The 128874-nt window shown below is 39.2% G+C and overlaps 4 protein-coding genes and 1 non-coding gene across 13 annotated transcripts in view; 2 read left to right on the top strand and 3 right to left on the bottom strand.

Moving 5' to 3' along the window:
* The window catches only part of LOC118807938, an 8450-nt gene extending 7520 nt beyond the window's left edge, over nt 1–930 (top strand). The window contains exon 4 of the mRNA XM_036570139.1: nt 1–930. This exon is cut by the window's left edge and continues 333 nt beyond it. The gene's annotated coding sequence lies outside the window, so the exon portion shown is untranslated.
* Nucleotides 931–8610: 7680 nt separating this feature from the next.
* On the bottom strand, nt 8611–83320 carry LOC118807935 (nucleosome-remodeling factor subunit BPTF-like). Of its 5 annotated transcripts, none has more exons than XM_036570129.1 (34): nt 82537–83320; nt 77452–77925; nt 75593–75941; nt 73625–73845; nt 69013–69210; nt 67697–67861; nt 65095–65247; nt 64524–64699; nt 63927–64288; nt 62536–62667; nt 60076–60205; nt 57503–57638; nt 57173–57349; nt 53963–55655; nt 51672–51796; nt 50933–51061; nt 50523–50673; nt 49243–49321; nt 47829–48045; nt 45969–46121; nt 35142–35272; nt 31739–31853; nt 30969–31132; nt 29608–29640; nt 29161–29359; nt 27612–28183; nt 26147–26229; nt 21887–22112; nt 20807–21075; nt 19277–19450; nt 17518–17710; nt 15833–15917; nt 12905–13091; nt 8611–9541 (listed from the first exon to the last, which is right to left on the bottom strand). In XM_036570129.1, exons 1-34 carry the CDS (start codon nt 83066–83068, stop codon nt 9505–9507), a joined length of 8220 nt encoding a protein of 2739 aa, XP_036426022.1. In that variant the 5' UTR covers nt 83069–83320; the 3' UTR covers nt 8611–9504. The 5 variants fall into 5 exon arrangements, with proteins under 5 accessions (XP_036426022.1, XP_036426024.1, XP_036426025.1 ...); XM_036570131.1 differs by having other exon boundaries at nt 49282–49321; XM_036570130.1 differs by lacking the exon at nt 8611–9541 and adding an exon at nt 9559–10349.
* Nucleotides 83321–87187: 3867 nt separating this feature from the next.
* On the top strand, nt 87188–87269 carry trnas-aga. The gene has a single exon. It is a non-coding gene; the product is annotated as a tRNA-Ser (tRNA).
* A 2460-nt stretch (nt 87270–89729) lies between these two features.
* Nucleotides 89730–104021, bottom strand: nol11 (nucleolar protein 11). The gene is made up of 18 exons (XM_036570128.1): nt 103881–104021; nt 102125–102238; nt 101935–101991; nt 101293–101441; nt 100922–100979; nt 100586–100727; nt 100182–100388; nt 99177–99253; nt 98389–98515; nt 98079–98188; nt 97108–97170; nt 96583–96767; nt 96355–96480; nt 94123–94371; nt 92465–92543; nt 92020–92112; nt 91431–91538; nt 89730–89893 (listed from the first exon to the last, which is right to left on the bottom strand). Exons 1-18 carry the CDS (start codon nt 104016–104018, stop codon nt 89780–89782), a joined length of 2196 nt encoding a protein of 731 aa, XP_036426021.1. The 5' UTR covers nt 104019–104021; the 3' UTR covers nt 89730–89779.
* Nucleotides 104022–111213: 7192 nt separating this feature from the next.
* The window catches only part of LOC118807933 (cytoplasmic phosphatidylinositol transfer protein 1-like), a 71792-nt gene continuing 54131 nt past the window's right edge, over nt 111214–128874 (bottom strand). For 4 of the 5 annotated variants that reach the window (XM_036570123.1, XM_036570125.1, XM_036570126.1 and 1 more), the window contains 7 exons: nt 128488–128576; nt 126745–126752; nt 125048–125119; nt 116852–116947; nt 115607–115762; nt 115008–115071; nt 111214–113322 (listed from right to left, as the gene is read on the bottom strand). In XM_036570123.1, coding sequence (XP_036426016.1) covers nt 112994–113322; nt 115008–115071; nt 115607–115762; nt 116852–116947; nt 125048–125119; nt 126745–126752; nt 128488–128576 — 814 coding nt within the window. In that variant the 3' untranslated portion in view covers nt 111214–112993. Of the gene's footprint in view, nt 113323–113714; nt 113855–115007; nt 115072–115606; nt 115763–116851; nt 116948–125047; nt 125120–126744; nt 126753–128487; nt 128577–128874 lie in introns of all 5 variants that reach the window. The other variant, XM_036570127.1, reaches the window with a different exon arrangement.

Below are 128874 nucleotides of genomic sequence, written 5' to 3'. Positions count from 1 at the left end.
AACAATGGCTTCTCTGTCCACTCTGTCCGAGCGTCCTAGGGTCAATCAAATCCAAGTGGGGATATTTTGCTTGCTGTACAATGCTTGCCTTTTTGCTTGTCCTCTTTCATAGACGACTCCGGGGGGAATCTGCTGAATTCCACCCAGTCGCAGAATATCTGATTCATGTCTGGAACATGAACCAAGAACCGGCTAAATGTTTCCTTCACGACATTCAGAGAAAAACTGCAAAATTACATTTTTTTATGTTTATATATAATGGATAACAGTGGATAGATGCAGCAATACCCTTTTGAAAAAGAACTACGGTAATACTACAGAACATTCTTTAGGATTCCTGTTGTAAACTGACAAATGTAGCACAAAAATGTTATAAATCATTATAAGATGGTACTACAGGAATATTACACGCAAGTAAAAGTGTTGAAGTCTACAGAAATCTAATAGCTTCTTACTGTATTACTGCAGGCTTTTTTTATGAGGGTAACCACGACCACATATACACGCAACCTAGTACGCTTTCAGTGGGCACTTAAATTTACACTTCCAGATAAGGAAGAGCTGTTGGCAGAGATTTTAGTGTTTCTTTACAAAATATACAGCACCTGATGTTACCTACAGCTGACATGTACACCCTGTTTCACTGTCCTCTATCCAATCACACTTTTCACTGCGGGAATGTCATGTGTCATTACAACACATTCCCCATGCTTTGTTTGTTTTCCGTTCACACCATTTGACCGGCCACACCGGGCCAGCATTAGTGAAAAATAGGAACGGTCGTTTACCCCGTCTGCAGGACTGCCACGGGACAAGCCAAGAACACAGAGGTCCTATTTAGCCCCCGTTTTCTTAACATTGCTTTCTCCCTTTAGTCAAGCTTCTTATCAGAATTCAGGAAATGCACTGTTACGCTCAAAAGAAAAAGAGAAAGAATGAAAGAAACGGGGGGATGGGGTTGGAACGGGGACAAGGGGAAGTAAAAAGGGGAGAAAAAAGGTTAAAAAAGAAAAAAACAAAACTGAAAACCAAAACCCTTTTCTTTCAGACAAGGTTGTATTTCCATCTGACTCTCCGAGCAGTAATGTATGAAAGCCCTTTCGCACCAGGCAGAAGAGAAAAAGGCAGGGATGTGTCAAAATTTTTAATTAGAATATATAATACATATGAAAAAAAAAAATAAAGCAATGACTTTTGTCTAAAAATATTGACTTGCTATCTCAACCACTTATGTTTTCAATATACTGATTTAGTATCTCATTTATTCGTCTAAAAATATTGATTTAGTATCTCGAAATAATGACATTTTCTCAAAATATCATGAATTACTTATTTTCCCAAAATATTGACTTAAGATCTCAATCACTTATGTTTTCAATGTACTGATTTAGTATCTCATAATTATAATTTACTCAAACTATTTAGAAATAATGACATTTTCTCAAAATATTGACTCAAGATATCAAAAAATGACTTATTTTCTCAAAATATTGACTTAAGATCTCAAAATGACTTAATTTTCTCAATATTGTGACAGTATCTCAAAGGAATGACTTGTTTTCTCAAAATATTGAATTATTATGTTGAAATAATTATTCTAATTATACCTCAAAAAGTAATGAATTTTTGAGAAAATAAGTCATTATTTTGAGCTACTTTTTTTTTCCTCCTCTACCTGGTGGGAATGGGCTTCAATAGGAAATCGGATTACGGAGTGTGAGTGAAGATGGAGAAGGCCGGTGTGTATCGGGGCGTGTGTGGGAGTGTGTGTGTGTTTGCGTTCTAATCGGACAGTAATCTGATCCTGCGCGCACCTGGTTACATGAAAGAGGGCGGTTCTGTTTAGGGTCCAGCAAGCAAAAACACCGGCCAGGGCCTTAGGGAAGCCTGCAGGGCTGGTAATGTAACGCCACCTATGGTGAATGTTTGCCCTCACACACACACACACACACACAGAGGCTTTGGCTCAAACTCAAAGGAAGTGTGCGAAGGGGCCGGAGTGGAAGGGGAGATGGGAGAGGTACAGGCCGAAAAGAAGAGGAGCTTTATGGAAGTGTTGGGTGAGAAAGGAAAAGAGAGGGAACCTATAAAACTCCCCGTTCTGTATGCCTTGGAAGGAAAGATTTAAAGGAACTGGCTTCTCTTTGTTAAGGAGTAGTCCAGCAAAATCACATGTGCCCGAAATGTAGTCGATCAGCCAAGACGTGTTTGGTGTCTGAAATTTGCCTCTTTAGTTTTGCTCTGGAGCTACAAGGCTAACGTAGCAAATAGGTAATGGAAGCTTATACTCCACTCATTAGCATCAATGTAAAACATGTGTGGAGTTGTTCAGTAATCTCAAGTAGACTTGCTTATATGGTTTCTGACACTGTATGACACACTGTTATATATAGAAATGCACCACATGTATTTGAGATTACTTAAAGGGACACTTAAGCCAAAATTTGGAAATAAAAAAATGGCTAAATCTGTTGTAAACAGGTCTGCTTGCCTCTTACAGCGATGTTGAAGTAGCCTACATCAAGGTTTTCTGGTTTAAAGTCTAGGAAAACCCCCTTCTGACGACACACCTTGAAGGTGGAAGAACTACATGTACTTTGAGGGAGGGCTGTTTAAATGCTTTTATTCCTGTTAGCCAAGATAGCTAATCTTGCTACTAGGACACTGACTATTTTATTGCAATGTAATAATCATCAAATCATTATTACAGTAGAGAGAATAGATTACTTAGACCACAGAAATGACTCAGATAAGAAGCTTTATTCCATTGAGTTGCTGTATTATGCAAGCTAAAGCTAAAGTTAGCATGGTTACCTTGCTATCTAGACATTTTTCCTTAGTTTGGCTTCTTTTCAGAATTCCTCAGTTGAATCGTATCTTTAAGGAAGATAAAAATGACCTTATTTGACAACCAAGGCAAGAGTTATACAAATGCTAGCTTGGTTGTTTCTGTTAGCTTCTAGATTAGTGGCTAGCAGTTAGAATTGGTTGAAACCACAGGGATTCCCAGTGATTGTATACTGTGTTAGTGTAATGCTTGCTGTATTATAGTGCGATTAAAAACATGAAAATGATGTAATAAATTCGGTTAAACATGAGATTTCTGTGCTACTTCTGTGCTATAGAATACTACATAACATGACAAATAACATGCTAAATGCTAGTTTCAGGCCAGAATGCCCATTTAACAACTCAACACCGTTTGAAACAAATGTATAAAGATTCAGTGCTAATCAGTTCACGTTGGGTAACGTTTAAGGTTCATGTGTTACCAAACATGTCTTGGCTAATCGACTATGTTTAATATAAGAAGGGAAACATTGTGTTTGAGTCTAAGGAATATTGGAGGTTGGAATGGCAGATTCATTTTATTATGCACTGCGGATGCACATTTTGTCTCCTTCAAAAATTATATTAAATAAAATATTGTTTTTTTACCTCTTTGTTGGAGTGGTTCACTGCATTCTGAAAGATGTTGTGATAGCGAGGAAATTGCTCACTGTGTGTGTACGAAGGAGCTGTTCCCAAAAAGTTCACTTCCTCTACAGCTTTTCGAGGTTAATGATGGCTCCCAGCGATAAAGAAGCCTGTGGACGTGTGGAGAGTCAACTGGAACCTTTACATGGTCATGGTCATGGTCTATGAAGTATATGATCTGCTATAAGGGCACATTCAACACAGTTAGACGCACACAGATCACTGTGATAGAGCAGAAACAGGGCAGGGCATATAGCAAGCCTATAATAACAGTACTAATCAAGCTCCTTTTGGGCTGATATGGCCTATTACACTGATGTTTATACTGATTATTAGCTTCTTTCCCAGGGATCAGAGCTAGCTTCAATTTCCTCAGTGTTATGTACCTAAACAATACAATATGTTTGAACTTTTGTAATGCTATTTTCAAATGTTAACACTTTCACTAATACTCAAGTATGTGAGAAATCTGCTTTTCTATTCAGTTTCATTCAAGCCATTTACACTGGGCAGCACTCTCTTGTTAGGTTTAATTTAATTCTATTGTATTAGTTAGCCTGTCAGTTAGAGCTTTAGCATTTTATTTTAGACCAACAGGATCCAAAAAGAAAACAGAGCCCGAGAACGAAAAACTAAACCATGGCTACTTCTGTTGTACTGTGGCACATCCTAGAGTTGTGCCACAGAATCCTCTAGCATAAGATTTTCTACTTTAATGACCAGCAAAAGCCCCTTCTGTTGATGTATCTTGAAGGTGGGAGAAGCTTTTGGAAAAATTAAAAGTGCTTTGGTGTGGATCTTTGGGGGCGGCCTGTTTGAAAAGCTTTTTTCCCCTCTCTAGCGAATACAGAAGAAGCTGAACAGCTAGCATTACTGCTAGGAAGCTAAATGTCTTCTTGAAACTGTATACCTGTAATAACTGTTCAAATCATCTTTACAATGGAGAGAGTGGATTATTTAAACAACAGAAATGATAGACAATAGCAAGAAGATGAAGATAGCAAGGCTACCTGGCTAGCTAGATAATTTACCTCAGTTTGGCTTCAACACAAAATGGACACCATAGAGAATTTTTTAGTCATTCAGCCAGACAAAAACAGGGGTGTAGCCAGAACCTTTTCAATGATGGTCAGATTAGACCCAGAACTTTTTGGGGTGGCAAACTGTGAGGTAACATTATGAGAGAATATTGCACTATTAAACAAATGCATTTACCAAGCTGGAAAAAGTATTTAGCTTACATGGTTAATGACAGATGTTACTATATGATAGTCAATATTTGTTTGATAGTGTTTTGTTGATGTATTTTTGATAGTTACCTCATCTTAGCATTGTACTTCATATTATGTAGCTCACAGAGCAGCATTACTGACCTGTACTGGGTAAATTATTAGTTTAAGATGAACAAGATAATAGCATTAATAATCAGTTAATCACATTTTTTTTATATATTTTCACTCTGAAACAGTGATTTTATCCCATTTTCCCATTACGCTATGTGAAAAATATTGTACATTTTGCTCCCTGAACTCTCTGCTGAACATTGAAATCTTCAGTTACAGTGATGTTACAGTAATCCACGTACAGCAGAACATATAATACTCCAATGTAGAGATTTATTTAGGTGCTTTTAATGCTTTTCTAATGTAAAAAGCCAATGTTAGCCACTTCCTTCAGCAAAACAAACAAGAATAAAGTTAAGGTTTTGAGTGGAATTTACTGTAGTGGCTGGAAGGGTGTCTACACCTCATGGTAGGATGGCACTGGCCATGTCTGGCAACCCCTTGCCTGAGCAACTGTGCTGAATAAAGACAGCATCACTGTTTTCTTTATGATTTTGTCAGTGAGGTAAGAGTAGCTAATGCTAGCTTCTCTGTATTTATTAGCTTATAGCTCAGTGGCTAGGCTATCACTCATTGTTTGACACTACAGATTCCCAGTGGCTGTTATATTTGCATAATGCATGTTTGTCATGGTAGTAATATGAAGTTAAACTGAAGTTCTATAGGGAAGTCAGTACTGGAGGACTTTTTTGTCCACTTTTGCTGCTTACATTGATGTAATAAAATGCTCAAAGGAAACAAGAAGCACAATTTGCTGTCAAAAAACATGATTTTATTATTATCTAAGATGTTCTATCAAGTACAAAAAGATAACTTTAGTTGCCACAGTCTGTTAAAAACATAGATATCCCCCCCCACCAAAATCTGTCTTCAGTCTTACTACAAATGAAGTGTCTAACAGATCTGCTGAATAAATTATACAGAATAATGTGAAACTGAGTGTGTTTTCCTTTACAAAACACCTTGGTGAACTTCCCCCCTGCGTTTAAATCGTTATGCCCACAATATGCAGCATTTTAATACAAAGGGTCATTTCACCTACATGTAAAATACATCTCAAAGATGCAAAAAAGAAAAAAGGACATATTTGTCGAAATATGAGGGAGGGTCAAACATAAGGGCACCAGTGCCTTCTTGTGACTACATGAAGTCTATGCGTTTGCTTGTGTAGATAAATGAATTAAACAGACACAGACTGGCCTGTTCGGTAAGGAGTGTATTTAGGCCTCATAGCTTATCACATGTAATAGTATATACATACATATATGTGTGTGTGTGTGTATATTTATATATATATATATATATATATATATATATATATATATACACACACACACACATATATGTATGTATGTATGTATTTATGTGTGTGTGTGTGTGTGTATAAAATATATATATGGCCACTTCATTAGAAACTCCTGCCTTGTAGCTTGTACACTTAGAGGTTAGCCCATCTGTTCATAAACATTTTTTGTTAGCCATCCTCTAGCACTTCATTAATGGTCATTGGAGGGTTGATAAATTGTGCAGCAGCAGATGGGCTGCAGTCTGTAATTGTAAACTTATATGGTGGACCTACAGCACTGTGCAAAAGTCAGAGACCACCCTTCATTTACTTAATATTCACTCAAAATGCCCATTACTGTATGTACAGGTTGTTCATTTTAACAGATATTTCTAAAGAGATCTAAAACAAAGCAACAGGTAATTCTGTCAATCCTTCCAGAAAATGCTACCAACATCTAAGACTGAACTTTGGAGGTGTGGCTGCAGATTTCTTTGAGAAACGGAAAGCAAATGAAAAGAATGGAAGCTGTAATAAAGGCAAAGAGTGGATCTATTTAGTTGTTGAGGCTTCTGTGTCATTTGTTTTCTGCTTTTTCCTGAAGCTGAAAAATGGCAATTTCTGGAAAGTAATTAAATGAAGAGTGGGCTCTGACTTTTTTCACAGAACTGTGTAAGGTTGGGGAGCTCATAAAGTGGACAGTGAGTGGAAATACAAGGCAGGGGTTTCTAATAAAGTGGACAGGGAATGCATTCAGCTTCGTTTGCTCTTGAAACTCTCCCTTGAAATACTGCCCTGAAATTCCAACAAGACAAATTCCAACAGTGTGTCTGTGTGAATTTCACATTATAAAGCCCCAAACATGATAAAAATGTCTAAGAATCTTTTTAAAACCTCCAACTAACCAGCAGTAAAAGATAAAAAATGCCTTCCTACCCCTGCGCTGTCTCAGAGAGCCACATGTACAGACCATAATGTATTTGTTTTTCCGCATTTCCGCACATTGGGGGTTCGAGGGAGGAAAAGCTGCATGACCCAAAGCTCCTTGAGATTTTTCTTTACATTAAGGTTTAATTGCCTCTTTTAGCTATTTTAGGACCGTCCTTCCTGAGGAACATTCCTATTCATGAGGACTTGGGAGTTTTTTTTGTGGTTTCACTGCTCTAAACAGTCGCAACAGTGAAAAGCTTATGACTGGAAAAGTAAAAAACAAAACAAAACAAAAAAATTGGTGTCAAAAACAACAAAACAATCCCCATAATATATATATCAAAGAGAACAGAATTATATACATAACTTGCATTATCTGAGCTCCATATTGTTTCCAAGCCTGGCTGGAGTATCAGTTGTGTGCTGCCAAGTGTGGTGGTGGAAGGTTTGAACGGGTTTAAAGCAGATGCACCTCTTTTGAGAGGCTAATAACAGAAAACAGTGATCTAAACTGATGTGAAAACAGCATTCAGCAGGTAGCTGGTTGAACAAAAGGAGGACGGAAGGACAGACTGGCCTCAGACTGCAGGAGAATGGATGCAGATTGATACAACAAACAGTAGAAATCTATAAAAATGGCCAAAATTCCACTTCATCTGGAAAAATGACCACAACAGTCTGGACAGTTCATAGGTTATGGTCCATCCTCGGCCAGAAAAGGCAGTCCTCCTTATTTACATATCCTCACTGTCTTGTCAAAACCTTGTATCTCTACTTTCTTTAATTTTTTCTTTGTTTATTTTAGACCATTTGTAACCGCTACCCTTTACACTGTGTGGACATTTCATGCTGAATGGACAAACAAATAGCCCGAAACTGTCTATCTGAAGTGAACCTTCTTCACATTCATTCGAACAGCTTGTGGAGGCCCTTTTTGCTTTTGTTAGTTTGCTGCTCGCTGACTTATCCATAGCTCTCCCACGAGCACTGTCTAGTGTCTGCTGAAGATGGTGAAGGTATCACTTTAAAAGCCATTTAAAAGCTGTATTTGAACGAGAGGGTTACAATCGCAAATTCTATCATAGCAACATACAGCTGAGCTTCAGCCTGGACTACGGCAGCTGGTGTCAAATAAGGAAAATGAGTTAATGGGCGATGTGGCAAAATGTATCACGATACCTCAAAAAGTTTTTTTGCACTACATGATGTAATGATATACATTTGATTTGATAAACTGGAACAGAAAAAGTAAGCCCACATTTTAAAAATACTATCAAAACTATGAATTTGATTATTTGTATTCAACATTTCACACACTGTGCTGCACTAATTCCAATTAAACAGGACTAATCATGCTCTCTTTGTAATCAAACATGCAGTAAGTGTATTTGTCCATGATATGCTCAGAAAAGTATATCACTGCTGTCAGATGAAAACCTTGCATCTCCATTTTTGTTATTTTTCAGTTTCTGACATAATCTGAAAATGCTTGTTGCCCTTTACATTGTGTGTAAATTTCATGAAGAACGGACCGAAAGAAATGACCCAAAACGACTTGGGGAAAAAAAAGTCTGGTTCTATAGACTTACATTAAAAGTAAAGTAGGTTTTCTCTACTGTAAAGTTACCATTTTGGAGATACAAGGTTTTCTTCCGACAACAGTGATATGACACTGTGATATAACTTATCACAATGATAAATACTGTCATATTGCCCAGCTCTAGTTAACGGTGCTAAAAGAATCAGTGGTGCTAATACTTTGTCACATTAATGAGCTATTAACACATGGACCAATAGAAGTGGTCCACAGTCATTCAGCTCATGGAGGCTCTGGAGGGGAACCGGACCTTTCCACTTTGCTGTTGCTTTTGTTAGTTTGCTGCTCATTGATGTATCCATAGGTTTCCATACGTCTGCTGAAGATATTGCTTTAAAAAAACATTTTAAAGCTGTATTTGAATAAAAGGATTACAATCGTGGATTCTATTAAAGCAACATACAGCACACTGCAGCTGGGCTTTAGCCTGGACTTCTACAGCTGATGTGAAATGTCATACGAGGAAAAAGAGTTAACTGCATTAAAAAATTGTGGCACTGAATAATTTATCATGTTAATGTGCTGTTAACAACAGAAATGGGCCAGAATTCCTCAGAATAAAATGTAGTTCCATTTAAAGTGAAGAACATTCTTTCTTTCCCTATTTTAGAGACACAAGGTTTTGTTATGACAGTGACAATATGTGACACTTTAAAAGAGCTAACTGATGCTCTTTTCCTCTTTTTTGCCTTGAAATGGTCCTGTAGCCCCTGATGACCACATCCTATTGACCAGTCCCTCACATCCTGTAACAGCAGGAGTTCCACTGGGGTGTGCATTGTGCTCCCTTAGTAGTCTCAGACAGGGCCTCATCACTGGGAGTACCGACTTCCCGGTTATACAGTTACCAAAGAGCTTAGGGGTGCTGTAGGTTAAGAAGCTGTAGACTGTAGTCTGTTGTTATGAGACCTACAGAATGCAGAAAACAAGAAACAGGAGGATGACAGCTGGAGTTACATTTTTTTTATTAAAAGCTTCACAGTAAAAAAAAAGGATGCCAGTGGGTCGTTTTCTTTAGCTTTTAATAACAACAGGAAAATAAAAAAAATAAAAAAGGTAGCAGCCATGCTGGTGTGAATCTATATTTCCTGTCCCTACTGTAATTAATGTTAGAATGGAGTTCATCAGAAATGTGATGTCCACATACCTATGGAACAAATCTATGGTCTCTATTCTGTAATGCTCCTTCACAAAAGGATTTTAATGCATAAAAATATTATGTACGAATACAAACTGAGGTAAAAGACTAACAAATTAGGTCATTTAACATTTCCAAATGTCCGAATAAGGACAAGTATGTTACAAGATTTGTGAGGTAAGCCTGTTTTCACACCGCTGGTGTGTGAAAATGTATATATATATATATAAAAAAAAGCTTATCTAGACAAGTTTCTAAAGTACTAAATACATTACACTGAGGCCCATCACTGAAACTCAGTGGAAAACATACTTGATGATGTAAATAAATGTACTTTGATAAGTTTAAAAAAAAAAAAAGAAAAAAGTAGCTTTTCTCCCTTGATTGCACGAGTTACCGACATGGCTGCCACTTTATGATCGGTCACTCCATCTGCCCATATCGCCCCCACACTGCTTTTGGTTTGATTAGAGGGGGGTTTGTCCATACAAAAATGTCATGCTGTTTTTTTCTTTTCGTAAAGAAAAACACAGCTGAGGTCCACCACTGGCTAGCTTAGAGTGACCCAGGCATCATAATCTGTGAATATGAGAGAGAGGGAGGGAGAGGGAGAGGGAGAAAGGGAGAGAGAGAGAGAGAGAGAGAGAGAGAGAGAGAGAGAGAGAGAGAGAGAGAGAGAGAGAGAGAGAGACAGAGAGAGAGTGAGAGAGAGAGAGAGAGAGAGAGAGAGAGAGACAGAGAGAGAGAGAGAGAGAGAGAGAGAGAGAGAGAGAGGCAGGTTGACGTATGAAAATGCATGCAGAACACAACTGAACTGTGTGGAGAAAATTATGCATATGATAATACTAAAATTAATAATAATAACAAAATAAGCATCCACCTGAAGAGCTAGTGTACTGACACTACATACTGTCGTTCAGTAACTAGCAGTGCAAAATAAAAATGTGCAATGGTAAAATGAAAATATGACATACTAGGGCTGTCAAATGATCAAAATAATTAATCACAGTATTTCTGTACAGTTAATCACGATTAATCTTGCCTTATTTTGTACAGTTAATCTTGAGGTGAACACAGAAACTGAACATGAAAGTCAAGTGATTTCCAAAGTCAGACGTTATGCTGTTGCAGCTTAAAAGTAATATACACTTTTAATACACACATTTTTGCGTAGTTTTGTAAAAGTAAATGTATTTATCGATTTAGTTTATTGGATTTTTATATAAATTTTAAATTATTATTTTTATTTATAGTTTCCTAAGAAAAGCATGGATTGGAACTGGAAGACACACACACACACACACATATACAGTACACTTACATCATATATTGCCTATACTGAATGATATTACAATATAGTAAAAAAACAGTAATGACTGATGTACTAATTGATGTACTGAGACAATGTAATTTCGTTCTCTTTACTTCTTTTTAAAAATATGTACATATCCGATAGTGATACAAAGTGAATTCTGTATTTCTTTTTATTTTTTAAAGACTTCTCCAGTAATAATAATAATAATAATAATAATAATAATAGAATAAACATCTAAGTTCCACAGTGACTGCAGTTTCCCATTTTAGTCACTGAAGTCCAGTGAGAGCAACTGTATCTGCACGTACCAACCAGTGATTAAATGTATCATATATAAGTCGATGGTTCAACTCTGGTGACTATAGACTCTCTCTGTCATTCATACAGCTCACAGGTTCTTGTTACATTGGAGGCTCTCGAGAGGAACTGGAGCTCCACCAAGCTTTAAAAGCCATTTAAAAGCTGTATTTCAATAAAAGGGCTACAATCACGCAACATACAGCGTGCCATGGCTTCAGCCTGCACTGCTACACATGGTATGAAAGGTCAAAGTCAGAAAACGAGTCAAGTGCATTTAAAAAGATGAGTGGTGTTAAATATAATTTATTAATTTATTATTACTTTGTCAACTTTCACAGCCCTAACTGATTATTTGCATTGAAATACGCAAACAAGAGGCACTTTGTGTTAAACGTTACAAAAAGTAAAGCAATGTCTATTTGATGTAAGAGGAAAAATAAGAGTGAAAAGTGAAAAAGCAGCTTGGCAAAAAGAGCAAGCATGATCCAGAATTCAAAGACAGAGTTAAAATAAACGTCAAAAAGAGAGAAAGGTGATAGACTCATGAAATGAGACAGAGAGGACAAAGTAAATAGAGGAGAAGAGAGGAGTGTTAGAGAGAGAAACAGAGAGAGTCAGGTGCCCAATCTAAATCTCTGGACTCTGGTCTCAATGACTTTAGGCCTACATTCTGTGATGTTCACTGAAGTTCTCACTGTCATCACATCTAATCTGCAAGGCTGCAGGGCTGCAAGCGTATACAATGCACTAATGACATTATACTTCAGCTGAACTTCTTTCCATAGTTGATATTCACACTAAAATCTGCACATCTAGACAAACTGTGTATTACTTAATTTGAAAGATATTCATCTTTTGTTTAAAGCTATGTAAGTTTTGGGGATTTGGAGACCTCTCTGGTGGAAATGTATAATTGCATGCAAAATGGGAAAGAACATTTTGTAGTGTGGGTTGTGCTTGAGAACCCAGCTCAGAGCAGATCAGTCCGATGAGTGGAAGAGAATTCAAAGAGAACTCAGTCTAAACTTGGTGAGGGACGTGTCTTCCAAGGATGTGAGTAAATTATCTACTACTATCATAATATCTTCATCATTGTAATGTTGATTTTGCTTTTGAGACCTAAACATCGAGCCAGACCTTCTCTTTGCGCCTGTTTATGCAACATGAATATATAAAGACGCTTAAATTATTATTTCAGGGTGACTCACAGCACCACATGTCAGTATGTTTTTTTTCTTCTCACTCAATAATGCTACTTCTTTTAATTATAACAAAAAATCATGCATAGTGCAGCTTAAAATAAAAAAAAAAAAACTGTATTTATTATTATTATTATTTGTAACTCCTCCCATTTTATTTGTCATGTGCGTTTCCCTATGAATCTAAGCGAATTTCTATGCTAACAGTCCTACGGACTTGCTCAGTAATGTGCACATAAAGTCAGCGAGTCTGCAAGTCCGGAGAAGGCCGGAGATTTAGATTAGGCATGTTTGTGTGTGCGCGTTATTTTCCTTTTTACCTGCAAGATTTGAAGGCTTTGAGCTTCTGGACGAAGAAGGTCTCCAGCACCTCAGCGCACTGATAAAAGGGTGAGTCGCTGGGGTTGTAGTAACGACAATTATCAAAGATTCTGGTCATGTCTGCTACATAGTCCGTCAGTTTACTGTAATAGCGCTTCAACAGACGTTCCTCCATCGTAGACAGATCTGTGTGTGAGAGAGAGAGAGAGAGAGTGAGAGAGAGAGAGAGAGAGAGAGAGAGAGAGAGAGAGAGAGAGCGCATTTCTTTGAAAACTATGGACAAATGTGGAAGGATGTCAATAAACAACTTACTCCAACACACTTACAGTTAAGCTTTAGAAGTAATTCAATTATTCTACTACACATCTGATGTACACATAATACACCACTGATAATTATATTATTTATTATGCAAGGAATTACATTTATATTCTATATCAACAGTTTAAATTCAAACAATGACAAGAAAATAGCAAGAATGTAAAAGATGATTTCTCTTGTTGTACATCAAACCAACTTTTAAATGAGCTTTTTTCAAATTCAAAGAAAACTGCTGCCCCTTTAAGTATGCTTCCATTCACATGCATTTACAAGACCTGTTAGTCTGGATGCTGAATTGGTGGATTTCAGACTTAATCATGTTACAAATGTCATGTTCTTAAAAGGGAATTCCACCATTTTTGAAGAAAAAAAAAAAAGTGTATTTCCACTGTTGAAATGTAATAAAGTAATTCAGAGTGTTTTGATGTGAAACGGTGGATTGTAGAGAATCATACTGACTCAAATTTAGCCATTTTAGAGCGTGCTGTTTGGTTCCCTTGGTCCGGACCAAAGCAGAAAATGATCCACAGTTCAAGTTCTGGTTCTCCAACCACTGACAAAAAGACTAAAGATATAAACAAAAGCCATACGGAAGAAAAGCCACACACACAAAATAGTGACTGGGCAGATTTTATGACGTGGCATTAGAAACAGTAACTATGATAATACCCCATAAACTTTCTGAATTTGCTCATACTCAGGCTTAACTGAGCTTGTATGTCTTATTTTATCCGTGTCACTATAATTACTGATTCAGCGCTCACAAAGCGATGATAAACACACCCACTTGTCCAAACAGTACTACAAAATAAACCTGTTGCAGGTACAAAAAGAGAAAAAGAGACGGCAGCTGATTGTGAGCTCGAGTCATTTAGATTTCTTTGTAATGTTTTGCGTCTGAAACATGGAGTTATATATTCCCTGTTTGAATGGAGCGATCGGCGATCTGTTCTCCTGTGACAGATCTGAGTGTGAGTGACGAGATAAGTGGCCTAACTGTACTGTCCTACAGCGAACTCACCTCTTTTCTTACACCCCAACAAGTTTTAGCAGCGTTGAATCACATCTACTTCACACAACTACAGTCATATTTTAGTATTAGTGTGTTCCTAAGCAATGAAAGTGAAAGAAAGAAGTGGGTTCATGCAAGTTACAGCCCTGATTTAAACAAAAGAGCTGCGTGGCACTGGAGTGTGGGAGAACACTAGCTTCCCAGGCTAGCTGTTTTTAGCAGCTGGATAACTTGAAGCAGTGCTCCGTAACTCGCACAGCATGGTGAACGGATGTGACTGTAGATCAAACAAGACAAAAAGTATAGATTTCAGTTTAAGTGTAGTTAAAAGGAGGACTCTTTGTCTTGTGTGAGAGAATCACACTGCAGTTAATGCTTTTACACAGCGAGCGTCAGATATATCGCGGTTCACCCCTCAAACAACTATGATAGAATAGAGAAATACAGATGTCTGCCAGCTGGTGTTTGAATACTGTGATGTGCTCTGACATGGATGTGGTAGGAGTGATGGCAGTAAGGCAGTGTGATCCATCACTGACATATGGAGCCAGCTAGTGTTTGCTGTTCGTACTAAGCTGATGTTGAGAAGCTAAACAGTTTAGCACTTGTAACCAGATAGCCTAACACTCGTCACCAAACAGCAAAAAACAATCTGTTTTCTTTCTTAAATTATGAATATTACAAAAACTGCGGCCGTGCTTTTCCAGCTGGTGAAACAGCTAACCAGACACTTTCCCCCACTCTCCCATGACAGATCTGTGAAATGTTCCACTGTTGGCGAGTGTTTGTCATGTTCTGACTATAAAGGATAGTTAAAACAGCAATTAACCACTCAGGAGCAAAAATCAGCTTGAAAGAAATAATGATGTGACATTTATCGTGATATGTTTCGATATCGAATGACCTCCCAGCTCTAATCACCACACTTGTGAACAATTCTGACTCTAAAATGGAGCATTTCACATCAAACCACTGATTTTCTCTTAAATTTAATTATGAAGAAATTTTGATAAACTGCTTGAATTCCCCTAATCAGCCATTATGATTCATTTCCAATAAAACCTATGCTAAACCTAACTAAGGTGCTGAACTAAGATGCCGTTCTCCTGTAAACACAGGCTTGCAATGCCTGGAAAACCACCCTGAACAACTGCAGCCTTCATAAGCACTGCTACCAGTGAACAGAGAGAGAGAGGAAGTGAGGCAGAGTAAGAAATCTAAACAAACAGATCACCTTCACACCTCACAGATCTAACCCAGATCAGCCAAATCAAAGACACTCACTCTCTCTCTGTCTGCTTTTAACTCTTCACACTCTCCCTCACTTCACTCATTCTTTACTCTGTCCTTCCCACACTCCTTCTCTCCCTCACTCCAGTTCTCACCCTCAATCACTCACAATCCCATCCCATATGTAGTCAGTCAAGACATGTCTCGTGTCTAAAGTTTATTTTATTTAGTTTTGCACTGGAGCTATGAGGCTAATGTAGCTAACAAATGAAGACATATGATGTACTATTATCTAATAATTAGAGGGAGGAATTGTATAAATTTTATCTTTGTCAAATTTTTCAGCAATAAAACGACTGCTTACCCATAGGCTCCTTTATTACTCCATAGTAATCAGGTGCATCTTCTGGATCCACCGGCTCCAGGAAGGGCCACGACATTTTATGAGCCTTGAGAGAGAGAGAGAGAGAGAGAGAGAGAGAGAAAGAGGGAGAGAGAGAGGGAGGGAGAGAGAGAGAGAGAGAGAGAGAGAGAGAGAGAGAGAGAGAGAGAGAGAGAGAGACAGTGAGAGAGAGCGAGCGCGAGAGAGCGAGAGAGAGAGAGAGAGACAGAGATAGCGAGAGAGAGCGAGCGAGCGAGAGAGGGAGAGAGAGAAAGAGAGGGAAAGAGAGAGACAGAGACAGAGAGAGAGCAAGAGAGAGAGAGAGCGAGAGAGAGAGAGACAGAGACAGAAAGAGAGAGCAAGAGATAGCGAGAGAGCGAGCAAGAGAGAGAGAAAGAGAGAGAGAGAGAGAGAGAGAGAGAGAGAGAGAGAGAGAGAAAGAAAGAGAGAGAGAGAGAGAGAGAGCATATTGAGTCTAAACTATAGAATGCAGCTACTTCAACCCAAAACAAACAAACAAAAAACCCCTTCAAAAGGAGGGCACAGTAAGAATGAGAGAGATGGAATAAAGAGAGAAACATACATGGAGGAACAAAGAACAGAAATAATAATTAAAAAAACCAAAACACTCTCCTGGGAAGCCTTCCAAAGTTCAGGCTGATCAGATAAAGCAGAGAGGAAATGGCGGTTTATTTTACTATCAGAAATAAAAAAGATAGGAAGAAGGAAAAAAGATAGACAGCGAGATGGAGGCAGACTCAGAAAGAGTAAGTGGGTTGGTGAGATCCAATATTTGTCCAAACGTATCCAGACACCCCTTTTAACTGGGACAATTTAAGCTGACTGCTGATAAAGCTTGAATCATCTCCATAGAAAACCATTCACCAATAGAATGGGATGCTTGGAAGCCACACAAGAGCCTAAGGTCACCATGAACAATGCAAATTGTGGGCTGGAGGGGTATAAATCCCCCCAGCATTGAGCTGTGGAGCAGTGAAATTGCGTTCTCTGGAGTGATGGAGCTCCATCCAATACCTTGGGGATGAGCTGGAATGAGCCAGAACTGATCATCCAACATAAACCTTACTAATGCTCAATCAAATCCTCACAGCAATGTTCCAACATCAAGTGTAAAGCCTTCCCAAAAGAGTAAAGGCTGTTACTGCAGCAAAGGGGGGCAAACTCTCTATTAATACCCTTCATTTCAGAACACCGGATGAGCAGGCGTCTACAAACTTTTCAACATATGGTATAAAAGGAAATGTAAGAGGAGGGAGTTACAGCAAGAGACATAAAAAGTATGTATTAGGTGGTTCACATCAATTACATGAAACTGTAATTAGTAATTGAAAAGGCTGTGATCTGCTGACTGCACGTGAAGTGAAATGTGATGTTCTAGTCATGATCACCATGGCAACATATCAGATATCTATATGATTTAAGAATGGATCAAATCTGACTCTTTTTGTTTACACTGTGCTGAAAAAAGCATCTGTAAACAGATTCAGATTCAATCCTGTAATGTGAATGCAGCTTAACTGGTATGTGAAAAATACAGGTGTATGAGAGCAAAACTAAACTGAAGTGTTGTGGCCCTTAGCAACAAGTAAAGTGAACTTAGCTAGAGAGTGACATAGACAGACAGACAGACAGAAGGACAAACAGACCTGTAGTGAGCGCAGTATTCTCCGTAAGCCCTCGTAGTCTTTCTCTGTGAGTGGTGTGAGGACGGTCATGGCCTCCTGAGTGGACTGGCACTGTGGGCAGATGTACTCGTCGATGTGCGTCGCTTCACTCTGCAGAATCCCCACACAGCGACCGTGATACCAGTTCTGACAGCGATCACAGCCGATATAAAACCTGTCACAAAGCAGCTCTGTTTAACACCACCAGCAGGGCCACTTTACAACCAATCTATGCTTTCCAGTAAAAGTCTGTAGATGATGTGCATCCATTGGCAAAGGTTTCCAAGGTTTTGCCAGCCTGAAGTAACTACGTGCTAATCCTTTTGGTTGCGTTCATACTCGACACTCAGCTTTATCAAAGTGTCTTCCTTGGTATGAAGAGCAGGTTTTAAATAATGATTCGAAAGGTTTTTTTTAAATCAAATTCTTGTTTGCTTTGGTCCAAATATGGTTAAGGCACCTGAAATGTTTGAGTGCTGTTGAGTGCTGGTATCACAAGAAGGGGATAAAATGAGTGGCCTTTGGCTTTATTCAAGAGGTAGGACTTCTATCAGCCTTTAATTTTTGCAGCGTTGCCAAAGACAACTGACAAGATCTAAACAGCTTTCTACTTAATATGTTAGGCTATTGTAAACAGTCAAAGAAAACATGCTTGTTTAGTAAAAAAAAGCTAGACTTTATGACAAAAAAAACAGCAAAACAAAACTTTAAACACATGATTAAACATGTTTTACCTAAAAACAAAGCCAATTATAACATCAACCTGGTAATGGGATTCTCAAAGGAGAAACATTCCTAATAATGTCATTTAGTCCATTTATTTGCATGCAAAAATCATCTCACCAAACATATACTGCTGTCCTATCAAAATCTTACTTAGTTTGCATTGAAATCCATATGCTTACTGAATAATAAACCTCAGTATGTAAAAAGGCTGAGATTTTAAGCTGCCATTTTGTGAACATTTCATTAGGAATGGACCAACAGAAATGATCCAAAGGTAACTTGGGCTAAAATCTCATTATGTAAACTGACATTCAAAATTAAGAGCCCGTTTCCTTCCTCTATAAAGTGACTAAATGCTTTTGAGTTTCTGCAACAACGATGGTGTAAAATTCAGAGAAGTCTTTTCCTCTCAGGCCGCGTCATGTCCCTCACACTTAATTTTATCAGATGGAGGCGCATGTTTCTCAGCCTTGTGCAACTCTTAACAGCTTCCATACAGCTCTGCCAAATGAGGCGACTCCTCTGAACCCCACAGTGCTAAGTTAATGTGATCTCTCTCTGTGGTTTTGTCAGGAGTAGTGTGTGTGTGTTGTGCTTAGTTTCACACACTTCATTACACTCAAACAGCTCCCTCAAACAATATGTTAAATTCAGCAAATAAACAGCAACTGTGCATTGAAATGTGAAGAAGTGTGTTCTCTGTAGAGGATGTGTAAACGTCCTTTCATTTAGCATATCAACAATACACACCTTTTGAGCAGGGGCGCTCTAAGTTTTGCATACAAAAAGCTTTTGTGTAAATACTGTGACTGCAATACACACTGCCATTTCTCAAAAACAAGTAAATCTGACCATTTCACATGGTTATTTTCCACACAGTTATTCGTCTTATTGAAAAATAATGCATTTAAAATTGGACTACATTAAATATAAAAAAACCAAACAAGGCGACTATAAGAATCTAATTTCTGAGAGCAGTTAGCAGCTCTATCACACACCCACACCCGACACTCACTGTGCTTCGTCGTAGGGAGTTCTGCAGATGCAGTAAAGCTCCTCTGCGCTCCCCTCCTGCACACGTTTGCACTCCACACACACATAATCATCCATCTTCTTCGCCTGCTTCTCCGTGATACCCACACAGTCACCGTGGTACCAGTTAGTGCATAAATCACAGCCTATATAGAACCTACAAGGGCGAGGGGAAGAGGGTGGGGGGCAGGGACAGAGTAAGACTCCTTCATTTGCAAAGATTCACGACCTGGTTTGCTAGGTTCAAAAAGACATTCCTGCATTTGCTTAGCTTTCTGACACAGAGAAGGCTGTTAGGGGAAAGGCAAGATGCTCTAGTAGAAGTCAGAGACCACCTATCAAAATAGCTGTTAGGTACAAGCCATGCATTTTTCAGGAGATACTTCTGAGGAGATTAGATATAAGATAATCCATTTTTATAAGGAAGGACAAAGCCAAAGAAAATTAAGTGGAAAAAATTGGTTTCCAAAACTGGAGTTCAAAAAATGACATGCAAGACCTGGTAGACCACCAAAACTGTCCCATCAGATAAACAGCAGTTAAAGCTTTCATTTTTGAGAGAGAGGAGAAAATCAAGCTCCACTCTTGCAAAAAAGAGCAAGAAACATATATTTAACAGTATATTACACAGAAGCCTTAACAACTGTGTTGCACTTTTGCTTTCATTCTTTTCAGACTCGCTTTCAGTTTCTTAAAGAAATCTGCAAGGATATGTTTCCACACCTCCAAAGGTTCAGTCTTAAAAGCTGGTTGATCATTTTCTGAAGCAATCCAAACACATTCAGTGATGTTGAGGTCTGGACTCTGGGGTGGTCAGTCCATTGTTCATCTTCTTTGTTTGATGTGTCTCCTTTTCTCAGTTAGGTCTTGAACAGCTACACATCCTTTCAGGCCCACAGCGCTGAGTTGTCTTCTCACAGTGGAAGGATGGACAGAAACACCTGTGGATTTTTTGCACATCTGAAGCAGCTTGATTTTCTACTCACTCTGAAAGATGGGAGCTTTAAGTGCTGTTTATCTGATGGGGACAGTTTTGGTGTCTACCAGGTCTTGCACAGTTGTTAGGAGTCTCGCTTTGTCTGTGTGTTTTAATAACTCCAGTTTTGGAAACTCCAAAACTTCCTTCCTTATGCAAGTAGATAATCTTATTTTTAATCTCAGAAATATCTCCGGAAAAATGAAAAACGTGTACTTAATGGCTGTTTTGACGGGAAATTAAATAAATGAAGGTCTATGACTTTTGCATAGTCCAGCACAGTACAAGAACGCCACAGTTAAAAAAAGTTCAGAAAGTTAGCAGCCTATCACAGCACCTGTAATATTTCTTGCTCTTTATTTCAGGCCTCTAAAGCCTTACTTAATTTACACAGTCAACTATACTGTATATATACACACTGTACAAGTGTATTATTAGTGATATTAGAACACTCCAGATCCAAGAAGGTGCAACATAAAAGCACTGAATATATCCACATCCTCCTTTTTCTGAAGTGTTGCTCGGTCACATACTTACTTGGTCTCATCATATGGAGTCTTGCAGATGCAGTAGAGCTTGGTGTCCTTCTTGCTTTCTCTTGAGGTAGTGGTGATCATCTTCTTCTTCTTCGTCTTGGCTGCGCTTTCGTCCTCTAGCTTGCGTTTTTGTGCAGGGAGAGTGGTCGTGACCTGGGCAGCAGCAGCAGCGGCAGCAGCAGCAGCGGTAGCGGCGGCGGCGGCAGCTGCAGCGGCCTGAGCTTGCTCTCTTTCTCGCTGAATCTTCAACAAGTCTTGCCTCAACTCCTCCTGTAGAGAGCATGCAAAGGACACAGTAATATGGTATTATAGCAGTCTAACAAATATACTCATGTAGTCATCAATGGTCTGCAAACTGGTCTCTGAAGTTTGTTTCTATAGCTTTGCGCCAGAGCTATGAGGCTAATGTAGCTAACAAGCAAGGGAAGTTTACACCCACCAGTTAGCCTTGTGACGACTGATATCTTAAAAAACAGACAAACAGATAAATGCTCTTTTTGTTTTTAGCTATGCGAGGTACTTCTGTCTGTTTTTGCAGATAACAGTGACCCTGTTTACACCTGGCTGTTTGATGTGACTTGTATCTGGATTATGCTATGTTGTGTATAATATGTAAATCAACTGGTAAAGTGTTGAGAATAATTAGCCTCCTGTATTAGTCATCACGACCCAAAAAGGTTAAAACGTAATGCATTGTAGTGAGATGGTGAATAATGACGAAGCTAAGTAAAGATTTACCAAACTGCCGTTTTGTTTTAATCCGCATATGCAGAACAGCACAGGGAGGAATCACAGTATTGGAAGTACTGTATACTTTTCTATTACTTGTTAGCTACATTAGCCTCATAGCACCAATGAAAAACTAAAAGACACCAAACATCTCTTGGCTGTTCAACTGTATTTGGCGTAAAAGAAAAACAGCATAGAAACAGCAGATCTTTTAAGTCTACCTGGTTTATTACATTATCTCTGATTTTAGATCCCCAGACTTACCTACAGGGCTACATTACCTTGAGTCTATCATTCAAACTCCCCTACCTATGTTACTTTATCTTGCCCATGTCACTTGCCCCACACTCACCTGGACCTCCTGCTGCAGCTGTCTGTCCAGCAGCGCTCTTTTCCTCAGGATCTCTGCTTTGAGCTGCTCTTTGCGCTTGCAAAGTAGGACTGAGAGTTTGCTGGCTGTTTGTTTGCTGCGTTTCTGCTCTACCGTCTCCTCCCGCTTCCGCTTCTTCGCCTCCTGACGCTCATCCTTATCGATCTTATCCAGGATGCACTTCATCACCTGGGCACACACGATCATCCTGGAAAAGATTCAGATCCACACTCAATTCTAAGCAAGGTGCTATTGATTTGTACAAATACGAATAATTATTTGGTAGATTCAGGGTTGTTCTGGGTAACTTGTGTTTGAATGTCAGTATGTGCCTTCACTCTAAATGCAAACCAAATTCAAAGAATTCCTGGACTAAATCCATTCTTGGAATTTGTATAAAATTCCACTGAAGCCACTGAAGTCAGGGAATGCGAATAAAATGTAAGTATGTAATTTTGTTGACTTATGTTGGTCTTGACGTTCCAAGATCAATATCTAATGGAAAGTTTATGACCTCAGTTGATTATAATCCGTTCAAACGGGCTCCACAAAACTACATCACTTCATACACCTAATAAAAGCATTAAATTCTGCAGGTTATCCTTAGAAGCAGTCACTAATTCTTTAACATACTGAAAATATAATATAATATAAGGCTAAAAATGATAGTCTGGCTAAAAATGTATGTTTTTAAACAAGAGCATGAAACCCATGCAGGTAAACAGTAGGTGAAGTAGGTGAAGCACTTAACATGGTAGAAGCCGTTAGCATGGTGAGGTGAACTACCACTCGAACCAAATGGGCTGGTTAGACACTAGAGGGCACTCCTGAGGGAGTCCCAAATAAATAAGTCTTTACAGAGCTTTTGTGCAATACTGTAATTTGTAAATGGTTCACTGTATATAGAATTAGCTCACCAATTTATTAGCAATTAGTAGTTGAAATGCCAACCAATCAACACTCAGTAACTGTAATGCCGACCAATCAGCACTCAGTAGCTGTACAGCCGACCGATCAGCACTCAGTAGCAGTTCAGCCAACCTATCAGCACTCAGTAGCAGTAATACCAATCAATCAGCACTCAGTAGCTGTACAGCCGACCGATCAGCACTCAGTAGCAGTTCAGCCAACCTATCAGCACTCAGTAGCAGTAATGCCAATCAATCAGCACTCAGCAGCTGTGACGCTAACCAATCAGCACTCAGTAGCAGTAATGCCAACCAGTCAGCACTCATTAGCTGTAATGCCAACCACTCAGTAGTCTTAATGCTAGCATTCTACAACGCAAAACAAGAAACACAGAAAAGTATTGGTAAGTTTTTATAGTTTTTTTAAAATGTAATATGCCATTCTACTTTCCGAAATTAAAGGTAATCCCTGCATGAAAGATTAAAACAATATTTAATTAACACTTTTAGCAATTTAGCTCCATTCACCCCATTCTTTAAAGACTTGCTTACACGTGCTCCAGTGTTTTGCAATAATTTCATGGTATAATGGAGAACTAGGAATAGTCAGGCTCCCCTTAGACTAGCACTGGTTATAGAAGACTAAAATGAAAAAAACGTGGTGGAAACAGTTGTAACATGTTAGCATGACTATAGGTGGCTACATGTAGAAACAGCTAGTTTCTACATGTTTTGTCTGAACTATCCCTTTAACTCCTGAAGCACATATTTACCCGTTTCAGGCCGGGAGAGCATGAGTGTGTGTTAGCAGGGCGTGTTTGTTATTTTATGTCGGAGATGTGTTATGGTGGCTGGGTGGGGGGATGTGATAGATACTCTTCCACTGGCTCTCACAACTCGGGCCGCATGTAGAAAAGGAAGGGGGTGGGATTGTGGGGGGGCACCAGCTGTGGAGGGCCAGAGGTCAATCGTGATTCCCAGACTCAACATGACACACAGCATGAAGTGTGGAGGGATGCAAGCAGAGAGAGGCAGAGAGCGAGAGAGGGACAGCCAAAGTGCTAAGAGAGGCTGAAACTGGGAGGACATTTGGTCAGCTCCAGGTGTAGTTTGGGTGTCTGTGGCTGAGTGTAATGCTGCATGCTGTGGTCCTGGGTTAAAACGGGGCTTTTCCAGCAGCCTCACTGCACAATGGAAAATATGACAAGCAGCGACCGGTCAGATGCAGGCTATACAGCAGGCACAGAGGGGACAGGGCGGGGTAGGTGTTGGAAGAGAATGAAGACTGATGGCATTAAAGCTGAGCAATATAGTTAAATATTATTCTACAATATATGTCTATATCGCCTGGATATCAATAATTACCCCTATTTATTATATGAAGTTCCTGATGCTTCAGTTTTATGCCTGAAGAGTGTTTTAGAACCACGAAGCAAAAAAATGTACGATTTCAAGGGAAATTCCATTGATTTTTTTTTTTTCTCATGAATTTGGTGGTTGAGATGTGAACAAAGTAATTCAGAGTAGTTTGATGTAAAATGATTCATGGTAGAGAAGCTTTATGATTTAATGATTTCTTTGAAGTAGTGGTGACAGGAACCAGGGGTTGCAAAATCTACAACGCAAATATAGTCATTTAATTCACTATCCAAATCACCAGTGTACCTACATGCATCTTCTGAGCTTTCATAGGTAATGTTGAGGACAGTAAAATAATGGCAAATCTAAAAAGTTTTCTATGGGTGCTATTTTGCCTTACAACACCCTGCATGAACACCTTTTTTCACCAAAAATGGATTTTACAAATAAATTTTATACCAAAACCTTCTCAAATCTACACTGACCAGCCACTTCATTAAGTACACCTCATTATATCTACACTCACTGGGCCTCATTCACCAATATGTTCCTTTTATCCTAAATGTGTCCTTTTGAAAGGTCCAAAGAAAAAGTCTACATCAGATTCATGACGTGTTCTTAAACCACAGAATTTTTCACACATTTGTGCTCGTGTGTGTGTAGATTCTGTTCTTATCTATGAACAAATCTCAAAAAAAGAAAAAAAAAAAAAAGAGTAGTTGGTGAATAAAGCCCATTGTCCATTTTATCAGCTCCACTTACCATATATGTGAACTTTGTAGTTATACAATTACAGACTGTAGTGCATCATGTGACCACCGATGAAAGACTATAGGAAAACCAACACAGACTGTCCAGCAAAGATGAGCTACTGTCTCTGACTTTATATCGGGACTAAGAGTATAGGAGAGTCTAATAGAGTGGACAGTGAGTGGAAACATTGTTTAAAAACTCCGGCGACACTGCTGTGCCTGATCCACTTGTACCAGCACAACACACACTAACACATCACCACCATGTCAGTGTCACTGCAGTGCTGAGAATGATCCACCACCCAAGTAATACCTGCTCTTTGGTGGTCCTGACCATTGAAGAACAGGGTAACAAAGTATGCAGAGAAAAAGATGGACTACAGTCTGTAACTGTAGAACTACAAAGTGCTCCTATATGGTCAGTGGAGCTGATAAAATGGATAAGGTGTGTAAAAACAAGGTAGGTATACTTAATGAAGTGTGAAGGACCTTTTAGGGGCATTAAACATTTTTGATGTCTGGTTCCTATCACTACCACTGTGAACAATTCTGACTACTTTAATTTTCTCTGGAACTGGGAATTTTACATCAAAACACTTGAAACGACTAATTACATCTTAATCATTTAATTATGTAGACATGTTCAAAAACTGGAGAAAATTATCAAGAAAACAGATCCAATTCTGAAATGCACTGGATGTTTTGTCACCATCTGAGACACTGTCCTCTATTTCACAGCCTTTTAACTCTCCATAATCTACAAAAGCTCTAACTTCTGACTGGTGCCATAACACCTTTGGGGGACAGTGGTGAGTAATGTTTGTTTGTGTTCCAGCTGTTTCTGCTGTAAGTTGAGAGCTACTAAGTGTTGACATCTAGGAAGCAAGATTGTTAATCAGTCAATTTGGCCATTTTAGGCCTGTACTTTAATAGTTGCATGACAGATCTATTGCCACCTATTATACCAAAGTAGCAACTGTTTCAAAAGTTCAAATATTCAAGCTTTTGCTGGAAATATAAGATTGAGGAACAGAATAGAATGATAATTTTATCAGAAATATCTGAATAATCATCTATTTATCGGTCCAGCATGTTCCAAAGTTGAAGAAAGACAAGGAGGTAAAGAGGGGTATGAGTGCACTGAGTGGTCTAAACGTGCACATGGTACAGCCAGACTAAAAGGAAGTGAGGTGTACCAGGCAGAAAAGTAGTACTAGACTCACCTCTGATTCTCTTCTCGCTCTGCAGGTGTCACGGTCTTCTTCTGCTTTAGGTTCTCAATCACTGCATTCTGCTTCATCACTACCTGCAGAACACAGAACCAAAAAAATGTGCTCATTCCGTAACAAATGCACTCACAAAGAAACCAAACGAATGCTAAGACAATGTTTTCAGAATTTGTTTACACAGTAAACAGTGTTCAAGAAAAAAAAAAGATTAGAATAACACACAAGAGGTCTGCATTTGAGTCCCACCGAACCCACCACACTAACTTGCAGCGTGGGGGTTAATTTTCAGTGTCATGTGCAGAAGCAGCTGGATAACCAGCCCAGTGCAGACATGATAAGAAATCCGACAATTTAATAAAAAGCTTAAATAGTTTAATTACAATCACTTAAATAATTAGAATATATAGAAGGTTTGCGTTTTTCTCAGAGTGCGTCTGGCTGTCCAGCGACGTTGCGTGAGCAGCAGTTTGAAAAGATGGCTGGATTCACAGGGCTCTGAGGAAGGCTGTGCTAGCCTTCGCCTTCCTAGTGCTGGTGGTATCTTGTGATTGGGGGAGTCCTAACTAGTGGGCAAAACTGAATATGACTAAATTGGGGTGGAAACTGGGGAAAAAAAGAAATTTATAAATAGTATCTAACGGCAAAACAACAATAATACACTCATTCTAAGCAGTTGTGAAGCAACCAATCACTTGAACAACATGTAAATTGCTTTATTGTAGGCCATGGAAACACTTGAGCCTTCAGGTAGTCAGAGAGCCACAGCTGCGGAAAGTGTTCTTAAGAAGGTGAATATATGGCAGTAAAGCCAAATAAATGTGAGTCTGATGTAGCAGTCATTTTCAGTCAAGACTAATGCAGATGGAAACCAGCTATATGATACTGTGGGTGGGAGCATGACAAGGGGGTGCAGATTTTCTGTGGGACCTGGATGAAATTTGCAGGAAGGGGACAAAAAAAAAAATTGGTCCTGTGCAGACCTCTGTAACACACGTGCATGCACGTGGGCAATCACTCTCGCCACTGTCTGCATACACATACAGTAGGTTGAACGTACACATACGTGGAAAAAAGCACATAAACATACAGCAGCAGCGTTGAAAAATAAACGCAGACAAGTGACCTCGGTCATGGGAGTCAGCACCACTGTTTGTATCAGTGTCACTCAGAGGTCTCTGTGGTTCAGCTCATCTGTAGGGACTTCCCTCACATCAGACCTGCCTGTGTGAACCTGCTTTGCTTATGCAAGAATGTAACTTAGTAGGCTCTGTGGTGCAGCTCGTCTCTGGGGCCGTCACAAACCTGCTTTAAATGAACTTGCTCTGGTTTTGTGCATGTGTAACTCAATAGGCTCAGTGGTGCAGCTTGCTTGTGGGGCCCTCTTCTCACATGTGCTCTGTATATTTGCTCTGACTGGGCCTAGAGGTGTAGCTTGTGTGCGAGGCCCTTTCTCTCTCACCTGTTTCTGTATGAGCTCACTACGGCTAACAGCTTGCTGCTGCTGCTGCTCCCTCTTTGCCTCCTGTTGCTGCCGTTTCTTCTGCTGCTGCTGCTCTCGGAGTTGCTGGATCCTCTGGAGCTGCTCCTGGACGCTGGCTGTCTGTAAAGTCACCACATTCTGGATCTGGTGGGACTGCGTGCCTGCTTGACCTGCCACGCCTTGCTGCTGGATCTGTATGGGCAGCTGCAGTTTAAGGGGCTGCCCTGGTGAACCACCCTGCTGGGACTGCAGCTGGAACTGCAGCCCTGGCACTGTGATGAGCTGAGCCCCCTGAGGCAGCTGCACTTGGGGCCTCACCTGCACTGTGGGGCTCATCTGAGGCTGTTGCTGTTTTAGGTTGACCTGATTAAGAGTGGTTTTGACCTGGAGTGGAGTGGGGGACTGGATAGGCATCTGGGCTTGAGGGTGGGGAGGCATTTGGGCCTTGGGGGCTGTAGGCGGGGTTCTGGGGGCGAGAACTCCAGCCTGAACCGGGGCTGCAGCCTGCTGGGCAGGCTGTGCGGGGGAGGGGGCACATGGCTGTGTTTGACCTGGTGAACAGAGAAGGAACATTAAAATGAAAAGACACAAATTTAAAAGTGAGCTCACACAGTTTCACAGCACTTTTAAAACAGTGGTTCTTACTTATAAAAATTTATTCCAAGGAAAAGGCATTTATCACACGTGTTCTCGTCTTTTACAGTGCCATGAAACAACTGAAGCAGCGGTAACACTGCTCCAATGCCAGGCATTGGTAGTGGGCTGGTATCTGAAGAAAATGCCTTTAGATGCTCATCTAGAGTGACATGTTTCAGTTAAGAATAGCTAATTTTAAAGCTTAGTAATTCTTTAAGACAACGTATCTTATTAGCTGATACTAAGTTGATACTCAAGATTTCAGTATCATGCCATCTTTAAGAGCCCCTATCACTCTCTACACTTCCTGTAGTGTATTGCAGTCATAGGTGGGAAATATAATGATATTTTATTGTCATTGTGATCAATTTTGTTAGCGTGACAAACAATATGCTTCTCTGACTGTATCGAGGATATCATCCATATTGACTGTCCATACTTAAAGACTATTTACATGTTTGATTAAAAAAAGAACATAATTAGTCCTGCTTTACTGGATTTAATGCAGTGCAGTATGTGAAATCATGAGTAAAAGTCACTGTAGCCAGATTTTTGGATGGCAGTTTATAAAATGTGGCACTATTAGGGAATTATGTCTGTGTCAAAATATAATGACATGTATTATGTATCATGAAAATGCCTTAAGTGTTGTGATTCCAATACTCTGACCTGTCAAAATAACTTTGTATATATAAAAATTATGAAGCATTCTAGAAGGCTTTTATTTTCCAGAAAATGTCAACTTTTTGCACAGATGACTTTGTTGACTCATCACTGCAGCCTTAGAACTTGGGATCCCCTCCTGCTCTGACATATTTCCTATATAAAAAACAATGAATCTGAGAGCCTCCAGATCTGAGGGAGAGTGTTTTTTTTGTAGTACTGGGGTTACCTGGTGTCGAGGGTGTGGTGCTGGTGGCCACTGAAGCAGGTGTGAAGAGGAAGCGTTGCATCTGGCCATTGGGTAAAGCAGCTTGCATGAGCTGCTGCCCGGGTCCAGGAATCACCGTAACACCGTGAGGGATCACCTGTAGCTGACCTGTTGTCTGGCCCTGACCCTGAACCATCACCGTCACACCCTGACCTCCAGCCTGCAGAACACCATTAACAACATTATACACAGTTTTTATGTTTTAAAAAAGGCCAAAAAATTACAACTGATCATTGATAAGATTATTTTTGTCTAATATTACACTTTATTTAATGATTTAAAGCATTCACTGTGACAAATATGCAATAACAGAGAAAATCTGGAGGGGGACAAATACTTTCTCACGGCACTGTATAGAATACACACATACGTGCACATCATGAACTGGAGGTTAGAAATAGCACCAACCTGTTGCCTTTCCACCACTGCTCCTTGCTGCTTCTGAGACAAAAACAAACAGCAGGAAGGAAAATTAGATCAGAGAGCGCCGCTAGATTATAGACATTTAAAGGCTAATCACACACAAAAGCTACGGAAATATTTTTTTCTACAAAAGCTGGCCTTGAAAAACGTGGTGTGTATTGTCATTAGATGACATTCTGGGGGAAAGTTTGTAGCCACCACAAATTGTCCACACCCAGGCGGTTTGCAGGGAAACACCTGTTGGGAATATTTCAGATGCCCACTCTCTGTTTATTCGAGTCAGTTTTTCCTCTATCTGTCCCAGGACATTTGTCATGTCTTCCCTTTATGGACAGCAGAACGGCTGACAGTCACATTTGGAATAAAGTAGTGCTTGTGTAGTTCATAAAGGCTTTTTAGGGCACTCCTCCATCACATATTAAAACCCTGCATGCTTAAGAACACCATACTAGACTCAAACACAGCCTGTAGTTTTTAATTTAATCATTTAGGTCTGAATCTTACAACCAGGTGTCTGAGACTGGTGATAAGATCTTCAGGAGAAGCTGTAACTACATTCTGTAAGAAGCAGGGCTGCAACCATCACAGGTACAAGCAGAAAATGGGTAATCACAATAAAGCATGACCGCTCTAATGATTTTGTACAATAGTTCGGCAAATAAAGAAAAAAGTAAAGCAAAGAACTTTTCTTTTCCTTCCACCAAAAAAGTTGTTCCAGCAGATAACTGCAAAACTCATGTTGTTTTAACTTGGCAGCTGGTGGTCAGTGGAATGATATTTGTGTGTTATCAGATTTAACAACTCAGGTAGAACACTTTTCAACCAATCAGGCCATGTGGTCTGACATGTAAAAGAGTGAACTACTCAAAAAAACTACTCTCTGATGTTTGGTAGAAACAGTGGAAATATATTTTTTTCCGACAAAACAACATGTTGACACACTTATCACTGAGGGGAAAATACTATGTGTAAGACAACGAATCCATATCAGCAAGCTGTCGTTTAGCTGTCTGAAGAGGCAGCCTTGGTTACTCAGCTGACACGAAAACTACTGACTTTCTTGGACAGTTTTTGAATTAAAAGGCTGATTTCACATGCATTCCTCTGCTCTAATTTTGCGCTACTGATTTTTAACACCAGAGCTATCATCTAAAACAGTAAACCTCTTCAGCTGAGGTATTTTTACTCTCCGTTTTTAACCGTTTTAACTGTTGTGAGTACTTGATTAGTGAAATTAGTCAGAATGCACATCACTACTCTCCACAAGGTTGATTTGAGACTACAGTCTGCAGCACAGTGCATCCACAGTCATAGAACTCTGATTTTGTCAGGTTTGTATGCCTCACCTGTGTCCCCTGAGTGAGCTGGGTGAGTTGGGCGAGGGTGAGTTTGACCTGCCCCTGGGAGGGCGTGTGGGGTGTTGTTTCCACAACTCGAGCGCTGCTTTGAGGACTGCCAGGGGTGCCAGGTTGCCCCCGGATTATCTGGGTCACTACTTGACCAGCCTGACCTGAAAGGAGAGACATATACACAGTAAGACCAACTTGCAGAAAAAACTCATTGCTCATATGTGATGTTTGAGTTGTTCAGTAATCTCAAACAGCCTTGTTTATCTGGCTTCTGATGCTGTATGACATACTGTTATCTATAAAATAGACAAAAGCATGTTGCATAGCTAAAACCGTCGGAATAACCATTTTAAAGCCTGATTTTCTCTGTACTTTGGTCAATTTATAGACAACTTGCAGGCTGACGGTCTGTCTTTTAATACCTGTTAGCTACATTTGCCTTGTAGCATCAGTGCAAAACTAAAGAAGCAAACATGCCTTTGCTGACTGACTATATGTGGGATAGGTTTTTCACCAAACTGTGTCTTAAAATGTTAAACTGTAATGTAAATTAGAACTGCAATAATGATTACTTAGTGAGGAAAACTAAAGTTTATGGAATTAAACAAAACAGAGTGGGATGGAATGGAACTGAACTAAACTACACTTACACAAATTTCTTGTGGAAACCACAACGTAAATTCACCTGACCTAAGACCAGCTGAGTGAACATTTGTAATGAGGGGCCATACTAATCCCAGAGGAGTCCTATAAGAAGATAAGCTTACCTTGCTGGACCACGAGGGGTGTTCTGAGGATGGTCTTGCCCAGAGTGGCCCCTTGCTGGACTGGGGCTCTCAATACAGTCATCCCTGGTCTGAGCTGCGCTCCGGTCGTTATTACCTTAAGAGAGAAATTATTTGAAAAAACAATATTTTTTTATAATTATTAGAATGTATCAATCAGGAGATTTTTAATAGTAATAAGCGTACTGTAAATGAAAAAAATGCACCAAAGATTTGGAACATTTCACCTATTACTTCCCACAGACACCCACCATCAGATTTAAAAAGCAGCTGAAAGCAGTTCTATTTAGTTATTATTAGCTCTCTTTTTACTTTTATATGTTCTTTTTTACTTATGCTGTTTTATAAGCATTTTAAACAGCATTTTGTGCATGAAAGGTTCTATAAAAATGTGATTATGTTTATTAATACATGTAACTATTAGTTCCAGGTGTGATGAATTTGTTGTTGCTTGTAGAGGGAGTTAATGATAATGAGTAATGCAGAAACATTCACGTAGATGCACTGATTTTCTTTGTATATTGTTGTGTTACTGTCTCAGTAAGGGAATATGAATGTTCCAGTGAGTGAATAACGATCTGGTATGCGACCTTGTAACTTTCATTCAAAAAGGGAGTGCCTGATAGATAAAAGGAGCCTGTGCAAGGGTGCGTGTCCATGTGGAGAGAAGAGAACAGCTGTTTTATAGTCAACATCTCAAGAGAACTTTGGCTTCACTATGTATTATTGTGCCTTTTCACTGTGTCTCCAAACAGCCAGGAAAAATCAAGAAAGATCAGCTCCAACAGGGTGAATAAAATCTGTATTGTGGTGTGTAAAGCAGTAAGCATGGTAGCTAAGCCAGCACTAGCACAACAACTAGCACTACTCAGAGTGCCCTAGTTAAACGTGAGCTATGATTTGAATATTTCTGCATAATTCAGTCACTAAGATTTAAACCAAGTCATTCAGAGAGGTTTTACATGAAATGTTTGACTGAAGATTTGTTTACAGTGGTGGTGATAGGAACCAGGCGTCACCATGTCTACAACACAAATATAGCCATTTTATTTACCATCCAAAACCACCAGTAAGCCTACACGCGCCTTCTGAGTTATATATGTACTTCGATAACGGTAAGTTAGTGATAAATCTGATTATTTTGCCTTACAATATCTTGTGTGTATCTCTCCTCTAAGAATGGGTTTTAGAAATATTTTTTAGGTTAAAACCTTACATCAGAACTACTATAAATCAATGTCTCAGACATCCATCAGTGTATTTATAACAACTTCATGTAGAAATTATCTGTGAGGGAGCTTTTAGGGGCATTAAACTATTCAGATTTTGGTTTCTATCACTACTATTGTGAAAGAGTATTTGATCATCATTTGTGTTTCCCCTTTATTAGTGTTTAATATATTGCATTTGCAGTTATTAGACGATGGTTTAATATTTATTGAATGATAAATTTAAAAATAATGCTTGTTTTTCACCCGTTCATTTGAATTGAAAATTGTACTAAAACTATTTGGGAGTTTATTAAGTAGACGTGGAACACAAAGTTTACATTATCATGGTTTTTACATACTATTATATTATAATTTAATTTATTCTTTTTATTTTCAATGTTTTGGTTTTTAGTATTATGGTGAATATTCTGTCAGAAACTGCACATTTAAAGCAATTCTAAATTAGCGTTCATTACACATTAATTTTTTCCCTTTGTAAAACTGCTTTTAGTTTTTGGGTTTCTTAAACACTGATGTTTCTATGTTTATTACAATTAGCTATTATATTTTTTCCACAACAACTTTCCTGGCTAGTGTTAGCTTAGCTAATGTAAGGGCACAGTACATGTACACTTTAGTATTTTGTACACTTGCAACTTTTCCTATTTGTGTAATAAAACCACTTTCTTGTCATTTATCAACGATACATCTGAGACAGTCATATATATTCTTATTTCCATTAAAACGGTGGGCAAGACTGTCTAAGCTGAGTTCAAACATCGGATTTGTGTAAATAGTGACCGTCCCTCAGCACTACCTGAAAATGGCGGCTGGGGAATGCGAATGTGAATGGGGTGGGGAAAGCTTTTATGACCAGTTATAATGCATTTTAGTACGTTTAAACATTATATTTGACACTCCAACGAATATTAAACAATGGATTATCACCATGAAACACAGTATGTTTAATACTGAGTTGTTAATCTAAGTCTACACCATCAGCTAAGCTACTTTAGCAGACTCCTTGCAGCTGCGCAGCTTCACACCAAGACCTCACTTTACACTGTTTATATTAATTCAATTTTTAAAAATGTATAAACAGTTAATGACCATTTTTATGCAATTAGGAAAACACTGTACGGAAAACCGATCCTTCTGTGGAAGCTGGTATACAGAAAACTGATGACACACATGATATTATTTCCTATTTCTTTAAAAGTATTGGCCCAAATATGACCAATCAAAATGTGTTTTGGTTGCTAGTCCAACCAATCATTACATCCTATATGACTTTGGTATTTCTGCAATAACTACTGAAATGCCGGAGTACTGTACGGAATACTGCACTCTTATGTTAATTTGATATCAACTCTGCTCCCCACAGAACAGACTCTATTCTGGCCAAGTCCACCGAGTGGTGCTGGATCGACAGATATCTGAAAGGAAAGGTTTCTCCTTGGTTAGCATAGCTAGGGGATTACAGGTCCAAACAGTACCACAAATCACAGTACAGCTTCGATTCCAACTAACTGACACAAGTGTAGACGATAAACTCATGTCTGAGAGAGTGAAGTCAGGTGAATGATGTTGGAGTGACTCAAAGCTGGAATCAAACCTGTTCTGTGGTGCTTGGAGCTGCAGTGTGCTAATGTTAGCTAAGCTAAGGCTAGCTTACTTAGTAGGCTAAAAGTGCCACACAGAACAGTACAGGCTCGGTTCCAGCTCAAATGGCACACATATAAAAGACGAAAGGTCATATCTGGGAAGACAATGTTGAGTGTATGGTGTTTAAGCGACAGAAAGCTTAAATTAAACAAGCTCTTTGGTGTGTGCAGCTGTTAGCCCGTTAGCCTTGGGTGAGCCACAGTGGATTACAGGTTCCCTTACGAATTTTCTGGTCATGGGGCAGGATTTATAAAGCTTTCTTAATAAAAATATTGCAAAGATTCATAAGATAAACAATAAAAAGTTCATAAGAAAGTTCTTAAAACTTTTTTCTTAAGAATGAAGTTAAGAAAAAATACATTTAAGAAGATTTTCTTTCTTAAGACACTTTAAGTTAATTCTGCTCCTGATTTAGCAGTACAGCGTGGGAAAAGAGTCATAACTAGTTTCACAAATCTGTGGGAACCATTTGGCACAACACTGGAAAGGAGGCCACTGTATGTACGTACCTGTTGTGAAGGTGTTCCCGGTGCGTTGGGCCTGATGTTGATGGTGGCCGTTGCTGGCTGGAATGTGGTCATGGTTTGCTGGTTGCCAGCGGTGCTGGATGGAATTATGCCAACAACCTTCTGCTGTACACCTGAGAGACATGCAGACTCACATTAGAGACACTCACTGCAATCTGAAGCATTTCGTAAAACAAGGCTTTTTTGCCCAAATTCCGAGGACTGCACATTTTTGTGTTTCTGCTGTTTCTACACCCCCATTTCAGTCATGAAGGGCCTCATAATTACCAGATGAATTCAGTTTGGTGTGTTAGAGGAAAAGACTCAAAAATGTGCACAGGCATCCCCGAACGGAGGACAGGGAACCAGTATTCTAAAAAGACATAAATTCCACTTTAATGAGGTTCAGAGGGCCCAGCTGTACTCAGTTTTGATTATGCAGATTCTTCACAGCAGGGAGAGCATGTCCTCATGCACTAGTGTAAGAACATATTAGCATCCAATGGTGGAGGACTGTGTCGTCTTCTGTGGTATCCAACATAGCAATGGCTGAGTGGGAGCAGGCATATCACTTGCCTTATGGTAGCTGTTTTTGGCGCGATTATGTACATATAAGGATGTTGAATGGTGAACAATGACTATTAGGTCTTCATTTCAGGCCATACATTTCAAAACAAAAAGAAAAAAAAAATAAAAACAAGAAAAAGAGGATAACACCATTTTGCTAGCATCCCTATGGATTTTCCTATTACTAAGCTAATGCTGGCGCACATGAAATTTCTGTGACCATTCTAAATTAAACACGGACATTTAAAACTTGTAAAATACATATAGATTACTAGCTGACTGACAGAAACCTAAAGGTTCTGGTACAGTGGCAGTGACGTATCTAGAACCTCCAGACGGCCTAAACAAAATTTCACACAAAATTGGTCCCACCCATTTGAAAAGATTTTAATCCATTTGTGTCCAACCAAAACTTACAATGAAAAAAAGTATTACTTCAAGTTACTGTAACGTTTAAATACAACAAGCATGCTAATATGATTAAATAAAGATGAACTAAAAATAAAGACATCACAGTATTTTTAGTTTAGTCAGAAATTATTAGGCCTTCTCTGAAGTCCTCGTAAGCTGTGAGGGATAAGATAAATGATAAATCACTAAATAAATCACTAAATCAACTAAGCAATCAGGTACAGATCACCTCTAATGTTCAAAGCAAGCACTAAACAAATGTTAAACCTTACACATTTTTGGTGTTTTATACAGAATCATGTATTATCTAGTTGGAATATAATATCTGTTTAAAAAATAATACCTGTTTTAACAAATAATATCTGTTTAAAAATGTGAATATTCAAAACATAGTTAAAATGGACAAAATGGTTCAAATGCCCTTTCTATGGTTAAAACACAAACCCTAAATGTCCTGTTTAATATGCAAAGTGCATACCAAAGTCAAGCAGGTTGAAAGAAAAAAAAACACACACTACTATTCACAGAAATTAGTGAATTTATTTCCATCAGAACCTTCTCTAAGCAAAACAATTTCTTTAATATATAAGTATATTGGATAGTTCTTCTGTGATTGGATCAAACCAGCTCAGGTGCAAAAGAAGCACTGGTTGACAAACTTCTCCGAACTTTACATATTTCTTTCTTAGCAGTTTCGAGTCTTAGGACACACCCAATAACACTCCTGCCAAAGAGCTACAATGTATCATCCCTTAATCCAAGACCACCCATCTACACAACCATCTGAAATACTCAAGATTAAAGAAAGCCTCTCTAGCTGAACCCACTGTGAGGTAGTTCTTTTTCCCCCTGAAGATTACATAAAAGTGACTTTTCACAATGTCTCTTCACTAAAATCTGTATGAATCAGGGAAGGTGAAGGTCTCCTCCAACGAGTATTACGCCTACAAAATCAATAGTTTGAATATTTGGCACAACTCACAGTTATTTTAAAAGCACTGCAAACAATAAAAGATTTAAACTACTTGGCATCCACACAGTTACAGAAATCCCTTTAATTAGTGAATTCAATCTATATAATCTCCATAGAAAAGCACTGACCAATAAAATGGGATGCCCTGGAGAGACATGAGCGTATGGTCATCATGCCCAAGGCCAAGCACAATCTAGTGCGGTGTAGAGCCCCCAGCATTGGGCTGTGGAGCAGAGGAACTGCATTCTCTGGAGTGATGGAGCTCCATCAAACACCTTTGGGATGAGCTGGACTGTCCAGAACTGATCATCCAACAACAGTACCTGACCTCACTAATGCTCAATCAAATCCTCACAACAATGTTCCAACACCTAGAGTAAAGCCTTCCCAGAAGAGTAGAGGCTGTTACTGCAGCAAAGAGGGGCAAAACTCTCTATTAATATCCTTCATTTCAGAAGAAACGCAAAATGAGCAGGTATCTATAAACCTTGAGCCATATAGTGTGATTATACAGTAGTGAAATGTAGACAACAACAACAATATTGATTTTAACATTGATGCAATCAACACCTTCAGACAGACACCTGAAGCTCCACCACAGTTTCACCTCTGCACCCCAAACCGGTGCTTTAGAGGAGTGAAAGCATCTCAAAAAGGGTCTGAAAGTTCATTTCTGGACTACACCTCAATGGATCATTTGTGTGGTGGGTCCCTTTTAACGTCCTTTGATGGTTGCCATGGTAAACACTGGCGGAGCAGGTAAACAGGCCTCTTCAAAGAGCGAATGAGATCTGAGCAGGGGCGGGGCAAACTTATGAATGATGCATGAATCGGCTGAATTCATTCGTCTTGATTTTTAGACACACACCGGGAACGTTTCATCTTTTAGCATTTCGCATCTGGACTTCCCTAAATGATGAGGAGAGAACGACAAATTCACTCAAACTGGAGGATGAAAAGAAATTCTCAGGGATCAAACGCCAGCCCACCAACTGTCCTCTCCCACCACTTCTTTTTCGGTGGCTTAAGAGTAACCGCAGCTTGTGGCTCCAACAGGAAATTCACCAAAACATGGCAGTCCTCCTTAGAGCATGTAAACACCGTTAGGCCTGATTTCTCTGCCACGGACTGACTGCTCTCCCGTGCTGCTCTAGTGCCTAAAGAACTCAGCCAAATTTTCTTTTACTTTCTTGCCAGCAGAGTATTTTTTGTTGTTGCTTTTTTAAGGTTTTGAAAATATTACTGGATGAATGTGCTTGAAGTCATGATATCATTGCATTATTTTATTCCTTGCAAGCGAGGTACAATTTTACAAATGAAGCGTTAAAAAAAAGGTGAAAATACAAGTTTAACAATAATATTTCACTGTAAATCAATTAGTTTCACACTTAGGTTTATTGTTAAGGTCAAAGTTCAAATTATGTAATTTAATCTTTTTCCGCAAAATAATTTTTAGATTTTAATGTAATATTCCTAATTTCATGCCAAACCTATGATTTATCCATTTTAGCACACAGTTTTTGAACCTACAGCATAAGGTCAAAAATTTTAAATCCTTTTTGACCTTATATTTTTTTAAAGGAACTAAGCCTATTTATTTCCTATATTTTCCTACATAAAGCACAGTTATATATAATTAAAATAACATTACTGTCCAAAGAAAAACAAGGATCTCCAAAACGGTAACTTCACAGAAGGCAAAACATCCTTTACTTCTAATGCAAGTTAATGCAATGAGATTTAATTCCATTTTTTCTTTTTACTTTTATGACTCAAAAAGTCAAAAAAATTGAAACTCATTCCTCATATCATGCCGTCCCATTATTGATTATGTGAATTTTTAGCCCATTAAAATTGGTATCAGTCATAAAATGTCATTTCAGCGAGGCCCTAAAAGAAACAGCAACTCATCAACTAGAGACCCACAGCCTACCAAACACTCCACTTCAGAGACTGAAAGCTGAAGCTGGAGGTTGGGTGGGGTTCACCTGTGGCCCAACATCAAACAGCACTCTCTGGATGGATGGATGGAGGTGGTAAGCGACACTCTCCTCCAAAGCGTTTAGACGGAAAAGAGCAGAAGGGATTCTCTATGCAGTCAGGTTTACCTGCACCACACTCACCGGCCCGGGGGAAAACTTGTTTTCATTCTGACTTCCTTCAGTTTCTCCAGAACAAACACGCCACCTGAAACGGCTGGGCTGGAAAAACACACACCCGTCTGTTACAAGCTTCCCCTCTCACTCTCTCTTACATGCACACGCTCCCTACTCTCTAACAAAATACATCAATCGCTGAGCGGGAGTCGGGTTTAATAGGTCATTTAGGTGCTTCACACAAAGCAGAAGTTTTACCGCATGTGTGAATACGAGGGGCTGGCCTGAATAGCATTTTACAGTCACTCACTCACTGGAATTCCCGAACAAGTACTTGTTCTCAAAACAATGATATTTACATTACATAACAGGCCTGGCTGATAGGGTGATATAATCGGATATTGTTGACGATTGACAAGATCCTGATGGTGATGCATAAAAGGCAACTGCCATGTTGGAATAGAAAACAGAGAGAGAACTAGAGAGGCCTAACTTACAAAGCTTGCTAAACATGTTGGAAAACTGGAGATCACGTTCGTTTAACAAGTGTGCAGACACCTTGTCCAAATATTCAGTTTTATTTTTTTAACAAAAAGAGAGAGAGAGAGAGAGAGAGAGAGAGAGAGAGAGAGAGAGAGAGAGAGAGAGAGATGTTAAGAAGCTGGCTAGTAGTTTCTCTGTTATGGAGAGTACTGCTAGTTTTACCTACTAAACAGCTACTACTTCTACTTGTTTCACTTTATATTAAATTGTTACTTGAGTACATATAGAGTAAAGTCATGCTACTAAAGTTCAACTTGCCTCAGATCGGCATTAAAACTATCAAGCTAAACTGACTGGGTATTACCATAGAGCAGCTAGCTCTAACCCAGAACCTTTAGTAAAGAATCTTCCTGATCCCCAGCTACGTGCAAATTTAAAAAAATATTAAATAATATGCACACAAAATATTTTATCGCCCAGGTCTATTGCATGATAAAGTATAATTTTAAGTATGTACATTACTGCAGTTTAAAACATATACAGCATGCAGCAAAAGCATATCAGTCGTCAGGCTAAAGCCCAGCTACAAGTTGCTATGACAGAATCTGTGATTGTAGCGCTCTTGTTCAAGAACAGCTTTATGAGTCATTTGTATCATTTCTAAACTAAGGGTGAAACTAATTACAATCAATATTTTTTATTTATCACTATCACAATTTTGTTTAAATTAATTTTCATTTATTATGTTTCTTTCATTTGGCTAGTTCACCGTTTTTCATCATGGAAGGCAGCAGTTAGGGTGACACTTTAATGCACAGTTACTCTTTATTTGCTGAATTTAACATCTTCGAAAAAAATTTAACATAAAATGTGGCCTGTGCAAAAATTATGGAATATATTCTATGTTGTATTTTCTTCCAATATGTAAAACTGAGCAGATGAGTAGAAATTCTGCACTAAAATTTGCAGATAAAGGTCATATTTAAGTGAGTTCTCTGTAGAGGACACATAACATATTTCACTTAGAAAAAAAGCAAAACATGCAATTGGCCAGGAAGGCAGCAGTTAGGGTGACATGCTAGCTGAGCTGAGCTATGTTTTTGCTGAGCTACAGAGTGAAGCAGAGGACTGAGGAACTTTTGAAGCTACAGCCTCGTCTGAACGTGAGGAGGAACACCCTGGAAGGGGCTCGGCCTATGTAGCCTGTACTCCTGAACAGATATCGAAATCAGAGGACACACGAGCCAGCAAACACTAACAATCATCAGAGACCAGATCAACCTGAAATCAGTGATCCTGTCAGCATGGTACATAGAAAATTCTTATTGTCAGATCATTAAAAGCGCATTCTACATGTGTAGGGGTTTGTTGAAGCGAGGTGACATGGATTCCTAAGATAACTATATGATGCATTCAACTAAACCAGCCACAATTTATTTATTTTTATAAAACGGATAGTTCTGGTCCTAAAATCTGATTGGCTGAGCTGAGTAATCTTTGACTCTAATGCTGACCACATGGAGCACAGAATGTACTGATGAAGTAAGAACCTGGTTTTTGTTTAAACTGAGGGGCTGACAACTTATTTACTAGAACTAGGGTGGTCAGCTAGTAAACAGGCTAAAAGATAGCAAACATGCTAAACAACTCCAACATTAGTTAATATCACAGGCTTGAATTAAAGTACTCACATTATGATTCACTGAAAAACGGCAATATAAAAGTCTAAAGAATGTTACCTGAATGGCTTACACGCTTCATATGTCTGTGCTTCAGAAGTAGCATCAAACCCAGCCTAAATGCCAAACGACTCCATATTCCCTAGCTAAATAGTGTGCTGTGTAACATTAAGTTTATTCTAGCTTCTACTGTCAAATAGTGCACTGCTTGTTGAGTATGAATCCCTAATGACCATTTTTAGCGATATTTTGCATTGTTGGGGTGCAGGAGTCAGTGTTCAAATTCCTACGTAGTGCACTATGTAGGGAGCAGGGAGCCGTTTGAGATTCAGCCCCAGCATAAGAAAAGTGGCATCGTCAGACTGGTAGAAGACTCATGGTGGTAATCTGGTGACCAAAAAGTACTTATAAACTGAAAGTATTTGCGTTAAACAGTGCTGTTACATATGTTATACAATAAAAAGTTTTTTAAAAAAATCATGAAATGTCTGCAGTTCACAGTGACTGGCAACTGAACGTTCTTCTCCTCATTCAGCGGTCAATGGATGCTTAGCAACAATACTGTACTCTAAAGGAACTACATTTCTTGGAAAAATACTTGTTTATGTCGATTTTTATTAATAGTAACTTAAATAATTATCTAAAACATTGTGTATTTTAATATATTTTATGTTGGCTGCCATTTTATAAAAGCAATAAGGCACTAGAGGCAGTGAGTTACCCACGGCCTCTCGTGGCTTATTGCTTTATTAACATTTTCCATACATTAACAATAACTGTTGCATTATGAAAATAGACAAAGCTTTCAAACAGTCAATAAAGAACCGAACACAAACGTGACGAGCAAGTCTTCAAGTATTCTAACTTTTATGCCATCTAACTATACATTAGGCATATACAAAAGTTTGGGCATCTCTGGTCAAATTATGTTTTCTTGATTTTATAAGTGAAAATAAGTGAACATATCCTCTACAGAGAACACACGTCTGCACACTTTAATGCACAGTTACTCTTTATTCGCTGAATTTAACATCTTGGAAAAAAATTAAACATAAAATTTGGCCAGTGCAAAAATTATGGAACTTTTTATATTCTGTTTTATTTTCTTCCAATATGTAAAACTGAGCAGCTGAGTAGAAATTGTGTACTAAAATTTGCAGATAAAGGTCATATATAAGTGTGTTCTCTGTAGAGGATGCATAACATATTTCACTTAGAAAAAAAGCAAAACATGCAATTTGACCAGGGGGTGTTCAAACTTTAGCATATGACTATGTATTTGTACACCATGTGAAGAAGAGTCGGGGAAGCCTGTCATCAGTGAGTGTTTTTTTTGTGGTTTAGGCAACAAAGCCAACAGCTCATCTAAATTCTGAGATATAATTATAATTAACACGAAAAAAAAAATCAGTTGCGAACCACAGAAATGCCATAATTTCAGGATTCCTGGTTGAAGCCACGGCCAATGACGTTTATTTCCTCCAGCGTCGTAAAAAACATCTAAATCTTTTTAATATATTTCAAATGGATCCTGACCCACCAAGATAAGAAAGAGAAAACAAATTTTGCAGGCAGTCTTATGTTTGGGTGCACTAGTAACATGAAAGGTATTTATTTATTTGCATTGTGAGCTTTTTAGCAGAGTGCAGCATCTGTGATACATAAACACTGAAGTGTTTAGTGTGAAAACGGTTAAACTGTTGTAGAGTGGAGCATTTGCTGTGGTGTAAAAAGGTCATAAAACACCTATTGACCCATCGTGGGAAAAGACCCTGAGAACCAGGGCAAAAATCCCACACGGGGGGTATTTCTGCATAATTATATCACTGAAAAGTACACAAAGTGATTCAGAGTGGTTTGATATGAAATGGTTCATAGCGGAGAAACTTACTAACTCAGTGGTGGTGATAGGAACCAGGCATCACAATGTCTACAACAGAAATATAGCCATTTTTTTCACCATCCAAAACCACCAGTGAACCTAAACGTGTCTTCTGAGTTTTTATATGTGATGTTCATGATGGTAAAACAATGGTAAGTCTGAAAAATGACGTTTTCTTCTCGTCATTATTTTTGCCGTACAATGCCTGGCATGTATCCCTCCAGCATGAATGGATTTTAAAAATGTGTTTTAGACCAAAATTTTCTCAAAACTAAGTTAAAACAATGTCTCATGATTCAGGCAGTGTATTCATAAGCATTTCATGTAATGACTTTCTGTGAGGGAGATTTTAGAGGCATTAAACTCCTCAGATGTCTGGTTTCTATCACCATGTTGAGGAATAACCACGCAAACCACTCTCAATGGCCATGTTTACATCTAAATGAAAAACTAGTGGAATTCTCTTTCCAAAGCTTATGTCACCAAGCAGCAAGGCTAGACTGCACATACACAGTCAAAGACTAAGAGGCAAAAAAACAGACTTATTTCAGTGAGTTTTGTGCCTTTCTACTAACTTTGAGTGTCAGTTGAGACGCAGCACTAGGACTGAGTGTCTGAGGCTGGGTTTGGGACAAATGGGGCTGTTGCTTGTTTTTGATGATGTTGACATTTCCCAGTGATCATTTTAAATGGCATTAATTATCCCAGTGTGAAAAATCTCACACTGACAGCAAAAAACAGCAGGAGCAGCAACGTGTTTATACAGTTTGTTATTCATTAAGTATTCTTTCTCCCAGCACCTTCTGATTGAAATGTAAAGTAAATTTGTATGGTGTAACAGAAATTTGAGGGCTTTTCTCAAACTATTTTTTTTAATAAAATAACCATTTTCTAAGTATATTATTTAACAACTAAAAAGGTAAATCCACATTTCAGATTTTATAAAATGTTCCCCACTGACCATGTCAGATTTCCTTACAAAATAATGCCAGTAAACTTCAGGCAAAACTTCAGGGCCTGTATCTTTATTACTTCCTAAGATACAGAGGCTTTAGAAGCCTTGTTTCCTGCTTTGAAGTGCTAAAAAAGGGCGCAAAACAATTTCTTTTGACCAACTGATGCTGGACACATTTTTTTCAGGTATTCTTTGGTTTAAGGCATATTTAACTACAAAAACAGAAGATACACATGTTATGACATGTTATAAAATGTGGGGAGAAAAAGTGCATGGGGGCAACTTAGTCCCTCTGTCTTTCCACACTGCAGCACATAAATACGGCTCTGTTTTCTATAAAAAATTATATTTGATGCTTAAATATAGCTCAAGATACCAACATTGTTTTTTTTTATTTGAGTAAACAATTTTATAGACAGACACGAGCATGAAGTATTTGAAATGTAGGCTGAAATGATGTGTTGCCACTGCAATGGCTCAAAAATCAGAAACCTTTGTGAATTACAAAGGTTATTAACAACAAATGACAAAAGATTACTGTGATATCAGAAATAGCAAAATCTGAAAAATTTGATGTGCTGCAATGTGGAAATACAGAGGACCAGTGTCAGTGTGCCAAAATAAATATATAAAAATGAATATATTTCAGATGTTCCATATCTGTATCTTGTGTTTTGGCAGTTAAGCAACTTAATTATTACCAAAATGTTCCCAGAAATAATCCCAAACTATTTCATTTATCTAGCACCAATAGTTCAAAAGCTATGACTTATTAAAGTTTGCACCTTTTTCTATTTCACTCAGTTTAAGACTATTGTCAAATTTTTAAGCATATATATCTCAGAAACTAATAAAGATATAAGCTTAAACTTTTGCACACAATATATTGGCACAATTATATTATTTCTCAGTATTAAGCACATCTGAAGAGGCCTTCAGTGATTTCATATGGACTGACCTGATACAAACATTTCTCACTGCAGTGCTCGCGAATACTGGGAATATACACAAGCTAATTAGGTGCGTAAGTAGTGAATAAATTTGATATTACTGTTGGTGCGGTTCTAGTTGATAAATTTAATGTTACTGGTGTGGTTCTTGTAGATAAATTTGGTGTCACTGTATGGTGTGGTTCTAGAGGATATATTTGGTGTTACTGTCTGGTACGGTTCTAGTGGATAAACTTGACGTTATTGTCTGGTGCAGTTCTACCGGATTAACGATGTTCCTGTGTGGTGCGGTTCTAGTGGATTCATATGATGTTACAGTCTGGTGCGGTTCTAGTGGATAAAGTTGATGTTACTGTCTGGTGCGGTTCTAGTGGATAAATTTGATGTTACTGTCTGCTGCGGTTCTAGTGAATAAATTTGATATTACTGTCTGATGCGGTTCTAGTGGATAAATTTGATGTTACTGTCTGCTGCGGTTCTAGTGGATAAATTTGATGTTACTGTCTGCTGCGGTTCTAGTGGATAAATTTGATATTACTGTCTGATGCGGTTCTAGTGGATAAATTTGATATTACTGTCTGATGCGGTTCTAGTGGATAAATTTGATGTTACTGTCTGATGCGGTTCTAGTGGATAAATTTGATATTACTGTCTGATGCGGTTCTAGTGGATAAATTTGATGTTACTGTCTGCTGCGGTCCAGTTTACACCAAAATGTCAGTAGTCGTCAGTAACACTCACTAGCTGTCAGAAGCTGTGAGTAAAACTCAGCGATCACCAGCAATCATTAGCAACGGTCAGCAGATGTCTAACAGTAACAGTCAGCTGCAGTACCTCCTTGTGTGGTGGGTACGCTGAGCGTGACGATCTTGCTGTTGGCAGGAAGTGGGAGTTTGGCCGTGATGACTTTTCCAGCCAAGGGACTCCCTGAGATTTGGAACATCTGCCCCGCCGTTGAGGAGACGGAGGTGACAGTGTTGTTGGACACTGTGAGGGCACCGAAAAAGTGTTCACAAAAAAATCGTAGTAATTTAAAAGTTAGTGGTGGAGGAGAGTAAATGTGTCGAGAAAGAAAACGATGTGATGAGTGGGTGGTAGCTGACAAAGACCTGTATTCAATCATCCATCAGCAACATCTATAAACACAACGTACCCACACAAACATTTTTTGGCAAACTTTTTTTTATTTACTTAAATAAAAGTAAATATTAGATTTACTTTTTTAAATGGTTTTGTTTTCATTTTGATTTGTTTAACCCCTTAAATTTTTATTACACACTCCTGTAATCTAAGAATTGCTCCAATAGTTTGCACTGAAGTCCCTGTACACACTTAAAAAAGATGGTTCTTCAAGGGTTCTTTAGTAAAGAAAATGGCAGAGCTAGAAACAAATCACTAAGTTGCAAGTAAGTCTCAAGTCTCGACACTCAAGTCCTGAGTCAAGCCCTAAGTCAAGGTAGTTGAGTCTCGATTCAAGTCCCGAGTCAGTACAGGCGTGTCTCAAGTGGAGTCCCAAGTCAGTGGTCCTAATCTTTGAGTCCTAAACAAGTCAGTTTGCATTCTTTAGCTAATTTAAGGCCATAACACTAAATAATGCTAACAGTACTAGAACCTTTTAAGGACAGCATGTTAGCCAGTGTTCGGCTGCATATTAAGTCAAAGTCGAGTCGCAAGTCTTTCTCGATTTTCTTGATTTTCTCAAGTCATTAAATTTGTGACTCGAGTCTGACTTGAGTCCAAGTCATATGACTCAAGTCCACACCTCGAATGTTTTGGAAAAGGGTTTTTATATAGCACCAAAAGGGTTTTCTACTGTTACTACATCAAGCTTGTTACAATAGAAGAACCCTTTCTGGTGCTACATAGAACAATCTTCAAAAAGGTTCAATATAGAACCATCTACAGCATATTCATCATCAGTCTGAAGAACACTTTTACAATGCAAATAACCCTTTAATCATGCAAAGGGTTCTTTGAGTGTTCATTGTACTATTCAGAATTATTTTCTTTACTAAAGAACCCTTGAAGAACCATTTCTTTTAAGTGTGTAGTTGAATAATTAGCCTTTGTATGCAATAAACCTGGATTGTTCAGGGGGTTAAACTGTGAAACAGTTAGTAAAAGACTGCAATAGATAATTGATATTTCTGCAAACAGAAGTTTTATGCTGATGATTTTTTGGGGCATATTTTAATTGCTCATTGTGATGGACTGATGGAACAAAGCCTTGAGCTTCAGAAGAGGATGACACCACCACATGCCGAACGCTCGTCACGATGCAAGGCAAACCATCATTCAACCACGAGACAGCTAACGGTCAGCTGCTGCTGCCCATGCAGAGTCTGCGTTCGGCCACTGTCGCATGCAGTGCGTCATGCAGGCCAACGTCACAAACGTTCCACTCATTCAACAACAGCAAACCGCCATGTATGATTGGAGGGTTCAGCAGGCATGTCTGCTGTGGGCAGTTCAGCCACAGTGGTTTAGGAACAAATCCATTTAAATGCAAGATCAAAGAGAATGGAAATAAACAAGGATCTAAAACGAAAATGCACAAAAAAGGTCACACTCAGACATTTAAATGTCACACAGGAGGCAGAGGAGGATGGTGTGCTCATCTCTACTGATAATCCTCTATGCACAAAGCATAGAAGTGGAGGTTAAGTTGAACAACAGAATGTTGGTTTGTCTTACCTTGGCCTTTGACCCAGGTGGAGAATGTCTGCTGTATGTTTTTGTTTTGCTGTAATGTTACTGGCGTGCCCATCTTGGTAGCGAGTACTACTTTGGTTCCAGGGGAGACCTGGCTGGTGAGGGACCCTACAATGACTTTGGGAGTGCTGGGGGTGGAGGGGCTGCTACAAGGAGTGACCGCTGAACTTCCAGAACTTTGCTTTTGTTCCAAACGCTTCTAAAAGAGCACAGGGTAACGGTCAGCACTCAAACTAATGTGATACCTCAAAACTTTTACATATCATCGCTGTCCAAAGAAAAACACGACCCTCTTTTTTTTTCAATTTTAACTTACATTGAAAGTAAAGCCCATTTATGCCCTCTCCTGTAGTCTTACCATTTTGGGGATACTTGTTTTTCATTGGACAGTGACAATACACAGCACAAGTGTCAGTAATGAGCGAATTCTGCAGAAGTCGGACAATGCCCTGGGCTATCTTTTTCACTTTATTTAACAGATGTTAAATAAAAATTACACTACATTGTTGGGTTGTCTGTTTTCTGTTACCACTACACCAGTACTGGTGTCAAAAAACAATACTGATTTTTGGCTTCATTAAAAGGGAATTCCACCAATTTTTCAAAATTGCTGCATAATTCAGTGGTTGAGATGTAAACAAAGTCGTTCAGAGTGATTTCATGAGAAACAGTTCCTTCTAGAGTGGCTTACAGGCCCAGATTTCTTTACAGTGGTGGTGAAAGGAACCATAGGTTGCAATGTCAACAACAAAAATATAGCACAAATATACAAAAATATACATTTTTACACCTACCTGTGTCTTCTGAGTTTTTTTATACATAACGTTGATGATGGTAAAACAGTGGAGAATCTAAAAAAATATGTTGTCTTTAAGGACTATTTTGCCTCACAAAATCCTGCATGTATCCCTCCGCCGTACATGGATTTTAAAATGGTTTTGCTTAAAACTATCGTTAAAGCGCCTCAGACATCCCGCAGTGTATCGTACAATGATTTCACCTAGTAACTTTCTGTTAGGGAGCTTTTAGAGGCATTAAACTCTTCAGATGTCTGGTTCCGATCACAACCACTGTGAACAATTCTGAGTTTCTCTAGAAGATAGCATGTCACATCAAACCACTCTGAATGACTTCATATTTTAACAATTTAATTATGTGGAAATGTTGGATAATTGGTGGAATTCCCATTAAATATCATCTGATACTGTGATACATTTGGAAAATACGCTAATACTGCGTTATCAGTAACGCCCAGTACTACAATGTAGAACTTTTAAAGAAGTTTTTTTTTTTTTTTAGTGAAGCAACTGAACTACAATCCAATCTAAACAGGGTGCAAATTTAAACCGGATTCAAACTGGACTGGACTGATGTCTGTATGACTCCATCTTCCCACCTTCTGTTGAAGCTCCATAGCCTTCCTCTGAGCACTAACCTTGGCCTGCTCTGCAGCCTGGGCTTTCTCTTTCTCTGCCCTGAATCCAACAGAGAACATAAAAGAACTTTACTGTCAGGGCTCACGGTTGCTGTTCATCACGCAAGCATATTCATATATATTCAAATGGATAGGAGGCATTTTACAAATTATTGTTAAGGAGGTCATCATTGTAACAATTACTCAATATGGCAAACATTTTTACCACCACAACACTCATCAACACAGCACTATATGGGAAGAAAAAAAAACAATGGGCAATAAGTTGGACAAAACAAAAAATTCTGTGCTAACAGCACCTCCTTGAGGAAAATCTTCACAAGAAACCTAAATTAGTGAGTGAGTCACAAGTCAGGTCCATGAGATGCTTCACATGTAAAAATACTAACAAAAACTATTGAGTGTGATTTTTGTCCTACGTTTCACACATTGTACTGCTCTAAATCCAATTAAAAATGACTTTAAGGGATGCACCATAAGTTCGACCACCAAAACATCAAAAGTGACACTTTTCAGCCAAAAGCGAAAAATAGGCCAAAAACGTTGGCCAAAAACAAAAGATTTAATAACAATAAAAATATCTTTATTAATAGAGCAACTTTAATAGCAGTGACAGCTCAAAGAGCTTTGGAGACATGTGATAAAGCTTAATAGTAACAAATACTATTATATTATTATTTTAATTTGAGATCATATAAGATGACACAGTTCAAATTAAAAAGAGAATTAAAAATTTCACTTAAATGCTAAGTTACAGTGTCTTCACAAATAACTTTACTGATAATGAAGACAGGAATACTGAGTAAAAATGCTGTTTGTCTCCTCGCTCTCCTGGGCCGGTCAGCACAGACATGTTCAAACAGCTGGAGCAGCAGATCAACAGTGAAATAAAAAGTTGTTTCTGTTACATCCAGCTTGACAGGTAGAACTAAAAAATAAACCTCATTTCTATGAATGACTGTTCCATATTAATGTTGTTATTGCCTTATAGTTTATTACATTTATTTAAAAGCATAAATATAAATAAAACATCTTACAAAAAAAAAAAAAAATTGGTATCGATATGTGTCGAATTTTGGTTCTGGTTTGCGTTAGAAATGTTAATTTCCTTGCATGACTACTAATTATGCTCAGAAAAGCATGTTGTGAAGTAATTTTAAGGAATTTATAACAATAATGATGCTGCCCATCCATAAGTGACGTTTTATTTTATGTTTAAAAAGGAAAGGGTTGTATCATACCGCTCTGAAAAGGCTCGGATCTCCCACAGGTCGAGCTCCTCTTCGGGCACCCATGTCTCTATGATGATTGGCCCGGTCTCTTTGGTGGGTTCGGGCCGTTTGGGCCGCAGAGCGCTGGAGCGCAGACCTTTTCTCTGCGGTGTTGGCGTATCTGTTATACAGAGTAAAAAGACTCAGTTACAGGCTGTCTTGATGCAGTTCAATGCAGTGGTTTATTAAGTGCTGTTTAACTTCAGTGCTATCAGGTGTGGCCCATGGCTAAGCCTCTGGACAATTCTGCATTCTCCCAAAACTAAATCCCTCAGTTAATGGCAATACTCTTCTAAAATGCTCCACGATTAAGATTAACTTGTGTTTGTGCAGCTCACCTCTGGTTAGATTGCTCTCAACAGAAGAAACTCTGTTCTCACCTTTAGGCTCCTCTGGTACCCCAATGGGACAGATGATCTTCCGAATACAGTATTCTGATCGGATCCCATACGGGCCAACGTCTCTTCGCTTGATGATCTCTGTGGTAATGATCTCTGTCTCTGATGTTTCTATATCACAAAACCAGAAAACACAGTACATTACATTACATTAATTATTCTGAAACATTTCTTGTGGCTTTTTGAGTGTCAGCCTGTTGTCTTAACGGTGGTTAACAGTGGTTTATTAGTCTGGAATGTTTCTTCACTTTTCCATAAGAACCATTTTTTAACAATCAAAGTAAATTTGATTATTTTTGTGCAAAATAGCAAAGAGCAATATGTAGATAAATATCAATATTCTGTTTCTGCCTTCTAACACTAGCCCTGCGGGCCTGACAAAAATGCTGCTATAACGATGTTATTTCACGTCTAAATATCTAAAAGGCTGAAGTTAGCTTCTTATTTGGCAGCTATTTGCTCCAATTTTCCATAGCAACTAAAAAGAAGCAGCACTAACTGCTGCACCATTTAAGGTGGAATGGGAAATCTGAATAAGCCAACTTCAGCTTCACTGAGCTTTTTAAATTATTTGTCTCATTTGTGTGTCACGTATACACATGCTTCCGAATGTCGGACACCGCTGGAATGTGGAATAACACTAGCGGTGTACCGGCAACTACTAGAGTGCAAGAACACATAGTTGCAGCCAACAGTACAGTGCAGTACATGGCTAAGTTACCTGTGCGCGTTGTGCCAGCATTAGGGGAAGGTTTCACAGCCATGTCGTCCCAGCGAAGGCATGCCCAAAGCAGCCGTAACATCAGACTCACGCCTGCTAATGACTTCACCGTCTGGAGACGATACCTGAATTCCAAACACAACAGATTACGGTTGTACAGCAAATTAATTTAACCTAAATTTAACAACACTTAAACCTAATGTACTTGACATTTATAAAAATATTATTTTTTTAGGCTAAGTGTTCATTGTTTATTGTTATACTTTATTACAGAATTAAGAGTTAGAAAGTGGTCTTAAGCACCTTTTTATCCCTAAGAGGTTTTAGTTATGTTTCTGGCGCTGACATCAATGAAATAATGTGCTACACACAACAGATTTCCAATGATTTCATTTTGCTTTTCAGAAAGGCTTTGGCTTTGTACTAAACAAAATACTCTCCTAATGGTGGATTTATTTGCCTTGGACAGCTTAACATGCTGAAATAATGTTTTGAAACAGAACAAATAAGGAACGATATCTTTTTTTTCCCTAGATGCTATATTTGAAAGGGAAAAAGAAAAAGCTGCAGTGGTCAAGGCACCACTGTTGCATCCTGCCTATTAAGTAAAGGTGACTAACGTCTTGAGCATACAGCCTATGAAAATAATTTGATGTCTCCTTTCAGGGGCCACTACGGTCAGAGAGCAAAGAGGGAAAGAAGACAAACGGAACATGAAACAATTACAAACACTCAGAACTGGCGACGCTTTCAGCTGTTTCTCTTCCAGTGCCTCCTTTTTTGAACTGTGAAGCTGAACACTTATTTAAAGAACAAGGGTGCAAAACAAAACTGCACTGTTATGCATTAATGTGAAGATGGTGATTGCCTTTGGAATATTAAAACTGATTAGTAGATTTATATAGATTTATTTATATAATAAAAATAGTTCTATGAAGCAATGGATCGCTTCAAAAAGCTGCTTATTTATCACTGTTTTCAAAAGCACCTTAAAACATTTTTTCTTACTACAGCATTTTTCCCCCAATTTAGCTGTATCCAATTCCACCCACTAGTTGACACTGACATTTTTATTGACATTTCTATTATTTTTTTATTTTTATTGTTACTTTTATCGTTAATTTTAGAAAGGTTTCTAAATTAATTTGTACTTTATTGATGTTTTTTATTTTCTATTTCATTATTATCATCATCATCATCATCACCATTATTATTATTATTCCTAAAGAAGACTTCAACTTGTGAACCACTTCAAATAGACAGATACACAAATAGACAGATATATAGACAGACAGACTAGAGGATAAATCTGCAAGGCTGCCAGCACTGTGCACTCTTCACCCTCCTGCCGTCTGGCAGAATGTACTGGAGTACCCATTCCACCACCATCAGACTCTGCAACAGCTTCTCCTCCAACTTCACACTCTTTAATTACCTGCATGCTGCTGTGAGAATACGTCCATGTAAACATCTAAATAAGTCCATGTAAACATCTAAATCAGAATAGACTTGTCTAATTGAGGCCGTTCGGAGATACATTTCTATCCAATTGAACGGTCAGTAATCCTGTAAATAATCTGTTAAACAGAAGAATAATAACCATGTAAATGCCTGTATCTGACTACATTCCCAATCGGAAAGTTTAAGTACGTTCTGCGCCTGTGCGTCACGTCACAGCGCATGTTTTTAACATTCAATATGGCAGAGCAGAAACTGGTCTGCAGAGGAGACAAAGTTCATGCTTTGAGCTTTAAAAGACAGTGGTGGGATGGGCGTCCAGCTTATGTGTCTCAGAACATGACATCAAGTACGTTTTCCGAGTCTGACATCATTTTAAAGTAATTAAAAACACAAGCACTACTTACTGCTGCTTGTACCACTCTGACTTGACTCAGGTGATGCTCGTTGTCATGGTAATGTCTATACTAAGTGGTACTCTACACATACGCATAATTTTGGATCGGATTACTTGTTGTGTGCATGTAAGTTAAGATTTTCCATCACATTAATGAGTAGCGTGAGCATATAAACACCTCGGATTTAATCTACAATTGGAATGTATTTAATCAGAAGTGTAATTTGCTGCTGTGGTATGTTGCAACCTGGGGCCTGAAGAAAGATATTTCGCTTTCAATGTGTACAATTTATATTGAGAAATGACAAAGACCATTTGACCTGATGGAGAACAGACTGGCTAAAAACAGCACAATGCAAACAGAAAATTTCAAAAATAAAAAAAAAAAAAAACGCAAAAAAACAATTTTACTGATTTGACGTAGTAACTAACTGACCTCCAGGTGATGCCGTAGGTGGGTCTTGGAGAAGGATATGGCCAGATATCTGTGGCTGGCTTGGCGTTGTAGCTGAAGATGGACACTTCCCTGAGGCCTCCTTTCCGTGCTAGCTTCTTCAGCTCGTCGCTGGGCAGGACAAAGATGCTCTTTCTGCAGCTTTTGGTGGTGAACTTGCGGTAGGACGGCAGCGCCAAGCCTGAACGTGGCTTCTTGGTGTGGCTGAAGCTCTGCAGTTGGACCCGCTCTCGTGTAGAGCGCTCCCGGCTTACCGTCACTGATAACGAGGGGGAAGAGGATGAGGAGGTCAAGGTGGTCTTTGTATCCTTGGAGACAGCAACGCGTTCGGATTGACCCTGTGGGGTCGGTGAGGTCACACGTGTCATGGTGGTTTTGGTTGTGGTGGTGAGAGTGGAAACACTGCAGCTCTGGGCTGTGCGTGACTCTGTACAAACCGTGGTTGTTGTTGTTGTGGTGACTTGAGTGACCACTGTGGTATCTGTTGTTGTCTTAGAACCATTATTGCAGTTGCTTTCTGCAAAATCATTGCTAAGGCTCGATTCCTCTACTGAAAGCACAGGAGACGGAACAAGTGTCCTTTGGGTCACTTCGTCAACCCCGTCCAGCTTAGCTTCCATGTTGTTGTGCTCTTTGCTGTCCATTGTGAGCAATGCCTTGGTTGGGTGAGGTATAGTTGGAGAGGACAGGGCTAGCTCCTCCACAGTGTCACCCAGACGGGGCACTTTCTGAGGAGGAAGGTATTCTGGGTTATCTTCTGTGCTGTTTCTCCTTTCTGGATCTCCATCCAATACCGTGTTTCCATTCATCAGAGGCTTCACAGCCTCCTTGAGCGACAGAGCCTTTCCGTCTTCCTCCATTCCTCTATCATTCATCTTGGTCACAACACTTTTGGTCAGATCTTTTCCATTCATTTGCAATGAAAGAGGAGGCTTTGGAGGTGCTATACTGTCCATAACAGTTATTCCCTTGGTCTCCTTATCCTTGTACCCAAGCCCATTCTCTTCCAATGACGTTACATTATTGAGTGCTGGTGTACTTATGCTTGTTTGCTGGTTACCTTTGCTAACATCTACGCTAGCACATTGCTTAGCAGCGTCACCTGAGAAAAGTGGCGTAGTTAACTGATCATTTGACTCAACAGCAGACTGAGACTGGCTCAGTCCAGGTGTTTTCCTGCCTCCATCAGGCCCTACCTGTTCCACAGTCTTATCTGCTGACCCATCTGTTCTTTGGAGGCACTTTGGCTCTTCTGTAGAACCCAGAGCAGAACAGGCTAGCTTTTCGTCTGAGCCGGCAGACTCCTGCCCCTCTTCAGTCTTTGTAACCTCGTATTTGAGCTCAGATTTGACCTCAGGTCGTATAGTTATCCCTGCCTGCGGGTCCACTTTAACCTCAAGTCTCTGGATCACCACCTTGGGGTTGGAAGCGATGACTGACTTCCACCATTCGGGCCGGCGCTTCTCCTCAATCTCGTACTGCTTGACCCGCCGCTCGAGCAGCCCATCCAGTTTGGAAGGCTTGACCACCTTCTTATAGGCTGTTCGGAGCAGGAAGCCCTCGCTCACATTCACTACGTCATAGTTGAAAGGTCGGTGTCGTGGAGATGACTGCCTTGGCGCTCCCTCTTCATGCTTCTCTTCTGGAACTGTAGCACTTCTGTTCCCAGCAAAGCCTGCAAGAGGGTGACACAGAAGATATAAGCGTTGGGCTGTTTATATTTACAAAATACTTTTTGGGCAGCTGCCAAAATACTTAAGCTCACAGTTTGTCAGAGTGGAGAGTTCATGTGACCGTCGTTCACACTCTGGAACATCACTTGTGGTGCCAAGAATAAAATCAGAATTGGGTTAGCAAGCTCCTGCTTTTACTGCACCTTATACTTGAAATATGTTAAATCAAAAACTTCAAGTATTATAACAGGTCTCACTGACTCACTACTTTTGCACAACTGTCAATGTTAGAACCACATTTTATCTGTGCATTTCTTTTATGTGTGTGAATGTTTATTACACTTAATTTATTACATTATAGTTTTAATTCGTCTACTTTGTGTGTGTGCCTGTTCGATCCGATATAAGTACGCTGGCACAACGTTGGTGTGTATGCTTTGATGTTTCCCTGCTGGCTGAGGAAATTGCCGTTATTCCAACGAGATAGCAGCTGAGAGTGATTTTCCACCCATGACTCAGAGGTTTCTCGGGCTGGCCGCTACATCACAGCTATGATGTGGCCTATATTGTGGCTAAAAGGCTGCCTGGACCGGGGACCTGATCGACACTACGTCACAGACTGTGGCTGTCTGGACCGGCTGCTTGGATGACGCTGCACTGCAGCTACAGGGCTGTCTGGACTGGTAGTGTTCGGCTGCATGAGCAGCGCTACGGAGCAGCTAGGAGGCCTCTTGAGCCTACCGCCTAAGTGACGCTACATCACGGCTACGTGACTGCCTAGGCCGGCCACTAGGGTGGTGCTGCAGTGCTGCTATGAGGCTGCCTGGCCTGGTGGTGTTTAGCTGCAGGAAAATGTTCTGCCTTTGTGGCTAAAGACATTTTCGGCCTTCAAGACTTCCTAGGTTGGCTGCCTGTGTGACGCACCGTAGCTGTGGAGTGAGACTAGCCAAGTGACTCTATACTGTGGTCATTGTAATCCCACCTCGCTAGCTGTTGGAAACGTAGAGTTGGTTTGTGTGTGTGTGTGTGTTCTGTGTTGTTTTATTTATTGTTCATTATGTATTTTGTTATTTTCTGATCTTTTCTTAAAGTGTTCTTGGGGTTGAGAAAGGCACCATATAAATTGAACTATTACTATTATTGTTACACTCTATCTTTCATTTATTATTATTTTAATGATCGTTGTCATCAATATTATTCATTTAACAATCCTATCTATTGTATTTTGTGTGATTTTTAATTTTGTACTAGGTAACCATTAAAAATGAGGTCTTAGGTCTTAGTGGGTTTCCCTTATGAGTAAATAAATAATAAACACACACACACACACACACACACACACACACACAGACACACAGACACACACACACACACACAGGACCTGCTCAGAAACTACAAATGAAAAATGAACACATCTTCGTGTAGCACTCGGTAAAGCATTACTGAAAGGTCTTGTTATGAAAAAACATAAAATAAAATGCAAATAAATAGAAAAATGAAGACGTAAAAAAGCAGACACCTTTTGCCTCATCTAGCTGAGAGTCAGGGATGTCTGCTGGAACTTCCTTTTCTTCCTTGGTCTTTTCATCCGCCTTTGGTTCCTGGTCCCCCTCTGCTTTGCCGCTGCTTGTCGTTTCAGGGCTCACTTCCCTTTTTTCTTTCTTCAGATCTAAAGAGTTCTTTCCACTCTTGGCAGCTGGAGGCAAAACAGAACGAAAATTAATAAAAGAACCTTAAATTAAAAATGGTCAGAAGGAAGGAATTAAGTAATTAATTAAAGTGAACAAATACAGTAAAGGATGAATTAAACTAGTGTTTTTTTTTTTAAGCTGAACAACCCTGCACTCACCCTCCAGCTCTTTGCGGTAATTAGCGTTGGTGTTGCCAGGTAGTCTGGGCATGAAGCGATGGACGTGAGTCTTACTGATCCAGCTCCAGCCGCCGTAGCCCGTCACCCTGTACTCCTCACCCTTCTGCTTCCACACCTTTAAACCAGAAGCACATTTTATTACACAAACATATTACGTCTTTGAAGCCTCAAGACTAGAGACTCAAACTAATTTTGCTATTTTTGACAATATACAGTGCATAACACTGGACTCTACCAAGCTCTACATTACCCTACATTTTCAAAGGCCAATCAGTTAATCATCTAAACTGTTTAATATTATGTATACTATCACTGTGTTCTCAACACATGGCTGTTTTTTTCAAGAACTCACAAATCATCTAACAGCCTACTCTAAACATACCAGGTTGTTTGTCTTTGAAGAAGGTTGATGTTAACATAATCAGAACATAGCCAGCCTATTACACAAAAAACACACTTCAAAGTAATGCAAACAGGTTGTGATTTTGGTCAGAAAAGGGTGATTAAACACATCTGGTCATCTGAACTGGAGAATCTGTGGGTAAGCATGGACCATGACAAGACAGTAAAGAGACAAAGAGATTATATCTGTTATTTACATTTGCATATTTGCATCACTTTATTGTCTTTGTGGATGACAGTCTGACTGAATTTGGACCTGACTGATGTATTGGTTTGCAAATAAATTGTCAAATTTGATGTCCTGCACATTTATAAATATCACCAAAAAACCATCAAAAGAGCACCAATCATTAGTTTTTATACCAAACCAAACACACATTGGAAAACCATTGAGAATTTAGTGCGTTCATGCTCAGTCTTTAAACAAACCACTAAACTTGCACTCAATACCTGCTCTTATTACAGTTTCTGCTGTTCATTTGAGTGATGACTGAGACCTGATAATAATGTTTGACAGCAATTCACAGCTGACAACAGATAATCATAATAGTAAAGTACTGTTTAACTTAAACAACTGGAGTCTGCTGGCCAAGTTACGCTGGCCAATATTATCAGACACAGGAATTCTTAGCTCCATACAAGGTATTTTTCAAAGCCTCTGCATAATTAAGCCATTATGATGTCAACAGAGTCATCAATGCAAAATGCTCTGTTTTAGGGAAACTTGCTGACAGTGGTGGTGATAAGAACCAGATGTCTAAAGTTTAGTGCCTTTAAAAGTAGTCACCAACCCTGGTCCTGGAGATCTACCTTCCTGTGCAGTGTAGTTTGGACCACAATGTGTCACACCTGCTTCAGATAATTAACTTCTTTGTGATTCCTTGATTGGCTGGATCAGATACATTAGTGCAGGTATTGGGAGGGGGCAGCATGTTAGATGCAGGTTGGACCAAACTCTGCTAGTTCATGGATCTCCAGGAGGACGGTTGGTGATCACTGCTCTAAAAGCTCCCTCACAGAAAGTTATTACATGAAATGGTTAAACGCAAGTTGCCTGATGTCTGAAACACTGTTTTGAGATAAGCTTTTCATGGCAGAATGGCACCCAAAGAAAATGTATATTGTTAATGTATTTTAGCATTATCAACATTACGTATGACAGGAACACACAGCGTCTCTGATGCAAATCACCACACTACTGAAGAACAAAATCTACTGAAGTGCTAAGCACACTCCCTTATGGAGAATCTTCAGCCTGTTAAACACGAGTGAGTGAGTGGGTTAGGTCAATGGGGAGCTAAAAATACTAAATGGGGTTGGATTCACGAAAGCTTTACTGAGAAAAAACTTGCGAAGGTTGAAACACTAAGAAGTTCATAAGAATGTTCTTAAATGCAATTCATGAATTCAAGAAAACTTCGGAAGGTCTTAAATATTCTCTTAAGATAATGTTATTTATTTTCTTAACTGTTTTCTTATGTACGTTGCATTTTACCCTGTACTATAAATGACTCAAGATACATTTTGAATTTGTTTTAACTGTTCAGTTTAATCCGCTCAGAGGAGCAAAATAGAGGAAAAACATCAAACCAAAAATTTTGCAAACAAGAACTAGAGGTGATGGTGGAAGAAACAGCCGACAGGAAAAAAAATCTTCATAGGAAAATATGACAATCGTGGGGTGACGGATGAGGATAGGCTAGAGGAGCAGAGGCAGTGTCCATGATAAATTTAGATGCTGATCTTGTCAACTCTTACAGCCTAAGACAAGTGTGAAGTTATCATAAGGTTAAGAAGAGATTTAAGTAAATAATATTTTCAAGAATTCCATATATTCTATGAACTATTATTAAGAAAATAGTTAAGAAAAGAAGTTATTTGAGAAATAACAATTACTCTTTTTTCATAACTTTTTTCTTAAGAATGAAGTTAAGAAAAAGAAGATTATCTTTCTTAAGACACTTTTGTGAGTCCAGCCCCTGGTTCCTTTCACCACCACTGTAAAGAACCCAGAGTTGGCAAATTTCTCTATAGTGAACAATTTCACATCAAACCGCTCTGAATTACTGTTTACATCATCAGAATTGAACTGCCAGCATTTCCACAACATTTTCAGTTAGGCCCTAGACTACACACAAGCTTGTGCTCACCTGGTGTTTAATAGGAAATGTGTATTTGACCCAGGTGGCCTGCTGCATGATCTCTTCTTCCTCCAGCTTCTTCTCTTTCTTCTTCACTTTCTCCTTCTCCTCCCGCTCCAGCGACGTCATGCGGTGAAGCCTGAACCACACACAGCAAAAACGCTGGTCATCAAACAGAATGCCTCAAACCCACACCATACACACACACCCGTGCTGAAACACAAACGTACCCCAAGACTCGGCCCACCAACCCACTTTCGCTCCCTCTCTGACACACACAAACTCTCAGTTTGATGAAAGACCCACTAGAGTAGCTCCTGGGTTTATTCTGGAACACCTCCAGTCCTAACACTACACTAAAGAGCCTCTGGTGGGTCTGTGGGGGGAAACAGGCCAGCTAATGCAGCCGCTAGCCCTGGGGCTAAACCCAGGGCAGGAAATCCACTCTCCCTCTTGCACTGTGAGCTCCGCTGTAAGTGGGCTGCACCCAGTAATATGGACTCTACATAAATATTAGCTTACAACACAAACCGCCCCTTTGATGCCCGGCAAACATCCTTGTGCATCGCGTGCAGCACCGGCGCTAGCGGTCAGCGGTCAGCACGGTCAGCTTTGAGGGAGAAGTTTAGCAAAATGTGATTAAATGGCGTTCTGCTTCGTTTGATGTAATGTAGCCAGAGAAGGCAAATAAGAGGAGAAAACCATCAAACAGTCCTACTGATGTTAGGAGCCCCCGAGAATTACAGCTGGTGTTAAAGACAGAACAGATAGACAACTCCAGTCTGTGTTAGACGGTCTTTAAAGTTACTGTTATTTTGCTATAAAGTTACTGCCTAGAAGCTGAGACGTCCTTGGTGTTGTTAAAAATGGAACAGCTATAAGAAAGTGGCACAATAGGCATTTTAAGACATTATAACTCTCATTAAAGTGTCAGATGAGCCAATTAGGTAGGTTCTTATAGCACTGTTATTAAATTTCATTGTCTAGGTAAAATTAGGTAATCATCTCTCTCATTTATGAGGGATAGTCTTGATTAACAAACTATTTGATTGATAATTGTGAACGCACCGGTGCTTATCTCAAAAATTCTGAGACCACTAGTACAGGAGTGTCCAAAGTCTGGCCCTGGGACCAAATGCACCCCAGGGTATTTAATTACCCCATAGATTCTGTTTTAAGGTGGTCATAATTGAGCTGCCAGCCAGCACGTTGTAGTTTTTCCTCTCACCTGATGGTGACAGCAGTACCATAAACATACAGTGAAATGCACCGCACTGTGTAAGGAATTTAGCTGAAGTTCAACCCTTTAAGGCCGAACAAAATTGTGACTATATTTGCTGTTTAATCTGGTCCGTTTGTTTAATAAAGTGATTTCTGAATGCTGTCGTTCACTTATTTGATATGTAGAGAACACGATCTAACAAAACCGAACAGTCCCTGCTTTTTATGTATTATATTTGTAAACAAATAAACACTTCAACATGAATATACTTAATACATTAGTCACATTGTTGTTACTCTGAATTAAGAAATCAGTAATTTTTATAAGCACTTAGTAATCAAAATTGCTCTGAATGAGCAATCTAACAATAAAAGAAGTCTTGTGCATCTTTTATACAGTGATAAACACAGCAGCTCACAGAAAACACTTAACATGCACGTGTTGTGTTGTGACTCCTCTGGAGGCAGATTTATACATGTTTAAGGGGTTATCACCAAATTTTTGCAATGGATTGCCAGCTAGACGCTCATTTTGACTGGTTATAATTTTCATATTTTATTTGGACATCCCCCAAAACTCATGTAAGTGTTTCCATTTTGTATATTTCTCTAATTTACTACAAACCTTCTTCATTACATATATATTATAATTATATTAGTAATAATAAAAAAGAAAAATCTTTAAAATTTGAATACAAATTTAGAATTTCTTAGTATTTAGTCCTGTACGTCCGTCTTTTGCTTTAGTAACAGTGTGCACTCAAGCTGGACACAAATCTTTGCAAGTCTCTGATGAGTAGATGAAATGCACCTGAGATTCATCTAAACATAAACCTAAATAGAAGAGATAAGATTAAAAACACTGACCTTTCTGGACAAAAAAGTCTTAAAATGACCAATGTTACAAATTTGCTTAAATTTGAGTAGTGACTTAGAAACAGCACAATCCTTTTCTTGAAAAGTTCTTCTTTATTTTACTCTTCATAACTTCTCTTTGTTGTAAACTTTTTAAAATTCAGATCCTTCTGTTTTTATTTGCAGGTTTAAATGAAAAAATTCCCAGGTTCTCAGTGTGGACCCCCCTTTAGCTAGCTACATTGCCAGCTACACAGCCAACAGTCATGGCAAATTAATTTGTGTCTTAGAACAACACGAGATCCCACTGTCACTGCACAGAACTCTCAGATATGTGTTCAGGGTTTAAATTTCACTAATGAAGGCGCCGATGACCCTCTCAGTAAGGTTTACCGTGTGTGTCCCAGTGATTCCTTCCACACAGGCAGCAAGGCCACTGGTTTGATGGTGCACTCCAGGATGGCTAGAGCCAGAGCAAACTCCCTCGCTTTGCTGCACATCTGCACAGCCTTGATCCAATTAGCTCTGAGAGGAAACATAAAAACACAGAACCAGATTAGCACAACCTGTCAGACAATGTAAATCATAGGATTTGTCCATACACAATGGTCTATTCAAATGTACACTGTGAGTCACCAAAGAACAAGATGTCTAAAATTCAATGGTGTATATCTTGTTTTAGAGGACATTCAACTACAGCTCAACCAGCCAAAAAGACTCCAACAAGATGTAAAACTCGAAACGTGAGCTTCGAACTCTACAGAGACTGTTGCTAAGAGCAACAGATGTGGAGCAGGGATCAAAACTATGAACCATACTTTACTTACAGCTATAGAGAAGTGCTTTTCGATTGCTCTCTTCTCTAATTAATGTAACAAATTTAGCTAATGCACGTCTTTTAAAATCAGCTAGATACTAATTTAACTATTAAGGTCTGTCTCAAAAAAATGGTATTGATAAATTCCCTTTTGCAGTTCTGTTGGGTATTTTCACTAGCACTTTAACAGTTCAGTGATTCCACAAGCATAGAAATTAGTGGGCAGGCCAGCAAGTAATCTTGATCACCTGACCACTAACCTTTAAATAAATTAATTAATAATGAGGGAGAGGAAATTGTTTCTCCGAGGAATAAGTTACAATTGAGTTTTCATTTTTCTTTTAGCTAGTGCGACCTAGACCCAGACACTGGGTAACCCCCCATTTTGTTAAAGAAGTTTGCCACAGATTCTCGGTGGAGCTCCGCAGCAGTGCTATGAGATGGAGCTTGAGCTCCAAGTTTTGAAAGGAGTGAATAAACCACAGGAGCTACCACAACTTCTGACAAAAAAGATGTCCTTCGTAGTAATGTGCATGTGTTCAAAACTGACTCAGTGTGAAACTGTCTTGGGCTTTGTTGGCCCCTTCTGACACAAAACGAAACAATCCTAAATATTGTGAGTGTATTACTGTGTACCACATATCTGTGGTTTTAACCATCAATATTCGCACATTTGCATCAGCCCTAAAATTAGGCAGTAGTGGTAACTTTTGCACTTTTTTCACAGCTAATGCTCATGTTAGTCAATGTAGCCTTTCATACTGGCCAGGTACGGCAAGAGGTTCCGTGTTGGTCATGTGTGCACAAAGCACATTTTTTTTCTGGCCAAAAACACTATAAAATTAAACATCTAAACTTTTTTGTACAGTCTTGGCCAATCAATACAAATTACTAATGTTTTAACTTCAAAACTAGAACAGTTTTGGAGGCTAGGCTAGTGATAGTAAAAGCTACTTAACTTCCACACCTGTGAGAGGCCCAATTGGGGTGCAGGAAGGGTGCTGGGACATTGTTCTCCAGCTGGATGATGGTCAGCCTCAGCGTAGAGATGGTCAGCATCTTGGAGCCATGCACAGAGCCGTTCCATTTGAAGTCTCCAGCAGGGGTCATGCAGAACTTGTGCGACAGGTGTCTGCGCTTGTCGTGGTCTTCTCGATGCTGGTGCTTGTTGAGGGCTAGAGCGTTAGTGCTGTACTGGTTCTGATAGACCCGGTACTTGCCCTCCTGACCCAGGCGGAAGAATGAGCCCAGCGAGCCCTTCATGACGAGGTCTTTGGAGTTGCGTGGGTTCAGACGGGCAACTTCTCCCTGCTGGCTTACCACCAGAACCTGAGGAGAGGGCAAGACAACAGAAGAGAGGAGAGGACTTTAATTCTACAGCACAGGTGTCCTGTTCTGGTCCTACAGGTTCGGTCCAGCACACTTTCCAGATGTTCTTGCTCAAACATATCTTGGAGTTAAAACAGGTGTTTTTGAGGAAAAGCATGGAATGTGGACTAAGTTGGACATTCCTGTTTTTAGAGAAACATTATAAACAACAGTACCAATGGCTGTTTGTGATCACCTCTTTTCCCTCCTTGTATCCCTTATTGGCCTCATGTAGCGCTGCTGCCACCTGCTGGCTCTTTTGCAGACTAAGTTTGCTGTCTGGGTTCCTCAGTCGAGTGACCATGCGTGTGGCTGTCATTGCCCCCTTCACTCCAAATGGTGTCTCTCCAATGCTCTTCTCTTTCCCCTCGCCTGCAAACATAAACATAAAGAAATTCACTCCAATTCACCACCATTCACTTGTCCAGACACTTCAGATTGTTTTTTCCTATAGCTGGATGGTGGACTGATGAGGTCATGCATGTGTACAACTGCTGCAACCCACACACATTTGGATTTTAAGTACAAAAACCACAAAGAAACATGCCAAGACACCCAACAAAAAAGGCAAAGTGCAGATGTTCAAGTGATAAATAATAAAGCCCTGTGAGTCAGACTGGGTTTAATAGCAGAAATGGGCAGTTCTTCTATTTTCCATTATTTGAATCTACTGCATTCTTGAAAAAATAGTACTCCCAACAAGAAGGAAGTGGTCTGCACCTACGAGATGTGCAGATTTTCTTTGCAATAGAAATGAACTGACTCACCCTTCTCCTCCTGGCTGGATACGGAAGCCTTCTCTGCACCGTCCGGATCATCCATCCTACTCAGACTACTTCTGCTGCTCTCATCGGCTGTCTGGGGGGTCCGCAGTGAGGCGACCACCTCCCCAGCATCAGTACCGGAACCTAAGGACTTATCTAGAGGGAGACAAAATGGTAGACGGTAGGCTGAGCCTGGAAAAAAAGAGGTGGGGGTGCACCAGTACTATTTGCTGATGAACCAACAAATCAAAACAAAAAAAAAATCACTACTTTTATAGTTGTCAACACTAATTAGTAAAGAAAGGACAAAACTCTGAGCCACTAGCTGTGCAACTAAAAAACTTTTTGGATTTTGGATGGTGTGAAATCAGAAAAACTAGTCTTGATTTCAGCAACAATCCAAGTGGAGGCACTAATTCAAATGACTTACTATTAGAAACTGGAATCAGTTAGTTGAAAATAATCAGTGATAATTACAGGTATAAGCCCCTATTTAAAATTACTACAAAGTAGGAAAACTGAAGTATTATGATCTGCTCAGGGCTCAGAAAAGGAGCAAGGAGAGGAGGCAAAATAAATGGATGCAACAACAAGGCACAAAATAATGAAGTAATGAATGTAATGAAATAAAGGCTGTAGAAACATAAACAACTTAATAAAATGTTTCTTTAATTTACAAATGTAAATCGTCACTGTCTCACAAAAGCCTTGTGTCTCCAATTTTGTTGATTTTTACTTTTTTTGCATAATTTGAAAACTCCCTTTGCACTGTGTTAAAACTTAATGATAAACAGACCAAAAGAAACAGTTCAAAATTGCTTGGGAAAAAATCTTGTTACACTAACGTCTATAAACACACACACACACAGCATGTACAGTGGTGCAGCAACAGTTGACTTGGAGCAATCAGTTCATTTTAGCCACATATTGCTAATGACCTGATTTGGCAGCAGTTAGCAGTAGCAGTGAACGCAAAGCATACATCATTTTCACTGCAATGATGCAGAGAGCAAAGAAAACCACTGAGCAAGAAAGCAAAGACAGAGAGAAAGACTGAGTAGAGAGTAGGCGTGTAACACATACACATATTTTCAGGTTTGATGCGATTCTGCGATCAAGATTTGATTTTCAGTCTTTCATGTGTTAAAAGCCTTGATTTCTATACAGATTAGTTTGGCTCAAAAAAAATAGAAATTTTGCTTCAAAACAAAAGATTACAAAGTATCATGCAAAACTGATTTCAGAGCTGAACTTTAAAAACACTACAAAATCCTAATCCGCCCCATATTACATCTCATGCAGCATGTCTCCATTTTCAAAATGTTAAAAAAATTTTTATATTAACATTAACGTCACAAAGCACAATCAAAAAATGTGCAGAATCTATGCTGAGTCTAACATTAAACATTACTTAAACATTAACCACATTACTTTTTCTTTTTTTTGCAAGTTTGAATCTGAATCAATGAGATACTTAGAGGTGATGTGCGTATTGCTTATATAGTTAATTGTCTTTGATGTTCAGATACTTTCCTGAAACTGTCACATCCTTAAACAGAACAGAGAACCATTTCGAGCACTGAAGTGAAACTGAAGCCGCAGTATTGATATCTGACTCACAATGAAGCTTGACTGCAAGTTACTGAAAAGCACTTTAGCTCTAAATCGAATAAAAAGAACCCCAGAGAGTAATGCAAACTCTTTGCTTCTAAATGACACAAGCTGGAGAATGCAGAGTGAAAGAAGACACAGCAATCATGATAGAACTTGTAATGTGCATCTTACAGACAGTGAAGCAGGCCAAACAAGCAGGTGAATGAATGAGGGCATGAACGCAGCACATGAATCCAAAAGATGAAGATACTAGGGGTGCCCGATATATAAGCGCCCCACGTAAAATAAATCTGGGAATGTCATTAACACCAGTGCCAATACATACAGCTAATTACTGACTATAATTGTCACATCTGATTTAATAATAAGCCCCCCGGACAAAAAAAATAGTCACATTGCGTGTTTAAGGTGATAGTAACTTCAGGCTCCGGTTACAGTGGGCGAACAGACACAAAAAATGGACTGTTCATGACTGGAAATGTGTTATCTGGTCAGATGAATCTTGTTTCTGCCTGTATGTGAACGATGCTGGGCGTCGTGTTCATTGTAGACCTCAGGAAGCCTTTAATGAGGACTGTGTGCAAGGTGTGGTTCAAGCTGGAGAAGCTCTGTGATGTTCTGGGAGTGTTTTAATTACATGGAAATGGGTCCTTTGCTGGAGGTGACAGTAAATTTGAACCGAAGTGCTTACACTGAGCTGCTGGACAACCTCATCTTAGTGAGGAACATAACATTCCAATCTCTGTATTTCAAGATGACAATTATCATGTTCACAGGCTGCGAATGTGACTGACTGGCATGATGAACATTCAGGAGCGCTCACACATCTGGACTGGCCCACAAAATCCCCAGATTTGAATTCTCTTAAAAGTCTGATATCAGTGCACCCCTAGAGGAAGCAAATGATGATGCAGTGTTGCCGTTTGCAGTGGATGTATCCATGCACTAAAAGCACATCAGCAGATAAGTACGTCGTTTTTCTGTGCCATACCTGCCGTCACAGGCAGATCCTCCAGGTCTCTGGAGCTCTGCTGAGATTCAGTGACTGCAGCTAACCCAGAGGGCTCCGCTAGTCGAGGGGCGGAGGCCCCAGAGTCCCCTGGACTGAGGGACTCTGAATTGCAGTGCTTCACTGCACCACCAGAGGGCACCTCAGCTACAGAGGAACACATGCTGATGAGCCAAGCAAGGACAGAAACATAACCTACACATAACCTAAGTATGCAAATGACACTAGAGCTTTGAAGTTGCGCATCAGTTTGTAGTTGGTATCATGACCATATTAGGAAACTGCCGGGTCTAAGCAGTTTTTCTCTATGGCAAAAATGAACAGGGTTTTCAAAAACTGCTGATATCGCATCCTGTGGTAAACAAAGATGTTTCAAACCGAGTTTTTTCCTTCGTATGTTTTGGAATATCACCAGAACCTCTGAATTAATTTTCTTAATGAGGTCACTATGTAGTTGAAATATAAATACTATTGCATTCATGCTACAAGCAAGCTGTTCAACACTGTTATATACCAACACCACCTTCTCAAACTGTAAACTACTATTGCTAAAACAGCTGACAGAGCCTGCTGCAGTATTTTGGTGAGGTCACATTTGTTACAATCTCTGCTCCGTGTGTAGCACTGTTAGGTTACATGGAGCAATACTTGTTTTTTGACAACTGTTGACATTCAGAGGAAAAAGTATGTGCACAGCAAAGCATATCAGCTTTGGAACACTTTCGTTCATCACAAGGTGCAATTTTTGAAAATATTCATTTTTCCCATAGAGAAAATCAACTTATACACAAAGTCATTCATTAATTTGTTTACTATGCTTATATTTTTTTTTACAAAAAAATGTCACATATACTGTTTTTCTTGTTTCAAGGACTCAAATGACCACATGAACAACCCCATGAGTTGAATGTTAAGTTAGCTAGCTAGATGTTATCCACAAATGTACAATGCAAGATCATCTAAATTTACAGAATAACTGCACTAAATAAAAAAAAACTGAAAGAGCCATAAGAGTGTCAGACCATGAGAGTAACAGTAAGCAATATGATTGTTATTGTGATAAATTTTGCTTGAGTGATAATACGCATTTCTGAGCATATTGAAGAAATTTACATAAAGGACACTGACCTACTGCATGTTGTATTACATGGTTAATTGGATTTAGTGCAGCACATTATGCATCATTTACTGTGGTAATGTCCAAGTATCACGATATACCATATATTTTAATTGTCCAGCCCTACGTAAGAGGCCACAGTTATACTGTCTAATTTATAACTAATGTATTGGTTCATTACCTGTAGGGGTGGCCTCTTCAGTGCTTGTTTGGGTCTGTGGAGATTCATCCACAGGCTTTTCCGACTCCTCCTCCTCAGCTGCGCAAGGCTCAACCTCCACTTCTTCCTTCTTCAGTCTCTCCAGCTCCTCTGCTGCCCTCCTCTTTACCTCCTCCATCTCCTCCTCCTGTCTGGCCCTTATACGCTCCAGGATCTCCTCTGAAAAAGAGAAAATGATAAAGTTTTATTTAATTCTGTTCATCCTCCTCCTGCAGTTTCAAAATGCATTTACAACAATAAAGCATAAGTATCAGGACAGCATGAACTTCATAATGTGGACAGTGGGGCAGTGGCAGCTTCTCCCACAGCACCAGGCCATGTTTATTGCACTGTGAACTGTTGACCTGCCAATTAATATCTTGATATCAATTTCATACCTTTGTATACTGTCGTTCTGAGTGGTCTAAAAACACACCTTGATGCATGGATGCATGAAGAGATACATTTTTAAGCTTGTCTTTGGCCAAAATAACATTCACAGGCTATTTTTCAACATAAAAAATTACCGTATTCAGTTTACTTCTCATGTATTGTCATATCGTTGCGGCCATGTATCTCCAACATAGGAATTTTACAGAAGAATGCAAAAACATTAACTTTTAATGTAATTTAATGTAAAAAAGGTTTTTATTTCAAGTGATTTGGGAGTATTTCTACTGATATCATGAAATTTTCACACGATATAAAGGTGATGTTCAAGTAAAAATCAACAAAAATGGAGACATTTTCCTTTGGACAGTGACAATATGCTTAACCCCCTTCACCTCGGTACTGAAGAGTTCCAGCCTGGCTGCTCTCCAGACACGCTCTCTTTTTTCATTCTGTCCATTTTGATCCCATGGCTATTGGGTTCTTATGCTTGCAGGATCTCATTTCTCCATCCTAGCTGTTTCTACTGTCTCTAAAAAGGCACTGAGTCTCTGTCTGGCAGGTAGATCTTCTTCGGATAGACTGATAGAGTTGCAGCACTCCTACTGCCTGAATCAGACTACGCCACACAGATTTGTTTTTTTTTTTACCTTATTATGAAATTTTACATCAATCTGTAAAAGATTGAACACCCCAAATCAAATAATATATGTTTTGCTGATTTTCTAAGTGAAAAGTCAACACATCCTCTATTGAGCATACTTAAAATACTTAAATATGGCACATTTTAGTGCACACTTTCAAGTTTAACACACATATATTTGCATGTGTGTACATATATATACACACACAATACAATTTGCCATTAACTTTTGCACAGGCCACATTTTTTTGTCTGCAATTTGTTAAATTTAGCTAATAAACAGTAGTTGTGCATTAAACTGTGCAGAAGTGTGTTCTCTGTAGAGGACATCAGAACGTTTTTCTTTTTTCTCAGCAAATTTTTCTTTATTCTCAGGAAAATCAGCAAAACATGTAATTTGTCCAGGGCACCAAACTCTAGATACAAGTGTATGACATACATCAACTGTCTCTACCTGTCTACTTGTATGTAATAATTATTCCCCATGCATGAAAAGGTTTGGTACCTACACTTGTGTTCAGAAAATGGTTTTAAACACTTGTGACATTAAAAACTGCTGTCACTTTTTTAATTTTAACTTATACAGTGCAGATTTAAATACTACCAGCTAGATATCAGAAAGTATTTCAAGATTTTTCTTTTCGAGCTTTTGAGACACCAAGAAGTTATTAAAGGATAAATAATATACTGTAATTTCTTGATAAGCTATGCATTCTGGAATTAGGATATTATTTTCTTAGAACTTCATTTTTAACGTCATACTGCTTTCTGAAAAATTAGAAATATCTGTACAGCTGTGTAACATTACAATTTTCAGCTTTCTACTAATTAATTGAAATCTGTCAAGCTGTAGACTAGTAGACTCATAATAAAATCCTTTTGCACATTTACATGATTTTTTTTTTACTGCAAACAGTAATTTCAAACTGTCAGTGCTAGTGTATATCTACTATTACATTAGTATTCTTAACCTAACTCTAATCTTAATGTCAAAAACTAAAGAAATGATTTATTTATTACAAAGTCATAATCATTTTGTTGCTCCTGACAACATTTCTCTGGTTGTCCTACACAGTGAGGACACTTTTGTCCTAAAAAAGTACGAAAACACTTTCTTTTACACACACACACACACACACACACACACACACACACACACACACACACACACTATGACCTCCTTAATCCTCAACTAAGTCACTGCTTTCACTGTGTTTGTGTGTGTGGTGGGAGGGGTGATTATCAGGGAGGGACAAAGCACAAAGCAGACAGAGGGGGCAGTGGGGGGACTCTATTAATGATAAGAGTATTACCATGACAAACAGAGAGGATACCATGCTGAGCGTATGCACTACCCGTTTCCCTCACTTTTCCAAGGAATGCATCGGCTGAATGGTAGAAAGAACAACAATTTAACCCAAAATCCCTCACACTGGACAGTATACTCACCCAACACAAAGACTGGGCAAGCAACTGCTTTGTTTAGGCTACACTTAAGACACTGAAGGCCTTTGCTGATGAAAGCTGTCTTGCTAAACTGCCTTTACATATTTAATTTTCAGTCAGAACAGCTATGAAAGGGGAACACTGATTTTTCAAAAAAATCTGCGTAATTAAAGGGTTGAGATGTAAAAGAAAGTCATTCAGAGTGGTTTGGTGTGAAATGCTCCTTACAATAGAAACTTACAGTTAGGATTGTTCACAGTGGTAGTGATGGGAAGCAGATGTCTGAAGAGTTTAATGCCTCCAAAAGCTCCCTCACAGAAAACTGTTAAATGAAATGGTTAGGTATATGCTGCCTGATGTCTGACACACTGTTTTATGATTAAAGTTTGGCTTAAATTCATTTATTTTAATCCATTCATGGCAGGGGTACACTGTGAGGCAATTCAGATTTACCACTATCTTACCATCATTAACATTTACATATAAAACTCGGTAGACACACATAGGTTCACTGGTGATTTTGAATAGTAAATAAAATGGCTATACATGTATTGTATACATAGGGAGCCCTCATTCCTGTCACTACCACTGTAAAGAAATGTGAATCAGTAAGTTTCTCTACAATGGACCATTTCACATCAAATCACTCTGAATGACTATTTACATCTAAAAGCCTGAATTATTCAGAAATTTTTAAAAATTGGTGGAATTCCCCAATAAGTGCCCCTATAAATTCATCCAATCCACATGACCACCAGCTCCAATGCCAAGCCTATAAAATGCTGTACTATAGCTCAAAATACAGATCAAATCAACCAAGCAACAAATTATTATGACTTTTTCAGCTTGTTATAATATGTACAATATGGTAAAATCCATGTAACAGAACAATGTAACACCAGTTTTCACTTTTACACCTGTACACCTTTTACATTCTAAGCAACACACAGTGGCAGCTCTACACTGCAGCCTAAACTACAGCGCACACCTCGGATTCCTCTGTGACTGTTGTGAAATAATGTTGATGTGGTTTAGACTGATAAGGATCAGAACAACCTCTCAACAGGACAGAGATAAGATCACCAGGAAAGAAAAGAAGGCACTTCAAAAAGAGCCATAAATAACTGCACTTCATTCACCACTAAATACTTTGGGTCGTAAATGTGGACATTACTCCAATAACAATCTAAATACAGGGAGTTCCTAATCTTGGCTTTCACTGTATCTGAATGCTTATTGGAGAGAGGGTTAGAATCCCACACTCCTTTACAGAGAGAGTGCCTCAACTAATCATTCAATTTAGGGTAACCCTTTATTTGGAGTGATCCTTTATGGATGATTAATAAACTCTTAACAGATTATCAGTAACACATCAACAACATATCAGTGAAGTGGCAGTAGTGAAGTTACTTTCATTACGCAAAACTGAACCTTAACAACCTTACCCAAAACCTAACCCTAACCCTGGCCCTAATCCTAACCGTAACCTTCACCTCAACCCAAAACCTAATCCTAACCCTGGCCCTAATCCTAACCCTAACCTCAACCTCAACCCAAAACCTAATCCTAACCTTAACTTCAACCTCAACCCAAAACCTAATCTTAACCCTAACCTCAACCTCAACCCAAAACCTAACCCTAATCCTGGCCCTAATCCTCACCCTAACCTCAACCCAAAACCTAATCTTAACCCTAACCTCAACCTAATCATTGAATTGGATTGGATACAACCTCAAACATTCCCTACCAGTAAGCACTAAAATTAAAATTCTTGGCCAAATGTAAAATTCAGGGCAACGTGGAATATTTTCTTAACTTTTTGTCTTTTTAACCGCTTCTTCTTATTGTCATCAAGGTGTTTTCAAGGTGTCATACCTGTTAATATTTTGTTACCGGCGTTTAAAAACGGGAAAGAGATGTAAAGTTTTATTTTCAAAATGTAATCTTTTCATCTTGAACCTGTTGTGTGGATGTGGTGGTAAGAAACAGGAATTCACCAAAATTACAGCCTTCAAAATTTTTTCAGCCAAAAAAATTTTAACGCACCACTATTCCTTAGCGTCACATCCACACCCCAACTGATCTGAGAGCAGGTTGGGTTCTCACAGCTCTTACCATTAGCAGCAGTGAGGTAGCACTTGTTGTTGCCGCGGGCCTTGTTGGTGAGCTCCTCTGTGATGTCCATATGTGCGTGGATCTCCTCCCGCAGCTCCTCCAACATGCGGCACAGCTGCTTCTCCCATTTGGTCTTATCCAGCGCACACAGCAGCTCCGCAAGCTGCACCTTCGTACTGTAATACCAGATCGTTTTGTTCTCATGCTCTCCATCCTCCTCACTGCAGGAGAAAAGGGACAGGATGATGAGATGATAAAATGATGCTGATGCGTGATGCTTGTGAATTACGACATCATTAACTGGTGAGCACATGAAAAGGCACGACCTTGACATGTGAAATCAGTTAAGCACAATGTACAGCATGATCTACTGTGTGGTGTCCTGCGGCCGCTGCTGAATTCCTTTTGTGTTACATAACAGAAGTCCTTAAAAAGCAAGCGAGCGTCCAAATGTAGCACAGCACGGAGTTCCAAAGCATTCAGGATGTCTACACCGAAAACGTCAAGTGTCAGAATGTAAACAATTTCAGTAGCCTTAATAACAAAGTGAAAAATAGCATTAAACCACCCTGGTCTTATGTTTTGGGCATCTCAGTTGTATCTGTTAACTTGTAAGTCTATTTAGCCAAATAGGTAAGTATCCTTTTCAATGAGTGAGACAACAGAATTCAGATCTAACTTACAGCACTTTGGCCATTTTTCTGTAAATTGTTTAATAAAAGGGTCTTAGAAACTCACCAGTTGCTTCTCTCTAGCTTTATTGATTATAACGGGAGCTTTTTGGTTTTGCTGTTGCCATTAAGACACAGTGTTAAACAGCGTAGGGCTTTTGCATCAAACAATGCTATGTTTACCAAAAAAAAAAGGCTACTGAACAGTTGTGAATAGGGGAGAACATGATAACACTCTCCAACAACCATATTCTTTACCATTATATAGGCCTAAAACAGCATCAAAACATAGCAATTCCCAAATTATTTCAATCAGAAACAGTGGTTAAAAGACAGTGGTTGTGTCCAAAACCACATAGTAACATAACACTTTGCAGAATGCACTGCTATTGCTACTTTAACATACAATTTAGTAGAACTGTATGATAAATTACATTTTTGTTATGGTGATATGAGTTTCTGCCATAAACACATTGTTAAGAGCTGCGATGACAGAACAATTCAAAATACCTCACATATGCAGCACCAGAGCAGCGTAATTAGATTGTTAGGAAACAGCATTAGAATCTCAACGCTTCCCTGTACTGGGCTTGAACCATGTTCTCTCTGCTCTATTCAGTTACAAAACACACATAAAATGAGGTGGTTATTATTTTCACAGGGTTGAGTGTAAAGTGGGTGAAGTAGTAATATCTTCTGTCACAACAAATGTATGTTTGCTGTATACTATAATGGTGCTAATTAAGGAATTAAATATATTTATTCATTGTTTTGGGCCTATACGGATAAGTAAAATATATACTTGTTTGCTTGTTTTAGAAAAACGTTACAGAAAAGTCTTTATAAATAGTTTTTCAAGAAATGCTGACTGTTTCTTAGTCCTTTAGTGGACAAAATGTGCTTGCAGCTCTAACGTAACTATTAGAATTTCATTATTTTTATTTTGCCCAATAGTGAATAGTAATTTATCACTTCTCATATTGTCATCATGATATCCAACAGCTTTACAGAACACCATATGTATGTCCATATTGCGCAGCCCTACTATTTACTATGGCAGCATGTGTTTTAGGAAGCACTGTTTCTACTGCTCTCCGCACCAGTCACTGCTAGAGCGCTCAAACAGTGTATCAAAAACACAAAAATTGTGCAATGGCACAAAAAAGTTAAATAAACAAGCAAACAAACAAACAAATAAATAAGAATTAATTTCCAGCACTTGTTTCTCGATTTTTATCCAGTGTGTGAAGAATTATCATTACTTTATGTTGGTTTTGCCTAAAGACTTTTAACTTACACTATGATCCTGCGTGTAAGGAACCAGTACTTTCTGCGGTGGCGATCAAATCCAACTGGCTCCTGCCGGAAGTAGGGGCGGGTCTTCTGACTCTCCGTAACGCTGTCGCACACACCTGGCACCCGGTGAGCTACACACACCTCACACTGCCACTCCTCCTCTGGAACCTCACGCAGCGGCGGCCGCACACAGTCCAGATGATACACAGCAGAACATGTCTCACAACACAGCAGGTCACCCAGGCTATGGCACACGCGACAGTGGTCATCATACTGAACAACACCCTCTGACATCAGCTCCTCCCGCGCCAGGTTAGTGGCCAGAAACTGATCCACCAGGAACTGCAGCACTACAGAGAGAAGGTCCAGAAGAAATGAATTCACAAACTAATCCATGAATCTGTACTGAGAACTGTGGACGTGAGTGGTCATCTAATTATCTCCAATTCTGAATCTGAAATTTTCATTCACATACATTGAGCATCAAATATTTGAGAACATTTTACAGACTAGTAATTATTTTTTACTGTTACTTTTTAATTAAGCAGGAAAAAATACCTGCAAAGGTTTAGTTAGCATTAAGCAGCCCTGTGCTAATTCTTTGGGTATATCTATCTTCAACACTTACATTCTTCGTTTAAGTGTCTTTCTTGGTATTGAGCACAGATTTTTCCTAAATAATGATTGTACAGATTTCTTTTGCAAACTCTTTTGACCCAAAGATGGTTTAAACACCAGAAAGGTTCTTAAGCATACTAATATCAAAACAAGGTGATAAAATGTGCAGCTTTTGACCGTATTCCCAAGATAGGACTCTCACTAACGATGCCACAGAGTTTTCTTCATAATTAAACATTTAGCATGCAAGCAAAGTCATTCAGAGTGGTTTGAAATGCTATGCTCTGTGATAGTCAGAATCAAACTGTTTACAGTGATGGTGAACCAGACGTCTGGAGAGTTTACTGCTTCTAAAAGCTCTCTCACCGTAGGTTATCACATGAAATGGTTATGAATACACAGCCTGGTGCAGAGACATTGTTTTACAGGAGTTCTAAGGAGGTTTTTGCCTAAACCTATTTTTTAAAATATGGCCGAGAGAATGCAGGGAGTTCTAAAGCAAAACAGTCCCTGAGGAAAACTTTTCACTATTTTACCATCATTAACATTACAAATAAAACTCTGAAGACACATGAAGGTTCAGTGGTTCTTCTTGAAAATGAATAAAATGGCTACACGTGCTGTAGATATGCTGGTTCCTATCATCACCACCGTAAAGAAATATGAGTCAGTAAATTTCTCTACAAGAAACCACTGACTCCACAGACTTTATCTCTCAATCACTGAGTTACACAGAAAAATTTATGGAAATCCCCTTTAAAATGTGTTCATGGTTGTTGAGTTCCACAAGGAGTTTCTGATATTTCGCTGTTAGACATTTTTAAGCGATTTTTAAGTAAATTATTAAGTGATTGTTATCCTATTAGTAAGGCCATTCTTCAATTTGTGGGATTTCTGTACGTCTATGTGCCGTCTCACTGTCCGTCGCACTGCACTGGTTAACCGCCTTCTCCCGTGCACCACACTGTAAATTAGCCTTGCATCACATTTTTAAAGTCCCCTCAGAATGTAGACTCCTACATGGTAGTGACATCACAACCATGGTTAGTGAATAAATAAATAAATACACAAATAAAGGTGGTTGCTTTTGCTGCTTAGTTTCCTTGGCTGGACTCTATGAACTGCGTGAAGACGTCAGTACATTTTTTTAAGAGATCAAAAGCATTTTAATATAATACAAACCCCTTAAATGAAAACGTACCATATCTCTACAAACACACTTGCACAAACACATGCCCTTACCTTTCAGCTTGCTCTCCAGTGGTTCGAAGGGATAGTCCTCTCCATCCTGAAACTTCAGGACGTGATGGTACTCCGGGTCACTCTCGCAGTAAGCCCGGACCACCTCAGGCCACGTCATCCCGTCCATGAAGTAAAGCGTCGAGTTCACACTGTCCTTCAGGTCGGTGGGGCCGAAGCTGGTGTTGGAGGTGTCCTCCTCGCGCAGTATGGCCTTCAGCAGGGCGATGTGTGTTTCGGCCAGCAGGGTACACTGTTCCTGTCCCGACACGGCGGCGCAGAAGTCCTCGAAGCGAAATGGTGAGAGACGCAGAACCGAGCTGAAGTTCCGCAGCACCTCGTAGATTGAGGCCGCGGTAAGGAGATGCGTCGCTGGGACCAGTAGGTCATCTGAGGATTTTGGAAGGTCAAGAGGGGGGACATCTTTCTCCTCGAATACTGGAGCACGTGGACGGTACACTCGCGACCTTCTGCGGCCTAAAGGAACAGAACAGACAGAGAGAGAGGGAGATGAGCTACACATACAACAAACATAAAAAGAGGCTGGGAATGTTTTAAGTAATATAAAATAAAATAATAGAAAAATTGTAGGATGTGGCCCCTTTTAATTGGCCTACATGCATATTTTGTCAGTTTTCATCTGTCTGCACTGAACAAAGCCAGGTTATTTGATAAAGAATAATGTGCCAAATGTTCTCCTCTGAGCGCTTCACATCTAAAAAATTAAAAACACATCTGTATTCATATATTTAGCTAACCTTCCCCATCCCACCTATGGTGCCTCCCCTAGGTTTGTTTTAGTGCTGCGGGAAACTACTGTAACTGAAACTACAAAATGAATTATTATTATTATTATTATTATTATTATTATTATTATTATTATCAGTTACAAAATGAATTATTATCAGTTATTATAATCTTTAGCCCCTACTATCAGTATTAGCTACAAAACCTTTAAATTAGTCAGGCCCTGTTATGTGGGAAAGGCCTCAGAATGAAGATTTGGAGTTCAGAGTCCTGCGGTTCTGGAATTTGCAGCATTTATCGCTCTGTGCTGAGGATGATGGGCAAATGAAAGGCAGGACAGATACGGCTCTACAGGTGAGAGCAATTCACAAAACAAGGTAGAACTTTGGTGTTTCTCACACTCATTATTTTGTCAATCTTTGGTTAAAACCTAGATGAGTGACACATAACAGAAGCTGTGCCCAACCAATGATCCCTTTCCTTCTGAGAGGCTGTGCCTACTCAGCGACGTCAAAGTGGATCATCTGCGCTAAGAGCCTCTCGGCTTTGTGCAGCAGAGTCTCAACTCGACGGCAGGAGTACAGATGCCTTTTATGTACCTATGCTGGTGAAAGTGGAGCTCTGTTGTGTAAACCAGGCTGGCCCTAGTTCTCTGAAAAGTGAAGCACTCAGTTGCGACTGTACAAACATGTACACGAGTTCCACATCAGTAAGATATATTATATAAACACAGTTACTACCAGTATATACCACTGTGCTCTGTCCTCTCGTGACACGTATTTGAAACATGACAACAATCCTACCACAAAAGGGCAGAGAGTCAAAATGCTGTGTTTGTTTTATACTGTCATGCCATTTAAAAAGTTACAAGCAAAGACACAACACAGCAGCAGGTACATAAACAACCACTCCCTCGAGGATGAGGTCCCAAAAGAGAGCAGTGAGCATGGAGAAAAAGAAAATCTGCCACTGTTTTTTCAAAGCAAACTCCAATACATGACAAATGCATCTCAAAACAAGAGGCAAAATGTGGAACTATGCTGCATAAATGAGTCCAAACACAGCCCTTACAGAGAATTACAGTGATATAGTGAAAAAGTGGATTATTATCTGAAAAAAGACTGAACCTCGTTAAAAGGCTTGTAAAGTATTTAAGTATTTAATAAGAACAAAGCTCAGACAACACTAGCATAATAATGATAAATTTATATACATGAGCTCTATTGTAATTGGTTGCCCTGCATTGTTTAATTCAAAAAGCAGTCAAGCTCAAACTCTTTATAAGTTCAGTGTGAGTTGATGGCAAAAACTGCTATAGGCTAAACAGCAGATATACATCAGCCATAACATTAAAATCACCTCGTTTCTATACTTATTGTCCCTTTTTTCAGCTCCACTGAGCGCATATGAGCACTTTGTAGTTCTTCAATTACAGACTGTAGTCCATCTGTTTCTCTGCATACTTTGTTACTCTGTTCTTCAGTGGTCAGGACCCCAACAGAGCAGGTACTATTTGGGTGGTGGATCATTTTCAGCACTGCCGTAACACTGACGTGGTGGTGGTGTGTTAGTGTATGTTGCGCTGGTGCGAGCTGATCAGACACAGCAGTGCTGCTGGAATTTTTAAGCACCATGTTCACTCACTGTCCATTCTATAGGACACTGCCCACAGGATGCTGCTGGTTGGATATTTTTGGTTGGTGGACTACTTTCAGTCCAGCAGTGACACTGAGGTGTTTAAAAACTCCAAAAGCACTGCTGTGTCTAATCCACTTGTACCAGCACAACACACACTAACACACCACCACCATGTCAGTGTCACTGCAGTGCTGAAAATGATCCACCACCCAAATAACACCTGCTCTGTGGGGGTCCTGATCGTTGAAGAACAGGGTAACAAAGTCTTCAAATAAACAGATGGACTACAGTCTGTAATTGCAGAACTACAAAGTGCTCCTGTATGGTCAGTGGAGCTGACAAAATGGACAGTGAGTGTAGATGGTTGATCGATGTATACAAATGAGGTGGTCTTCTTGACATAAAATCAGTTAATTCAAAACAGTTTGTTTTTGCAGTTTAGTAGCAATATACTGACTACACAGACCAGAGAGTTATTTGTGTGCTTATAATGAAAGTCAGTGGGCAGTTGCTTCAGCACACAGAGATTTGGTTTTAATCTTTATCTAAACAGTGTTTCCCACCACCAGCGCAAAGTTTGGTGTTCCTCTGCTTCCAAAATCAGCTCCATAATAACCGGATCATTAGCTGGTGATGTGACTCAAATGAAGGAAAGCGTAAAACTGTGCAGTGCAGGTAGACTGCTGGGTCTCACTGCCTTAGAGGTGTATTTAATGCTCTTTTTTTGCCATGAACTATAGGTATGTCATGATAAAGATGAGTACATGCTGCTTGCAAATGGACTTCACTAGACCCCAGACTAGCGGTGACGCTGCAGGTGCTTGGGCCCCTCACTAGCTGTGGAACTGGACTAATGAGATAAAAGCATTATGCTAAGAAAACAACTTAACCAAGCAAGCATAAGTTATGAAAGAAATGGGCTGACTGCATGTCAATGCAAATTTATTCTGGACATTAGTTTAGTGTATCATGCATGGACAAAGAGAGAAGAGGGGGCTTCCTTCTTCACTGTGAAAATCTACTGTTGCTGCAAAACCTACAGCTTGAGCGACAGAAAGTTCCCAGCTCAGCCAGACGAAAAGAGTCTATATTTTTCATTTGCTATTATTGTACACAGTATGTATTGCATACGTGTGTAACCAGAACCCCAGGAAACGACAAACAAGGGTGACTGTCACTGTGCAAATTGAGGTTTTATTACTACTGGCAGGACTGTTTCCCCCGACTCATTCCAATAGTATGAAAGAATGAAAATGAATTAACACCTAAAGGAGAATTCTACTGATTTTTTAACATTTCTCCATAATTAAGTTGTGATTATGCAAACAAAGTCATTCAGAGTGGTTTGGTGTGCAGTGGTTCACTGTAGCGAAACCTACGGACTCAGATGTCTTTACAGTGGTGCTGATAGGAACCAGGGGTCACCATGTCTACAACACGAATATAGCCATTTTATATACTATTCAAAATGGCCCTGTTTGAATCTGTATTTTTAAATGTAATCCTGACAGTGGTCAAATAGGGGTAAATCTTGGGAAATCCAGGGACCATTTTGCCGCACAACGCCTTCTTTTTATTTTTTCATCATAAATGGCTTTTTTAATGATGTCTTATAGGTTTGTAAGAATTTCTTGTAGTACTTTTAAGGCAGATTTAAGAGATATTAAACGTCTGGTTCCTGTCATCTCCACTGTGAACAAAAATGGAGCGTTTCACATCAAACCACTCTGGATGACTTTGTTTACATCTAAAAGCCTTAATTATGCAGAAAGGAAAAAATGCTAGAGAAATAAAAATAAAGTGATACGATAAGCCGGGGAAACAATATATAAACAACAAGTATGTGTCTGTAAATAAACAGCAAACGTACGAAGTGTGTTTAAGCGACGTGTGCAAATTCATCTGCAATATCTTCATAAAATCTTTCTGTCAGTTTGATGATCGACAAAATACATGAAATCATATAGTGATGGGGCCCCTAAGCTCACAACAATAAAGGGCCACTGACTACTAATACTATTACTGAGGGAAATCTGCATGTAACACAATGAAATGGACATATGAGAGAGAGAGAGAGAGAGAGAGGAAAGTAAGAGAAAGAAAGTAGGAGAATAAGAGAGAGAAAGAGGAAAGTAAGAGAGAGTAAGAGAGAGAGAGAGAATGAGAGAGAGAATGAGAGAATGAGAGAGAGAATGAGAGAGAGAATGAGAGAATGAGAGAGAGGAAAGTAAGAGAAAGCAAGTAGGAGAGTAAGAGAGAGAGAGGAAGGTAAGAGACAGAAAGTAGGAGAGTAAGAGAGAGGAAGGAAAGAGAGAAGGAGAGAGAGCGGTTAGAGAGAGTGAAAGAGAAGGTGAGAGAGAAAGAGAGAGAGAAGGAGAGAGAGAGAGAGGAAGGTGAGGGAGAGATAGAGAGAAAGGTGAGAGAGAGAGAGAGAGAGAGAGAAAGAGAGAGAGAGGAAGGTAAGAGAGAGTTAGGAAGGTAAGAGAGAGTGAGAGAGAGAGAGAGAGAGAGAAAGAGAGAGAGAAAGAGAGAAAGAGAGAGAGGAAAGTAGGAGAAGAAGAGAAGAAAGTAAAAGACAGAGAGAGGGAAAGAAAAAAGAGAAAATGATGTGAGTAAAAAGTGATACAGAGAGACAAAAAAGATAGAGAGCAAATGAAAGAGAGTGAATGAGAAAGTATGAATGAGTGAAAGTGGGTTTAGCACCTGGCGTGTCTCCGTGTAAATTGCTCCCCTCTTCCTCCTCCTCCTCTCCCTCCGCCACATAATCCGACCCGTCGTCTTCGTCTATCACTTCTTCATCATCGTCTTCATCTCCATCTCCATAAACATAATCACCATCCGAGTAGCGTGCGAACCCCTCCCCTTCCTCCTCCTCCTCCTCGGACCGCAGGCTCTCCTCCTCCGCCTCCTCTTCAGTGTCCCGGTCATCGTACTCCGCTTTCCCCGCTATCCGTCTCCCTCTGCTCCCGCCGCGACTCCCGCCCCTCTCCGTTCCCGCCTCCGCTCTCCTCCTCCTTCCTTTCCACTTCCACCGCCGCCGCCTGGAGCTCGGCTGGTTCTCCCCTGCAGCCACCACAGACTCTGAGTCCCGCGGTGTGCCCCCCCTACCCCGGCCGCGGCCTCTGCCCCCTCTGCCACGGCCCCGGGCTCCTCTACCCCGGGCACCTCGGGCTGGGGCTCCCGGACCTCCCAGTGCTAGATCGGACTTCGGCGCTCTGCCTCTCCTGCCTCTCATTTCTGCCTTTTCTCCTCTATTTCTGTCTCAGTGAACTATTATTATTGTTGTTGTTGTTATTTTCCTGGTCTTTTTCACTCTTCTCGGGCTCCCAGCTTCACGGAAATCAGACCAAAACACCCCCGACACTCCCACTGAACACCGAGGTCTCCGACGTTTCCACGCAGAAGCACCGGACTCGATTTTCGGCCCAGGCTCAAGCTGAACGTCCGGCGTCCCGCTCCTATTCTCCTGCAGCCGCCATCTTTCCTTTCCCCCTCTTTCCCTACAGCGGGGCCTTCGACGGAGGGTCACGTGACCAGCTCTGCCCAGCATACACGAGCAGCGTTCCAATTCGCGCGCCTGCATCCTGTGCCCTTGTACACTATCTAGGGCCATAGCAAGTAGGGGCAGAGAGAGGCCCAGACTTGCGAAACACTTGAACTTTGTGAAACAGTTATCTTACGATCAGAGACGCACCGCAGTCAGGAAAACTTTCCAATAGTAGAATATTTTGCTGAGTGATAAATATAGTTACTAAGTTTAAAATACAACTGAACTACAAAACCCACAGTTGGATGTACATTAGTGACGTCTGATCTTTCTGGAGACAAACTTGTAAATCTGTCTTTCTCTTTTATGCTTATTATTATTATTATTATTATTATAATTATCATTACTGACGGTAATTACAGACACAAAAAGAAAAGAAAAACAGACAATAAATAGTCTTTATAAATGTTATAAGATGGTAGCAAAATAACAATTTTAGCAGCTGTGGGATTTTTATACAGCTTTAATTCATTTATAAATAAGGGAAAAACACGGTTTTATAATTCTAAATTTGCATTTGTGAATGTGATATATTTTTTTTAGAAAAAAAATAAAATTTAATACGAAATACATGAAAACAAAATCCTCTCCGATCCTGTTTTTCTGAGTCCAGAAGTGCGTGTCTGTATTTTATTTATACTCAGCATTTGGAGCAATGGCGTCATTGATATGACTAAATATGGCGGTAACAGCACAGTGTTGTACTTAAAGCGCGTCTCCTCCTTAATCTACAATCTGCAGGAGATGATCTGATATCTGAACTCACTCATCTCTGTTCAGGTCTGAGCGTCGCTGTGCTCTTGAATACAATTCCTCGAAGCTACGCACTTAATAACCCACGCGAACTAGTTATGAAGTCTAGTGTACTAGTGCGCATATTGGAGCGCAGCCACAGACAGCGCGGCCTTCTATGGTGGCCATGTGACTCCACAGTAAATACAACACAGTCGTCTTTATTTTGAATGGACTTCAACAAAGTGATAAATATAAACAAATGTCAGTTAAACTAACGCTGGAGACCCGTTGGACTCATACAGCGTCAACATATAAAATGAAAAATAAAGCATAAATAGTAGTTTCTGAAAGTTTTTGTTCAGCGTTTTTAGGTTTTACATCTTAACAGAAGGACCGAAACCAAAATCCGCCACTTAAAATTAAACATCCAACACCTAATTATTATTATCGTTGTTAAGTGAATTGCTATTTTGCAATAAGTCATTATTTTGGTAAACTATCTGATATTTTGAATAGTTTTGCTTTTGAAGAAAAAATAAATATATATAATAAATAATGTGAACGTTTCTCAAAATAATGACTTACTGTCTCAAAATGAGATAGTATCTCGAAATAATGACTAAGCATCTCAAAATAATGATATAGTATTTCAAAATAATGACATAGCGTCTCTAAATCTAGATAGTATTTTAAAATAATGACTTAACGTCTCAAAATGAGATATCTCAAAACAATGACTTAATATCTCAAAATAATGACTTACCATCTTGAACTAATGACTTAGCATCTTCAAATCATGACTTAGCATCTTAAAATAATGAGATAGCATCTCAAAATAATGACTTAGTATCGCGAAACAATGGCACAGCAGTCTTATTAAGAATAAAAAATAGGTGCTGGATTTTTAAAAACATTTTAGGTGGCAGAAATGGGCTACCATAGATTTCAATGTTCATTCACAGATCTAGTGAATGAAGTTTTTTTCAATAAGTAGTCACAAGAAAAGACCACCTCATATAAACTACAACCCCATTTTCAAAAAAGTTAGGACGCTGTGCAAAATGTAAATAAAACTAGAATGCAACAATATACAAATCAAATAAAGCCTATAAAGCCTTTTTTTAAATATATGTCCAATTTAAATTTGATAGCAGCAACAAGTTCCAAAAAAGTTGGGACGGGGGTATGTTTATCACTGTGTTACATCACTTCTTCTTTTAACAACACTGCAAACGCTTGAGAACTAAAGAGACCAATTTCTGGAGTTTTGAAAGTTAAATGTTTTCCCATTTTTGCTTAACATGGGTTTTCAGCTGCTCAACAGTTCATGGTCTCCTTTGTTGTATTTTTTGTTTCATTATACAGCAACTGTTATCAGTGGTGACCGGTCTGGACTGCAGGCAGGCCAGTTTAGCACCTGGACGCTTTTACTTTAAAGCCACACTGTTGTAATACGTGCAGAATGTGGTTTGACATTGTCTTGCTGAAATAAACAAGGCCTTCCTTGAAAAAGACGTTGTCTGGATGGAAGCATATGTTGCCATAACCTTTACATATCATTCAACATTAATGATGCCTTCACAGATGTGCAAGTCACCCATGCCATGTGCGCTAATGTGCCCCCAAATCATGATGAATACTGGCTTTTGAACTGTGCACCGATAACAAGCTGAGTGGTCTTTATCCTGGAGGACACGGTGTCCATAATTTCCAAAAAGAATTTTGATTCGTCGGACCACAGGACACTTTTCCACTTCCCCTCAGTCCATTTTAAATGAGCTGAGGCCCAGAAAAGGCAGCAGTGTTTCTGGATCATGTTTACATATGATTTTTTATTTGCATGGTAGAGCTTTAACTTACATTTGTGGATGCAGTGATGAACTGTGTTCACAGACAGTGGTTTTCAGAAGTGTTTCTGAGCTCATGCAGTGATTTACACTACAGAATCATGTCAGTTTTTAATGCAGTGCCGCCTGAGGGCCCAAAGATCACGGCCAGCAAATACTGGTTTTTGGCTTTGTCCCTTGCATACAGAGATTTCTCCAGATTCTCTGAATCTTTTAATGATATTATGTACTGTAGATGATGAAAAGCAAAAGTTCTTTGCTATTTTATGTTGAGAAACATTCTTCTTGAATTATTGCACTATTTGATCATGCAGTCTTTCACAGAGTGGTGAACCCCTCCTCATTTTTACTTCTGAAAGACTCAGAATCTCTGAGATGCTCTTTTTATACCCAATCATGTTGGCTGACCTGTTGTCAGCCAACAAATGAGAATATATTTTTCATAAAACAATAAAATTTCTCACTTTTAACATTTGATGTGTTGTCTTTGTACTATTTTCGATGAAATATAGGGTTTAAATGTTAGCAAACCATTGCATATATATATACGTGCTTATAGTTTAAATATAGTGTTTTAATGCCTTGTGTGGTTTGCTGTCTGTTTAGTCTGTCCTTCAGATTAAACTCATTTCAAACAGATTTAGTTGATCATACCGGCGGACGTGCGACCACAGCGACGCCTCGTGGTGAAGAGCGAGCAGTGCATCCGGATAATGGATTAGCTCGCTTAACTGTAAAGGAAGTTTTTTTATTTTAAAGGATGAGTACATTGACCGATATTTATGCCTCCCTATTCATTTTTTTTCACAACTACAGAGTAGTTTACGAAACTGACATAAGCTTCCTTTTCGCCGGCTTTTTACCAGAATTTTCCGTTCCACCTTAAATGGTGCAGCAGTTAACGTTAGTTAAGTTAACGTTACACCCAGACGCCGCATAGGCGTTTATTTGAAAAGCTTTATAGACCTTTTTATAGTTTATAGTTTTATAAACCTTATAGGAACCTGAATGTAAGTGCTGCATCATTTAAGGTGGAACGAAAATGTCGATTAAGAAGGATATGCCTCTTTATTTTGGGGGGAAAAAATACTAAAACAGGATGTTACTCATCACACTAGCCGTCACTGAGGAATCAGTAAAACGTCTACAAACATATATAATATAATGAATCACCAACAATGAATAACGGTTCTCATTTAAACCGTGATGCTCGGAAACCCGTCAAGTTGTCGTGGCCGAGTGGTTAAGGCGATGGACTAGAAATCCATTGGGGTCTCCCCGCGCAGGTTCGAATCCTGCCGACAACGTCAGACTTTTTCCTTAAATCTGTAAGGATAACATGAGACGTTTTTCCCTGAACTTTCTTTAAATCTTTTGCTTTATTTATTCACTTTCTAGAGAGAAACATACATCTGCCACAGTGGTAGACTTACTGACCATGCACTACTGTTCAATGGTCTGGCAATCAATGTTTTCAATAAAACAGACAAGTGCATAAAATTTGTGTTGTGCAGGTTTCTGATAATTAGTCGGACACTAGGAAACTGCAATAAATAAATAAATAAATAAATAAATAAAAAGAAAGAAAGAAAGACATTTTAGATACATCCAGAATAATAAACAAAGCTGTAGAAAATCCCATAATTACTAAGACAGACCTGAGAATGGAATAAAAAATGTCATCCAGAATTCATCATATTCATTACAGTTTTTAAATATAAAATAAAACATTTGAAAACATCTTTTAGTGAATACTTCGTGATATCTATATATTATTATTACTGTAAATCAACGAACAAAATTGATTAATAAAGCAAGTGATTTCGATAATTTGAACGAGGGACAAACTTTGAATAAACCCCTGAATCTGGTCATTCATCTATTCATTTTAGGACAGATGCCATCCCGACTGCAATTTTGTAGCTACTATGAAAATAATTTGACAGTGAAGAGCTGAAGTCTGGGAAATTTAGTTTTAAATCTGCAATATGACTTCACATACATCACACATATTAGCATGTATGGATTTCCCTTATATCCAACTTGTCACATATAGACATGTATAAAACACATGCCAACTTATTCGGAACTGGCAATTTTCAAATATGGGTCATATTTCAGTCATATATCAACATACACAAACATATATGTGTAACGCATATCCAACAATACATATGAGAAACTTTATGTTGCTGCTGTATCTCATTTAGATTTTTTTCTTTTAACTTGTATTAAAAACAACGCATGCAAATCTATCTGGTAAACTTTGGATTAAGAGTGGACAGTGAGTGGACACAGTGTTTAAAAACTCCACCAGCACTGCTGTGTCTAAACCAACCACACAAGCGCTGCACACTAACAAGCTACCACCACTTCACATGGTCCACCACCTAAATAATACCTGCTCTGTGGGGGTCTTGATTGTTGAAGAACAGGGTAACAAAGTATGCAGAGAAACAGATGGACTACAGTCTGTAATTGAAGAACTACAAAGTGCACCTATATGGTCAGTGGAGCTGATAAAATGGACAATAAGTGTAAAAAGCAAGGAGGTGGTTTTAATGTTATGACTGATCAGTCTATGTAATTAATGTTAATAGTTTTGTATTGTACTGTTTTTGTGTTGTCATATTAACATATAAAGCATTAGATATGATGGGAATATGGTAACTTGGCATCCTTTGTTTACCTAGTTTAATGTATAAAATTAAATTCTGTTTTTGCTAAACACTATTTTTGTGGTGCTTCATATCAGTGCTCAGGCAAGCTTAGTGTGTGTAGATTCTGTTCTAACCTAAGAACAAATCACAAATAAGAAAACACTGGTGAACATCAGAATCTCTGTAAAAACTGTGTAAGTGGGTTTTAAGAAGAAATTTCATCGTAAGAACCGTTGGTAAATGAGGCCCAATGGGTGGAAGGCAGTAAATACCCTGGAAAGGTCGCTAGTCCATCACAGGACAGACACACAGACACACACATTCACACCTAGGGGCAATTCAGCATCTTCAATTGGCCTGACTGCATGTCTTTGGACTGTGGGACACATGGAAAACATGCAAACTCCACACAGAAAGGACTCAGACAGCCCGGCCAGGAAATCGAGCCCAGGCCCTTCTTGCAGTGAGGCGACAGCGCTACCCACATCAAGTAATAGAGGCTGTTACTGCAGCAAAGGAAGACACTCTCTATTAATACCCTTCATTTCAGAAGAAATGCTGAGCAGGTGTCTATAAACCTTTGGACATATATTGTATATTTACTATTTATTTCGCTTTCGCAGTTAATATTGGAGCCTGACCGGTAATGCAACCTGCATCTGACTACTAAAGGTTTTAAGACCATATAAAATAAACAATTACTTGAATTAGATGATGGTGTGTTGTGTATTACACTGTGATTTCAGATTCAGTGCTGATTCTTAATCATGCTACAAAGCTAAAGGCAAAACGATCAACTCGTGTGTTCAGAAACCACAGTACACATACACACGAAGTAAAAGTCTCTCTGCATTCACAGTAATAAACACTTTTGTGGTTTTGTACCAAAAACAGTTATCATTCCTTTTTATGACAATTTTCCAGCCTCTCTTACTATTAAAACAGGCTGTTTTTGTTTCTGTGCCTTTGAGACTGACGTATGACCTCTGTTCTGTCTGGCTGGGCAGACTGAACTGTCCTGCAGGGCTGTGTTAATATGTGAAATAAATCTCTGCACCACATTAAACTGTGTGAAAATTCAACCAAGAAAAAAGTCACACCGGCACAGACTTTAGGTCATCAGAAGAGTTTTATTAAAAAGCATCTGTACAGGTCGTCTAAAAAAGCTCAATCACCTCTATTGAATACTGGCCAATCTCTCTGGACTGCTTGGATTTTTTGAGCGCCTCCAGACTTCCCTCGATCTTCCCCAGTTCAGAGTACAACTTCACCTAAAAGTAGAACAAACCGTAATGAGTTATTTACAGAAATACACTCAGTACTTCGGCACTTACTGAAGCGAATGTATTTGGCCCCATTTCAATCCTTTTCAACTCGCCCTCACTCAAACACTTCACACATGTTGGACAAGTGGCCACTCACAGTAGGAGGGGAGGAGCAGATTATTCAGACATACACACTTGCCCTCGGCAGATTAGCCTCAGTGAGCTAATCAACTAGCCATGCAAACTTGGCAATGCAAAAGTTTTTGGAGAAGTCTGAGAACAACGTACAGTGGTGTGAAAAAGTGTTTGCCCCCTTCCTGATTTCTTATTCTTTTGCACGTTTGTCACACTTAAATGTTTCAGATCACCAAACAAATTTAAATATTAGACAAAGATAACACAAGTAAACACAAAATGCAGTTTATAAATGAAGATCTTGATTATTAAAGGACAAAGAAATCCAAACCTACAGAGCCCTGTGTGAAAAAGTGATTCCTGCTGTACAGCGCTTGGCAAACCTCTCCTGCGCACCACTGACTGTCCTGATGATACTGCTGCTGCACAGACTCGAACTATTTAATCAGAGCCACTGCTCCTCCTGCTTCTCCCCTTTTCCGTATCTTATAGTGGTCAAATCTCATTCTCTCCTGTTACTGTTTGCTGTCCGGTGTCGACCAGAGGGGGATGGGTTCCCTTTCTGACTCTTGGTTCCTCTCAAGGTTTCTACCTCTTGCTCTTAAAGAATTTTTCTTTGCCACTGGCGACGCTCATGGAGGCTTGGACCCAGATTTTTCTCTAAAGCTGCTTTGTGACAACAACTGTTGTAAAAAGCGCTACAGAAATAAACTTTGACTTGACTTGAGTAGAACCGTACAACCTTTGTTTTTTGTCGTTTTTAGCTGTGTAGGCTTTAGCATACTAAGGAGCCAGGCAGCAAAGGAAAGTGATGAAGTTGTATCAGCAGTCTTGTAAAACAGGTGGAGTAGTTTGTAACTTAAAGCTCAGCAAATCAAATGTTATGGTTTTGAAATGTTAAGTATTTTTGCTATGAACAGCTTTATTTGCCATTATTCTGGGGTACAAATAGGGAAATGCGCCACATCACAGCGATATCTGGGCAAGTTCTGCTTTTGAAGTCGACACTTGTGTTCACTCAGTCCCTCAACCCTCCGAGGGCTCATCTAACACCCCTCACTTGAGCTAACAAAGTAATGGAGCGGCCCTTAAGATGGTGTTTAGGATTCCCCTGACGGGATACAACACTGTATCAGGGAGGGTCTCTGAGCTGGCAGAACATCTCTCGATGAAGGGTGGGGGTGAGGGGAGGGGGTGCAGGTAAGCAAGTCATTACATCTTGATGGAAAATTATGCAAAGAATTCTGTCTTTTAAATGACTTACGATTAATCACGCTTAATATGATAAGGGACATGAAGTAGCAATGTGAGAAATATCAGTTTTGATTTCAGGTTGATTTAAAACAAGTTAATGCGAATGAAAATCCCCTATCCACTGCTCTCCTTCTGTACATTACAGTGGACTTACCTGAGACCTCACAAACTTGTGGAGACTGGACAGCAAACTCTTGGCCTCAGGAGCCAAAACAAGCACTGTGAAGTGAGCATCCAGCAATAAGCAAACCCAATCCATGATCTACAACGGAAGAAAGAGGAATCAGTCATTGATTATCTCTCTCATAGACAGAGATATGGGGATGGGATGAATGTCTCTATGGACTTTAACCCCTTTGAACTCTAGGCTTATTGTTTAGTTATTTGTTGTTAGTAGATCGACTGTTTTCAGGGTAATGAGAAACGCTTTTCACTGAACTTGCTTTAAACACACTACTGTTCAAAAGTCTAGAATCAATGTTTTCAATAAAACAGATGAAAGTGGACTAGGAAACTACATATAACAAAAAAAAAATAAATAAATAAAAAAGGAAATTTTTAATAAACCCTTAAATCTAATTATTCAGTTACTGATATTGAGACAGATACCATTCTGACTACAAATGATTTTGTAACTACTACAAAATTAATCTGAAAGTAATATAATTATGAGAGTGACTAAATAAAGTGTGTGAACTTCAGGATTAAAGAGGTTCAAAGAAACACTGAACAGTCTATCAAACCTGAGTGACAGCTGGCTTTCGGAGGGCGGGGATTCGAGAGTGGGCATCTTGCGAATACTTCAGATACAGGAACCGCAGGTACTGCAGGAGGAGCTGGACACAGAGAGGAAAATGAGCACAGGGGCTTCACAATATTGACACAATGTCATACTGTGATTATATTGCTGCACGTTGCATTTTTGACATGCCTTGTAATACTTTAAAATGCACTGGCCCAAAACCTCTATGTGATGTGGTTAAAGCCTGGTCTGCATTAATTTTGATTATAACGATGTGCGGTTATTGGATTATGTGATCACCTTTATTCATTTAAAAAAATTCAAAGAACCTGTAATTGGTCACAAAAGACACACACAAAACCATGTAGTGATTGGTTAGACAGCTCATTTGCACATTGTTTTAGGTTAAAACACAGAACCGCTTGTTTCAGTACTTCTGTACTTACTATAACTTGCGGGACACTGAGGTCCTTTAAGTGGGGAAGCAAAAGACTGTCACTGTACGGCGTCTGCAGAACCTCATTTCTTATAAAAGGGTTAAGGATGTCTGAAGGATTCCAACACAGTGATCTAAAACATGAATTAAAGCTTTTAGTGTGTGTTGCATTTTTCATTTTGGCGCATGAATATTCAGTGTGTGAATAAAGGCAACCACACACTCAAATCTGTACAATAATCAAAAGATTCTTTCACAGATTTGAGTGTGCAGATGCTTTTGTTCACATTTTGTTTTTTTAGTTCTGGGACCTCAGCTAAGTCTGACACTGGATGAGCTGTTTCAGCAAAATGATCAGTAATGAAAAAATGTGAAATATCTTATCCAATGACATACTTTTACATCTCAATTTGGTTTTATAAAACATTTTACTACAGAAGATGCAAATTTTTTGACCCCTAAACCCCAAGCTTACTTTTCAGTTATTAAATTGTGATCAGTTGTATATTTAGGGTACGGGATTTATTTATTTATTTTTACTGAACTGTTGCGTTGAAGCTTTTGCCATTCATTTTTGCCATTTCTTCAGCTGACCTTCCATATCAGGGGTGTCATTCAACCCCTGAAAGGGCCATATTAAAAAATCTGAGCAAATCTGTGGGTCAGCTTTGTTATTTCATTTTAACCTAACATTTTGCCACGACCTCAACGGGCCATCGTTTATTTAAAATATACCAAAACTGCTACAGCAAAATAGGCACTGAATACTTATTCAAAAACAATTTAAAATAAAACAATAGGCTACAGATAATTGTTAATTGTTTCTTAACACCACCCATTTGTTTGAATTAGACACGAGGCATCTTTTCTTTTTGTCTAACTGGCCCATAGATTGTTGTTAGAGAAAGGGGGTTAGAATGCACATTATGTTGCAGTGCATGCTGGGGACTGTAGCTCAGGTTAAAAAAGGCTGATAACAGAAAATTTAAATAATTACGTGGACTGAATAGGGTTGCGCCACAGGCCTGACTTCGCCCTATGGGCCTTGAGTTTGACACATGGAGAGAAGCACATCTTTCTCACAATGGTCAAACGACACGTTTTGTAGCTTTTCTGAGGGGAAATAAGTTATATGGCCTCTACAAGGAACAAACTCATAACAAATATGATATTTTTCTGTGAATTGTAGTTTGAATTTAACCAATTTAAAAAATAATAAAATATTAAATATAAATTTTCTTCCATACCTTTTGCACAGGCCACATTTTTTTCCCAAAATGCTAATTTAATGTAGTTTTACCACTGGCACTCAAACTTTAGCATTGTTGAAAACATAGCAAAGCTTTTATTAACTCCTTGAACCTTAGGCTTATTTTTCAATTCCTGATTTTGAGACTTAATATTCAGTAACAGCCATAACCTATCTGGTCACTACTATGCAAGTTCTGCAATTAGGAGTGCATGAAACTAAAGTATGGATCCCCATACAGACCCTTAGAGCTTAAGGAGTGTTAACAGTCGAGTAGCGGGGTGTTAAACAGTACAAACTCTGTGAACACCACATCACTGCCCCCATCAGCCCACCACCCAAATTCTTATGAATACACCACACAAGGTGAACTAGATGAAAAGAATAAGAAACAGCATCAGCAGCAGCTGTAAGGATACAGTAGAGCTCCTTTGTGAGGTCCTACAGGGCAGCTCATATCCAGGGCTAATGGATCTCTGGGCGGCTTGGTGCCAGGGACCTCAGAGTCTGGAGGAGCATCACAGCTTTCCTCCTCCAGAACTGGAGGGCAGAAACCGTTTGGCTGACCACTGTCCCCATCTGAGACCTCTGCTGTCTGGGTGAGAGCCTTCATGAAGAGCAGACTATCTTCTTCTAAATCCACTTGTTCCAACTCTGAATCCTGAACACTGCAGTGAGAGACAGGAGGAAAAACATGTTACCGAGATGTTTTGATAGGTGTGAACATCTACAGTCAGTAGACAGTGAGCCTTATATTCACAGCCTCCAAACTGTTCACTGATACCCATACAGCACATTTCTACCACAGAAATCACTAGTAATAACAGATATTTATCCAGTTTTGATTGACTTTGCTGTGATATATTCATCTGATATACCAGTATTTCAGCCTGACCTAAATTACATAAACAACTACAGAACTTGTTTTTCTTGTTCATCAGCAGTAATTAAGCAGTTATATGGTTAATTCATATTAATTTAAACTCTATATCAATAGCTTCAAGTCTGCTAATGTTTGTTTATTTTCGATGTCAAGAAATGACACATAGCAAAAAAAGTAAAAGATGTTTTTCTTTCCACAAAATAAAACTGTAGCAGCAATTATTAGTCAACAAGTTTGTTTACAGTGGTTTAAAAAAGAATAAGTACTATCAACGCGTCACTTACCCACCTCATTATCATTAGAGTACTCGATAAGTTGAAAGAACAGAAAAAAATTTGATAGATTAACCTATTACAGAAATTATCATTAGCTGCAGCCCTTGAACAACAACATTCCATCAAATTCAAATCATGATAAAATGTCACCTTTACTACTTAAGAACACGAATGTGGTATGGATTCAAAGTTCGGAACCAGAATTTCTCAGGTCGAGCTATGAACGAGAAATAATTAACATAAATGACATTTTCACGTGTGTCCTGGATACTTGAGTTGGCATCCAGGATCGATTCTGGGCCCGCTATCACTGATTTGCTTTCACACACAGGAATTCCATCCAAACCGTGGATCGACAGCACAATTCCATATGTCACTTTTCTGCATACTTTCAAATAGTCCTGACAGAGTTCATACTTAAACATTACATTGATCCACTGTTCAAGTGTAGCCTTCCAGTTGAAGCTGATCATTTATATGCTGAAACAACTGAGAGTTTTCTTCTCTCCGTATATCTGTAGGTCAATCTGTCTCCTCCACTGTCCAGAACAATCCTTTCCCTGCCATCATGAAACTTGAAAAGGGAAATGACACAATAAGCTACAAAATGAACCAATAACGTAACCCCAGACGCAGTGGACCGCACCATAATTGGCTGGAAGCAAACCTCAGAACACTAAATTTAGGTGGACCAAAGATCGGCTCGAAAGCAGCTTTCACACTTGACCAAACATACTGAAATCGCAGAGCAAGCGGTCCTGGGTCCGAACTAAAACTCTAGTGTGAAAACGCCCAAAATCACAGCATGCTTTTGTTATCACCAGTGGTAACTGCAAATTCAAGAGGTCACGGGTCAGAGATGGGACTGATCCGATCCTACATTGGGCCCGATATTGACGTTATTCACTCATCAGATATCGGACGGACAGGGCAGATGCACTTACTGATCCAGATTCCAGTCCGCAGCTGGCGCTGGACCATGTACCCGCCGTAACATAACATAAAACATCATCGATCCAGATTCCATTCCACATCTTACCATGAACCCACTCTACTTCAGTCTGTAACTAAAGAAACAAATGCACTAGAGTGTGGTGTGGCATGTGAAAAAGTGCAGGGGGGTCATCAAACACCAGCAGTTACCAACAATACCAACAATATTTATGATAAAATTAAAGTACAAAAGCTCTTGTATTGGAATCTGTATCAGCATCTGCAGTTGTGTATCGGAATTGGATTGGACCTGAAAAAATGTGTATTGGCTCCTCACTAGTTATTACACTTGATCCCTATGTGAAGGACGGACAATCTCCACTATTCTGGTCTGAAAGTCTGTGAATTTACTATAGTGGACTAGCTTAGCTGCAAGGCCCTCCAACACACCTGATTCACCGTGAATGTGTCCCTTTTAAAAGACCCAGTCTTTGCCTCTGTGCCTTTAATAACTGGATTAAGAATCTGTGCTCCAAGCTGAACAACGGAGTGCTGCTTACCTGAGGATGGTCTTGAGACACCAACAGGTGACCGCTTCTGGAATGTCCTGGAACAGCTGCAGACACAGCTGGCAAAGGCAGAAATCACTCTTCTCCAGAGTCAGCATCAGCAGGTCAGGACACCCGCTGAACAACAAGACGTCAGTCAGCACAAACCAACAACTGACACACCAGATCAGGCTTAGAAAATTGATATGTTAAAAGCATGAGGGCATCTCTCAGTCTCACCTGTGGCACAGGTAGTTTGTTTGGACCAGCTGAGTGAGGGCAGCCTGAGGGTAGAAGGTTGGATCTGCCTGACATCGCGTCACCAGTGCAGATGCCAGTCTGCCAGCTGTCAGCTGCAGCTCTTCCGGCTGTGATCCATGCAGAAACGCCTCCACCTGTTTCTGCACCTCCTTCTCAGAGCCCACCTACAGAACATGCAAGAGTTACACACCCATATACAGTAGCTGGTCTGGCTTAGGGTCTGGAACCACAAATGGAACCGGCTTCACCCAAATCTTGTGTCATAAAAATTATAACACTGGCCAAAATAAAACTGTTCAACAGCCAATCGCACCTTAAGAGTGATTAATGGCTGATTCTTTATGTATGTAAATACTTACAAGATTTCTTTAACGCTCTGATAAAAAGATTAAAAATATATTCTCAGGTACAGCTATCTAAACTATGCTTTCACCATACTACTTTTTTTTTTTTTTTAAACTATTTAAGACTCGAGTTTTGCCCTTTTCTCAGCAAACAAATTACCTTGATTTTCTCAGCCAGCTGCTCTGCTGTTGGACAGGACGACTGGTTCCTTGTGCTTGTCTTCTGTAAGGAAAGGAAAGAATCATCAATCAGTTTCAACATCCACATTTAAGCATCTCAAACACAAACAAATCTGGACAAATTTAATTGTGATATTTCCATATGCAATCTGTTCCTATGGGCAGGTGAAACTTACATGCAACTTTAGCTGCGTGAAACCTACATGAAACTAAAATGCTTCAATTGCACAATAAAGAGTGCTGCAACTCAACTGACACTCAGCCGCAACTGTTACAAGCGTCTTAACTTTGTGGAACAAGATTCATTAAACAGCCAATCAAAACGCCAGTAACGTATCACGTGATCACATCCAACAACTTACTTTCAAACCACTGATTTCACCGGGTTAATGGACAAGATTCTGAAAAGGAGTCCCCTTGTGCCAAAGACAGATAGATAAAGGACAGATGTATAGACGTAGCAGATCGTAGGGAAAAAATGGCAATGACAACTATAAACAATATAGAAAGATGATTACAAAAATGATGCTGCAAAATGATAGTGTATCAAAAACACAAGCTGCTATTTTGGTTAACTAGAGGAGTAACTGAATGTGTTGCGAGCAACTTTGATTGCTGATTTGTTTGCGTTGTGTAACTATAAAGTTGCACGCCGCTCACAACATGCATCTTGTTGCATGAAAGTTTCGTCGGCCATACTTTTCCACATGCAATTTACTCCACAGAAGTTTCAATCTCTATCAACAGTGTGCTTTAGTCTAGTGGTTCTCAAACCATATTGCAAGGCTCCCTAGGCTGTCCACCTTTTTTGGTCAACTCCAACCCCCAACACATAGGGAAAGAGCAAAAGTATGGACCATCCAGGGGGGCTTTAGTTCAAAAGTATTCTAAATTGTCTATTAAGGAAAAATTCTCTCCTCTAACTCTCAGACACTAAAGCATGTGACTTACACTCTTCTTTGTGGCCGCTCCCCGGCTCCTCTCCTGCGTTTGTGTCTGTGTCTGATCGGCGTGGAGCAGAGCGTTCCAGGACGGCACAAGAGTCGGACCAGAGTTGCTCTCTGGATTAAACAGAAACAAAGACGAGTTCATTAGTATGAGTTAGTCTACACATTATATTATGAGCCCTTGATAGCAAGTGTATATTAGTACTAACACATGAATTTACTAGATATTAATACTACTACTGTTATATCATTAGTATGATCATTATTATTTTGTTTCCTGCTGTCAATACAGCTCCATACTGAAAGCCTGATACCGTTGGTTACTGATGTCTGTTTCAGCTTCCCCATGGCGGCGGCCAGAGATGATTTCTGACACTCGAACGGAATCACAGAAAGAGTTTTCCCATGAGGCACAAACAGCTTTCCTGAATAACACCACAACTGCACACACAGGACAGAAGACACACAGTAAACTTCATGGCAACGTTTTCATATTTACAATGTCATAAGTTCATCATAAAATCTTCCTTCATAAGTGGCAGCTGGTATTTTCAAATGATGTAAAAACAGTGACAGTCATATTTTTCACCATGACTGATTTACTGCTGTAAGCCAGGATGTTCTAAAATGTTGTGACATGCAAACAAGCATTGACACCACTGGGAGATGTGTTACATTTATGCTACTGACCAAATTACCTTTTTACTATCAATTCATGCCATTCAATACCAAATTTTAATACAGACTGCTGATTGGCTGTCTAAATTACATTCATTATGTGTGTTAGTGATGTTAGCATATCTTCATTAGTCTGCAGTCTATTTCGGTCAGTAAATATACCCACTTCCAGCGATTCACACTCAGTTCTGGTTTAAGCCACGCCCACTTTTAGTTTCTAATTTAAAAGAAGGTTCTAAAAAAATAATGCTCAGTGTACTGAAGTCCAGGTATTGGTAGTGCTATCCAAAAATCCTGAATGATACCCAGTCTAGTGGTCAGCCTGCATGTAACGCAATCTTAAACTACCCTGGCTGATGATTTAAGAGATGGTATGTGTGTGTATGTATATATGAGAAAGAAAGATTATTATAGTATTTCTAACCTGGCCGTATATCTTGCCCGCCAGCTCTCTGCCCGCCTGCAAAGTCTGGAAATGTGTGTTCCATATACACAGGTAATCTACACAAACAAACAGGATATCAACAGTGATACGCAAGCACTGAAACTCATTGCTCCTCTGTCAGATCAAATACATAGTGGGTCGCTGTCAGGTCAGATCATCCTTCATAGACAATAACAGCCCATAAATCATAAGTTCAGTCTTTAATCAGTTGCTCTGCAAAAACAAGGCATGTGTTTGTGTCACATTACCCTTTAACACAGACTCATACAGGCCTGCAAGTCTCTGACCTTGATTCGACTATGATTCCCCATTCGAATAATCATGAAATGTCAGATTTCACTATAATTTGATTTGTTCTTTTCACTTTATTCAGTATTTTTTTTTAAAATACACTGTCATTTACAGAGTAGTGAAATATAGACAAACTCTAAAACTAAACTAATAAAAAAAAACTTAATTTATTTTTAAAATAAACCCACATTTTTTTTGTACTTTATTGTATCTACCGAGGATCTTTTATAAGATGTGTGTTTTACTAACTCTCTTTTACATGACATTTTCCAACCTCCTTTATCCCTTAGAATTAAACAGGCTGTTTTTGTTGTTGTGAACTAAAGATGTGTGTAAATGAACACTTCTCCGATTGGCTGTACTGTATTTTGCCATATCCAAAAAGCAGAATGGGATGAAGCCTGTGACTGGGTGGAGCTAAACTTCTGTAGGCTGAATAAGTGGATACATGTAAATGAGTTTGTTCTCATGACATCACAGAAGAAAAAATTTAAATTGTTTAAGGTGTTTTAGCAGCTTAGTTTCTAGAAATGGCCTGTATGGAGTGTTCAGCGTGTCTTTGAACTTTAACAATGTTTACCTGCCACATTAAACTCTTACTAAAAAAACGTGAGTGAAATTATTTTTTTTCATGATATGTTGATTTCTTATGCTTCTCAGTGAAATGGCAAAATAATATATTTTTTTTTTTACCTTTCCCAGCTCCAGCTGAGGGGTGCGGGACCCCCACAACAGCTATATGAGCCTCATCTATTGGCAGAGCTGAGGCAGCAGTCAGTTCTCCTTCACCCACGGGCAGCTTCAGGAGCAGGGAGCGGGGCAGAGCCTGAACTGTTTCAGAGACCGCTGGGACGGTGGGCCACGCCTGGAGCACACTCTCATACACACACCCGCTAGAGACTGTGGAGAGAGAAGCAGGCGAGTGATTATTTATTTATCAGTTAATAGAGTTTAATACACATTAAAACTGGGTCTCGCCAACAGTTCTTAAGAAGAAATTTATTTTACTAGATAAATAAATAATTGATCAGTTATCAATGCTGTTTCTTCTTAAAATTCCGAAGAATTGTATGAATGTAAGATGGACGGAGGCTTACACAGGTACAGCAGGTGTATGTTTCCATCTCTGTATGTGGCAGCATAGCTAAGAGGAGCGGAGTTAGTGGAGTCCGTCTCCAGCTTGTGCTTCACTAGAGCGTTGGGACTGAATCTCTGTACATACAGGCAGTGCTGTCCTCTCTGAAAAACACACAAACACAAAACTTTAAGAGCTCATCTCATAAGCACTAGTGTGGCAAATCTCACTTACACAATGTGAAATGGCTCTGTTAGCTATCGCTCACTATTAACCATGTTAATAAGTTAAATAAGGAGTTAACTGGTAATTACTGGCATGGTTGGATAAAGAAATCTGATTAATCTGGCTGCTGTACCTGTTCTGTGCTGAAGAGGAGCACCAGCTGCTGCTCCGTCTGCACTGCTGCACTCCACCTGGACAACAAGGAGGGAAATCAAACAGCTGTTTTCATCAAATCTGCCACAGTGAATAATGTTGATAAGAGAGAGAATCAGTCTGAAGGTACTGATTCAACTGCACTGACTGTTAAAATGAATCACTGAATTATAGTAACATTTATCTGTATTTCGCTACTTTGTAAACAGTTCATCCAGTTACTTTTTAATAATTCTGAATCATACCAAGATAACTTAATCAGATCCTGGTGAAATGTGAGATTTTATGATACACTAAAACATGATCACAACAAATCTTCCTGACTTCACTGCTTCACACCCCAATCCTCACCTGATCACCTCCTCTTCTGACAGCACCTCCTCTATGGGTTGCTGAGGGGCAGCGAGGAGTGAGTCCAGGAAGCGGACGGCCCCGTGGCGAAACAGCACCAGTGGCTCTTGGTCTGGTACAGAGTGCACTCTGTACACCTCCGCCGACACCTACAGAGGTTTACAGTCCAGTTAGTACAGCAACCAGGAGCAAACAGAGTTTTACTGCATGTTAAGCAGCTTGACCAATCAGAGATTTTCTCTCTGTGTTTAGATGAATCAAAGTTTTTACATAATTCAATAAACATAAAACATTTTAGTCAAATACACTGCAGGTCAATCTTCACTCAGATCATATCAAGCATTCACTAAATTGCCCTACCAAACAATTCTGTCCCTGCTTTTATTTTTTTGTTTTCATAATGAGCGAACCAACAGAAACTAAAAATGACCGAATGTTATTTCAGAGATCTGAAGTTTTGTTGCAACACCTAAAATATTGCAAGCTGAATCATAAACACAATATGGAGCGATATAGTAGCACAGTATATTTTGTCCATACCGTGCAGCCTTACAAGCTACTATGCTTAAGCATGTTTTGATAAACCCAATAAACAGATCAGCCTACATTCTAGTGTGTCTGGGAACCTGAAAGAACACTTACTGTTGCTTTGAAGGCTTTTTCAATGCTGATGTCTTCATCATTCCAAACTCGCACAACCTGAACAGGAATCAAGTCCATGAAAAATCTATTGATTATTATTATTAATAATTGTTATTATAATAATAATAATTATTACTATAATCATCGGGCCATTTACCATGGCCTAAATTGCAGTTTTTCCCCCACTTACCTTTTCATCTGTAACTACCACATACTCCTTTGTTTGCGAGTTGTAAACAGCAGGGCTGGTTATACACTGACCCTGCTTCACTGTCCAGCTTCCCAACGGCTTCTGATCTGAAACCTGAAAACGAGAGGTAGCAGTAGGATTTATTTGAGCTGCCATGAGGTTGATAATCAAAGATGGCTAGTAACTAACTAAATTTACCTAGGTGCATGTAAAGGTGAGAAATATGATGATGTTTTATCGTAACTGACATAAATTCTGTTAATGTGATAAACAGTATGCATCTCTGAGCATATTGTAGACATTGCCAGTACTTGAAAACACAAAGTGTTTAAGTGTTGGTTAACTGGATGTAGCACAGTGCAGTATATGAAATGTTGAACAAAAATTACTGTACGCAGGGTTTTTGAATGCAGCACTACTGGCACATTATACCTGTACGTTAAGACACTGTGACATGTCAAATATTGTGACAATGTCTCAAAAAGTATCATGACATGATATTTTCATATTAATCCATCCAAGTTGCATGTATTTAAGTACTGTTTTGATATGTGATCCAAAACCATATGTGATCTGCTGATGCCGATACATGAACATTCACAAAACATGGACACTGGAACTACACTGACCTGAATTAGCAGTACAGCAAAATATAACTCATTTCTGTAGGACTACAAAAAAGGCAAAATGAAAAAAATGCAAATCAACACAGCGGCCCAGTATTACTTAAACGTTCTGCTCTTACAGAGTACAACTTTTTAAAAGCATTATCTGCTGATACTTTTTAATAATAGTTTTCTTCTATTATAGGACATTCTTTTTCGCTCAGTTCCGTTTCAGTTCTTCACTCGTCCAACCCTAATGGCTTTTTTAAGGTTTTAGTTTATTCTACTGTGTTGGTTCAGCACCTGAGCTGCTTTACTGTCTTAACTGACTCTAACTTTGGAGCTTTCACATTTTAATTTAGACCAAAATGATCCTAAAAAAAGAAATAATAGAGCTGTCCACACTTCAGTTGCTATACGGACAGATGCCGGGCGTTGTGCACTGCAGGTCTATGGGGGGACTGAAGGGCCGGATACTTTTTTACTAAATTAAATGAGAATTGATTTGATTTTTTTAAATGTCTTTATAATTAAGTGATTAAGTAAACCGAGTCATTCTGAATGGCATGAGGTTAAATCTTTGACTCAGAGAAACTTACCCTCAGATCCCTTCGCAGTGGTGGTGAAAGGAACCAGAAGTCCCAATGTCTGTTCTAAAACTGATTCCAAATGCATTTGATGGTTTCCTAATTGGATCTAAAGGTGTCCCACATGAACCTAGTGGTCTCTAATAGTAACCATTAAGCCAATTCCGATTAGAAAGCAAAAATTCAGATTTTAATCCTAATGGTCCTAATATTTTTTCCAGAAAGGATTTTTTTCTTTTTTTAAGAACATAATATTCATTTTACAGCCACTGTCACCCAGCTGGAGGATCCGAGACCAGGCTGGAAGTTTCCTATTCGCCAGCTTCTCGTTCGAACTTTTCCGTTCCACCTTAAATGTTGCAGCAGTTACATTCTGGTGCCTCAGGCGTCACATAATAACTGATGCACCATTTAAAGTGGAACGAGAAAATTCGAACAAGTACATGTGAATAAGAAACTGACTTTTACTTCTCTCTCCGGGTTGTTTACACGCCGGCAGCGCGTGCAGTGGGGGTGTTTACTCTCCCCCCTTTTAAACTGTAATAAAGGTGTCATTTCTTTTACCTTATACACAGTGACCGCCCTGCCGGACTCTGTGATAACCACGCGGTCTCGGTCCCGACCCGGTTCGATCGCGCGCGTTCCCTCCGGTCCCGTATCCGCGAGCGCGCACAGCGTGTACGACTCATACAGCGCAGCCATATTTTTCACCCACAGCTGCACGAGACGAAGCGCGAGGAAAAAGAACCCGCAGCGCCCCCAGCGGAGCGGCGGGCGTGAGCGCGAGACTGAGACCCCCAACCAATCCTATCTCTTATTTTTACCTTTACCCCTTCGAGGGTCACCTCGCCCCTTGGAACTGAGTTACAAGGGGTAGTGGTTGAAATCTTCCTCTATGAAATGGGACCCTCAAATAAAAAGAACAGTACTTCATTAACTACTAGCGCTGCTCTGTAGGCGACCCTGCCAGTCTGCAGTGATAGCAGAGGTGGGTAAAGATCAGCAACCTCGCTACTGGTCTTTAGTTACATTTTGGGCATCATTTGCCTACAAAGAGGGTTATTTTTTATCATCCACCCGTAATTCTTCAGTGATACGAAACTGAACTCAGCTATTCACCAGCTTCATGTTCGAATTTTCCCGTTCCACCTTAAATGGTGCAGCAAGTTACATTCTGGTGCCTCGGTGTAACTGCTGTACCATTTAAGGTGGAACGAGAAATTTAGCTATCTACCGAGACATCAGTATACTATTAGCGATTTTTTCTGCTTGTTATGAAGAAAAGGACCATAATAAACTGAAATGATGTTAAACTAAGATAATATGATGTTTATCGTAAATTTTTAAAACAGAAAATTCTCACATTTGTGAGTTTCTTTGGTCACTTGTGCAGCCATCTTGCCGTTTTTTCTTTTTTTCTCATGCGTGCCTCTGAAAAACCATTCATTTGGAGGGCCATGTAGTCCTAATACTTCGCCATTATCCTCTATCTCAACAAAAAATCGGGACACCCTACCCCTTCGCATGAATGCGCCAAACGGAGGGGTAGGGCTAAGTGGTAGGAGAGAGGGATTAGACCGGAGTGAAATGGGATTAGGCCTGAGTGAAATGGGATTAGGCCTGAGTCTCTTATAGTACATCAATGCATCTGTAATTTAAAGCAGAGAAAAACACAGCTCTTTATTTGAACTGAAAGAGGGAAAATTTCTGTTTTGGGCTACTGAGGCCCCCCGGGCCATGTGACATTTTGTTGATTGAATGTGTATTTGTTTTCATAGATTTTCAGAGCCCTGTCCTTTTACCAAAACCAGAGCAATGCAGAGCTAATCTTACGGAACCAGCAAAAACGGTCCTGACTTTGTAAAGGGCCTTCACAAAAGCTCCATGATTCTTTTTAAAACTGAAAGAGAGAAGAGAAAAATCTGTTTGTTTCTTTAAATTAAGGTTAGGGCTAGGATTAGGATTAGGCTTAGAAAATTCTTATCAATCAATCAATCAACCTTTATTTTCACTGGAAAATACATTGCTCCTAATTTTCAATGTAGCCAAGTATTTACAACATTAAAGGGATTGAAAAATAAATGAAAATGGAATATAATCCGGTTAAACTACAATAAACAAAACTACAAGAAAAAATGAACAGGAAAGCCAGACAAGATAAATGGCAAAAGAAATAAGATCTTAAGCTTATAACATACTAAGGTTTATTGTTCAGTAACTACAAGGACTTCAATGCAAACTGCTTGAGCTATTCTTAGGTTCTAAAAGTGTGTAATAACACTTTGGGCCCACCGGTGGGTTCTGGGTATTTAAAGAGAACAATTAAGATTTGATTAAGAAGTTTTGTAAGAAATACAAAATAAAACCAAGATAATAACCCATTTAATAAGACTTCAACATAAAAGGATAAATAGGCAAACTAAAATTTAAAAGGTTAAGTAAAAGGATTATAAAAGGTAAGAAAAATAAATAAATAAAAACAGTAATTGAGATTAAAAAAATGAAATAAAATTAAGATTATTGGAAAAAAAGTAAATTAAAATTACATATAGATTAGATTTATAATACATATAGGACATATTATTAGTACATAATGGGCCAAATTCTCCCAGTGCAAATACGATTTGTAACAATTAAGTTACTCTTTTCTTTATTAGATCTTACTAGACCAGGGATCTACAACAAATGTTAAGAAGAGCCATTTTGTCCTTTCAACAAAAATCAAACCACTTTGAGAGGCACAACATTTTATGTCCATTTTACCATCTTGGCTGCAAATATGTTTTAGTATGTGCTAATGTGCTAGTATAGGCTAAAAATATAAAATAAATGAAAACAGACTTAATTTGCTCTGCTTTAAACTTTAGCTCATCTATAGCTGCTTTTCTCGCACCTCTGGCAGGAAACATTTAATCAAAATAGAATAGTTTCTTGTAAAATGTCTCTGAACATTCGACTTTTTATGAGCTGAAGTCAGCTTCTCACTCGCTAGCTTCTTGCTCAAATTTCCCGATCCACCTTAAATGGTGTCTGATGCCAGAATGAAACTGCTGCACCATTTAAGGTGGAACAGGAGAATCTGAACGAGAAACTTACTTCAGCTTCGCAACTTTTTAGTGTTTGACAATTTCTCGTTGCAGATTAAACGTAAATGTTTAACTAAAATGTTTGCTGGAGGGTAGTTTGGGGCCGTGTTGGATTTTAGGTTGGACTATTTGTGTAAAAGAATGATCACTGTCACAAAACACAACAGAAATAGTGACCTTATGTGACACACGCTTGTAGGGCGGCCAACCATAATCAGAGCAACAATGTCTGTATTAAACTTGAGATCATTCAGATCTATTAGAATATCTGCAGGAGCTGCTAAAGGAAATGAGATGTCTTCAAAATATACATGACCTGAAACATTAACATGAATATACATTATCTTTTTGTACACAGAAATGGACCAAAATACCTCCTGGCTGAGATTTCTGCCAGTAAAGGAGGGAAGATATTTTGTTTTAAAATATAAGGGTTCAAATACTTATTCCACTAATGTCTTTCAAACCATTTGTTCAGTGTCCAGTTGTTGTCTTCTAAATGATCAGCAGGAATTCAAGCAGGAATTACACCCCATACCCCACCCCCCGCCACTCCACACAATAACACACAGGCAATTGGAGAAATGTAATAGCAAGTAAATTTTATTTGCTACAAGATTTAGGAAAAGAGTGAAACAATAATTACAATTAATCTGAACAAAATAATAGCTAAGGGCAGTAAAAATACACCAGAGTACAGGAACCCAGAGAGGCCGTGTATTAGTCAAAAAAGGTTGGCACTTCGTAGTGGACAAAGAAACTATACCAGCATGACATCATCACCAGCCACGGCTCAAGAGAAATTAAAATCTTGGTCCCTTTCCTTAGGCCTGTGGAAAGAAAAGCATAACTATCTGTCCCAAACTCAAAGTGAAAATCTTGAGGACCATCAGAAATAAGTGCAACTAACAGCGTTTCGATTCTGTAAGCTTAACGGCCTGAGAATACTCAAACTCCAATTTCACACAGAGGAAATTTAATTGGGGTTTTCTTCTTATGGCTGTAAGCTCCTGATTGACCTACACACACCAGAATTACTAACTACTGATTAGAAAGTTCAAGTCTTACTGTGTTATCAGTTTGAAAGTCAGGAAACACATAACCCGAGGTTCGGGCTGGTTTTCTCCAAGTCAAAGCTCCAAACAGTATACGCTTTTTCAGTAACTGTGCCAACTGTGGCAGTTCACAGCACTGTATTGTTGTGCAGCAGCCCAAAAGAAGAGAGCTTCATGTTTGGAAACGTATAAAATGAACATGATGCTGCTGTCATAACAAAACCTCCCATGCCCAAAACAGTAACTAAAAAAGCAGGGAAAACTGGGGCTGCATTCACGAAAACTTTCTAACTTGTGAAGGTTCTTAAGACAAACACTAAGAAATTCATAAGAATGTTCCTAAATACAATTCTTGAAAAAAAAGTAAGTTCCCAAATATTCTCTTAAAATAATCTTAATTATTTTCATAATATGTTCTTAAGAAAATCTTCTTGTTTTCTGTATGTATGTTTATGTAAGCTATGTTGCATTTTGCCATGTACCATAAACGACACGAGATACATTTTGAATTTGTAAAACTGTTGTTTTCATTACGTTAATATGCTCAGAGGAGCAAAATGGAGGAAAAACATCAAACCAAGCGTTTAAACAATTCAACAAAAACTAGAGGTGATGGTGAAAGAAACAGCCAACAGGAAAAAATCCTCATTGGAAAAAACAATAACTGTGGGGTGACAGCAGAAAGCAAGAGAAAAGAAAATAAGACAATTCTTAAGTTATTAGAAGAATAACATTTTTTTGTAACTTTTTTCTTAAGAATGAAGTTAAGAAAAAACACATTAAAGAAGATTTTCTTTCTTAAGACACGTGAATCTGGCCCTTTAAAAAAAAATTAATGCAAGTTATTGTAATTAGTTTTTATTCCAAGTAACTCTGGAGCATTTCTAATAGTCCATTCACCATGAAATGTCAAGGCAATAAAGCTGGCATTTTCAAAAAGTGACACCACCACCCCACCGCACCCATCAAAAATGGAGATATGAGGTCCTGTTATGACAGCAACACTATTTTTCAACTCATATAGCAGGTGAAACTCCCTGTCATTTGACACTTAGGTAGATGTTAAACTTAAGCTTCTGAGATGCACCTGAATCAGCATAAAGCATTGTACAGCACAACGAGCATTCAGCTGGTTAAAGTGCTCCAAATGCCCTCAGGGCTGGGTTTCCTCAAAAGCAACTCAGCACTTAAATGAATCTTAAATGGTAGAGTGAGCATCACATTGAACACTTTCTCTACTATTTAAAGCAACTAAGCAGTGAAAAACCGAATTTACATAGTTTTACAAATATGCGAGATATAGTTGATCAGCCAAGGCATTTCTGGAGAAATTTCTGCAAATTTTTGCTTCTATAGTTTAGGACTGGAGTTACAAGGCTAACATTGCTAATAAACACTGGAACTCAATAGTCACCCAAACAGTTCTGGTAAAATACATCCCCAAAACCTCTCTCAGCTTGCTCAAATTGCAGCCAGGTCTTCAGTAAGGTTGCGAAGACTTGTCAATGTGGTTTGATACTCACAAAGCAGGACTGATCTCGAATCAGGTTCCTCCATATTTACGGCGGTCACACTCACAAATGTTGACTAGAGATCAGCACTGACTCCTGAGGTGGTTTGTGAATATACATCCTGTTGTTTTAAGTGGCTGCCCAGAGCTTTGTTCATTTTTATAGCTCACAGTCACTCTGTAACTCTGTGTCCTAAACCACATTAATAAGTGTACATGACCTTAATGAAGACCTAGATGTGGTTTGAGCATGTTGACAAGTTTAGGTGATGTTTTTTTTACAGAAACAAACTGAGCTATTTGAGTGATTTTGGAGTCCTAGTGTATGTTAGCAATGTTAGCCTTGTAACTCCAGTCCTAAACTACAGAAGCAAAAATCTGCACTTCGAAAATGTCTTAGCTGATCGATACATCTTAGATCTTTCACTGAACTGTTGCTTTAACTAGTAGACAGAGTGTTCAGTGAGATGCTCACTCTACCATTTAAAAGCAATGTTAGCCTCGTAGCTCTAGTTCTAAACTACAGAAGCAAAATCTGGACTCAAGTATGTCTTGGCCAATTTACTACATCTGACATAAGTGGAAAATTCGTTTTTTTTTTACTGACCCACTCCTTCGTTGATCTTAACACAAAATGCTTTTGGGAAACTGGACCTAGATTAGTTCAGTCATGTTCCAAGTAGCACTGGCCTTTGAAGTGCAGCACAAATTGGCCAATATTCAGGCCACAGAGGGAAGAGATAAGAAAAGCTGATCAGCAACTTAAAACAGAGAAAACTCAACTGCAACCACTGTTTACTCATTTTTACAAAAAACCCACATAATCTCTTTAAAATGTACAAAAGAAGAACATTTATCTTTAATGACTCTTCTACTTGTTTTCAAAGATATTTAAAATAGAAAAAAGGAGAGCAAAGCTAACAAATGTAAGAATGAATCTGGCTCACCTTCATTAATCCTTCTGTGCGTAACATGTAAAAGCATTTGCAATTGAACAGAACAAAAATAACCATTTGAAGCAAACCATTTGAAAGTCTATATAACAATCCTTCAATTAACAAACAAAGAAAAAATATCCTCACTCTTCACAGGAGATCTACTCCGAAATTTTCCACTTTACAAACACGTGGCAAATCTAAAAACTCCCCAAAACAGCCCCCAAAAACAAAACAAAACAAAACAAATAACAGCCTATTTACAAAACCCATTTCAGACAGAAGCACAATGGTCTTTAATAGAAACATATCCCTGGGAACAAGGTACATATGCAGTGCCATGGATCTTAGACTATATCTGCTGAGGTTCAAGGCTGAGTTTTTCTGAACACACTGGGGTTTCAGATAACATATTACAGTTAAGTCCCAATTAGACACTGCAAGCAAGCCTGTTTGATTACTAATGATTACAAAATTCATTAGTAAATGGTACACACTGACCTTCAGTGTGAAATTAGAAAAAGATTACTGAAAGAAACTGTAGCATAGCGTAATAAAGTCATATGTGTATGTTTAGACCTAATTACAAAAAGAAAAAAAAAGAAAAAATAAAAATTAAACCAAATTTGAGATATGAGAACCAAAAAGAATCGAAAGAAGAACCGTTTCCTGGATCAAAGACTTTGGGTGTTAAATACTAATGCAGTTGTAAGGACTCAAGTAGCAGCACGGTCAAGTTTTAATTTCATTTTTTTTTTCTTTTTCTTTTTCTTTTTTTTTTGTCAAAAATGGCTCTGGGCTCAAGTTATAACATCTCGTTCAAGGTGCTTCAGACTGACTTAAAACACAGCAGTCATTTACTACTAATAAAAAATAACCAAAGAACGTTAAATCTTTCTACCCATTATTCAAAGAAACTAAGACACAAAACAGGAAAAGAACAAAAAACTGCCTAACAGGAACTTTAACTGAGGATTTTTATCCACTACACATGTTTGAGATTTTGGTATACAGACATATTAAGTTTGTTTATTTATTTATTTACACTTGCATGCAGAGGCACTGTTGGAGCCACTGTTTCAGTAAGAGCATGCTCAGTTTCACTTTAATGCGCTTTCATCTATATAAAACAACTGAACTGCATTCACCAGCCTCCTAAATGCATATGCACATGGCTTGAGCCTGTGAACAGTCCATGCAGCTTGTAATAATCACCATCTACATTTGTTTCCAAAGGGAAAGAGCAGCTAGTTGAGAAAGAATTTTAAGAGTGCAGCCAACAACGTGGATGTCCTTGGGTCACATTTTTTCTCCCCTAGCCTTCTCTCAAGTCAAGAATATGCACAAACTTGCCAAGTTGAAAAAAGAGTTTGGAAAAGTGAAAGTGTATTTTTAAGATATTTCCGTGTGCATTTACATCTGACATTATTCTAAAAGTAAATTGTAAGCAAAGACATCAGGCATCCAGAGACATCAGCGTAGGTTAGGCTTATAAGGCTAGTTTGATTCCGTTCATACATGCAGACAATAAACCCCTCCCAGAAATGTAGAAATGTACGCTCCCCACTGAACTCCTCCACTGAGGGCTGAGAACATGCGTGACTTTATTTGACTGAGATGCTGAAAAGGGGAAAAGCACATAGTGAATTTCCAGCAAATATGAACAGTCTTTAAGACTGATTTTGTTGTGAAATACAGTCTGTTATGTTATTCATCTTCTCCTACACTTTGTGCTCTCAAAAAAGGTCTAGATGCTCATTTCAAAGAGTTTGGGTTTAAATTTGTTGAATTTGTGAAAGTGACCATTTTATTCTCGGCTGTACTAAAATAGGCTGCAACAGGCAGAGGTGCTTTCATCATTTTGCCCGGCAGAATAACTGTGTTAGCCAAAGGCTACAGAATGTAGACGACAATAAATTTAGATTTGTGGACTGGCTGCTAAAGTACATCTTATCTGGTTAGGACAGGGAAAGATCATATTAGTCATTGAGTCATATCAGTATCGGCACTGATATTGACCTTATTAAACGGACTGGATATCAGTCATACATGACCAAGCCACATTCAACACTATTAGTCTCAGCCATGGCTGTAACAGTGCAATTTGTTTTTATGAATCTTCTAAAATAATGAAACAAAATTGCACAATCCTAAAGAGAATGTTGGTGTTTGACCATGTCCGCTACATTACATTAACCTCTACTGTATGTTAATGTTTATGCTACTATGAAACATGAGTGGCTTAACAGAACATTGGTATCATAGTAGTACTCCATATCAGCTGATACCCTGAATTCAGAGATCAGAGAAAAAACTGGATTGGAGCATGCCTAAATAAAACGTGACAGACAAATCTAGTCTGTGGGCCACAGGTCAGGTAACCCTGGAAACCTGGGTTGCTGTAGATCTAAAAAAATCTGAGCAAGAGTGTTACTTATTTCCTGCCATAATTTTTGAAAGGCTGGGACCTATGAAGACCTGAGAAGCATTCTGATTGGTTTGATGTTGCATGTGTGCAGCTGTGAGTGAACAGATATTACAAAGGGTAAAAAAGAGAAAACGTCAGTGAATATGAAATGAGTTCTATTTGAATTTTAACAAGTTGTTATTTATGTGCCTACATGTTGTGAGGAGACATTCTTGAAAATGACATTTCACCTTAATCCTAGGCTCTGCTCAGGGGATATCTGCTTTGCAGTTGCTAAGGCAACCATATTTAGGCCACATGTGGATAGTCACCTAATCGATTGGAATGATTTCATGATAAAATGATTGGAAAAGAATAAACAGGTACTCTGTCTAGCCTTCACAAGCAGTCTTCATGATTTTTTTAAACATGGCAAAAATGACCAAAATTTTTTTCTATGATTTAACACTACTGATGCTTTTGAGGCTGAAAAAATATAAACTGTCAACTCAAGGCAGGAAGCCCATTTACGGGATCAGAGGCCAAACCTGCTAGGCTATGACCTCTAGGAACTGGAGTCTTTCAGAAATAGCATTTATAACAGGAACAAGTGAAACGAGGACGGCGGATGAATTGTGTTTAGATGATCCATAATGAAGGAAGAAAGTCAGGAGGAGGCGGGCCTCAAACCAAATCACTCTGAGTGGGTGCAGGGCTGAGGGAGGCGTGGTTAGCGGCTGAACCAGAGGCAGGAGCAGACTCTGATTGGACAGGTTCAGGCAGAGTGAGGGTTTCTGGGGCAGATTTCTTGCGAGGACGATCTTTGGGGACGGAGAGGAACTCTGGGGCGTCGGTGTACAGTGGGGTGGATGGGGCGCTTGCTGGACCGTTAGGAGCCAGAGATGAGACTGGCGTCTCACCGATGGAAATGGACGGAGGGAACATTCCGATCTTCTGATTGGTGGCCTCTTGGATCGTACGCTCAAACTCTCTTACCTCATCCATTGTCATGTCTTTAAAAAAGGGAAACCAAAATATTGATGAGTCATCAAAATGGAAGCTTGATTTATTACTTACTACTAAGAACACCATGCACTTCAGAGCTGGCACACAGGATCATGAGGGGTTCCAAACAGCCACAATAGTTTAAGCTTTTTGTTAGCTTTTCCAAAAAAAAACCAAACAAACCAAAGAACAACTTAATTATATTGATCAATCATGTTATAATTTATACATGCCTCAGTTACTGTATTGAGTGTTGGTTACAGCCACAGATAGTGGCTGAATGTTGGGACAGTTTACAAATGAGTGGGATCTCAGTGTACCACTTTTAATTGAGGTGAATAAGAGGAATCCTTGGCATCTCACTGAGGTAGAGGATGTTTAAAAAGAAATCGACACATACGCTGACTTTGTCAAGGGTCCCTAAGCCATCCAGAGATGGAGATGAACTGGTGGAATGCTCTTGCTGGTCATGGCAAACTTTAATGTTGGTTTTCTCATGCATTTGCCTCTCGTACTCCCGAACATCCTCCAAAGCCATATCTGCAAAAAGGGAGGGGACGAAGGTGGCAAAAACCATGGGCATCTTCGGTTAGGGACACTGAGGGTGGGGCATAGTGGTGTTAGGGGTTAGTTTGAGAGTTTGAAGGCAAAGGGATTGAGGATTTAGGCGGATGTGACACGCAGGTGAAAGGTGAGAGGATGTTAGATCTAGACTTTCGAACCTTGAGGGGCTGGTGTGGGGCATCAGTGGGAAAGCTAGCTCAGAGGTTAGTTGAGCAGGGTCTGGACGAGAAGGAGAGAGGGGAGAATCGGGCAAAGGGATGCAAAACCTAAGGAAGGGGGATGGTTAGCATCCCTTAAACTTAGTAAACAGAAAGAATAGCAGATCAAACAAAAGACAACATTCCAAGGGGAAAAAAAACAAACCCTAAACAAAAAATATGACTTCAAAAATGGACAGAGGATCTTCTATCATGCAGCCATAAAGATGTTAGCATCCAAGTAAGAGAAGAAAGGAGAAACATTACAGGCTATTTCATAGATATCAGAGGGTAATCTACGTATTCTTCTTTAGAGTCCACTGATCTGCTACAATATGTAAAGAGAGCAACCTTTTTGTTTCAGCATCAGCAATGTGCACTGCACTTACCAAATGTTGTAGGGTCTACATAGAAACAGGCACCACTCAGGCTCATGCTTTCTACTGCATATGTACAGAATATTTCAAACTATCTCATAACAGACTACGTAGCTGAAACAATGCCCTCCTGAATCTGTTCATCACAAAAAGCTCCTAGAGCAGGCCAATTTTATTGTTACTATTGTTACTGTTACAAAGAATGCTGACATTAGCCAATTTACATGCAATTTTACTTGTAAAAGCCACTCTCTCTGAGATCAGCTTTAATGGAGCTTTAATGTGGTTATTGGACCCAGAGGGACAGAGACCTTTGAGTAAAGCGCACACAAACTCACAGAGGAACACACCTATTATTGTAAATATCTAGCAGAAAAGAAAGAGAGAATGAAGCTCTAACATCAGTTGAACCCAAAACAATAGGAACACACACAGACAGCGAGCCACAGAGAGCATCCATGTTACTATGTACATAAGCCAACATGCATAGATGTTCTATTAAAAGGTACTGAGGCAAGCAGCCCAAACAGTACATGCAGGCCTCCTCAAACGTACCTATCCATTCATCCACCCAGGCAAAGGCCTGTCTATGGCCCAGCAACAGTACGTCTCTCACCACCTGCAGGAGAAAGAGAGACAGAGAGAGAGAGCAAAAGAGAAGAGGGACAGAAAAGGAGAAAAAGGTGGAGAGAAAGGAGAGAGGAAGAAAAAAGATAGAGGGGAGGAAAAAGAGGGAAGACAAAAGGAGAGAGAAAAAACAAAGAAGGAAAAGGGAGAGGGGGAGAGAAAAAGAGGGGGTGAAAAAAAGGAAAAGAAGGGGAATAGTAAAAGAGGAGAGAGAAAAGTAAAAGGGGAGACAAAAAGAGAAAGCAAAAAAGAGATAAGGAGAGAGAAAGGGGATAGAAAAATGTGGGGTAAAAAGAAGGACAGAAAAAAGAAAGGGAGGAAAAGTGAGAGGAGAGAAAGAGAGGATAGAATAATAGAGAAATGAACAGGAAAGTAGGGGGAGAGAAAGAAAGTGGGAAAAGAAAAAGAGAGAGAGGGAGGGAAGACAGAATGGTAGAAAAGAGGTGGGGAGTTATGACAATATAACACATTGTAATGTCAAGCTCTTTTTTAAAATATACACCGGTAAAACGGCAAGTGTCTCATACCTTGTGCACAAACTGCTCGACGCGTGTCTGGAGGCCCCACACCTCAAACTTGACAGTGACAAGTTTGTAGGAGCACATGATGGGGTTCTGCGTGTCCCGCCAGCCTTCCTGCAGCATGCCGCGAGACGTCTTCTCCGATTTAAAATAGCGCAGGTCCTGCTCATCCACAAACATGTTTTAAAGATTAGTATGTCATGTTCAAAATACGTAGCATATAAAGTTTACTTGTTCTGACTGAGTATGGCCGTTGAAGAATGAAATTGGGGCTATTTCAACAGTGCACATGTGAATGAACAACTGAATAGTTAAACATCTTAGCTTTACAGTGCTTAACATCTGGGGTGTAATTAACCAATTCATATCCAACAGTTAAGTGTATTACAATAAGGAAAAATACCACATAACTTGATTGGTGTAAAGTGATGAATTTTTGTGTAGTTATGCCTTGGATGAACATGTAATAGTTTCTGATCACATGTAATTTTCATTTTTTCAAAATCAAATCTTGATTTTCTATCATTTTGTTAAAAATCAGTAGTGCTATGTGAACCAAAGACGAGATTTATTATGATAGATTAAAGCCAATGTTTCAAACACACATTGGCTTTAAGTCAGGAAGTCAGGCACATGGCCCAATCCTATTCGGCCTGCAAAATAATTTTAATTTTCTATTAATTTTAGCTCATTTTACCATGAGCTGCACTACCCAGCATGCACTGCAACATAATGTGTGCTCCCACCCCTAACAACGATCTATGGGACAGCGCCACAAAAAAAAAGTGTCTAGTTCAAACGAATGGTCAGCTTTAAAAAACCACTGCTGTACATCAGGGACATTTGATGACTATAAGAGCTAATGCACTCTATTGTTTTATATAAACAAGAGTTTATATTTGTTTTCATTTACATTTATTTTTGAATCGTTCAAGTATTCTTGCTGCTGTAGTGTTGGCACATTTTGAATAAAGAATGGCCAGTTGGTGTCAGGGCAAAATGTTAAGCAAAAATAAAATAGAAACACAGCTTGTTTATCAATTTGTTGAGATTTTTCAATATGGCCCTTTTAGAGGTTGAGTTTGACACCCCCGCATTAAGAGATAAAAGCCCACCTGTTAGCAATGTGGTTTGACTGGTTTGAAAGATTTCTTTTGTGCTGAGGCAAGCTCAGAGAACAAAGAGCAAACATTCCACACATGGACATTAATGACTTCAAGGAGACCCCTTGAGTTAGTTTACACTTCTCACCTCTGACTCCTTGTAATAGCGCTCTGGAATCTCATCGTATGCAATGTCTATGAAACACACTTCTCTCTCCTGGTCCTTCAGCTCATTATCAAAGATCTACACACATGAGAGACACTCAGAGTTAGTCACCTGCTGAAGCAACACTAAACTCATTTGCCCAAAAAGAGAGTAAAATTAGACATTTAGCTTAAAGCAGTACATTCGTTTAACAGCACAGTAGAATAGCATTAAATAGTCCACAACAAAATAGAACTGTGTCCCCAGGAGCATAACCACAGAGAGACATCTGTAACTGTAAAGTGAAATGCCCTGGGTTACATGCAATTAAAATCAACCCCAAGCTTTTGGGTTACTTCATCAGTGGTTCCACTAGGGGGAGTTGTTGGTTAAATGTTTATATATTCCTTTCACTCATTATTACATAAGACTCTAATGCTGCCTGGAGGATGCTTGAGACTAAGTAGTACTTCATGGATCTATTTTTTGGGAATGATTTTAGACATCTCACTACAACATTCAATTATAATTACAACTACAAAGCACTGTGACATTAGAAATGTTACTTTTAGTAGGAGAAACTCTATGCATTTGTTTTTTACAGAAGAGGACTGGATCCCCAAATTGCTTCAAGATGGATGCTGCTCTCTTTTAAGACTATCTAATAGAAGCTGTGTTCTCAAGTATGTCTTAAATGTAGAATAAATGTATGTATTAAGAGTGCAGAGCTGATGTAATGGGATTGGATTAAGAAGTGCCGGAGAGAGGCTGTAAGTGTGTCTCAGTGGGGGCAGTGTGCTCACTCTAGCGAGCTGGTGTTATCACACTGTGCTTCGGGGGAAGAATGACGACACACCCACACACACACACACACACACACGTACAGGGAGAAAGACAGGATGAGAGAGAGTGTAGGGAAGACAGTTCAACAGGTTCACACTGACTGTAATACTTGCAGTTGCCCCAGGAAAGTCTCTGATAGTCTCTATATACAGGAAAACCACCGGCGGTAAATGAGCCCCTGCAAACATGAAGATGACACCTCCGAGAGCTGAAATCGGCTCATCAGATCTCTGATGGCCAGATGTAATAAGCCTTTTGTGCCAGTTTCATGACGTATTTCTGACCACGAGTTATCTACGGAGCTGGTGTATGGGCCTAAATGCGCATGTACATGAAAAAAAAACATGAAAAATGTTTCCCGCTCTCATATAAACACATCTGCAGTAGGATCACACAAAATGTGGGACGACTGCGTAAAAAATGCATGGTCATATTGATTTACTGAAGTTTGGGCAACTGGTTTTGCATGGGATTTTCTCCATCTCTTAAAACCAGTCGTAAAGTTGGGGTAGTGTCTCAAATGTTATTGGGAAACTTCCTTTAACAAAGGCAGCAGTCATAGCAGCTACGCATAGTTGCAGGGCTTGAACATGTGCTTAAAGAACATTTGCTAGCAGAATAATGCAATTTCAACTCTCAGGCTGAGATGTATGTGAGAAGGCACATAACAATATTTGCTTTTTCCCAATCTATATTTCTAGAGTAGAATTACACTCCAGTGGAATGTTTTGCTGGAAAAAGAACTTCACTGATTAACCCCCCTAATGAGTTAACTATCGTCACTGTCTCTTTTGTCTTTTGTCCTGTGTTTGTTGATGGCTCCTTAGTTTCACAGCAACTTTCTCAAGTCTGTGGATATGGCCTTACATGCAACTTGCAAAAGGAGCTGGCCTTGGTAACCTGAAATGTCATTTCAAGCTAATTATGAACACATACTGTGGCTGCATCAGGTCACCTGAATTCAACAATTGGGAGGGGTGTCTTTTTGGCCATATAGTGTATGCGACTGAGACTCTGGCAGAAAGCCAGACATCTCCAAAAATGTTGCACAAGCTACACTACATGAGGACATTTGACCAACACACCTATGTGAGCTTGTTGGACATGCAACTCCAAAACCATATGCATTACTATAGATTTGTCCTGGCTTATAGCTGTAGCAGCCTCCACTCTTCTGAGGAGGATTCCCACAAGATTTTGGCGTATGTGTTAGAAATTTGCGCTCATTGCTTTGTGCACAGGGGCTGGAAGAGGAAAGAGTATTCACCAAACGTCTGCTACAAAGTTGGAAGCATATTATAGTGTAAAATGTCTTTGTATGCTGTAGTATTAACATCACCCCTCACTGAAAAAAAGTGCCCTAAACCATGAAAAACAGCTCCAGCCCATTATCCCTCCTCCACCAAACTTTACTGTTGGCACTATGCATGAATCTTAGCATTCCAGCACACAGATTCTTCTATCAGACTGCCAGATATTGAAGTGTGATCTATGACTCCAGAGAAGTTTCCACTGCTCCAGACTCCAGTGGCAGCGTGCTTTACACCTCTCTAGCTGACACTTGGCATTGCGCATAGTGAACTTGGGCTTGTGTGCAGATGCTCAGCCATGGAAACCCAGTTCATGAAGCTCCCGATGTGCAGTTCTTTGGCTGATGTTGCTTCCAGATGTAGTTTGAATCTTTGTAGTGAGTGATGCAACAGAGGATAGGCGATTTTTACACACTATGCACTTCAGCACTCGGCGGTCCCGCTCTATAAGTTTGTGTGGTGTACCACTTTGTGGCTGAGCTGTTGTTACTCCTAGATGCTTCCATTTCATAATAATAGTACTCACAGTTTCCTGGGGCAGTAATTTTATGTGACTTGTGGCAAAGGTGCCACCACTATAAAAGTCACTAAACTCTTCAGTATGACCCATTCTACTGCCAGTGTTTGTCTATGGAGATAGCACGGCTACATGCCTGATTTTAAACACCTGTTAGTAATGGGTGCAGCTGAAACACCTGAACACGGGTGTGTTTACATACTTTTGGCCTCATAGTGTATGTGACTGAGACTATAGCAGACAGACTTTTTTGTTTTGCCCTGCATCTATAATGTTGGTGATTGGCCTTTACACAAGAATTAAACTATGTGTATTCTCAGACTTTGGAAAGAAGAAGTAAATGTCTCTGTGTGCCGGTTTCTATATGAACTGTCAGACTCCACAGACTTTTCTTTTTTAAGAGTCAGGTGCTGATGGTGGAACTTCTGTGTTTAGAGTATTAGGTCATCGCACCAATATATTTTTTTTCACAACAACTAGGTCCATGTTACCTAAGTTCCAGGTGATATTACTGTTTTGCAAAGCAGATCTGCAACCCACCCAATTAAGCATCCTGGGGAAGAACTCACCCAGGGAGGGGTGAATGCATATCACATATCAGTTGCATGCAAAACGAATAATTTTAATGGTTAAGTCTATATTAAGTCTATTTGAAGTCACACTAATGCTGCATATGTAGCACAGACTTGGTTCATGCGCTTGTGGTTCATAATAGAATTTGCTTCGAACATTTCAACCTGTGCATAGGCTGGTTTATGTGGTGGCCTTGTTGTGAATCAAGGAAAAGGATAAAGCATCAGTTTAAAAGTCTAAAGATGCACTGGAAGATGCTGAAGCTTCTACTGTGTGTAAGACCCTCTGTGGTACTGCCCTTATCTATGGACATGGAGAGCCCCCAATCGATACCTGACCTAGCAAGACGGGGGTGGGGGGGTGTGACAGAATGTGAGATAAAATGACCAAATGAGTGAGCAAGCGAGTAACTGAGAGAGAGAAAGTGAGTGAATGAGAGTGAAAAAAGGGAGAGAGAGTGCTGACGTGAGAGAGGGTGTGAGAGTGAGAGTGCGTGAAAGAGAGAGAGTGGGGTGAGGGTTGGAGTAGAGTGGAGGGTGTGAGAGTGATCAAGTTGCACTGAAGGACAAATGTCAGCCTCCCCTTTAGAAAGAAAATACAGAGAAACGCACAGAGAAAAGAATTGCTAAGTACAGCAAAGAGTCTCTAATGCTCTCTCATTTACACGGGAGCATGCATCCACGCATACATCCACACATACGTAATTATTTTACAGTCGCATGTGAGTTTCAATACTTCTAGTCAAATTACATTTTTTGTTAATGTTGAATTTTGAAAGTGAAAATATGTTAACACATCTTCTACAGGAAACAAACCTCACTTAGCATGTCTGCTATTTTTAGTGCACAGTTTCTATTTATTTTCTGAGTTCTGAGTGTGCCTAAACTCTTGCACAGGCCACATTTTACGTTTTATTTTGTTTCCAACATGTTAAAAAAAACAGTAATCGTGAATTAATTCGCAGAGGATGTTCACTTATTTTTACTTATAAAATTAACAAAACGTAATTTGACCAGATGTAACAGTAATACGTCCCATAATTATACTGGTGTCGTCATATCAAAGCTTTTATTTTGCCTTATTATCTGGTTTTGGCCATTAGAAATAGTTTTAATTACAACCCCATTTCCAAAAAAGTTGGGACAGAATGCAATGATGTGCAAATGATGTGCAAATCATTTAAATCCTATATTTAATTGAAAAAATACAAATAAGTTATCATTTTTTTTACATTTTACATAACATCCCAACTTTTTTGGAAATAGGCTTGTACACTGCTATATCTTGCTACATTAATTGTTAAAAGCTTTTGTCATTCAATATGTCGTATATGCACTGAGTATAAATAAATATATACAATATGTATAATACCATATATATATATATATACATATATATGTGTGTGTGTGTGTGTGTGTGTGTGTACCCATGTGAAACAATGTCCTATATTTACTGTGTATGCAAATACCAATATGTAATTACATGTGCCACATGTACTATGCATCTGTAAGTACTTACATGTAATAATGATAGGACCATTATGTATTACATATCTGTAAGTGTCTATATGTAATAAGATTATTTTAAGCCTAAACTTAAACATAGCCCTAACCTTAACTTCAGACACCAAAAAAATGTTTTTTTCTCTTTTAGATTTAAAAAAGATTCATAGAGCTTTTGTAAAAGCACCATTTTTGTTGGTTCTGTAGGTTATCTCTGGTTTTAGTATAAGGACAGGACATTACTTGCCCTGAAAATGTTTAAAAAACGAACACAAACACACACTCACATGCTTATTATTTTCATCACTTTATGATCTCTTTTCATTCAGTCTTTCTGAGAGAATGATTACAGTGAAGGGCAAAACTGATATCACATGTTTACCCTGCTCTCAGTTAGACTTGGGGCAGCTGTGGCACTTTACTGAGATTGTTAACAGCCATCAACACAGATATAAAGAAAAACAGAGACTCATGATAAAGAATGAGAAACAAACATCAGTCAAAGAAGAAACAATTAAAAAACTGAAAAATGGTGCGATCATGAAAAAAAAGGAGACTAAGGTTATGTTGACAGTCTGAAATTCAAACCTGAACACTGGGTCAAATACCAGGTCATTACAGCACAGCAGAAACTGATATGTGACCTTTGAAACATTTTATACGATTAAAAACTCCAAGAAACTTTTTTACATAATAGCCAATAACAAGACTATTAAGGCTATAAATATATATGCCAGGAAACTCTTATTTCATTATTTTGCATTTGCATAATAACTGAAAAAAGAGCATTCTCTAACGCAGCCTTGCACTGAACACAGAGGAAAGGTGAGCAGTAAACCGCTACTACTAGTAGCTAATAGTAGCAGACTTTCTTTGTAGCACTTGTTAAATGATGTAAAGTGAAATTTGCAAGGGATTATTTGTTGCCCTGGGTCAGAACTGAGTGATACAAATACTCACTCATATGGAATTTCTTTCATAGCAACATGTTAAAGCTATTAAAGAAATTAAAATGACATTTTTTGGTGCATTGAAAAACTGTCAGCTCTACAGTACTGTGCAAAAGTCTTAGGCATTTGAGAAAATTATATGTAAAGCTATGTATCTAGGCAGTAAGCAGTTAATAGGAAAAAACATTAAAATAAAGCAAATAAACAATATCTTATGATTTTATGTCTGTCAGTGATTTAGCTTAACCATTTCCAAAGCTTTCCTTGAAGAAGTCCAGTATTTACTGTTACCAAATACCTAGTTCATGTAAATAATCCTTTATTAAATTGTATCAGGTGCTGCCGATGGAATTCAACAAATCCATGCGATGGCTGGAGTAGAGAGACAAGTCAGGAACCAAACCTGTGTTACAGGTTACTGTATTTTTCTAATAACTTAAAAACAAAATATTGTTTAATTATACTTTATGTTTATTTGTATTTATTCTTTTTTCTGGCACTTACAACACACAAACAGTTTTAAACAATTTTTATGGCTCTCAAAGACGTGCATAGTATTTTATGTTTCATACTTTTTTATTGTGCCCATATGATAAATATTCTTGACACAACTGATATAAATAATACATTAATCAGTAAAGTCTTTCACATTAAAAACATCTCTTAAGCCCTATTTGACCCGCAGTAGTTTTACCTGGGGAGGTGCAGTAATTTGAATGATTCCCAATAAGATCCGTGATTTTAATCTAGTTCGAATCTGCAATGTCCATAGTTTTTACAAGTCTGCTAAGTAATACCTCTGGAGCGAATTAACTTCTATAACTCGCCAAACTCTGAGCTCCCTCAGTAATAGTAGTCCTGTTCGAATCAACAACACAGTAACAGAGTAATAACAGGACTGTTTTCTGCAACCTGTAGTCAAGGCTAACAGCTAAAATAGAGTTTGACTTAACTCGATTCATTAATTCTCAAGTTCATGACAAAACTACAGAAATCCACAACATTTTTAGTGATGGCTAAATTACAAGGAGAAGGAAAATTAAAGTCCCTTTTGCAAGGCAATACGTTTTCTGTTTTGTCTGGCATTTTGTAAGTTGAATGAACCCACTTTACTAGCCTAATGCTAGTCTGTAAGTCATTTAGCTGCACAGCCTTTTGTTATTGTTCGGAACTGAGGTGCCTATCGAATAATGCAGGCTCTTTGGTTAAATTACACAGATCCTCTATCTAGTAGGAATCGGCCAGTTAAAACACTAACACATTACATGACTCCTGTGGTAAAACTAATCCAGCTCCAATAGGGCTTTAGTTGCACAGGACTAGTGTGTGGATGAGTGCAGTGCTGTACAAAAAGTGAGAGATCACCATTTATTTATTTAATTTATAGTCAAAACAGCCATTTAGTACAAGTTATTAAGTTTTCAGCATCAGGATGAAAAGGATAAAATACATGTTACTACACAGAAACCTCAAAAACTAAATATAATATCAAATGTGGGTCCAATCACTGCCTTTATTACAGCTTTCATTCTGTTTTGGGAGACACACTTTCAGCATTACAAAGAAATCTGCAGGGATATTTTCCACACCTCCAATGTTCAGTCTTGGACGTTGGTTTTGCGTTTTCTGTTTTCCACAATCCAAGTAATCCCAAACACATTCAACAATGCTGAGGTCTGTGCTCTGGGGTGGCCGGTGCGTTGTTCCGTGAACACGTCTTTGTTTGGCAAAGATGAAAAGCTCACACCTGAAAGCTCTAAGTACTGTTAGGAGTCTCTTTTCTCTGTATCTTTTCATAATTTTTTAAACTCAAGTATTGCAAACCTATCTTCTGTTGACTTTCTCTTTCTTTATGAAAGTGTATTATGGCCATTTTGACTGAAAACTAAATATATGAACAGTGGTCTCTGAGTGTTGCACAGTATTGCATTTATCAACGTCTCTCAGCATTCAGACACTGATATCCTTCAGTCTTTTGTAGTTTTTTTTATCAGGTGTGCTATCAAGAGAGGCTCTTAGCGATATTGTGACAAATGGTCTGCAGCATTCTTTTACTGTATGCCAGCAAAACGCTCACTTAATGCAGGAATCAATTCAGGGCGGCACGTGGGAAGACAGACACACACACACACACAGACTGACAGATGAAAAAAGAGATGACACCCTGCTGAACCCTGGGTGCGCTGGGAGAGAAAGAGAGGTCATGAGAGAGTTAGAGAGAAAGAGAAAGAGAGAGTGAAAAGAGAAAAGAGGAAAAGCAAGAGAGAGTGAGTGTGTCTGTGTGTGTGTGAGAGAAAGAGATACAGAGAACGACAATGAGCTTCTAGTGATGGCTAAGAGTTTTTAAAGTGCGTGCTGGGAGCTGAGACTAACAAAACCCACTAACGCACATGGAAGTTGTGGGGGGGGTCCAGAAACGTTCTCGCTATCACACACATACACACACATACATACAGCAAAACAAAACAGGCACAGAAAGGCAGGTTTAGTACCAATGTACTCACATTGTCATTGCATCCTTTATTGTCTTCATACTTGGTTTCTATGTGGATGGAGAACTTTGGCAAAAACGAACACTGAAAAGAGACAAGGTGAGAGAAAGAGAGATGAGAAAGGGTGAGAAAAGTTGCTGCCCAGTGCTCTCTTCAGATCCTCTTAATGGATGGGAGAATTTGAAAGCCCTAAGGCCCTGTGGACTTTTGCAGAAACTTAGGTGCCAACTCAACGTGTCCGCAGGTCCTGATGCTCTGCTCACAAATGCATTCTTTTGTAGCCACTGTTGCAATGCTGGACAAACTTTACAGAACACTGTAATCGAAACTGCACGCTGTAAACAATGATGAATTTGCACCATTGACAATTATCGCCTAACACACAGAAAGCATTAACAATTTTTAACAGCACAAAACTCTAAATATTGGTGCTCTGGTAAGCTTGTCCAACCTAGCAACAGTTGCTATGATAAAGCACAGATAGATCAATTAATATCAGTTCTGATTTTAGATCAGGCCTAACAGGAACCCTCTAAAAGGGCAAATAGAGACTGACCATAGCAGACTTGGAGAATTCCTTAAAATAAGGTGCATGTGTGAATTAGGTGACTTTAATCTGAGCATGAGGTTTTACGTGGTCTTCTCTACGAGACCATTAAAGCTATTAATAACAGCACAGGAACAAGAAGACAGATTTCCATGGCAACTGCTTTACGACAAAGAAAGTTCCACTGTTGCTGAAAACGACACCTTAGGAAGCGTGGGCGCCTGCTGGCTTCAGGACACACTTAGATGGGGGAGGGAAGTAGGGAAAGAGAGAGAGAGAACGAGGATGGGGAAAAGAGCGAAAGACATGGAAAGAGAATGATGGAGAGAGAAGGAGAGAAGGAGAGACAGAGGAGAGAGAGTTAAATGGATAAGAAAGTGAGAGGACGAGTGAAAGTGGGGACCCTCTCCCTCGTGAGTCATTTTTTCTTCCTGTTCATCCACCCGACTCCACCCCCTGACACCCCCACTGTACAGAAATAACACGGAGTGACTCACTTTCAAGAGTTTTCCTAGAACTTACAGAGTTTGAGACCAAATGCATTTATCACGACACAGGCCCATTTAACCAAATCAGGAAATCTCAGTGGGTGAAACTTCTGTACCATTTGACATGAACAAACAATCACCTTGTTTACAGTACATGACTCAGGCCTCTATATAAAATGACTATGGTTCTGCAGTAGCATATGCCCAGCGTATACAACCTGTATACCATATGTCATGCACAACTATGACAGTGGTGCTCAGTCGGGTCATTTAGATATATCGACAGCTATTACATTACACCTGCTCACCAGTAAATGGAAACAAGTAATTATCATTATCGGACTATTTCGGAAATTAAAGCTGATAATTACAATGCACATTTATGCATGCAGTCATTAGTGGTCACTATTTCTGTATGAACCTGTCTCTGTACATTTTAAAGGGCAAAAAAGTAAAAATATCAGGTATTAATATTAGCATCAGACATAACAAGGTGTATCTTTCTGATACTGCCTAACACCACTTAACTATATTCACCTTAACAACGGATTTAGAAGTACTGGAAACAGGTATTGCTGTGCAGAGTTTGAACAAACACCTGCAGACAATGCAGCCCTTGATGGAGCTACCAGCTCTTCACAAAACTGTTCAGAGGAGGCGGAATGTAAACTTACTGTGTATTCTGCAGCCGGATGAATGAGCGGGAGCAGGATCAGAAGCAGACGAGAGCAAACAAAAGAGCAAAAACACAGTCAGCATGTTAACTTCCAGCTGAAAATAAGGAACAAACTTCACAAGGTGAAATGTACCAAGAATGACTGCAACGTGTAATTAAAATGACCAAGTGGCACTATCTGCACCTCTAAAAGAACAAGCTCACTCAAAAATGCTAAAATGCTAATGATGAAGTGCAGTTTGGGGACTTGGTGCTTCCCAAATAGATCTAAAACTCCTCAGCTATATTATTTTGTACTGAAGCTATTAAATGTAACGATAAAGGCACAGTAATATGTATTAATGTGTCAGACATGTATGGATGTGTTGCCAAATGTTAATATTTACCTTGATGATTTAGGCTAATTCATGTAGTTCTCTATTGTCTGTTGTCTCATGGTTTTGTAAAACTGTCTGCCATCTGAGGCCTTCAAATAGCAGCCTTTAAATTTTCAAAATGTCAAGGTAGTCTACAGCCTTGTAAAACTCTCACCTTAATCTGCTCTAGCAGGGCCGGACAGGATCTTGTAACAAGAGTCTGGTGACAACCATGAGAAATTTTGGGCTAAATGTGGGTGGGAACAAACTGTCTAATTTGTAAACCAATCCAACCTCCAAGCTCAGAGTAGGGGTTGATGGTGCTCTTGTCAACAATGTCCGACAGACAACAAGCCATTAGCACATCGATGTTAGCATGGCTGAAAGGTCCCTCCAAAACCCCACCAAATAAGCAAGTAGATGTCGCATGTGAAAAGAACACGACATGAAACATTGTCTCTTGTATGGGAAAAACGGTTCTGTTCACTAATAACAGCATTTTACTAGATAGCTTGTTTTGCTTTTGTCGGTTGTACTCCAGGCGTTAAAAGAGCACAGACTAGAGGAATTTGGGGGCGGGTTTTAGAGGGAGAACACCCTTGTTTATAGTAGATTTTGCTGTAGTCTAGCACCAAAACATTACTCGTTATAAGATCACATCTGGCCCTGTGAGACTAACCCTAATGTAACCTGGCTCCAATATTCAAATGCGTAATAAGGCCTTGATAAACTACTTCAGATGTGTTTGGGATTTTAGACTTTAATCTTATTTATGCAGTGATGAAAATTTTCAACAGCAAAGCAGGAGACTGCTGATCGATATTATATAGCCTTCATTTACTGCACTCTAAGTAACCTCAGCTGCTGTAGTGCAGTTCTCTCAATTTCTCCACTTTAATCTTCTTATGGCAAACTGACAGGGTGTTACAGAAAATCCTTCCACTAACATCTTCTGATTATTGACAGGGTATTATAGGAACTCTTGTCATTAACATCTCCTGTATAGGTGCCCTCATAGTCAGCGTGTATGTACAGACAGTAGAGGAGATTCATTCACACTTAGAAATATATCCATCATCGTAACAGACCCAGGGCAGATTTCATTAACTCCTCTAATACTTCCTGATGTCTGCTGCCAGAGATCTTCACCCCTCATCACTGCTGAGGGAAATAGGAACATGGTGCGGCTTTTGCACTTAACTAGCAGAAGCCTCAGCCATAGATGTTGAAACATTCTGAAAAGACAGATCACTCTACAAAACCTCATTCAACTCCTCAAGGCTTTCGTGAGCTGGGTCAGGCACGTTATGGCATTAATGGCAGCAACTGGATTAAGAAGCACCAATGTACCATTGCATGTGTATGTGTATGTGCAAGTGTGTTACCTGTAATAGTGTAAGGGTAATAGTTCCATGCCTTCTCTGTCACATAGAAGATTCTGGGCACCACTGCTCTTGCCCAACTGGGCAGTTTGCTGGAAAACAGAAGGAGATTTTATTTATTTATTTATTTTACAGCTAAATAAAAGATGAGTAGAGAACTGACTATATTTCAGTACTACCAGTAGGGCTGCAGACTATGTATTGCTATCATTGCATATTGCAACTCTCTACAATGTCATGCAGACCCCGAGATGGACCAGATGCACCACAGCTGCTCTAGAGGCTCTTTCTCTTTCCTTTACTCCTTTGTGTTACCAGAGGCTTCCTTACTTCACCAGATACTTTCTAGTCATAAAAAGCCCTGGCCAAAAGGACATAATGCAGCCTTTC

Source organism: Colossoma macropomum, unplaced genomic scaffold (assembly GCF_904425465.1).
Source record: "Colossoma macropomum unplaced genomic scaffold, Colossoma_macropomum, whole genome shotgun sequence".
NCBI classification, from domain to species: Eukaryota; Metazoa; Chordata; class Actinopteri; order Characiformes; family Serrasalmidae; genus Colossoma; species Colossoma macropomum.
This window is presented reverse-complemented; position numbering and strand designations above follow the sequence as displayed.

Bases quoted from the DNA above. Each gene is read 5' to 3' on its own strand.
- LOC118807935 (XM_036570129.1), bottom strand. From the start codon at position 83,068: ATGAGAGGCAGGAGAGGCAGAGCGCCGAAGTCCGATCTAGCACTGGGA. The intron at 50,674-50,932 runs GTGAGAACAGAG...TCTGTATAACAG, and splicing joins GGTACCAGAGGAGCCTAAAG to ATACGCCAACACCGCAGAGA. The intron at 17,711-19,276 runs GTGAGTGTCGGG...GCTTTGTGACAG, and splicing joins ACTCCCTACGACGAAGCACA to GTTTTATATCGGCTGTGATC.
- nol11 (XM_036570128.1), bottom strand. From the start codon at position 104,018: ATGGCTGCGCTGTATGAGTCGTACACGCTGTGCGCGCTCGCGGATACG. The intron at 100,980-101,292 runs GTGAGGATTGGG...CTTGTTGTCCAG, and splicing joins TCAGAAGAGGAGGTGATCAG to GTGGAGTGCAGCAGTGCAGA. The intron at 92,544-94,122 runs GTATCCTTACAG...CCCTTTTATAAG, and splicing joins CCTCACAAAGGAGCTCTACT to AAATGAGGTTCTGCAGACGC.